This window comes from Vombatus ursinus, unplaced genomic scaffold (genome assembly GCF_900497805.2).
Source record: "Vombatus ursinus unplaced genomic scaffold, bare-nosed wombat genome assembly UNPS02009062.1, whole genome shotgun sequence".
Classification (NCBI taxonomy): domain Eukaryota; kingdom Metazoa; phylum Chordata; class Mammalia; order Diprotodontia; family Vombatidae; genus Vombatus; species Vombatus ursinus.
In genome coordinates, this window is record NW_020948840.1 from 74196 (window position 1) to 187780 (window position 113585).

Sequence of the window (113585 nt, forward strand, 5' to 3'; positions counted from 1 at the left end):
AGATTAGGGGCAGCTAGGTGGCACAGTGGATAGAGCTCTGGCCTTGGAGTCAGGAGGACCTGAGTTCAAATCCAGCCTCAGACATATAACACTTCCTAGCTCTGTGACCCTGGGCAAGTCACTTAACTCCAACTGCCTCACCAAAAAAACGCAAAAACAAAAAAAAAAAGAAAAAGAATTTGCTAAGATCCACATGACTAAAAAGTTTATCTTACTGTGTGATCTTTCAAGGAAGGGAACCATATGTGTTTTGTTTTGTTTTTTAACATGAGCATGCAAATCTTAATTTGTTCTAGTAGTTATTGTAAATAATTGTTTATCTTGTTCATTCCCTCACCTCTCCTTGTTACTCTCCAGAGGTTCTTAACTGTGAACTTTTAAAAACATATATTTTGATAACTTTCAGTATAAGTAGTTTCCTCTGTTGGGCTAATATATTTATGTTTTTAAGAACATTATTTTGAGAAGGGGTCCATAGGCTTCACTAGATTACCAGAGGGGTCCATGACACACAAAAATATTAAGAACCCTTGCTCTAAGCAAATCTGAGGCAAGAAGATAGTACAGTGAACACAGCACTGGGCCTAGAGTCAGGAAGACCTGAGTTCAAATCCTGCTTTAGACACAAGCTTTGTGACCTTGGGCAAGTCACTTAACTTTAGTTTGCCTCAGTTTCCTCAACTATAAAAATGGGAATAATAATAGCATCTACCTGCCAGGGTTGTTTTGAGGATAAAATGAGATGATAATTGTAAAGCACTTAGCACAGTACCTGGCATATAGTAAGCACTATTATAAGTACCATTAATAATAATGAATCTTATGTTCATTTCAATGTTTGTAAAATGGCTCTATTGAAACATCTCAGAGTGATGTTATGAAAATTAATGTTAGTTTAGCTCAGTGAAACAGTTTAAAAGAGAAGTAAAATACAAATACTTCTGTGGAGTTTAATACATTTACCTTGATCTTTTACTGGTCAATTTGTTTTGTGTGATGTATGTGTGACACATAAAACAGAGAAAAAAAGCTCAAGAAAAAAATAAAAACATTTGTTGTGGTCTTTGTATTTTTAAGGTGCTTTGTATGTTAGGTAGCAAGCTGGTTTGTCTCTTGTATTTTGGCTATTTATAGCACAACTACATTAAGTACTTCGAGTGAAGGTGTAGAGTAGGTATACCTTTTTGGGCCAAAGAAGCAGACCCTAGTGCAGGCCCTGCTTCTTCATTGGAAGCAGACAAAAATGTATGTGAATGATACTTTGATTTCCAAATAATAATTTTCTATATGAGCACATAAAAACATCTGAGTTCAAATCCAGCCTCTTAGGTATGTGACCCTGGGTAAGTCACTTAACCTTTGCCTTAGTTTTCTCAACTAAAAAATGAGGAGAATAGCACTGACCTCCCAGGGTTGTTGTGAGGATCGAAGGACACAATACTTGTTTTAAAGAGCTTTGTGAAGTTCCTGGCACATAATAAGTTCTTAATAAGTGTTTATTCTACTCTGTGTTCTATATGTAGGTACTTTCCTCTGACACCTGAAACCAAAGGCCTTGCTCAGGGTGGTCTATAGAACAGGATTTTGGAAGAGATGGAGAAAGGCCTGTAAAATCATCCTCAACAGTGTTCACCTCTCATGTGGACTTTGGGGAAATTTTGTCTCCAATGTGGTATTATGGTATTGTGAGCAATAGATTTAGGAAGCCAGAGTTCAGGTCTCAGCACTTGTACTTGGCAGCTTCATGACCTTGGGAAGGTTGTTTCATTTTTCTGTAGAGTACAAAGTTGGACTACAATAACAGATATTTCACTCTCCAGAACTTTTTGTGAAAGTTATTTTAGGGTTCTATTGACTGACTTTTCATGTGGTTTTAAAATAACCGTTGGCTCATTTGTATTTAACATTTCTATTTTGTTGTATTCAGTAGAGGAAATAAAGAGTGCAAGTCTTAGAGTCAAGAAGACCTGAGTTCAGATCCAGCTTAGGTAGCACTGGAGGAAGGAAGGGAGTAAGCAGAGTTTCCCAAGCTAATGATTAATTGTTGGTTATATAATCAGCATTAGATGCCTATTATTCAATACTATGTGCTAGGCACTGACAACATGACATAAAAAGTTCACTTCTGTAGCACTTTTAAAGGCTTACACATTCTTTTCCCTCAAGGCTATGGTCTATGCAGGAATGTATATTTTGATGCATGTTTAATATCATAGGTTTTCTTCATACCAACTCCGTAACTCAGTGTGGTATAGAACAGTAGAATGAACAATTACTTCTGTCATTAAAAAACCTAGGTTTGAATCTTAACCCAGGCATTTAGTAATTAAACTGTACGGCTCTTTTTCCCTATTCAGCTGGTACTGATGGGGTATGGGCCCAAGCCAAAACCTTTGCCCCTCACCCCAAAAAAAGAATTTGAGTCCCATTTGTCTACAGGTCCCAGAAAACCCTTAAACTTTCCTTGAGCTAACTTACCTGGTCAAGGAAGTCTAGCAGTCTCCAGATTATTATTCCTGTCAGCTGGCTGTCCCTTATCACCTGGGCCCTAACTCCCAGTTCTTTGATACCCTAATTAAACTTAGTCCTCTATTGTCTATAGCCCAGGGTTATATATTCCATCCTTGATCTTATCCAGACTTCTTTCAACCTCTTCCTTGCCTTCTAGGTCCTATCTTCCAGTTCTTGTTACCCTAATAAGGCCTAGCCTTCCTTTGTCTGTTCCCTATGACCCTATTCAAATTCCCAGACACTCCCATCAGAATTCTCCCTGGACTCGCCTCAGCTTCAAGATCCTCCCTAAACTCCTCCTCAAGTACTGACCACTCCCATCAAGACACCCAGATACCTCCTATAGTCTTTCTGTATATAAGATCCATCCTGTCCCGTCTAGGTACTAAGACTTCCTCATGCCCACTTGTCCTTATGAGCATCACAAATGTTCAGATTCCTTCAGAGTCTGACCTGTATGATTCCTCTTTAATAAACCTTGTCTTTGGCTGAAAGAAGACTTGGGTTGAATTCATTCGGGCAGGACCTACATGTTGTGATTTCACTGTCCCAGCACCCCTAGCATCTAAACATCAACAGTACTTGGAGGAAATCAGGAGGCAGAGATGGGGGAGGGGGGAAAGAATTCTAGACTTGGGGGACAGAAAGTGAAAATGCATCGAGTCTTGAGATGGAATGTTTTGTGCAAGGAAAGTGTCATTGGGTCACAGAGTAAGAAGGGTAGGGTTTGGGGTGGGATATAATGTGTAAGAAGAGTGGGAGTGGGGGCTGGAGAGCAGGTTATTAAAGGCTTTAAACCCCAAACAGTATTTTTTTACCATGTAAGTTAGGGAGTCGATAAGAGTTTATTATGTAAGGAGTCGGGTGATGATGTGGTCAGACCTGCACTTAGTAAGATCACTTTGACAGCTAAGTGGAAGATGGACTAGGTGGAGAGAGACTTGTGGCAGGGAGTCCAATCATCAGGCTATTGCAATAGTCCAGGTGTGAAGTAATGAGGGTCTGCAGCAGGGTCATGGCAATGTCAGAGGAGAGAAGGGAACAAGAAATGTTCCAAGGGTAGAAACAAGACTTCGCAATGGGATTGGACATGGCAGAGGGTGGAGTGGGGTGAGGATATGAGAGAGTGAGGAGTTGACACCTAGGTGGCAGGTATGGGTGACAGGGGGATAGATTACTCAAAAGTAATAGGGAAATTTGGAAGGAGAGATGATTTTGGAGAAAAGTAATGAATTAAGTTTTGGACGCATGTGGGACAGAGACCACTACTGAAATTCAAAACAAAGACTTAGTTACCTTGAAAGCAGAAAGGAGTTTATTGCTTTCTCATGAGAAAGGGTACTGCCCCTCATCGCCCTAATGGCGATGGCCAGGGAGGATGAGTATGCACAGAAAGCAAGGCTTATTTATATACTGGCCGCACGCCGACCTTCTGCCAGTCGTACGCCGGTACCCACTTCTCTTATAAGAAGCACACTACCAGAGTCTTACCCACACCCGGGTCTTCGGTCCTCAGCCGGATCACCACACAGAGACGAGCCATCGGGAGGCGCCAACACCAGAGCTTTATTCAGAGGCCAACACAGAAAGCCATCATAGCAAGCCCAAGCAGCAAGGCCAGAGCAACAGGGCAGGAGCCAGGGGAGAGCGCGTGTGATCTGACCACGCTTGTTCCTAAAAACCTACCTAGCCCCTCCTCCCCAGCCCGCTTACTAGCCAATGATTGTAGGGTCAGATACCGGAAGGGGCTGTCTCAGTTTAGCACACCAAGGGGGAGGGAGTGACGTAGGAAGCCAGGATTGGATATAGGAAGGAGGCATCTGGGAATGACGCATAGACAAGAGTACGTGACCTAGGAAGTCAGACTCAGGAGGGGTCTGGATCAGTGCTGCACAAAGGGACCCAGGAAGTCAGGAAGGTCACAAGAGGCATCTGGGGATGATGTTGCATATAGGGAGGGGACTAAGCAGAGGGAACTCAGTCCTCTGCAGTCCCACTCCCATGTGGCACCGCCCCTTGCCTCAGGAGCTCAAGCTTCGGCTACTTCCTTGTACCCAGCTTATCTCACAAAGCACTGTCCATTGCCTCAGGGCTTCTCCGTATCCAGCCCATCCCAGTTCACCACGACTCTGCCTACCACAGCCCCTGCCTCGACTTCCAAAATACCCAGATCTTACCCTACCTTTGCCACAGCGCCCAACCTGGTAGCTGCCAACATCAGACAGTCCCTCACATATTTATACCCTAACTCGAGTTCCTCCTCCCTAACCCTCTTCCCCTTATCCCATTGGCTGGGCTTCAGGGGGCACAATCTATTTGGAAATCTTCCCCAGCAACATAGTTACACAAGTTTACCCGGAGACAAGAAAAGGCGGGAAGTCTTGCAATTTAGGTTGGGAGTAGGGTATTCTATTCTTTCTGCCAGGTGCTTATAAACAGGGTCTGAGGGGGTTTTGACAAGGTCAGAAGTAGTGTTTCAACAATACAATTAGAAGGCCATCTACAACAGGTGCCTCCAATTTCTCTCCTCCCATTCTCTTACTATCTGACTTCTGACCTTATCATTTAACTGAGACAGCTCTCTCCAAATGACCAGTGATCTCCTAATTGCTGCCCTTTGTGAGAACTATTAATAAGAACTATTAACCCTTTGAGGAGGCTTCACTTCTGACAGATCATCTCTCACAGATATGTTGAGTTTAAGATAATCACTGGACATCTGTTGCAGTCTAGGGGTGCTAGGAACCCTGAAATTCAAGGGCAAAAGGTCTGCCTTGAAAGAATTCTACTCAAGCCTTCTTTCAGTCAGAGACAAGATTTATTGCGTCACCAATACAAATGGGCGAGATTTTAAGAATTGGAGCAATTTCATGGGGGCAAGATGGACACTTTTTTACAGGAAGACTGTGGGAAGATCTGGATGGGATTAAGGAGTGGTGAATAGCCTAGGGTGGGGCCAGGTGCAACAAACCAGAGATCTGGGTTCAGTGGCTTTGGAGTCCAGGTCCCCAAACCATGGTCTTTTCCTTTTAGGGGTCCAGCACGAATCTCATCCCCCATCACATCCAGTTCAAGATGTTCAATAGGTAGTTGGAGATGTGAGACTGGAGGTAATCAGAGACTGGAGAAATAGATTTGAGAATCAATCAGCACAGACATGAAAATTGAATACATAGGAGCTGATGAAATCGCCAAGTAAAATAGACTAAAGACTAAAGGTTTAGAGGGAAATGGGAAGAAGGCCTAGGACACAGCCCTGTAGGATATGCACAGTTAGTGGGCATGACCTGGATGAACATCCAGTAAAGGAGACTGAGAAGGAACAGTTGGATATGTAGAATAATGAAAGAAGAATGTCTCATAAACCTAGAGAGAACAGAGTTGTGAAGGAGAAGGTGATCAGTGGTATCAAAGGCTATAGAGAGCTCCAGAAGGATGAAGATTAAGAAAAGGCATTAGATTTGGCAATTAAGAGATCATCAGTATCTTTGGTGAGAGCAGTTTTGGATGAATGGTTAAGTCTGGAAATTATACGGAGTAAAGAGTGAGAGAAAAAGAAGTGGAGATATTAAGTGTAAAAGATATTAGAAGATAGGTAGCAGGGATAGATGGATCAAATGAGAGGTTTTTGAGTATGGGGGAGGTGTGGGCAAGTTTGTAGGTGGTAGGGAAGCAGCCAGTAGGCCAGGAGAGATTGAAGATAAGTGGGAGGAGGGGGATGACAGAGGAGGAAATATGCTAGAGAAGACTGGATAGATTAGAATCACTTACATAGATGTAGAGGTGTTTGCCTTATCAAGGAGAAGGGCCACCTCATTATGAGACAAGATTGAAGAAGACTGAAGGAGGAGAGTGGGAGAAGGTATCTGGGAGATGTGGGACAAGGAAGGGGGGAAATAGGCAAGACAGTCAATGGCCTCAATTTTCAGTGACATGATGAGGAAAAGCTCTCAGCTGAGGGCCTGGGGAGAGAGAAAATGTTTAATATACAAACTTTAATACATATATTTAATATACAAACAAGAAAAAGAGCTTGTCATTTTCATCTTTTCTAAACTTGTTTCAAAAACTAATGTGCACCAATTGGATCTAAACTCAGAAGAAAAAGTACATTTCCCCACAGTGACAAAGTCACTAAGTGTCCCTGTTAAAATCATTAAACAGATTTCTTACTTAACATCTGTGGATGCTCTTCAACAAAACAGGTTCTAAACCTTTCCCAAGTGTCAGCAACATCTAGTACAGAACCATTACAAAGGTGTGCCTTACATTCTGTGCAGTACACAGAATTAGTGGGGCAGGATTTGCTGAAATTAACAGGTAAGATATTATTTATGCGGCACATAAAGAAGATACTATTTATCCCTTCTCTCTCTCCCCACCCTCCAGCCCTCTATAATGCCTGAGTCGTGCATGCATGCCCTCACCCCTGGCTCCAAGCAATCGCCCAATGTGAATTCAGAGAATGAAGGGGAGAGGGCGGGACTCACAGCGGCCAGAAGCGGGCCTCGTCTACACCGGAAGCACATCCGGGCTTAAGTGCTTTGACTGAGCCCCCTCCCGCGACCCCCCACCCCCAAAGTTATGACAGGAATGGAAGGTCCTGGTGATAAGGAGGCAGCTGTGGCTGGGGAATCCGAGGTCTAGGGCTCTAACACCGGCTCTGCCATCGGCTGCCCTGGATGACCCCCCCCCCCAGGGCCTCAGTTTCCTCGTTTCATTTGATGGGGATATTTGAACGAGGAGAAAACGAGACCCAGAAAAGACAAGGGACTTGCCCACGATCATACAGCGACAGAGGGGAAACGTAAACCCACGCCCTCTGAGACTGAGGACTCAGATCGCGGTGCAGAAAGATGCCCAGAAGGGGTGAAAGATGAACAGGGCCCAGGCTCAAGAGGGGCCTGGGAGGGGCTCAGAGCAGTCGTTGCAGTGAGGCACAGAACAGGCAGTGGTCTGGGCTACGTTGATCAAGGGTCAGAGAAGGCTTGGAACAGGTGGGGTGGGGAGGGGCTCGGAGCGGTGGGGGCGTGGCCCGGGGCAGGACTCAAGGTTTGGGGCGGGGGCGGGCCTCAAGGATTCAGAGGGGCGGGGGCGGGGCTCAGAGCGGGAGGGGGCGGGCCTCGAGGGCTCGGAGGGGGCAGGGTTCTGAGCGGCGGGGCGGGACTCAAGGGCTCAGGGGGTGGGGCTCAGAGGGGCCAGAAGCGGGCCTCGTCTACACCGGAAGCACATCCGGGCTTAAGTGCTTTGACTGGGCAGGATGTCGGGCTCTCTGGTGGAGGCAGTCGGAAGCGCTCTGCGCTGGCCCCAGGTGCTGCTTTTCGGGGACTCCATCACCCAGGTACTGCGCGGCCTTCCCAGGATCCCGCCTTCCTGGGCCGTTCTTCTCCCTTGTTTTAGATCGCCTCCATTTCCCGCGGCTTCCCTCCCCGCCCCCCCCCCCCAAGAGCTGCTTCCTTCCGAGAATTTAAAAAAGCTAAGCCGGCCTGTGGAAAAAGGGTGTAGTGTTCCACGCCGCGGGCCTTTTGTTGTTCAGTTGTTATTCAGTCGTGCCCGATTCTCCGTGACCCCATGTGGGCTTTTCTTGGCACATATCCTAGAGTGCTTTGCCATTTCCTTCTGCGGCTCATTTTACAGATGAAGAAGCTGAGGCAGAGTTCAGTGACTTGCCCAGGGTCACACGGCTAGTGTCCTGAGGCCGAATTTTAACTCCAGACCCAGCACTCTATCCACTGTGACGCCTCGCTGTCCATGGCCCTCCACCTCCACAAAGAAGAGGGGAGGTATCTTCTCATGTCTTGGGTCATTAAAATTTTGTATTCTTAAGCCGCGGTTGTGTCATCGTACTCTCATCTCATGGGTCCCATCCATGACCTCTATAATCGCCTCGCATTATGCCCATTACCTTCATCAAACTCCTTCTCTTAACTCTAACGTGGATCTCATGTTCATTTTTCACTCACACATAATTCTTCTGTTCATCCTAGACCCCATTCTCTTCCCCACGGCTCCTTGTTCTCCCTGGTTTGACCCCATAGGTTTCCTTCCACATCTTTTGCCCCGGGGATCAGATTTACAGCAGGAAGGGACCTTAGAAATAGACCGACTGTTTGAGTAACAATGATGGCTGACATTTGTGCAGCCCGGCGGGTTTAGAAGGCTCTTCACATACATTTCATCCTCACTGAACAACTGGGGATGGACCAGGGTAGATCGTGCAGACCTTCTTATCCTTGATGAGCAAACAGATTCAGTTTGAAGACGTGCTTATAGTCTCAAAGTAGTGTCATAGGCAGAATCTGAAGCCAGGTCTTCCCTGACTGCAAATCCAGCACACTCCACACTACTCATTTCCCATCCCTCATTCCCACCTCCACCCGATTTTTGTAGATAAAGATTAATTTGCCAAAAGGTCCCTCCTTCTGGAAGAGGACCAAAATGACATCACTATGTTAGAATCAAGTTTCAATGTGTCCAACAGTGGCTGATCAGACCAGTACGAGCTCAAATGTTCTACTCCAGGTCGGGCACAAATAATCCATGTGAATATTTGGGGTGGATTCTTCAAATTTGCGCATCTCGAGTTTCTTTTGAGCTACTTCAATTTTGCTTTGCTCACACCTTCTCTGATGAGGGTATGCCATGCTGAGCAGACCTGTGCCATTGTCTTCTTTGTCACACAATCAATTACAAAGTTCTTGAGAGTGGCCTGTCATCTCTTCTGACAGCCATGTGAACAGTTGGCCTACTGAGTCTTAAAATAGTCTTTTTGGCAATCTTACATTCTGCGTTCGAACAGTGAGGCCGGCCCATCGGAGTAGTGCTCCCTGTAGCAGAGTCTGATGGCTTAGCAGTTTAGTTCAAGAAGGGACCTCTGTATCCTGCCAGGTGATCTTGATCTTCCTAAGACAATTCAAATGGAAGCGATTCCTTTCCGGCTTGGCACTCCAGGTTTCACAGGCATACAACAATAAGGTCAAAAGATACAAAGGTAGCAAGTAGCAGAGCTGGCACTCTAATTCGATTTTTCTGATTCCATTTTTTTTCCCCACTGTACCTGGGAGCCCAGTCTGCATTGTGTATCTTCATCTTTCCCCCAGCCCCCACAGGATCCCAGTTACCCCCTCCTTATATCCTCACCCACAAGGACCCATAGTCTCATTCCATAGAACCAGGTAACTCCCCCGTATTCCCATGTCCTTCAATTGTCCCTTTGTCAGTGTTCTCTTTTTTGCACCACTCCATTGCTACCTTAGCCCCTTCTCTACTAGTGTCCCCATCTGTCTCTTGAACTTTCTTCCTCAGCAGTAATTCCTATGTTCTTTAACATCTTTGCCTTGAGTAGGATTGTATTTCTGAGTGCTTTCCTTCTGTTGGGTCATAAAAATCAGGAGGCAGAAATTATCTCAAATTAAGTAAAAGTTTATTGATTGTCACATGCAGGAGCCAGAATGCATTCGTGTAGGCCAAATATATGTATGCAGGTAACCTGCACAAGAGACCAAAAAATTCCCCCTAAGTTGCCTCAGTTTTTATATCTTTGATCAAATAACTCTGGCTTCTTCTCTTTACCAAACATTGCTTCCCAGCTGACATAATTGACACAATTCCTTTTCTTATCTTGAACACATTGTTTTTGAAACCATCCAGAGGTCTTCTGTACAAACAGCCCTGCAGTTTATCAGCAACTCTGTTGCCTCCTTTTTCTGTTTTGTAACCTTGTGGGTCAGCCTGAATTATTTCCCCTTATTACAGCATTCTGTTATAGTCATAGACAAAAATCTAACCCTTCACTTCCTACTCCCTTTTCCTCCTTTATTGTCAAGCCACTCCTCCTCTCTTAGAATCAGGACTCTTCACCTGGTGAAGTCCTGTAGAAGCAGAGTAGCTTCTTGAATTTCTTTTTTTTTTTTTAAAACTTTTTCTTTGGTGAGGCATTCGGGGTTAAGTGACTTGCCCGGTGTCATACAGCTAGTGAGCGTTACTTGTCTGAGGGCAGATTTGAACTCAGGTCCTCCTGACTCCAGGGCCGGTGCTGTATCCACTGTGCCACCTAGCTGCCCCTCGAACTTCATTTAAAAATTAAAAGCTCCTAACCTATAAATATCTCTGCTGACCCCTCCCCCCACTCCCCTCCTACTCACATATACCCAGTTTGTTTACTGTTAGCAAGCTTACCCTAGGAGTCTGGGCATTCATCAGCAGGGGTCCTACCTCCTGAAGACCTTATTTTTGAATAAAATAGTAACTATATAAACCTTTCCAAAGTCATCCACAGTATGTTGATTACATTTTTGATGTCTTCTGTCACAGGTAGAATTTATTTGTCTAGGACATGTTTTACTTCTCCCATATGTAATGCTTAACAAGACCCTTTATAAGTGTGCTTCAGAGAATAATGAAGAATATGGAACAGAGAGATGATTGAAGGCCATCTGAAGTATTTCTTGCAATATAATTTTCTGTACAGTGTGTTCCTTTCACATTAGGAAAGGTTTTGAACTTGTTTAGTTATGGGCATCCACTGATACTAAGGAAATCGCCACTCTAGTATATGAGGATGCTGGCCTCTACCTATGTGTGTGCCTGAGTCAGGAAGACCTGAATTCAAATCTAGCCTCAGACATTTAAGCTATGTGACCCTGTGTAAGTCACTTAACCTCTCATTGTCTCAGTTACCTCATCTGAAAAATGGGGATAATAATAACACCTACCTCCCAGGGTTGTTGTGAAGCTCAAATGAAGTAATAGTTTTAAAGTGCGTATGCTCAGTGCCTAGCACTGCTATATAAATGTTAGCTGTTGTTATAAGTATTATTATTTAATTATTGTAGCCTATTGCACTTGTTACACTGCCTGACTTTAAAATAAAATGGCCCAGAAGGAAATATACATTTTCTTCTGAGACTATCAATTCAGTGTCTATTAATTTTTTTAACTTAAATTTAGGAAAGGTGAAAATTACAAATTCTTTTTTTCTTATTTATATATTAAACATTTACTGGTATCCTCAGACTGGCAAGGGAAAGCAAGTTAGGCCCCCAACACATTTGTTAAGCTCATCCCCTGCCCAGTTCATGAGAGGATGTGACTACAGGAAGCCTTTCTCGACCTCTCAATTCTATGCCTTCCCTCTCAGTTATTTCCCATTTAGCCTGTATATACCTTGTTTGTACATATGTGTTTGCTTGTTGTCTCCCCCATTAGTCTACAAGCTCCTTGAGGGCAGGGGCTTTTTGCTCTCTTTGTTTCCCAGCACTTGGCACAGTGCCTGGCACATAGTAAAGGGTTTATGAAATGTTTATTGCATAAGTGAGGAAGGACAGAAATGGATAGGTTGTGATCTCTATCATTGGAGGGGCCATCCATGTGAATGAGTTCATAGACTGACAACCCTAAATCAATGCTGTTATGGCCAGTGGTCAGTAAATTAAATCTCAAGCATGGGGGGTGAAGAGAGGAACAAAAACTTGTAGATCAAAGGTGTAGAGCCAACTTTACGGTAGGTTCTCTAGTAATCAATTTCCTTGCTACTAATGCTTTCCATTATAGTGTTAAATTAACATAGTCATTGGAATTGTCTGCTTTCTCACTAAACTTATAGGCAATCTCTATGGATAGAGGATATAGATTTTAAAGTTGCTTTTTGAGATAAGTAACACTTCTATTTACCCTCATAAAATGTAGAGAAGCTGAAATCTCTTAATCATCACAGGAAGGAAAATCACTTCAAAACTGAGATTACTTCTGAGGTATTACTATGGCAACCAAAAATGACTTTTAAATGAAATGTTGGGGGTCAGCAGAAGAGATTGGCAGTTCAAAGGAATCTTATGAATTATCAATCAAAATTCCCTTCATTAAAATTTTAAATTAAATATATAAATAACTGACAAATGGTTAAAATTATAACTTGTTCTTCAGTTTTCTTTCCATCAGGGTGGATGGGGAGCATCACTGGCTGACAAGCTAGCCAGGTGAGAGTAGTTTCTTTAATTATATCTTGGTGTTTATTACTTTAAAATATGATTATATCTTAGTGAAAATTGTAAAGACATAGCTCTTTCATTAAGGCAAAGAGTACATGGTATAGTGAAAAATGTGCTCTTTTTGGAATCTCTGTGTAGTCTCCGGTTCAAATCCTAGCTCTGTTAATGCTTGTGTAAGAGGCAAAAAAGCATCGCAACTGAGATTCAAGCCCCACCTCTGACACACACTGCCTTGGGGACCTACTCATTCAGTCTCTTCATGAGTCAGGCAACTCAGTGATATTATAAGTTTTAGAACAGCTGAAGATCTGCTTTGATAAAGGGAGCTTTCTAACCAGGGAGTTCCTTTCACCCATAAAATTACAAATTGAAAAACCCTCATAAAACCATAGGCAGGTCACATTGTCCCTCTGAGGCTCACTTTCTTCTGTGAAATGTAGAGGTTGGACAAAATGACCTCTCAGGACCATTCTAGTTCTCAATTTATGGTACTGTGTCTTTGCTTATTAACACTGGAAAGGATTGTGTGGATAAAGAAAGAACAGACAATTCAGTTTAGCAAAAAGGTTTCCCTTGTCACTTTGTGTAAAGGTAAAACTAAAAAGTTATGAAGAATAAGTATTAAGATTGTTATAAGATGGCCAAAAATGCAGTTTTAGTTAAAAGGGAGTTTGAGGATTGTCTACCCAAAGAAGCCAAGAAACTGGACCTAAGGACCGGTCTCATTTTTTGAGTTACTATTTGTCAGAATTTGATTAGTCAACTAAGTTTCAATATTACCATTTTTAAAAATCAGAAATCTACTTTGTTTTTTTTTGGAGAGGCAGTTGGGGTTAAGTGACTTGCCCAAGGTCACACAGCTAGTACGTGTCAAGTGTTTGGTCTGAGGCTGGATTTGAACTCAGGTCCTCCTGACTTCAGGGCCAGTGCTGTATCCACTGCACCACCTAGCTGCCCCCTACTTTTTGTCATTTAAAATAACCCTAATAAATATTCTCAACAATTCAGAGAGAGTTGTAGTTGTCATCTTTAGTAGTGAATACACTAGACATTATTATATAGCATTCTAAGGTTTACAAAGTATTTTCCTCATAACAATCTGTCGGGTGAGTTATACAAGTAAACTTAAGTTACATGTCCATGATTGTACCCAAATAATTATCAGAGCCTGAACTGGAATTCCTGTCTCAAATATATAAACTGAAAACTATAAAGGTTAAATGACTTTCCCAAGATCATATCCATAGCAAGTAGCAGGGCCAAGATTCAAACCGAAGTTATCAACCTATAAAAAACATGCTCTTTCCATTCAATTACTACTATGTATCTCACTGTAGTAGATTGTAAAAAAAAGAATGACATTTTTGTCTCCCAGTATATTCTAGTGGGAATCTACTATATTTACCCTGGCCTTTAAACTATTTCTTTAAATGTCATTTATTCATTTTATTACTCTGCTCATACTGAGCCATATATAACCAGATAATAGGATATCAGTAATGCCAAGATTGTACACCGTCATATTAAAGATTTGCTAAATGGATCAGTAATTTTTTTTACTCATATTTTTTCTTTTCTTTTTAATTAACTTTATTTCAGAAAATGTGATGTTCTAAATCGTGGATTTTCAGGTTACAACACCAGATGGGGTAAAATCATTCTTCGAAGATTAATCAGGAAAAGTAGTAATGCTGAAAATGTCGTTGCAGTTACAATTTTCTTTGGTGCTAATGACAGTGCTTTAAAAGGTAATGATTTTTTCCTCTTTTCTATCCATTTTTATCTCACAAAGTATCTGTAACCATTTTTTTTTTTTTTGCAGGGGAGGGATGAGGAGGAGAGGGAAGTATTTGCTTAGTATGTTAGTAAAAAAGTTTGTATATAAGTCATCATGAGTTTTCCAATACCGTTTTACACTTCTCTTTTGCCTTGAATGTGAATTTTTTCTAGTACATTTCTGCCTACCCAGTTTGTTGACAGAATTGATATTTCTCTGCCTAAGTCCCTCCCTTCTCCGGTTCATCCTCCACTCAACTGCCAAAGTGATACACTTTTAACAGCCTAAGTCTGACAGTGCCATACTACTGCTTATAAAACTCATGTGTCCCACTAGTCTCTAGTATAAAATGCAACCTATTTTTTTTTTTTTTTGGCATTTAAAATCTTTCATAATTTGTCTCCATTCTTGTTATATAGTACTTCCCCTCATTCACTCTGCAACCCAGCCACACTGGTCTTATAATTACTTTTCAAAAATGACACACATTTCTCATCTCCATCCATACCTATGCACAAGTGGCCTCCCATGCTTGGAATGTACTCCCTCTTCACCTCTGCCTCTGCCTCTTAGAATCCTTAGTATGTTTCAAAGTTGAACTTAAATACAATCTCTTACAGGAGGCCTGTCCTGATCTCTCCTACTGGGACTACCTTCCTCTCCTCCTCCTCCCCTCACCTTGTGTATGTTTTGTTTATATCCTCTTATATCTATACTCATTGTGTATGTTGTCTCCACCTATAAAATGTAAACAGTGAAGCATGTATTCAGGCATAAAAACCTCACCAAAAATGTAGAAAAGCAGAACATTTAACACATTTCCTAATAATGTAATAAAATTATGTTCAATAAAGATCCATTAAAGAGAGAATTTAAAAGGAACTGGGGACTAGCCTAATTCTAAAGAACTAGTGGATCAAAGAACAAATTATAGAAACAAAGGGAAGTTTCATCAGAGAAAACTACAATAATGATATAACATACTAGAACTCATGGGATATAGCTAAAGTAATTCTGAAGGGAAAATTTATGTATTTAAACACTTTCATCAATAAAGAGAAAAAGAATAAATTAGTGAATTGGGCATATGATTTTAAAAAACTTGGAACAACAATAAATCAAAAATCCTCAAACTAAATATTGAGGTAGAAATTGTGAAAATTAAAGAAGAGATTTATAAATAGAAAGCTAAAAGACCATTGAATTCATAAATAAAACTAGGATCTAGTTTTTCTAAAAATTAATAACCAATTTGCTAAGCTGATTTGAAAAAATGAGACAAAAAACAAATTGTTAGTATCAAAAATAAAAAAGAACTTACAACGATTGAAGAGAAAATAGGGGAAATTATTGGAAACTTTTTCCTAATTATGTGCTAATAAAATTGGTAACTTGGAGGAATGTTTGCAAAAATATAAAATATCCATATTAACAGAAGAATTCATATAAACTATTGAAATAACCCAATTATCAGGAGAAGAAATTTAACAAACCATAAGTGAACTCCCAAAGGAAAAAAAAATGCTAGCCTAGATGAATTCTATCATTTAAAGAACATTTAATTACTATGTAAATTGTTTTCAATAGTAAGAAAATAAAGTACCCTTCAAAACCTCTTTCTATGATACACATATGGTCTTGATACCAGATATAAAAATTTCTAATAAAATATTAGCAAGTAGAATAAAACAACATATTAGAAAGATTGTATACTATGACTAGGAATGCATGACTTATGCCAGGAGTGCAGAGGTAGTTCAACATAAGGAAGAGAATAAACATAATAAGCCATGTTTGTACTATAAGTAATAAAAATTATATGACATTAGTCCATACTGAAAAGGCTTTTGACCAAATCTAATACTCATTTCTATTAAAAAGTAAAAAAAAAACAACCAAAACATAGAAATAAATGACGCTTCAATATAATAAATAGTATTTATCTGAATCCAAGAGCAAACATTTTATGTAATGGAAAACAGAGATGTTTATAACAAGATCGGGAGTAAAGTAAGGATGTCCATTATCACCCTTATTGTTTAACAGTGGTAGAAATTCTACCTATAGCAGTAAGACAAGAATAAAAATAGAAAGACTAAACAAGGCAAGGAGGGAACAAAATTATCACCTTTTGCAGATGGTATGATTGTGTGTTCAGAGAATCTGAAGAGAGTTAACTAAAAAATAATTGAAATAATAACTTGATTGAATTTTCAGGACCTAAGAAAAATCCACATAAAACATGAGCATACCTATATGTCACCAATAAATCCCAGCAGGGAGAGCTAAAAAGAGAAATTTCAAAATAATGGGATTAATTCTACCAAGAGTCACCCAGGGATTATATGAATCTAACTAGAAAATACTCTTTGCAGAAATACAGACCTAAATAATTGCAGAAACAGTAACAGTAATGAGTCACATAAAATAAAAAATGACAGTACTACCCAAATTAATTTACTCATTCAGTGCTATGCCAATAAAACTTCCAAAAGAATATTTTATAAATCTAAAAATATTTTCATCTGGTGGAATAAAAGGTCAAGAGTATCAAGGGTATCAATGAGGCAGCTGGTGGTGTGGTAGATACTGTGCTAGGCTTGGAGTAAGGAAGACCTAAGTTCATCTTTGGTCTCAGATACTTAACTAGCTGTGTGACTTTAGGCAAGTCATTTATCACTCTCTGCTTAGCTGTAAAATGGAGATAATAATAGCACCTACCTCTAAGGGTTCTTGTGAGGGTCAAATGTAAAAAGCACTTAGTATAGTGCTGGGACCTAGAAGGTACTTTATAAATGCTTATTCTTGTTCCTCTAACAATGAAAAAAAGTGGGAAGGAAGAGAGCCTTTCAATTCCAGGGCTAAAACCATACCACAAAGTAGTAATCATTAAAACAATTTGGTACTAGTCCAAAAAAGTGGGGGGAGGTTGATCAATAGTACAGATTAAGTATGTAATATACAGAAGCAAACACAGTAGCATAATATTTTATTAAACCCAAAGAATCACTTCTCACTATTGGACAAAAACTGCTAGGAGTGATACACAGCAGACTGGATATTAGGTATAGAACAAGACTTCACACCATACACTAAGATAAGCTCCAAATGGATAAATCAGAGGTACAAGGAAGAAATCAGAAATTACCTTTTGAATCAATGAATAAAAGAGTTCATTGACCAAACAAATAATAGTGAGGATCCCAGAAAAATAAAAAGGATAGTTTTTATTATATAAAATTAAAATGTTTTTGCACAAATGAATCTAATTTAACAATTAGAAAGGAAACAGGTAACTGGAAAAATATTTGCAACAAGTTTTTCTGAGAAAGGTAATATCCAAGATATCTAAGGAACTGGTTCAAATTTATAAGATTAAGAGCCATTACCCATGACAAAAAAAATGATAAATAGGCAGCATTCAAAGAAAGAAATCCAAGTTATCAATAATCACATGAAAAATCCTCTAAATCACTAATAATTAGAGAAATGCAAATAAAAATAACTGAAGTTCTACTTTATCCTATTAGTCTGGCAAAGATGACAAAAGAATATGACAAATGTTGAAGGGGCTGACACAAAACAGGTACAGAGGGTATGTAGTGATGGATTAGGGACATGGTGAGATCTGCCTGAGGTGGGGGCAGGGAGCAGTTTTCATTTAAGAGGTCACTGATAATTGTTACAGGGATAGAGAGAGTGAGTAGCAGATGGGGAGAGCAGCTCAGTCTCCAAGCAGTGTTACAGAGAGGGGGTTTGGATTTGTTCCTTCATCTCAAATTAAATGAGGATGATGTAGGAGAAGTCACTGGGCCTAGTTCTAAGTTTGGCCAAGATCTTCCTAGTACAGGTGGCCCTGTTCTTCTCCAGGGTAGCTGGCATAGGGCAAGGTAGCCCTACACCCAGCAATGGCCACCGGCAGGGTTTAGGTATGAATTTGGCCTGAGGTGGCCTGTCAGGTGTAAGGGCCTTGCTCTCTTTCTCCAGCATGACTGGTGGAAGGGACTAGAGGAGGGGGCCCTGAGTGACTTGCTCTGTCATTCACAGGTAGTAAATAGAGCTGAGATTCAAGCCTAGGTGGTCTCACTCCAAGTGTTATTTCTACTACACTCTGCTTCCTTTTTCTCATTTCACTGCTACCCCCCACCCCAGAAGAGATAACTGCTTGATACAGTAAAAAAGAACTTCAATCCATTTTGACATTTAGCCCTTCCCCCCAGTTAGCTTTCTAAAAATACTTTTTCCATTTTTCAACTGGCACAGGACCAACTCTCAGTATCTTGTTCTTATAAGCAGGGACTCCCTAGATGGGGTTGACTGCATGCGTTACCATTATGGTACAGGTATTCAGGATAGGCCAGCTGGGCAACTTGGATACAAGGAGTCCCAGCTGACTTGCTGAAAGTACCATTTATATTGAAAGAATTCATAGAACTCTGGAAAATTTTTAGGTCAATTTATCTGATGTTTCATACCTAAAATGAGTTACTCCTCTCTTTTTACTCCCTTTTTTTTAAACTATACAATATGCTGCACAAAGACTGAAGCAATTCCTATTCACAAAGAGCTTATATCCTTTTGGGGGAGACAAGAATATATGTAAATATATACAGTATAAATATAAAGTAAATAATCACAAATATATACAAAGTAGTTTGGGAGGACGGGCACTAGAGGTTGAGAGGATGATTTTGTGTTCATTTTGGAAGAGTGGTATATATAGACCTTTTCAGTGACTGAGTAAATTAGACTATTTGCATGAAGATGTGAATAGTTTGGCTTTGGTCAATAATATTTTAACATTTCCCTTGAACAGATGAGAATCCCCAGCAACACGTTCCATTGGATGAGTATGCTGAGAATTTAGAGAACATGATACAGTATCTAAAGTCTGTAGATGTTCCTGAAAGTAGAGTTATTCTTATAACACCACCTCCTCTTTGTGAATCAGCTTGGGAAAAGGAGTGTATTGCTCAAGGTAAAAAAAATACGTTTTGTTTTTGGCAAGCCTTAAGTTACACCATTGGCTATGCTGAATGTTTGATAACACATGAATAAAATACATAAAACTGTTATGTAATTGTAAAGGGATACATAAGTATCACTTACTGTGATTTTTAGTCATCTGAAATTTAGCTGAATCACTCTTTTCCACAGCTCTTTGTGGCAAGACAAAGGGATTCATTTGCCCTTTAACACTGAGGTCCTCAGTCAGGGTGCATTTGTTAGCTCCAGCTGCATTTTGGATTCTTCTGTTCAGGTTTTGGCTGCCTATTTTAATCAAGTTTCACCTAGAGAATGGGATCGCTCTTCTCCACGGTAGCCTTTGACACCTCACTTTGATCATGGGACCACACTTTTTCCTAAAAAACAAACAAAAAACCTTCAAAACCTCTCCCTTGCTCTCCACTGGCATAGGGGCAGGGACCATATCTTTGGAAGCTATCTTGTAGTAAAGGACAATGTATTAGAAATCAGGTTTGCACGCTAGCTCTGCAGTTAACTCTTAGGACTGTGACTACGAAAGTCAGTCAATAGGTATGCTCTCTCCCACTTGAATCTCTACATACGCTAGCAAAGACTACTATCTTAGACAAAAGTGAAGTTATTCTTGGATATAGTTGTCATTTAATGGGTGGTTTGAATTTTGATATCTGCATTTTCCTACCTCAGGCAGCAAATTAAATCGAATGAATCTGGTTGTTGGAGAATATGCCAAAGCCTGTTTGCAAGTGGGCCAAAACTGTGGGACAGACGTCCTTGACCTGTGGACACTAATGCAAAAGGATAACAAGGTAGGATAATTTGTTTATACTTAACCTGGATTGACATAATTCAAGTCATGTTCTCCATAATCTGTTAAGAAGCATTTATGATATAGAAAATGAAATAAAACAGGAAATTTCACTAGAAAATCTGGGATATTAAATGATTATCCTATAAAAAAGACAAGACCTAGTTTCTTGAGGCAGCATACTTTAGTGAACAGAGCCCTGTGTTTGGTGTCAAGAGCTAGGTTTGAATTTTGACTCTTACCACCCCTTGTTCCTAGTTTACTCTTTCCTCCCATAGCTTCTGTGACAGTGTATATATATCCTTCTATATAAGTACTACGAAGTATGTATCTTCATCAAAGAACTGCTACTGATCCCATCTGGAAGTATAATGGTCCCTCATTTTTGGGTGTGAGGCAGGGGACCGATTTAAGTTACAACGTGCCTCAACTGCCTATGTCCCAATGACAAGCTGAGAGAGCAGTGAAGGATTAGCTAGATTTCCACTAGGCCCAGAAGGGGTGCTTTAAGATAAATGTGGCCACAGGGCAGCTCGGTGGCACAGTGGATAAGATCCGGCCTTGGAGTCAGGAGGACTTGAGTTCAAATGTGACCTCAGATACATGATACTTACTAGCTGTGTGACCCTGGGCAAGTCACTTAACCCCGATTGCCTCATACACACACAAAAAAAGAAAGAAATGTGACCAAACAAACTAATGACAGTGACTGTGGTGCCTTCATATTATATACCTGTTTGTTTTTCATATTTAAAGGTTTCCCTTCATTTCTGTATATGTGTGTAACTGTGTGTATACATGTGTATATATACATACATACACATATAGAAAGAGGTACTTAAGTACTAATTACACTGATATATTTATAAGGGTACACGTAAACACACATACACAGTAAATGTTATTTTAATGGCTCCTCTGGGAGCCTCCCTCCATGGCTCTGATGTTTATACTGCAGCTGATTCTGGGCACAGGCTTCCTATGCTTGGTACCCATACCTATGCTATGTGATATTAGCTTATGCTATAGCACGTACCATTCCTTACTATGTAATATATAGTAGACTATACTATGTTATCTTACGCTGTACTATATACTGTTGTATGTTATTCATTATTATATACAATATATCCTATTTAACATTGCATATGGCATTTATTAAGCCAGTGTGATATATCATAATGCCAAACTAATAAAGCATAGCATGTTATAACATAATATACTAAAGCACAGCATAACAATTTATTGTTGAGTATAGCATATAGAACAGTATGTGCCTTAAAGATCATAACATGGCATTCCCTAGTATATCACAGACCAGGATAGGATGGGATAGAAGAGTGTAGTGTAATACAGTATAGTGCAGGTGAGTGATATATGGTGTAGGGTAAAGCAGTCTACATGAACCCAGACCAGGGCAGGGCAGCACTATGGGGCACAGCGTCAAAGAAAGTGAGCAGCCATTGTGGCTTGTAGGATAGTGTATCCTCACGTCACAGACAGTGTAGCATTGTACAGAGCACAGTGTCACCAGATCATGTTAGAATGTACTAGAAAACACCATCAATGCTGCTGTTAGGCTGTACTTGGCTATCTATACTCACTTTTCCTGTACTGTCTATACTATACTGTGCTGTACCCCAACCTATTTTACTCGACTGTTATACTGTGATGTGCAACATGATGCTAAGCTCTATTGTACTATGCTGCAGCATCTAGTGCTGTATTTTTTTCATACTGCATACTTTGTTTTACTAGATATTATACTCTAACATATGATATGGGGCAGCTAAGTGGTGCAATGGATAGAGCCTGGAGTCAGGAAGACCGGAATTCAAATCTGGCCTGAGACATTTACTAGCTGTGTGACCTCGGGCAAGTGTCTTATACCTGTTTGTCTCAGTTTCCTCATTTGTAAAATGACCTGGAGAAGGAGATGGCAAACCACTTTATTATCTTTGCTAAGAAAACCCCAAATGGGGTCACGAAGAGTCAGACACAACTGAAATGACTAACAACACATAGTATATAAAGTATATGCTAAGGTACCAGCTATACTGTGCTATACTTTACTGTAACATACTATAATAAAAAATATACAGTATAGTATAAAATAGTAGCAGCAGTAGTAAAGTGTAGTATAGTACAGCATAGCATGGACTGAGAAAGGATAAGATAGAATAGCAGAGCATAGTGTAGTACATTATTTTATGGCATTTATTAGTCAAGTGATATATTATAATGAAATAAATGACATTAAGCTGACATGATAGCATTATGTTGGAAAATGCATTGTGTCAGTTTTATATGACATTTAATAGACTCATAATGCCACATTATAATATACTGTGCTATACTATCCCATACATACCATTATACTATATATCATGCTTTACTGTATAACATAATATAGTATATTAAAGTATTATATATTATATTGTACAGCATAGTATACAAGAGGGTATAGAATAATATACTGTGGCACAGTATATAGTATACCGTAGCATAGCATGGGATTGCATAGTATAACATAATACATTGTGATGTGGCATTTTACATATTATAGTGCACTGTGTATAGCTTAGTACATTATAATATGTCATTTATAATGCCACTGGATACATGATATATAATAACTGAGTGATAAGTTACATGTTAAGCTGGGATAATAAATCATTATGTTGCCATGATGTCATTTATCCCACTGGCATAATAAATTCCTTATTATAAAGTATTAAACATCAATATAATTTGGCACTGGTTAAGCAAGAAGTAATTGAACAGCAGAGCAGATTATGTATACAAATATATAGAAGCAAATGAACATAGTAGTCTAGATAAATACAAAGATTCCAGTTACTGGGACAAAAATCTCACTATTCAGCAGAAAGGAAAAACTGGAAAGTAGTCTGGCAGAAGCAGTATAGACCAACATCTCACACTGTATTCCAAAACAAGCTCCAAATGGGTATGTGACTTATACATAAAGGGTAATATCATACACTAATTAAGGGAACAAGGAAGAAATTACCTGTCAGATCTATAGATGGAACATGATAAAAACAAGATGGGAGAGTGGATCACAAAAGGTAAAATGGACCGTTTTGATTATATAAAACTTAAAACCAGTTCACTAAAATTATAAGAGAACTGATAAAGAAGAGAAAAATCTTTATAGTAGGCTTTTCTGTTAAGTTTCATTTTTAAGATCTATAAGAATTGATGCAAATTTATAAGAATAAGCTCCATTCCCCAATTGGTAAATGGTCAAAGGATATGAATAAGGTTTTTAGAGGAAGAAATTCAAGCCATATTAAAAAAAATAAAAAATGTTCTAAATTATGAGAGAAATGTAAATTAAAACAAACTCTGACTTACCCTCATCAGATTGGCGAAGTGAACAAAAACAGAAAATGACAAATGTTGTGGAAAACAGGTACACTAATGCCCAGTTGGTAGAGCTGAATTCAAGCATTCTAGAAGTCAATTAGGAACTACCCCCAAAGCTACTGAACTATGCATACTTTCACCCAATGATACCATTACTAGCTCTATACCCTAAAGAGATGAAAGAAGAAAAAGACTCATATGTACAAAAAATTTTATAGCAGCTTTTTTCTGTGGCAGCAAAGAACTGGAAACTGAGGGGATATGTATTAGCTGGAGGACAGCTGTACAAGTTTTGATATGTATGGAATGACTATTATTGTGCTATAAGAAACAACTCCTGGTTTCAAAGAAACATGGGAAGACTTGTATGAACTAATATAGAGTGAAGTGAACAGAACCAGAGGAACACTTTATACAATAATAGCAACGTCATAAAGACAAACAGCTTCAAAAGACTTAGGAACCTCAAGCAGCACAATGACCAAGCACAATTCCAGGTCCCACCTGTTAGAAAAGGTGATGGACTCAGTAGAGCAGATTTTTTTTTTTCCTGCATAGCCAATGAGGGAATTTGTTTTGTTTTGCTTAACTATAATAGGAGTTTCTTGATTTCTTAATGGGGGGAGGAGGTGACAGAGAGGTAAAAAGGAGAGAATACAGATTTGAAAATAAAAATAAAATTTAAATAGAGGGGGAAGAAATAAGTGATGATAACAAAGAACTAGTATGGCTTCATCATACTGTCATGCCAGATCAAAAAAGGTTAGTAAACTGGTGTGAGACAATGTCGAAGACCTACATCTTTTGCTCTTCCTTTGGAAAGGATGTAGAGATGTGGGATAGACATTAGTACAGTTAGGTGGATTTGGATCTCATTGAATGGCTAGATTTAGATTGGTCTGCAGTGTTTGACCCAATGTAGTTTAACATACCTGTCAGTAATTTGGATAAAGACATTAGATAGCATCCTCATCAGCTGTGTAGCTGATGCAAAACTGAAGGGATAGCATCTTGGAAAAAAGTATCTCGGAAGAACAGAATACAGAACCAAATTTATGATAAAGCCTATATTAAGTGCTTATTATGTACCAGGCACTGTACAGGCAAGTCAGTTCTTACCCTCAAGGTAGTTAACATTTTAATGGAACAACACATAAAGAACTGGAAAGCATGTTGGAGAGGGGGATAAGTACAGCAGCAGCAGCAGCAGCATGGTATGGAAATGAACAGCAAGTTGTGTTGGAAGCCTGGTTCTGGGCAAGGCGAAGGCTTGCCTATTAGACCCTCGTGTCCCAGGGACAGAGTTTAAGATTACACTGGAGAGGAGATTGGGATGAAGGCTGGAATGTAGGCAGCATGATGTGACGATGGCTGGGAAATAGTATGAAGGGAAATGACTCAGGATAAGATAAGGTTAAAGTTCATTTACAGAATCTGGTGTTTTAGTAAAGTTTTAATAAAATGGGGATGAGAGTGGAGAAAATTTTAAATTTAACAGGGATAAATCTTAAGAGAAGGAGGAAAAACCAAAAAAATGAATTTCACAAGTATAACAGGAAGGAAAACTATGTTTACATAACAATGTAACTGAAAAATACTGGAGTTTTTTAGAAGTCTTCAAGCACAACATGAATTAACAGTGTAGTAAAGCAACCAATAAAACCAGTGAGAAGGCATGCATTAGGAAGGCACAGCTTCCAGAATAGCAAAATGATGCTCTGGATTCTGCCTTAGGTAGACTACATCTGTAGTACTGTCTTGAGTTGGGGATGCCACATTTTAGGAAGGACATTGATAGTCCACAAGACTTTCAGAAAAATGCAAGTGGAATAGTGAAACGGCACCAGGGACTGCCATATGATAACTGTTTGAAGGCTGTGTGTGTGTTGCCATGTTTAGTTTGGAGGACACTGGGAGGGCAATAGCTACCTTCAAGTACTTCAAGAGATTTGAAAGAGGTATCGTTTGGCAGGATAACAACTTACAGAAGTAATACATTTGAATATTTATATTGGACAGACATTGAAAATTGCCAGTGAAGTGAATCCAGAATTTAATGGGAAGAGGAGGGTGGGCTGGATTGCATTTGGGAATTGCAAAGCTCTTTTTAACGACCCCAAAACAAAGGCCCATCTTTTTAAACATTATTATTCCAGTGATGTTATATGGCTGAAATTCATAGAACACTTCAAAGTCTTCAAAGAAATTAAGTTGAAGACCACCGAAAGGGCAGTGCAACATAACCTATTGCAAATTAGGGTTTATAAAGTTTAAAATATACCATCTAAGAAATGTATGAGTAAAAAAGACATTTATAGCGAGAGAGAGCTCAATAACTGACATAACCAGTGTGATTCAGTGGTATCTAGGCAATATAGAAAACAAGGTCCCCAGCACATTGGGTAGACCCCTTGTAGCAAACTTATTGTAAAATACAGTGCCTACACTGATAAGGTCACAGGTCCAATGGAGTATGATTGAGTGGCATTTGGGAAAAGATGGGAGAGGAACAAAGAATCTTACATAGTTAGAAAAACTGGACATATTTTGCCCTGTCCCCATAGCTGCATGCTAGAACTAATTAATAAATAACCAACTAATGCTTTAAGTGTTTTCTGCACAATGCAGCATAAGGGCCATGATAGGCCCTTTCTCTTTAGAACAAAAAATATCTTTGACTTTCAGAATTTGAATCTTTGTAAATCAAGTCATTAGTGTAAACAGCAGCTTTTAAAATGTTAGCAATAGCAAAATGTTATATAGCTCAATTTCAGACAACTGTAAACCTTTTGTTTTTCCCCTTCTCTTCATTATAGGACTTCTCTTCATATCTATCAGATGGGCTACATTTATCACCAAAGGGAAATGAATTTCTATCATCACATCTTTGGCCTTTGCTAGAGAAGAAAGCAGCCTCACTGCCTTTCATCCTTCCTCAATGGCGGGATATAGGTGCATTGAAAGATGATTACAGTCTTCTTGAACACCTTCTTCTAGGAGATGGCGACCATTAATTAATTACATAAAATATGAGTTGGCATTTGATTTATAAAGCATTAAAGTGCCAATGACATTCTGTAATTCTAGTGTTTGGTTATTATAGTCTTGGACAAATTTATTTATTACCATTAACATTTGCAATTTCTTATGTAAATTACAAGGTATTGGGAATTAGGAACACTGTTTTAATGTTATTAAATATTTATTAACAATTTAAGGCAAGTAGTACCAATTTCATAGCTACAAATTCCATGCTGAGCATCTTATGTTAATTCTATACATGGGGGAAAGGCAAAGACAATTTTCTTTTTAAAAAAGTCATAAAATTTTTGTAAAAAATGGTTATATTTTTCTAGAAACTATATGGATCTCTCACACTTTCATACACACATACACACACCCCAGTGTTCAAATTCCAAAAGTATAACTAAATGATGAACAGTTAACAATAACAATACCATAAGGCACAAGTTTCAAGTATTAGTGTAACAAGAATCCATGTAACAAATATATTCTTCAAAAAACACATTTTGTCACAGGTTTGGTTAATTCCCATTAATTTTATAAATATAAGCTGAATCAAAATATCTTGGCTGGTGAGCACTTTCTCAGCTTTTAACTCCATTATTCTATGTAAATCAAAATTAGCTATACATGATTTTATGTAGAATCATTTAGCAATTGGCAATTTTTCAGGATCCTGGGACGCTTTCAAAAGCAGCAAGTAATGCAAGCATCTATTTGCCAATCTATCAAAAAAACTGACAACTCTATCAAAAAAAACTTTACACAACTGTGACAGATCAAAAAGCTCAAAAAGAAAGACTGCTTTTATCTGCTTGATAAGTTGACTGATCTATGACCACATTTTAAGTTACTTTTGGTGAATTCTTCGTACTTTGTATTTGGATTATTGCTTTCTGTGTCAGGATTCCTGCCCAATGGTACAGACTCCTTTAAATAAGTGACTTACTAATAAAGTTCTTGGCAACAGAAATTCACAAAAAATCACAGAACACAAAGAAGACCAGCAGATGAGGTCTAAACATTTGGAAGACTCCTATAAAAGAAACGGGGTGTTTTTAAAAAACATATTTAAGTTCCCTCTTCCTGTGAACCTGAATTATCTCTTATCCCATTTTAAGGGCTATACTACTGAAATTATTTCTAAGATTTTATGACCTCCTTATCTGCCAAAGGCTCTTAGTAACACCTGAGACCCACATTTAGATCACTTAAAACAAGATTTTGGTTCAACTCAATCTTCTTTTGAAAACAAATGATGATGTTGCAGTTCTCATGACAAATAATTTCTACATGTTTCCCAATATACAAAGGACCATAGAGTCTGTTTTTAAAAAATAATCTCACCTCTCTAATCAGTGCTGTTATGAATAAAAAGTTAAATTACAAAAAGCAAACATACACAGTCTGATCCAGCTAGATTTCTGCTTTTTGCACCACAGGTTAAAGTACATTTTAAAGATTCAAAAAAATCAAACCAAAAAGCTTCAAAACAAGCTTACCTCCTTGAAAGGAAAAAGGGCTAAGACAGGAGGATTATCTCAGTAAAGGAAGGTCAAACACATGTCCAATATCTGCCGTTAAGTCACTTCCTTGTTTGTCCCATTTCCTACCTAGCCCCTTAAAATAATGTAATGATTTTAGATTAAACCCATAAAAAATTATTTTGTACAGGCAAGTCAAAAAAGCTGGAGGCAAAACCCCTAAACTAGCACTCTGTTTCTTTGCTGTCCACGCGACTTTGGCGTTGTAATTTAAAAGAGGATGCCTTTTCACTCCTTGTGACAGGATGGTCTGTAAGATCCTCAAAAGACTTTGCAGCGGAGCTGCTGTTTGGGAAAGGATCCTTCTCAAAGGCATCTTCATCAAGGATTGAATCAGTGCTCGGGTCTTCCTGAATGGTGTCCATCCTTTGGTGCTCCAGCTTTGGAGCCACTGAGGGCATCACTGGAGCAGGCTGAAGTGGCTGAAGTCGACCAGGGGGTTGAGGCACAGGAAATGGTTTGATGATGCGAACAGATGCTGAGTCCATGCTACTCAGCATTTCCACATTCTGAAAAGAGAGGTTTAAAAAGGTTTTATTTTTAAAACGTTTCCTTACTCTCATTCAATCTAAGAGTGTAGAGTCTCTTTAAGAAAAATTTTCCTCTTTAAACTTCCATTCACCATTTTAACATGAAAGGAAAAAAAGGAATTCATGGTAGAATAAAGTCATTGTGGGGAATCCCTATTGAGCTGGGCCATCTGAAAATCTAAGTATATGAGCTAAATGTTTATCTTCAGGATAATCATATCAACATTCTGGCTTGTGCACTGCGATGGATCTGAAGCTTTGTCATTCAAGTTAAAGGAAAATTCTCAGAATTAAAGATTTCAAAGTAAAGGGACCTGGTCCATTTAGTTAAACCCTCTTCATTTTAGAGATGAGGCCCAGAGAGGTTAAGTGACTTGCTTAAGTATTATAAGACTGTATAAAATCACATAAGTACTTAAGGTTCTCTGAATCCAAATCTGGTACTTTCCCCACGGTATTATGCTTCTATACTATACTAATGCTTCTATGATAGGGTCTGATGCGACCTTCACTTACTTCATGGAAGAGATAACATTTAAGCAAGATTTAGTAGAATTTCAATAGAGATGGGGGGAGGTGAGGGGATGGAATGCATTTTAATCATGTAGCACTGTAAGCAAGGGCACAGAGATGCACAAATACTGACTCCAATGTAAGTAGTATGAGAAAAAGGTAAGAGGGCACCAAAGATCTATTATCTCTCCATGTACATGGCATACTTACACTGGGGTGAAACAAAGACAAAGATTCATACTGTTTATCCAATTTCTTGTCCTAGAAGATAAATTTAAGCTAAGAAAACATTTCTTCAAACAAAATTAAGCAATACATGCAATCTCTCTGCCCACCCCCAATTTAGGACATTTCCATGATGCTAAAAGGAATGCTCAGAACTGTCAAACCACCAGCAGGCCCAGTGAGTGAATGGCTCTCTGGAGAAAGCTTTAAATCATTTGCCACCAGCAAATGTGAAGCATTTCAACAAAAAAGCTTTTGTACCATTATCTTGGTAGGGTACAGTGTGACCACAGGTAAGATTTCATGTCAGTATTTCAATCCACCCTTTTATTCTCCAGACAAAGGCCTCTAGAAGCTTTACTGATGTGTTGTTCTCTGGTACAGTAACATGATAATAATGCAAGGCAGTGTTGGGCTGGAGGAATTAACAGGGAGATGTAGAAAAGAGGGTTCAAGGCAATTCCTCAAGTATTTTCTCAGTGGGATTAGCTAAATGTATTCAGAGCACAAGACAGTTCAACGGTAACAGCAAAGGTCATTGATTTTGTAGGTATGTACACATTGCCAAAGAGTCGCCAAAACGTAGCTATGCCTGCACACCCCTGCTCACTACCACTTCCCTTCCATCCCTATACCTACACCTTCCTGCTTCTAACTTCCTCCACAGCCTTTTCAACGAGCAGCCAGTCCTGTGCTGAATGGACTACGTGGAAGAATCAAACGCCCAAAACAAGTCTTTCCAAAACACAAAGCTCATATGGGTACCAGATACATAAAAAGCCTTTCCTGAACTATGCTGTATTTTTATAGAACTAAGAATCAGAATTCATGCTCTTATTGGTAGTTGGCAAGTGCCTGCTTTATGGCTGTAAAAAGCATCTGCCCCACTTAAAATGTGATGAACATAATGAAAATTACTATTTGAAGGGTAAACAAAAGAACAGCAGGAGTTATGGAGTGGGCCCAAGTCAAGAGAGCTAGGTCTCTCTAAAATGAAGAAAATACTGCCTCCTTACCTGCTATCCCACATAGAAGGCAATCTGAAAAGCATTTTGAGTTCCTCAAAGTTTTATTGCAAGGGGAACAAGATGCACTTATTGCTAGATTGACTTAGTACATCCAGAACTAGATGATAACAACTTGGAGATGATTGCTTGAGGTATCTCTGCTTATACTTAGGTGGTCTTTAAAATATTTCTTTGGACCACTTTATCAGGGTCCCCTAATGCTTAAGGGCTGTGTTTTAAAACTAAACTAAGATGCAAAATCATCTACTGTTAATACAGTACTCTTTTGCAAAATAAGAGTAGTCTAACTGGATTCTTACTAAGATTTACTCTTAAAAGAAATGCATTTTTTGACTAATACAAGGTCAAAGCAGTGAGAAGCAATGTCCCAGTAACATTCAAGGTTCATTGGGGGAAAGTTTTGCACAGTATTTTGCCAAGATCAAATTCCACCTATCCTTCATAAAGTGTAGTAGACTGTTGTAATCAAAATTAAATTCATCATCACTTAAAGACTTGTGACTTACCACACAATGGACAAGAATGCTGAGGGGAATCCACAAAATTAAGGAAAAGACGAGGACTGAACCAACAATGTTGTCTGCTAAAAACTTCCCTGTGAATAATTTGAAAAACTGTAAATGTCCTGTGTCAGTGTTTGACAAATCCCAAAACAGTGTGAGCTAGTTAGGCTTTTTCCTTATCAATAGTAGTATCAGACCTATAATTCTTTATTATGGAAGTACTTCATTGAGAAGATATATATGAAGAACGTGATAAATTGAAAATCTCATTGCAACTAAGTACTTTTAAAGTTCGTTGAGGCACTAGCTATACAGCATTAAAAGGCTGATGCTCATTCAGATTGTTACTGGTACCAACTGCTCAAGAGGTCAATCCTTATAGAATATGGACTGTGTTATTCAGTGAGGGTTACATGTTAATATAAAGTCCCAGAAGCCAACAATATGCCATGGTTCCTAGAAAATTAGTTGACTAAATATCAACTAATGACAACTAGTGTTAGTAAAATTAAGTGGCTCTTGATTAGATTACACATTGTCCTACAACCAATAGGATTATATTTATAGGGATATATTATTTTAGAAAGGAAAACAATGTTTTAGCCCTGACCCACATAGAATGACAAATCTATATTACTACAGTTTTATTTGAAGAGATCAAACTGATTTGTGATAGATGTGAATAAGAGGCTTCCACTTTTTCAATCTTATGATTCTAGTCTGAAAAATGCACACTTTCCCTGAATTACTCTATATATATATACAATGAATTCTTGATTATCCACAAAGGTATATATCCAAAAATAAATCTTACTGTCAGGTTTTTAAATGATACATCAAGCAGGATAGGTGAATAATTCTTTGTTACTATAGTGAATCTTTTTTTTTTTTTAAATTTTAAAGCACTTAACCCTCTCCCCATAATTAGTCTTCCAAGAATAGTGAAAGTTCTCCAACATTCTACACGAAAATAGTGTCCAGGAAAGAACCTACCAAAAGTATTGATGCTCAGCTGATCAATGAAATCCCAAAATCGCTCTATCACATCCTGCACTCGTTTCTCACATTTACCCTTTAAAAGAAATGTTAGTGTGAGTAACTGATGCCATAAACACTGAAAAACAGAGTCTCAAAGTCCCTTCAAAGGCCAGCGAGGTGGCACAGTGGATAGAGTGCTGGCCTAGAGTCAGGAAAACCTGAGTTCAAATGTGACCTCAGACACTAGCTGTGTGACTCTGAGGAAGTCACCTTTTGCCTCTTTACTAATCTGTAAAATGGGGATAATAACAGCATCATCTCCTCAGGGTTACTCTGAAGCTTAAATGAAATAATTTAAAGTTAAATTAGTATTATTATTACTACTATATAAAAATCTAACTTCATAGACCACCTAAATTTAGCACCATAAAAGTAGACAACTAACTAGAAATGTTTTTAATGACAATAATGATTCATGGACTTATAGACAGGATCAAGAGTTGGAAAGAATCTTTTAACCTAAGACAACAACCAAAGAAAAACTATTGTTTGGGAAATTTAGCTGTTGCCTTGGAAAAAGTCATCCTGCTACTACTGTGAAAATACTTCCCCACCAGTCTCCACGAATTTTAAAATTTGCTTCCATTATATGTGTATGTATGTATGTATGTATGTATGTACATATATGTATATATGCACGAGAGAACATGTGTATGTGTGTATACAAAAATATCTATAGAAAATGAAGGTTTTTTTTCCTGGATTAAGTAAGCAGAATCTTGATTCCAGAGGACCAGTGATGAAGTATGCTACCTCAGTTCCTGACAACAAGATAGTAGACTCAGTGTGCAGAATGAGACATACTCTGGTTATGGCATATGTAGGAAATTTGTTTGCTCGATTATGCAGATATGCTATGAGGCTTTTGCTTTTCTTTCTTTTTCAATGACAGCAAGAGAGGTGGGAGAGAGAAAACAGATTTTTGTTAAATGAAAAAAAAAATTACATCTATAAAAACAAAAAACTAAGTTCATGGACACCATGCTAATGAAAAAGAACAAGGAAAATAAGGCCACCAGTCCACTTCTGCTTCACTTCAAGTAAACCATTTTATGCTATGCTGTATTATATAAAATATATAGTACACAGTATGCATAAAATATAATAGAACATAGTATATAGCAGAGCATAAGATACCATAGTAGTACACATCATATAGCATAGAACAATATATGGTAATGCAAGGTACTAACACATATATAGTATAGTATGGCATAATAAAGTATATCATAGCACAGCAGAGCAAAGTATATTGTCATATGGCACGTATTAAGCCAGTGTGGTTAAGTGACATCACTTTGTCATATCGTTCAGTCATTTTCAGTAGTGTCTGATTCTTTGTGACCCCATTCAGGGTTTTCTTGATAAAGATACTAGAGTAGTTTGCCATTTCCTTCTCCAGCTCATTGTACAGATGAGGACACTGAGGCAAACAGGGTGAAGTGACTTGCCCAGGGTCACACAGCTAGTAAGAGTCTAAGGCCAGATGATTTGAACTCAGGAAGATCAATCTTCCTGATTCTAGGCCCAGCACTCTATCCACTGTACCAGCTAGCTGCCATCACTTTGTCAGAATGAATGCCATTATGCCAGCTTCATATGTCATTTACTATACTATTGTTATATATCACTTAATTTGTTATAACATCTAAAATATGATATATATACATATAATGAATAATAGAAAATAGAAAACAAGATCTATCATATATAATACTTTATCATGCACACAGAATAAGTCAATTAGCACACCAGTGCAGTACATGGCTTATTACCTAAGCATAATAAATGACTACATTTTTAAGAAGTGAAAATTTCTAGGCTACCTGGGGCCAGCAGATTATTTAAGGACATGTGCAGGATATACATACTTACATTCATGTCACAAAATCCCACAGTACAGGGCTTTCCTTTCCTCAAAAATAAGAAGTTATTGTCAGCATCAAGGTATGGAACACATCGGCCAGATTCATCCCTACAGCACACTTTGCAGGAGTGGTCAGTTTCTAAAAGAGAAGACACTGCATGTTATCAATTTGGAGTTTCCAAATAGTACCAATTTCTTCCTCCTTCACTTTCCCTTACTAACCACACAACACTCTCAGGAAGGGGAGTTATGTCTTTGAAAAACAAAGGGAAGGGAAAAGAAAGTTAATAATACCCATTTTCATCTCTCAGCTAATAGTTTCTCAAAGTTTCCTGTTCATATCTGAAGAGACAAATGTATAATATTTATAGTAATGCCTCTGTGACCCTCAGAGCAAAAAAAAAAAAATTGCATAGAAAAGTATCCTCCCATGTTCAGTACAAAACTTGCACTGAAACCAAAATTTCCTTTAGGATTCAATATGCCATTAAATTTTTTCAAAGAGCAAGTTTTCTCACAAGCTTATCACAAATTTTCTCAATACCTGTATATAACTAAAACTACTAATCTTGCCAATTTAAATTGTTTGCTCCTTGATTTAAAGTCAGTTCAAAGTATTATGACTAAAGCTGCCAATGTAATGAAGGCTTTTGAAGACACAGGTAGACTATGAGGTAGGGCTTTGCCTTTTTTTCAGATGCTGGTTACTCCCTACAGGTGCCTGTTACACATACACCCTCCTCCCCATCCAGAAAGAGTTTTCCTCACAACAACTCTATTAGGCAGGATTGCTGTGATCATGGACCAGCTACTTCACTTGAGTTTCTCTACTAATAAAAAAGGGATTCTTGTGGTACCTACCTTAGAGGTCTGAGGATTAAATTCTAGTTCTAGACATCGTCCATGTAAAACACTTCATAAACTTTAAATAAAGCACTATTACAGCTGTTATTACATTAACCTCATTTTGTAAATGGGGAAACTGAGGTCCCGAAACATTAAATGATTTGTGAGGATTCCCTGAGGAAGGAGCAAAGTTGGGATTTATTCCCAAATCCCAGCTCTACGCCAGGACTTGTTTACATGTGACATAACCCCTATCATGTTGGGGCTGGCCTAACAGTGACCAAGAGGATGGTTCTTGTTCCTCAATTCCCTCCATTATGTTTGCCCAAAATTTTGGAAGTTTTGAGATCATAGCCAGGACACTCAGTTCCATCACAACAGTTGTGCTATGAGAATTAATTCTTGTATTTATAAAACACCAAGCTTCCTTTAGTTCAGAGCTCTTCGAATCTTTCATTTACATGTTAATAGCTTGAATGAGCATGAAACGATTAATGACTTCCACTTTATAGATGCTGATACTGAGGCTTAAATAGTTAGGAGTCAATCAACAGGCTTAGCAAGATCATGGCTTCGGTCCCCAGGCCAAAGCTCTTGCCACCAGGCTACACTATTTCATCATAACAAACCCAGTGATAAACTGAGGTTTCTTCTGCCAGGAATGTTGGAAGAGATGTGTGGCCATCCCCCCGTGAGGGGAACACATTGTAAGCCCTCTTCCTCATTTCTGGGTTTGATGGCATTGCCCTTCTGTGGCAGCTGGTGAAGCCAAGCATTTTCAATTTGACGATCCGATGATTTAGAGCTAGACATCTTGGACATGTGAAGATGACTTGTCCCCCAGGCATTTAATAGCAGATCTTATGCCAGGTCACATTTCAGATTCAATGTTCCTTCCACTACACCAAGACACTTTTCAGAACAATTTATCAGATTAGCTATTTCTTGACTTCATCTGGCAAGGAGCCTTGAAGTTAGAACCAAAAGATGTTGTTCTGAATCCCAGCTAACACTTAATAGCCATGTAGCCTTGGACAAGTCATTTCTCTTGTCTGAACCTGTGTCCTCATCTATAAAATGACAGGACTGTATTAGCTGAGCTCTCGAGCCCCTTTCAGTTCTAAATCCTATGATGTTAAATCATATTCAATTAAGAACAAAGCAAGTTCTAGAGAATGCTGCTGAAATGCTATTTCATAATTAACAGGCTTTGGCTTTGATCACCTTGCCAATTTACATCCTTGATTTCTCTTTCCTCATTGCCTCCAAAGAAAGGGTCTGCTAATCACAACCACTTTTACACCATTTTTAAAGGCAAGAACAATCTGCTGTTTTGCTCACCATTACATGCACAAGACTGGAGATTCTTCTCCCTCTCACAGAAGGGAATACACTCTCCATCTTTACACTTTCCTAAATCCAAGCAAACAGTATCATCTGCAGCATTTCCAGGAGGGGGACATTCACTGCTGTTACCTAGGAACAAAGGATTAGAGAATAGATGATTACTGGAATGAAATATTTCTTTGTTGTCACTCTAGGCAGTAGAGCAAAGGATTAGAGAACAGATGATTACTGGAATAAAATATTTCTTTCATCCTCCTACAAATCCATCTTACAAGTACATGATCTACAGGTACATGATATATTCTCTCTCATGATAAGTGAAATCCTACAAAAGGCATGACTTGGCTTATCAAATGCTCTAATACTTGATTTCCTCATTTTTATAAAAATAAAGATATCTGCACTGCCTCATAGGGTTATTGTGGGAAAAGTACTTTGCAAACCTTAAAGTGCTACAAAAATGTGAGCTGTTATTATTCCTAAAAGTTGATCCATGAATTGTGCAGAACAGCAGCACAGAAAAGTGAGCTTCTCAGAATTCAGCATGATCCACCACACAAACAGTAGCTAACTATATAAGAAGGGATCAATTGTGCTATTCCCAGGGCTTGGCTGGGCCACGTTTTCAATATAATGGTAAAATCAATCAGTAATATTTTTTGACAATGCTCTGTGGAAAGGTGTCAGACTTTAATGAACTGGATCCCTGTTTCAAAGAAGACACTATGAGGTTCATTTTAAGTCTGAATGCTCATTGATTTCTCCTCCTTTCTAAACTATTTGTTCCATTCATTTGGCATTTTGCAACACAAAGCTGCAAATACTATCTTTTTCCGTAAGTGGTCTGTCTCCTCTACTAGACTATATAATGCTTCTTGAGGGCTGAAGCTCTGTCATGTCTACTTTGTATCCTCAGTGCCCAAGCACAGGGCCTTTTATAGGGCAGCTACAAGGTAAATGTTTGTTGTCATTAATAATGAAGAATAATGAGATAAAATCAAATGAGGCCAAGATTACAGAATCAGGCAGATACAAGGGGACTTAAACAGCTGAGAATAAAGATGATGTCAAGAATCAATCACTTTAAGGGGCAGCTAGGTGGCGCAGTGATAGAGCACCAGCTCTGAAGTCAGGAGGACCTGAGTTCAAATCTAGCCTCAGACAAAACACTTGACACTTGCTAGCTGTGTCACCCTGGGCAAGTCACTTAACCCCAATTGCCTAAAAATTAAAAAAAAAAATCACTTTACTCTAGGCTGTGCTATACTGCCTAGAGTGACAACAATAAGGACTCACACCCCACTTTTGTAGGGTATCCTTTACAAAACCCTTTCTCAAAGCAGCCCTGCACAATGGTAGTAGATGGGGAAATGTTATTTCATAGCCAAGAGGGTCAGCAGTTGACCTAATACGGCACAGCAGCAAAGTGGAAGAGACAGAACTAGAATCCAAGTTTCCTGATTCCAAATCAAATGCTCTTTCCACAACACCATGTGGCTTTCTCACATGTGAGGTGGAAATTAAAGTGCCTGAATTAACCAAATTTAACTGTTACAGATGTTTGGTTTAGGATGTAATGTTTTTCATTCACAGATCCCCTTTTAAAGAGGAAGTCTCTCATCATTAAGGATCCCTAGAACAGACTGACATTCCTCAGAGTCATAATTATGAACCTCCTCCAGCTCCTATGAAAAAGAACGTACTCCTCAGCTCACATCTGTGAGTACTACCCGCACTTAGCACAGTGCTTTGCATGTAGTTGATGCATAATGTTTTACTGATTGATTGATATACACCCTTTTCAAAAATTATTTCTCATTAACAAAAGAAAAAATCCATAACCATATAAAATTATGAATCTTAACCAACCTCAAAAGCCGGCCAAGTGACAATTCCCTCTTTCCAAAGTGTACTCTCTGAATCTGGTGGAAACATTTATGCACAGACTACACAACTGAAGGGTACAAAATTGGCTGCGAGGGCCCTGGATAAAAATTTCCATTTTACTCTAAATGAGACAGGCACAGACATACTTATACAGTCCAAAAATAAAACTTTCATATTTGTTTTGTTGTAAAGCTTAAATGTATATATGAAATTCATTAGAGTACTAAGGAAAAAGAATTGTTGCATGCATTTGTACCCATGAATTATTTTATAAAACAAGATGGGGGACGGAGGGGAGGACTATATGATTTATAAAGTAAAATGTCTTTTATAACAAAGTGACATTAAGTGGCTTTTTCCAAAGATAAAAAAAAGATAAAGGCTCACATACGTAGAAAACTGTCTTAGAAGTAGTTCTGGAAATCTTTGCTAGAATATTGACACAGTGTATGTAAACCATTTCTTAAGTGAAGAATGAGCAACTGACCTAAGAATTCTTGGCACACATTGTTTGGTGACCTAACAGAAAGAAACCATTGGGATGAAATACCTGTACAGAAGGACACGCCTTTGCAGGTAGCATTGATGGCCTCCTGGCACTTCTTCTCAGCTGTCTCAAACTGACAATTTTTACAGCAAGGACTATTTCTATCACTGGGAGAAGAGGATTTGGTAGGAAAGTTAAAACATGAATAAAAGTGCATTTTCAATATTGAAAGCATTTCTTTATCACTACAACTGAACCTTCTGCAGCCAGTGTGCTCTATCCTTTACAGACCATCCCCCCAAATTCCTGCACTCCATTACTGCACAATCATTTCTGCAATGTTTAAGTTCATCTACTGCCTACAGATCCGGCCTAATTGCGGCTACATCACTCTCTACATTTCTCTGCTAATGAAGAAAGCAGCAGAGAGACAGTGTGATAGCTATAAAGCAAACAGCTTAATGTAGAGTCAACAAGATTTAAGTTCAAATACTCCTCCACATCTTGGCTGTGTGACCCTATAAAAGTCACTTGTGACTTTTTTTTTTGTGCCTAGGCAAATCTTTAAAAATATAAGTTGCAGAGAAGGTACTAATCTGGATCAATAATAAGAATTTTCTCACTGAGAATCTTCCATATGAAATCACAGATCCATTTTTTTTTGTTTGATTTGGCAATCGGGATTAAGTGACTTGCCCAGGGTCATACAGCTAGTGAGTATCATGTGTCTGAGGCCAGATTTGAACTCAGGTCCTCCTGATTCCATGGCCAGTGCTCTATTCACTGCAACACCTAGCTGCCCCACACAGATCCATCTGGAAAAGATACACCAGCATCAAAGACATCATATAAGAGCAAAAGCATACTGAACATATAACATATCTTTCCATATAGTTCAGCATTCTTAATTTTTACTGGCTTAACAAAATGATTAAAAGACCAAATCTTATGAGATTCATTTGTAGGTGCTAATAACCTAATGTATAGGGCTGCTGATTTTTCATCACAATGGTTTATTTAGATAGCTCTTTATATGGGTAGCCTTCAATTATCCACAGGTTTTGTTTTGTTTTTTTTTAAATACTTCAAGATTTTCTCCCTTTATATTCAGCCAGGCATTAGTCTACTAGTTGGCTGGGCTGGGAAGGGATAAAGGATGGATTTAACCTCCTTGGCCATATTTCCAAATTGAGTTATTGTTTTAGGTTACTTACACCCCTTTACTCTTACATTAGAATAGATGATCTAGCAATTTAAAGTAAGCTATATTTGCAAAATCTTAGATTCAGAATCATTACTCTATACAACAGAAATATATTATACAATTGAGTCATTACTATGAACTATATTTTAAAGATGAGAAAATTGAGAGGCAAGGTGACTACCTTTAACATTAGCATAAGGCCACCAATATTTTCAGTCTCATTCATTTATAGTGAGCTTTAGAATTTCTAATCAAACTAGACGGTTTAACAATGCTCACCTACACTGAACTCCTTTTTTCAAGGTACAGTTTGTATTGCAACAGGTATCATTGTTCAGATACATAATGCCAGGATCACACTCTTCTCCTTCATCCACCCTGGAATTCCCACACACATTGTTGTTGCGTTCCTGAAAACATTCCCGAGCCTTACTTTCGATAGTCTTGAAGATGGATTGTTTACTGCAGTTTGAAAACATCTTAAAGGACACACAAAGAAAAAATGCCACACAGGCCAAAATCATATCATAAAAGTTCATTTCCATCTTAAAATACATCTGCTTCTTTTACTCAGTGACAAGGAATAGTCTTTACTGTGAAACCTGTAATAAGATACTGTCCCAGAAGTACCAAGAAGCTACTAATGTTACTTCTAAGTGTCATCTGTTTGAAATTCCAACCCCTTCCTTGCCTCCAACAAAGATGTTGAAAGGTTAGGTTGGATATGGTAAGTGCTTTTTTAAGAGCTTCAGAGGAAGGCAAACTATCATTATGAAAGGTAAGTATGTCTTGCCCCTGCTGGTCAACTACCAAGGGAAGGAAGTACGTTGTTCAGATGTGGGTGGAGCTAGATCAGAGTATCAAAACCTGGGATCCATAAACTTGTATTTTTAACATTTTTTTTAATATTTCAATTGAACTAGTTTCCTTTATAATCCTATGTATTTTATTCTATGCATTTAAAAACATTATTCTGAGAAGGGGTCTATATGCTTTACCAGACTGCCTAAGGGCTCCATAACACAAAAAAAACCTCTGGAGTACCGTGATTCTGTGATCCTATATAGACAGGACTATGAGTCTATGCCCTCAGAATCAGGAGAACAGTGTACACAGTAACAGCAATGTTATACCACAAAGAAGTGTGAATGACTTGGCTATTCTCAGCAATACAATGATCCAAGAAAATCCCAAAGGTCTCATGATGAAAAATGCTATGGAAAGAGAAAGAGGGAGGAAGACAGAGAGAGAGAGAAGCAAAGGAAGTGACAGTCCCTCTGTACTCTGCCTGGTTAGACCATGTCACAGAGCCCATCTCACCAGGTATTAGTAAAACCTATGAGGTTTCAGAATTACAAAGAATATAAAAGCATCACTTAGAACTAGAAGGAACTTTCCTACACTGGCCCCAGAGGCCATTTAGTTCAACCATTGCATTTGGCAGACAAGAAAACTGAGGTCCAGATAAATTAAATGACTTGCCCAAGGTCACAGAAATAGTAAAAGACAAAGTTAAGATATGAACAAAGGTTCTCTAACTACAAATCCAACTGTACCAAGCTGCCTCTGTTGTGAGTTTTAACAGCAAGCCAACAGAGGAGGTGGTACAGGTGTTATACACCAGTTTTAAAAATTAGAAAAATGTGGCTCAGATAGTTCTACTGACTTTTCAATCCAGTATTCTTTCCACCTTTGTATCTTTCAAAATCATGGGACTCAGTTATCTAACACAATACTTCCCCCTAGCCCTCATTTCCGTAACAAAAAGAATTCCCTCTACAAACTATCTAACTTCTCTCCTTGATAGGGGATTTCTGGTTCACTTTACTATACTTTGTATACTTAACTATACTTTGTATAAACATTTGAGGCCATGGGATACTTTCAGTTTTGTCTCCTGTAAATTTCTAATCATCTCTACCGCTATTCTTTTTCCTATCTACTGCAGCTAATCTTTCTGGTGTCTAGTTCAGTAGATAAACTTGGGCAGTTTTCTCTCTTCCCTTGTTCAGTCATTTCAGTTGTGCAACTCTTTGTGACCCCATTTGGGGTTTTCTTGGCAAAGATACAGGAGTGGTTTGCCATTTCCTTCTCCAGCTCATTTTACAGATGAGCAAACTCAGGCAAACAAGGTTAAGTGACTTCCCTAGGGTCAGCAGGTATAAGTAGTGGCCAGTAAGTGTCTGAGGTAGAATCTGAATTCATGAAGATGAGTCTTCCTGAAATCAAGCCCAGTGCTCTATCCACTGCATCACTGAGCTGCCCCTCTTCCTCCACCTTTACAGTTTAAAAGACCTTTATATTAGATTTTCAAAAATATAATCATATATATTTCTAAGAGTCCTTTTCAGGTTCATTTCATCCTTGGCCAACAGCTTGTCATTTCTATAATTTAAGGTACGGTTCAGAAATCATGAGTTGGGGCAGCTAGGTAGCATAGTGGATAGAGTTCTGGCCTTGAGGTCAGGAGGACCTGAGTTCAAATCTGGCCTCAGACACTTGACACTTACTAGCCATGTGACCCTGGGCAAGTCACTTAACTCCGACTGCCTAAGCAAAAACAAACAAAAAAACAAAACAGAAATCATGGGTTACTCAAATCTGTTTCAACATTGTCTCTGGAATTTTTCAACAAAGGAACAAGCGCTTTTGTATGAGGAACAGTGATCAATCAAGAGCTTTGTGGACAGCTGTTTGTTAAAATGTATACATTGTGAATTAATACAAAGACATATTTGGGGCGAATTTATGAATCAAAGAATTCCAGATACAGTAGGGACCTCAGAGTCCAGCTAGTATAAAACTTAGAAGAATCCTTTCTATACCCCACAAAACAACTGGTTATTCAGTCTTTTACTGGAATTTAGCTTAAATGCTAAGCTAAAAAGTCTACAGTTTACTCTAGAGGCAATAGGAGTCCACTGAAGATTTTTGAAAACGACAGTGACGTGATCAGATCTATTCATTAATAAATTATTTTGTACAGGGGATAGATTGAAGATCACTACAACTGCTCTTCTACAGTATAAAAACAAAAACACAGGAGAAAGAGTTCAAGAAACCTTACTTTTGGTTACTCAAATGGTTCAAATGACACCTTTAACTAGGTAACCACATGTGATTACAACATGTACTACTCTTTTTTTTTTTTAAAGGGGGGAGGGAAGTTGAAAGGTTGAGTCCCCCCCTTTTTCCATCCTTAGGCATGGAATACAATTTTTAAGTTCTTTCTTAATGATAAAGCAAGTTCTTTCCCCTCATTAGCAATATGAAAAAATAAAGGGCTACATACCTTATTATTCTCATGGTCTCCACTCACAGCTATTGGATACATAACATATTTTCCTCCCTGATCTTCATTTGGGGCACATTCTGCTAAGCCATCAGGATCATGTTCTGCTCCAAAGTTGTGTCCCAGTTCATGAGTTGTAACCAAATCGGCTTCCTTAAGGACAGTGCAAAGAATGTGCTGTAATTTTCCACAATAGATTGTAAAGTATTTTGGCAGCTCAGATTCCTTGATAAAGTCAAATTTATGTCATAAATACGTAGGTCCTCACCAGTTACTGTATTCTATTCTATTATCAGACAATGCTAGTACTATAGTGCTTCTAATTAATATAGCTGACTCATTTAGTGGAATTATAAAAACTTAAGCAAAAAAAATAAACAAGCCTATGACTGCAGCTGAGTTGGAACAAACAAATATAGAAACTTAGGATGATTGTTTCAGTTGGGCTTAAGGTCCTAGGGATTTATCATGCATTTATCAATTTAGAAGGTGATATGTGATTATTACTAAGGTCTATAATGTCATGATATACGAGGTCAAAATTAATCTAGGAATAATTGTAAAAAATAACAATAGTAAAATTTCAGCTCACTTTTCCATAAGCAACAGAAATATATCAAAAGGTCCTACTAAAACACAACAAAGATTTTAAGATTCTAAGTAATAACATTAAAACAGAGAAGTAGATATAGAATCAGAAGATTTAGGTTCAAATCCTGGCTCTGCTACTTAATACTTATGTGACCTTCAGAAAGTCATTTCCCCTCCTCTAGGTTTTACGTTTTTCCTCTGTAAAACAAGGATGAGATTATTTGTAAGTTCACTTTTATCTATATAGCCTATAACCCTATGATTTTGAAAATTAACACCAAAAACAAAAACAAAATAACAATTGTGAAACAGTGATGTCATTTGTTCTTCAATTCCTAAAACTATTCACTGATATATTTTAATAAAGTAAGTCAAGAATTTTTATAACTAAAAGTTTCTTGACAAGAAAACATTCATACATTAAAGAGGTCATAGAATTACATGACTGTTAACAGGCAGAGAGGGCCTGTGGAAAGAGAATTGGAGTCAGGAAGATGTGGGTTTCGACCTCCCAGCCCTCTCCAACACTTCTAGGCCATGTGACCATGGGTAAATGCCTTCAGCTTTCAGAGCCCAAGTTTCCTTATCTGTAAACTAAGGATAATAAAACCTGTAGCACCTACCTCACAAGGCCATGTGAAACAATATATGGAAAATCCTTAAAGTACAACATGTTGCCTATTATTTTTAAAGTTCACATAGATTTTATAAGGGAAAATAACAAAAACTGATAATATCATTCCATTGTTGTTGTATGGTCATTTTTCAGTTGTGTCTGCCTCTTTGTGACTCCATTTGGGGTTTTCTTGGCAAAGATACTGGAGTGATTTGCCATTTCCTTCTGCAATTTATTTTACAGATGAGAAAACTAAGACAAACAGGATTAAGTGGCCCTTCCCAGAGTCACACAACTACTAGGTGTCTGAGGCCAGATTTGAACTCAAGAAGACAAGTCTTTCTGACTCCAGGCATGGCACTCTATCCACTGTACCACCTAACAGTGTACCCTATCATTACACATGCAAGTTCACATCAAGAAAAAAGGATTTTATATGTAAAGATTTCAAGTGATTAAGGAATTTTAAAAGAGGAAATGTCTGTTTGGATAAAGGAATCATGTGTTTACTTAGTATAAAAGCCCAACTTAATTTTAATTGCTTCAAAAAAATGAAAAAAGCAAATACACTTGAAAAACAAAAGAGCTTATAATTTTTTTTCCAGATTTGTTTCATAGCACAAAATCAATAGGAAGATAACAACAAAGAATTGCTTGCTCTATATGTTCTAGATGCCAAACAAGAGTAGATTCAAGGTTACTCTTAAATTTGTCATTAAATAATTACTATACTATTGCTGATTATGTTGAATATGAGAAAGGGTGAATTAAGTAATATACTGGTCTGAATATAAGCTAAAATTGAGTGTAGCTTACAATCAATGTCATTTTTTCAGAATAGAAGGTGTCCCAAAAGTCTCAGTACTGTTACAACATATTAAAGGTTTTACAACTTCAGTATAATGTACTAAAGAGCATAATTATTTATATGCTTTCAAAGAGATTTCATTTTAGAGGTATAATCTATTAATAGGCCATTCAATTAATCTGAAACATCCATGATGGGAAAGATATTGTAGTAGTCTCTAAATTATATGATCTGATGAATCACTAACAACAGATATTTACAATAATCTCATTTCATACTCATCAGAAAAAAAAATGGTTTTATAAAGAATGGGCCATAGTCAATCTAACAGAAATTATATGAACAGACTATCAATTAAATAATAACACATTCCTTTATGCCATTAAAAAAAGTGACAGTGCATATGACTAGGAAGAATTAGGATTATTCTTATGCTAAGTCCTACTGACTAGGAATCCAACTTTTTAGAACATTTTCATGACCATAAGTCTCCCTAAAGCAAAACTAAAATATCTGAAAATCTTCAAATAAATTCCCTTCATTAATCACTAAATCAAAGAATGTGATACTGGCAAGCCTCCCTTTGAAGGTATTCCTAAAATTTAAATCACTATATATATTATGTAATCTAAATTTCTGAGGATCACCCAGATTTCAAACAGCTTTGCTACAATTCAGCCAGTATTTTTTCCCCAAATACCTAATTTTCCTTTCAAAAACTAGCAAGGCTGTCAAATCAGAATACTAAAATAGAACCCCAAACTGAATTTACAAGAACAAACATGCAGTTTTTAAATACAGGGTTTAGTACCAACACAACATTTTTTACTTAAAATATTTTCTACTTACTAATGACAACCAAAAGTATAAATTTTAGGGACGGTATATTATGAAACTTAATGACAAATTGTGTTATTTTTAATTGTGGTGTGGTACAATTTATCAAGCACTTTATCAACATTATCTTTTTTTTTTTTAAATCCTCACAGCAACTTGTAATGAAGTTGAAACAGAAATTATAATCCTCATTTTACAGATATGGAACCTGAGAGCTAAGAAAAGTTACCATACTATTTACCAGTATCACATGCACAGTACGTGGCAGAACTAGGACATGACTTTTCAGACTCTAAGTCCAATGTTCTTTCTACTACATGTGGCTCTTACGTGCATATTCAAAATTAAGTTAATGAATAGTGACAAAACAATGTAAAACAACACAGGATTCTAATCAAACTTCGTACTAAAAACTAGTGGGATATCAAAATGCACTACCTAGAGAGACATCACTTGAAGATAGACGTGAATCTGGAGCACAAGCCAAGCTTGAGCCCTTTGAAAAACACAATCCAGTGTGCTGGATTTATGAATATCTGTGACCTATAAAGTATAGCATTTATCATAGACTAAAGTATTTTAAAAGAACCCTCAAGAAACACACCTTTGGAATAACATAATCAGTTAGGTATAGAAATCTAACTTGCCCTATAGGCAGTAGAAGGGAAAAGGGGAAAGAAAAGAAAGAGGGGATAGAAGAGAGAGAAGTAGTAAGGGTAAAGGGGAAGAAAAGGGAGGGGTCTAATAGAAGGGAAGCGGGACTGAGGGAGGCAGTGGTCAAAAGCAAAACACTAGTGAGGAGTAAAAAGGAGAAAGGAGAAAGAAAAGCATAAACAGGGGGGAGAAGGATGGAGAGAAAGACACAGATAGTAATCATAACTGCGAATGTGATATATGAATGTAATGGAATACTACTGTGCTATAAGAAATGATGAACAGGCAGACTTCAGAAAAACCTGGAAAGACTTGTATGGTCTGATGCTGAGTGAAGTTAGCAAACCAGGAGAAGGTTGTACACAGTAACAGTCACATTGTGCGATGACTAATGTTGATAGACTTAGCCCTTCTCAGCAATGCAAGGATCTAAAACATCTCCAAAGGTCTCATGATAGAAAATGTTATCCACAACCAAAGAAAGAACTATGGAGTTTGAATGCAGATTGAAGCATACTATTTGCTATTTTTTTCTTCTCTTTTGTTTTGTTTCCTCTTTCTGGTGGTTCTAATTCTTCCTTACATCACTCATGTGAAAATATGTTTAATAGGAATGTATATGTATAGCCTATATCAGATTGCATGCCGTTGTGGGGAGGGGGAGAAAAATTTAAAACTCAAAAGCTTATGGAAATGATTATTGATAAATCAAAATAAATTAATTAAAAAAAGAGAGATTAAAAAAAAACATACCTTTGTAAGGATGGTTTTACCATAATTTTTTGTGCTGGTCAAACCACTGTTCAGAAAGATGTTCTTTCTCCCAACTGAGCTATAATACGCTAGAGGAATAAAAAAAGGGGGAGGGAGAGAGACAAATTGCTTATGGAACACATCTCCGCACACCTTTCCCCGCTTCCACTATCCCATTCCTTCCTTCACTTATGCTCCAGCCACCCTGGCTAGCAATACCACAAACACATTCATCTGGGAACTGGGAAAAAAAAAATCTTACCTTTTGGACAAACACCTCCGTGACTGTTTGCTCTGGGAGATCCAACATATGCTAATCCAAGAGTTCCCATATCAAAATCTTGATATGTGAAAAGATGTGCAAGGCAAACTTTTGATGCATCCTCAGCTATATCAAAGCTGAATTGCTTTAAAAAATTAATGAGATGCAAAATAATATCAGACTAAAAGATATTGTTACTAAATATCCCCAAATAGTTCTTTATTACTATTCACAGCCCAGCATCACAACCCCCCAACTGCTCTAGTGCCATTTAGCCATACGCCTCATCTACCTGTCTGAGCTTCAACCAGCTGTACAAATATATAAGACAAAATGTCCAACAGATGCCTGACAGGAAGAGAAAATCAGAGTAAAAGAGCTCAGCAACTTCTTATAGATATTCAGGGCTGACACCATAAGGTCTGATGACAAGGAACCCAGACCTGGAAGACACTGTAATTATATATTTTAGAGTGTCTTTTAAAGCTGTCCCAGGTAACCTTTGCAAAAAAGGTTCTGTGGGAAAAAAAAAATTTATAACACTACTTTATCACCTCCAGATTAATTAGAAGACACATAATACAACTACACCAAGAGTGATATTCCACAGGGGGGAAAAAATCACACTGATAAATTTCCTGGTATCAAAATATTTTAAAAGTATTTGGTTTCTCTCCAAAGATCAGGTTGCTAAACCCCCAGTATATTCCCCAGAATGTTATTAACTTACATTGTCTCTCACTTTTTTTTAAATGAAAAGAGAAATCTGACCTTCAGTCCCTCTATTTCCTTTACAAATAGGTTGTGAAATTTAGACTGTCTATAAATTTTCTTTCAAGTGCTCTAAAGAAAATTCTACATAAATGTTAAGTTATTCTTTAGAGAGGCCTTCTCCAGATGGCAGAACTCACCTAAAAATGATCAGATAAAAGGTTTTAAAAGCAAGACACAGATAGTTCTTTTATTTCTAATATCTAATGGCTATATAGTACCTTACAGTTTACAAAGGACTTTTTCACTCAGTAACTACTGGATGAATAACCAGCTATGTGCAGACAGACTATATTTTTCATTTATACAACAACCCTGTAACAAAGGCTAGACAGGTATTAAAATCTCAATTTCAAAGATGAAAAACTGAAGCTCAAGAAGCTTACATGCATGATATGGCTGGTAATGACAGAGTTGGGACTAGGACTCAAGCCTTTTGATTTTAGGTTCATCCAATACTCTTCTATCACAACATGCAAGAACCAAAGTAGATTTGAGAGAGAAAGGAAGAAGATGATATCATACGGAAATCCCTATCCTCTAACTAGATCAATCCATCAATAAACAAGAATTTTAAAAAGTATCTACTATCTGTGAGGCACTGTGCTAGGGATGTAGGTGCCCAGTTCTTGCCCTCAAGGAACTAGCAGGAAGAGACAATATGTGTAAATATGTCATTGCTATAGTTGTTTTCTGGGACTCAGATACTGAGGCTACCTCTACTGATGTGTGCCAAAACCACATCCCCCCCCAAATTGGTATGCAGACAGTATTTCCTGAAAGTATTCTGTTCACTATACTTATCAGTGAAAAAGCCATAAGGGCCTGCAATGTTTCCCAAAGCTGTTTTTCCTGCCACATAATACAGCATTATTGTTTGAAAAAGCTAAATGAATTATTCGTAGTTTTCAATTATCTGTTCTGATGCTCAATTTCATCAATGTGTACAATTGAGTTATATTCATATAAAGAATCCTTAAATGAGTCACTGCATCTTAAATTGTAACCTACCTCTAGTAACATCTTCACATCCCAAGCATCCTTCTCTTCATTGGGATAACTTTTTGCCATGTTAAAGTGCTTTTCACCAGGTTTTACCTCTTGAGGTGTCTTGAGGATACGAATCTATACTTAAAAAGAGGATATAATTAGAGTAAAGCCATAGAAAGTAAACATCAAAACTCGAACAATTTTATAAATGCCAAAATACTTTGCCAGAATAGGAAAAATTTTTAATTAAATCCTATAAATCTTTAAAATCTAAAGCTAAGTCATTTAAAAACAAACTGAGAAGCATAGAGAACAAAACCCACTACAATAAAAAATGTAGTTACTGATAAACTTAAATTTTTATGTCTGAATTTCTCTTATAAAAATTTCAGAAATTAAAATTCAGAAGACATGAGGTTAGAATAGTGTTAATTATTACTTAAAAGATCCAGAAATATAAAAATAAAGGTAATAATGTTTTTAAAAATGGAGGTTTAAAGTCACTATGGACCATAAGATGAATACGTTGTATTACTTAATGTCTGGTATTTCTTTGCAACTAACGGGAAAAATTATAGAGAATATGATCCTCCCTTAGGAGTAGTTCATGTAAATATGCTGCCTTTACAATTTCTCATAAGAAATTTAACGAAGATCAATTTTATGTCTTATGTGAGGAGAAAAAAAATTATTCAAACCACAAACCTCCGAACTTCAAGAACACAGTATTGGTATCACTACTACCAATTTATTTTAAAAGGCTCTCTTTAGCCAAGACAACAACAAAGATGATGACAACACCGACAACACCCCCACCCCCACCCCCACCACCCTAAATGCAGAAGAACCAATCTGGAAAGAAATACAAAAGCAACAATTTCTGCACTAAAATACATCAGTTTATTGGGAGTACTATCAAGTATGAGTGATCTTTTCAAATAGTTTTATCAATATGACATGACACTAGCAATAATGTAACAAGAGGTACATGCCAAGGTAATATATTATTTTATAAAATACACCAAATATTTATTGAAAGCCTTCCCTCATACCCTCCCCCTCTGTTGTTAGTGCTTTCTTCCTCTTCAAATTACCTTCCATTATACTTATTTATTTAGATTCTCCTAAGTAGAATATAAATTCCTTATATTCTGTTCTGGTTTTTTTGCCCAGCACGTTCCATCGCACTCTACACACAGTCTCCTAATTGGTCTTCTTGCCTCAAGACTTCTGACTTCAATTCATTCTCCACAAGCTGCCACAGTGATTTCCTAAATTGTAGTTCTGACTATCACACTCTTCCCCAATCCCTCCACATATAATAAACCCTAGGGCAAGGGTGGGGAACCTGCAGTCTCAAGGCCACATATGGCCCCCAATGTCCTCAAATGTGGCCCCCTGACTGAATCCAAACTTCACAGAACAAATCCCCTTAATAAAAGTATTAATAAAAGGGACTCCCTATTGCCTTTGTGATAAAAGAGTGTATACTCCTCTTGATGGAATTTAAAGTTCTTTACGATGACCTGAACCAACCTTTTCCTGCCTCATTATACATTAAATTCCCTTCTTGTACTCTACCATTGAGGCAAATTGTCCTTCTTGATGTTGCACTGTCGTCCCTCATTCCTAGAAGGCACCCTTCTTTTCCCCCACACCCCTTGTAGAATCCTTTACATCCTTCCAGACTCCGCTCAAGCTCCATCTTCTACATAAACTTTGCCCAAAGATCAATACCCTGGGGCCTGGAACATAGTGAGCACTTAATAAATTCTTCTTCACTAATCAATATCCTTTCTTTCTTGTTTGTTTGTTTTTTTGAGAAGCAATAAGGTTAAGAGATTTGCCCAGGCTCACAAAGCTAGTGTCAAGTGTCTGAGGCCGAATTTAAACTCAGGTCCTCCTGACTCCAGGGCCGGTGCTCTATCCACTGTGTCACCTAGCTGCCCCTCACTAATTAATATCCCAGCAGGTCTCCCTCTTAAAACTACTTCGTATTTATTTATTTTGCAAGTATCTAACAATAAACATTTCTTAAGCACTAAGTATCTTCCAGGCACTGTGTGAAAAGTTGAGGATACAAAGAAAGGGAAAAAAGCCCCTGCCTTCAAGAAACTTATCTTCTACTGAAGAACATAACATTTATACGAAGAAGTACACATATGATGTATGATACATACAAGAATTGATAGAGGAGAACCTTAGAGGAGAAGGCTCTAGTAGCGGGGTGGGGCTACCAAAGTCCTCCAGCAGAAGGTGGCATTTAATCTGAGAGCTGAAGGAAGCCAAGAGTTTTAAGAGGCGATGGTGAGTACACAGAGCATTACAGATTTGGGGAACAGTCAGTGCAAAGGCACAGAAAAAAGAGTGGCGTTTCATGTATAAGGAACATCAAGCAGGCCAGTATGGTTGAGACAAAGAATACATGGAATACAGTGGAAAGGAGACAAACTGGAAAGGGACCTGAGAGCTTTCAATGTTAAACCAAAGACTTTGAATTTGATCCTGGTGGTAACAGGAAGCCAGCGGAGTTGGCTGAGTAGAGGGATGCCATGGTCAGATCTGAACTTTGGGAAAATTATTTCGGTGGCTATGAGGAAGATAGATAGAAGTGGGACAAGATTTGAGATGGGGAAATCTATTATTGTAGGCTATTTTAATAATCTAGGCAAGGGATGATGAAAAAGGGTGATGGCTCTGTAAGTAGAGAAAAGGGGTTATGTGCAAAGATGTTGTGGAGAAAAAAATCAGAAGATGTGACAACTGACTGGATATCTGGAGTGAGGGATAGTAAAGAGCTGAGGATGACACTAAGGTTGTGAACCTGGTGAACTGGGAGAATGGGGGTATCTTCAACAATAATATGGAAATTCAGAAAAGAGGAGTGTTTTGGGGAAAAGATAATGAGTTCTATTTTGGACATGTTAAGTTTGAGATGCCTATAGGACAGCCAGTTTGAAATATCTAAGAGGCACTTGGTAATGCAGGCCTGAATCTCAGGAAAGAAAGTAGGTGTGATATACAGAACTGGGAACTATTTACATAGAGATGATCATTGAATCCATAGGAGCTGATAAGATTATCTAGTGAGAGAATATAAAGAAAAAGGAGGAGGACGAAGATGCAATGTTGAGAATACCCACTGTGGGACTGACATAAATGAAAATGGAGTTGAAATGTGGGAGAACCCTGGGGAAGCAGGGTCATTAAAACTCAAGAGATGGTACCCAGAAGGAAAATTGATCGGTAGTGTCAAACACCACAAAGATGTCAAAAACAATGAGGACTGAGAAAAATTCACTATATTTGGCAATTAAGAGACCACTCTATAACTTAACTTTTTTAAAATAATTTTTTTTAACTCAATAACTTTGGAGAAAACAGTTTCAGTTGTATAATATGAGGTCATAAGCCAGACTACAAAGGGTTCAGAAGAGAACAGAGGGAGATTTGGAAGGACCAAGTATAGTTTTTTTTCAAGGAGTTTAGCTGAGGGAGAGATACAGGATGAAAGCTAGTGCAGATGGGACAGTCACAAGAGGGGTTTTTTTTGTTTTTGTTTTTTAATGAGTGTATTTAATGAGTGTATCTGATGATAGCACAGAAGAAGCTGGTAGATAAAGATGAAAAAGTGAGGATGGCTAGAGGACCAATCTATTGGAAAAGACAGAAGGGGATGAAATCATGGGTGCATTTTACACACACACATATAGAGCACTGTCTTCTCCAATAAAATGCAAGCTCATAGAAGGCGAAGAATTATTTCACTTCTGTCTTTGTTTCCAGAGCCTGGCATGTAGTACGGTGCTTGCTGATTAATTACTGAATAAATGTTTGCTGATTTTGAATTTACTTTTGTGCATGGCGCTATTTTGTATTTATATATTTCAAGAAAAAGCATGACAAATTTGTGTTTGGAAAAACAAAATGTGAATATTTTGACATGTATGAAAATAATTTATACATTTACAAATCTAATTTAATGACTGAAACAACAATAAACATTTACTGAACACATACTGATTTTAAAACACTGAGATACATCCTTTAAGAGAAAAATGTGAGTATAAAATTTGGTTCCTGGCTATAAGGATCTTTAAATCAGGTGGGAGAACCAGTATAAATACACAGGAAGAGTTAAACAACAATACAAGAGAAGAATGATAAGCATCACAAGCTCAGAGAAAAGAGACAGTACTATAAGCTAAAGTGCTGTGACAAAGCTTCATGGATGAGAACATGTGGAAGTAAGCTCAGAGCAAAGAGACAGCATGAGGAGGTGCAAAGGATGGAGAGCCAGTCTTAAGAGTCAGGAAGACCAGATGTCAAGTTCTGCCTTTGAAACATGCTTGCGTGATTCTGGGAGGCAATTCACTTAATTTAACTCTTAGCTGACTCTCTAAGCCTATAAATTGTAGAATAATCGTTCATCTACATGAATAGAGGGAGTTTTCTTACGGAACTCTCAGGTCCAGACCACCATCTCCATACAACAACAACAACAACAACAACAACAACAACAAGCCTAAAAGCATTTTCCATTTTGCTACAAAAGACCAATAAGGGAAGCATCCTCTAATTCAACTGAAGGATCACTAGTATAAGCATAATTCATTGACTTCACTAAATATTAATACAGGGTAGTTTTTTTTTTTTAAATTCTCGTAACTCACATCTGAATACAAATTAACCAGCCATTTTCCAAAAAGCACTGTAGTAGGACCTGTAGGAAATACAAAGATTAAATAAGACAGTCCCCTACTCTCATGAAAATTACAGTCTAGGAGTGGGGTATACCAGATAACAAATGTTCAAATGAAGTCACAATTTTGAGTCAGTAAACACAAGCCAAATCCATTGATGAATACCTGTTCTATTTGTATGCCATAACCTTTAAAACCTGCATTGTCCCAGGATGTATTCCGATAGATATCGTCAACTCTGTCAATCAGCTCAATCTGTGGATGAAAGGAAAGGAAATCATGCAGATTTTTACAAATCTGTATAATACAATACAAAACTAAAAGACTCTTTCTGGAGAGCATTCCAAGAAAAAGTTTCTGCTAATCATTAAAAATAAAATTAAGACATGTATGGTGAATATAGGTAGCCTCAACCTACTATTACCAATGATGACTTGCTCATGAAAAATAGCATGAGACATTATCAAAGACATGATGACTAGGAAAAAAAGGCCAACAAAAATAAGGATAACAGATGAACAGTACAAGTTTTGAACTAATACCCATGAAATATTAAAAGATCTAGAAGAAGGCCTCGAGGAAGGCAAAGTGTACATTTTATATTGGAGGATTTATGGGAGGATGTGGACAAGAATGGCACAGGATGAGAAGGAAGAATGGGCTGGGATTTGCATCACTGGTAGGAATACCCACAATCATGAGATATGGCTCCACTGAAATAATGAAGTATTAATCTCTTATTACATTTAAAATATCAAAAGTTATCAGCATATGAATAGTAAGAACAGACTCCCAATGAAAAAAATAGTATTCATTTCAAAATCTCACTAGAGACAAGAATTATAGTGAATTACTACTTCCCTTGGTACTTGGCATAGTGATAGAACAATTTCTTGTCAACTGCCACTACTTACACAATAAATCCATTCATTGGCCATGGGATAGGGAGTTAGAAGAACAAAGTAAGTAGGAGAGAAGGGTGAGGGCAAGACTGTGAGGACCATGTCTTTATTGGGCCAGGCTAACAATACATGAATAGCTTGCATTGTGGAAGACTCGATATGGTAAATGAGATCATCCTATGAAAAATGTCAATGTAATATACCACTTGATTATAAAAATCAAATGCTCAGGAATTAAAAATTAATTTCCATCTTCAATGTTATTTTAATCGTTCCTTCATGTCATTATCACCATTAAAAAGTTCAAAACACATAGCTATATTCCAACACTATTTCTGCTTAGTCCTGATATGCAAAATTCCAAGGTTATACTCTCTCTTTGAAAATCTTTACACACACACATACACACAAGCTAAGCCCTACTCTTAAAGATATATACCTTTTCTGAACACATATCTGTATACATAGTAGTAATACTACAAACACCCAGCAATGCAATCTATTAGGATAATTTTTTAAATTTTTCAATAGGCAGTCTGGTCTATACAAAGAAGTAAACTCTAAATTAAATACTACAAAAGTGAAATAATTTATTTAAAATATTATTTATCATTTCAATGTAATATACATTTTAATAAACCTGAAACTAAGCCTGCCTTAAAATAATCTTGAACCTCTTGGGTGAATAGCCCTCAGGAGGTAAAATAAATCATAAATGTCTAAACAGATTTTTATTTTGTTAGGCTTCAAATTACAGCAGCTATCTCCCAAAAGGAGTTTGCTTCCCTGCATGAATTTTTCTCCCAGCCAATTATCTTATCTACTATCAGATACTTACTAAGTAATTTGTAGTTGTGCTCTCTTCCCCTCTGCCCATGTACTTGTAAAAACGATGGTCTGCTACCACCAGTAACTTGCATGTATTCTTCATTGGATTTGGAGGAGCTCTCTTCTCCCGATGAACATGCACTAATGTGAATTTTTTACATACTATTAAATGTATCAAAATATGAACTCTTTGACAGTAATGCTTTTAAAATGTATAGATTATAAATGTACTATTATTTGAATATTATTTAAACTTAATTCCTTTAAAGCACCTAAACCAATTTTTTTTTAAGATAAGGAAGTAGAAAGTAAAAGGTTAAAAACTAATATGACACTCTAAGTCATGGGAAAATAAAACATTTTCTTAATCTTAAAAATAAATAAAATGCTTAAGAGCTTGACCACCATAAGCCCATTCTTAGAGTTAGGTTCTTATCTCTCTCTGGAAGCCAACAACAACTCTACAACAACTCCCATTTAGATCTCTCTTATGCAATTAAATTATAACTTGCATTACAGTTAATTCTATGTGTGTCTTAAACCTTACCCTGCCTAGACTGCTGAAACTAAGTGTCGTATCTTTGTATTCCCAGTGCCTATCACAATGCATTGCACATAAATAAGTAACAAGCCAATAAATACAGACAAACGAATGAATGATTACATGTATAAGAAAGTAAATGTCTGTGGAACTGAAACAGTCCAAAGCAACTTCACAGAAATACATACAAAAATAATGCAAAACCATATTTTTAAAATCTTTGATAAAGTTACTTTTCCTTACTAAAATCTTCAAGAGATTTTGAGAAATACTAAATTTGGACACTAACATTAGTGTTTATTTACTTTAGAAATATTTCCTTTGGACTGAGATAAGGAAAGATGGGCATGAAACAAAGCCCAAAGTAGCCTCAGAACTGCCTAACAGAATTCAATCTCTGACTCAGCCTAGGCAATCTTGTGTCCAGAACAAGAGAGGTAACAGCGCCACTGCACTATGTGCTGTTAAGACCACTGTGTTTTGCTCTGTGTGCCATATCTTAAGAGCAACATCAACAAACAAAGCATTTCTGTAGGCTACTTGCAACTATATTTCACAAGGATGAATTAAAGGAATCAGGACTGTTTTAACATAGAGAAAAAAAATCAGGACCATAGCAGTTTGTTTCAAATACATGAAAGGTTATCATAGTGCTTTGCACAAAATATGCATTTAATAAATGCCTAATTGACTGAAAATGAGAAAGAGGGATTAGACTTCGTTCCAGAGGGCTGAATTAGGATTACTGAGTGGAAGTTAGAAACAAAGAGATTTGGGCAGAATAGAATAACTTTTAAATAATTTAGATTTGTTAAGAAATAAAATGGTCTACTTCAAGAAACAATGTCTTTCCCAAAACTAAACTGCTTTAGCCAGAGATTAGATCCATTAGGAATCTAGTATAGGTGATCATAGGATGGGATAAAAGATTGGACTAAATGATCTACGCTTTTTTTGCAACCTTAAAGTCTATCATTTGGACTTACTAATGCTTCTACAACTCATTTTAGTCATTAATTTCTTATAAACTATAATATTTTGTTTTTAATAAATTCTCAAAATCGATTATTTTTCCTCAGATATATAAATTTGATTTTTTTCAATACTGAATTTTACTTGCCAAACAGATGCAACATGTTAGCACCAGAATGCCTGGCATACAGTATGTGCTTAATAAATACTTAGTGAATTAAACTAAATGGTATATAGGAAAGAACACTGAACACTGAGTCAAGAGATATGGCTTCTAGTTCTAGCACTACTATGAGCTAGGTAAGTGACGTGACCAAGGAGTTGGTCTAGATGGTCAGAGGACCCTTCCAACACTAAGACTGTAATTTATAGTGCTCTTTCCCTTCATTAGCGCTTTCAACATTATGCATAAAAGAGACCATGTTAATCCAATAACACCTGTGTCCAAATTCTGTTTTCTAACCAGCAGGCCTAAGATAATAAAGTTACCTGGCAATCTTATTGTATTATTAGCTATTATTCAATTTCTAACACTAGGTGCTAAACACTAGTCTAGCACTAGACTAGATTTTAGTCCGTATGTGAAATATGCCTTAATTCCCACCTGTACGTTGTTCTGTGTCTTCCAGTCCTTTAGGGAGCAGTTCTTCCTTTTCAATCTTCAAATAACCACATACTTTTGGAGATTGGAAACGTGAAACATTCTTGATATCTTCAGATTTATAAACCAACATTCTCTTGTCCTGGGTATCATTAATAAATCTCCAGAGTGGCTAAAATAATATAAAATGTGAATAAATGAGACACGACATAAATATGAACTATTACATAGACTAGAATCTTCAGCAAACACAAAAATGCCCACATTTTGGAATATTTCTTTTCTCATGTACCCAGATCTGACTTTTTAGATTAAATATTTTAATGAATCATTTTATGATGGAAATCTATCTAAGGTACTTAATTTTACTTGAGGGAGATTTCTGTACTGACAAAACTAATTTTAAAAATGAAAAATCTAAGACCCAAACAGGTAAAATGACCTTAAGGTCAGCAGGATGGAGGCAAAGCAAGGACCAGAACTTGAATTACCAAACTCCTGGTGCGTGCTTTCCCTTCTTTTCAGGATCAAACATTTCTGGAGTCTTATCAATAACTTATTAATAAGGCTAGAAGGTTTCTGTTACATTAAAAAATACGTTTCTTCTTCTATATATACACACAAAATGTATGTATGTATATATATTTAAAAGGTAAAAGCAGCCAAAATTTTAAATAGCTAATAATAAATCATACTTACATATTAGATACACAGATCTTATTGAATTTGAACCTACGAGTATGCTTATTCACACAGTTATGTGGTTGTTGTTTTTTTACAGCTAATACTTGACTGACATCAAAATCATTATTAGAAAAAATAATATGATGAAATGCAGAAACTACCATTTACAGAAGAAAAAACATGATTTTATACTAGGGAGTTTTAAAAGTCTATATCACTCACAAGTGGCTCAATATACAATTTAGATTTTCTTTATAGTAAGCATGTCAAAAGATGTACCAGCTACCACACAGTGAATGTTGACCATAGCCACTTATGGAAAATAGACTCTAATTCTACTGCCTTAATGGCTAGTCTAAAAATAACAATTTGAAAAAAAGGAAAAAGTTCCTTCAACATGAACCTTATTGTCATAAAATTCAGATTAGGCATCGATAATTCATTTCCTTTAGCTATAGAGATCGTTATTTATTAAACAACACCATAAATAAATATAAAATATAACTTTTATATAAACAAGCACCATTTATATGTTCTTTCCTAATTCAAAGTCAAACTTTAAAAAGGATAAAACACTGTTCGGAAATTAATACTCTAGAATACAAATATTCAAAATTAACCTCAGGGTAGCTTTATATTTCAGTTCTAACACCTTTTAAAAAACACTAGAACGATAACAAAACCGGAGACAGTGAACTACAAGGGCAGAAAGTAAATTGTTTCCAAGTACAGTAGACACAAGAATGAAATGCCGGTGGCTTAGAAATCAATAAACTCTACAATGACTTGCCCACAAGAGGCATTGCTGAGTATTTGTTGATTTTTATTTTGATTGGCCTTAATTTCAGTTTTCTCACTGCATGATTTTTGGAGATGATATCACCACTTATACAGGATACTTTGGCATTTCTAGAATAGCACATCAATGTACAAATGACAGCAAAGAAATATTTGGTACTTTTGGCTAATAAATGAGCTATCTATATCTTATGTGTCTTAAATGCAATTAAGCAGCTCTTTGGCTTTCACTGGCCATACTACAGTAGCAGAGAAGCTATCAAAACGATGAGGTTCTTACAGTTTTTACTTTAGCTGCTCTGGTCACCAATTATTACTTATATTCACAATGAGAAATTCAAAATGGAAAGATGACTTTGAAGGTTAGAGGGGAATTAATTCTTTTTTGACCTCCAAAAAAATGACATGCCCTTTCAATGAGAATATCTGGATTATTACAAAGGGGAACAGGGAATGAGACAGAAAAGAGAAAAAAAAGAGAAAGACTACTTCTCTCTTGCCACATGTTCCACATGTGACTTCTCAAAGTATTGAGGAAAAAACAGGATACATTTTAATCACATTATTTCATGACTAAAAAACAAAAAAAGTTATTCTGCTTCCTATCTCTCTGAAAAAAAAAATTAATGTTAACTTTGGTTAATTACACAAAGAAAAAAATAGCATAGATAAAAATGACATTTGCTTCTATATTACTAAACAATTAGATGGAAAACACCATTCTTAAAAGGCCATAACTATCTGATATCAAAAATAAGACTAAAAAACTTACCTCTATGTTATATTCTGCCCCATCTGTATTGATTCTTACTGTAAAGTCATCATCACCTATATGGGCCAGAACCCTGGAATTGTGTTCACCTTAAAGTCAAGAAAAAGAACAAGATTAATAAAAATTATTATTAGAAAACATCCCAAACCAAATTTTATTCCATCAAATTTCAGTAAAAAAAAAAAATTATTGTCAAAGGGCCCAACTGACAACCACTACTTCGTTGGGATTTGCCTGGAAAGAATGTGAAAAATCTGCAGCAAAGAAATGCCTCAGAAAGAGCCAGGTTGATTCCCACCACTCAATCAATAGCATGAAATCCACTCACTTAAACCCTACCCCACTCTTTCAAGCCAAGTGAGAGGATCATCTCTGAGAAAGAATAAGTCCTAGTATTTACCTGCTTTTTTAGGAGGCAAGAAAGAGAAACGTGATTTCACCAATACCACATCTATGCTAATGAACTATGTATGCGATTTCATTGCATTTGCTTTTTCCCATTGCAGGTATGTTTCCAATGGAAAATTTGAACTAAAGTCACAAGTGAAATGGTCATGTAGCCTACCTTATCTATAATTTCACAAAGCCAAGCTTAAAATGCATGTAAATAAATGTATAGAAGTAGAATCATCTTTACTTAAAAAGAAGAAATTCAATTTAATGAACATTCTCATAGTGTAAAAAAGATAACCCTATATTAATTTTTCTCCACCACATGTTCTACTGATTTGTTAAATGTATCAATTTCAAAAAATAATTTCTATAATCTATCCTGCCCTACAGGAAAATTGAAGGGGAAGGGGATAAGAAAAGGAGGGGGAGAAGATAGAAGGGAGGACAGATTAGGGGAAGAGGTATTCAGAATACATGCCATCTTGGAGGGGGGGAAGGGATGAGATGGGGAGAAAATTTAGAACTCAAAATCTTATAGAAATGAAAGTTGAAAAAAATGATCTTTATATATCAAAAAAAATAAAATAAAAATAATTTCTATTTAAAGAAATGCCATTTCTTCCCTTGAAAAGGAGTTTATAAATAAAATAACTCTCAATTTAGTCTTCCTGGGCAAAGGCTCATGGCATATACAGCAGCTTTGTTCACACTCACCCACTACATGCCCCGTGAAAAAATCTTGCCATTTTACAGGATATTCTTGCTCTTCTTTCCCATCCACGACCAACACTTTGAAATTTTGTGAAAAGCGTTCAGCACTTGATGTTAGATATACCTTAAAATGCCTGAAAAATAATGGGTTTGTTTAATTCTAAGCAAACAACAGAATATAAATCTATGCATTTTCCTCAGTAAGTCAGGAAAATAGCTATGCAGCTTGTCAAAATCACTAAGCATGAAGTGTAATACTCATCTAATAAGGGGAAGTGGGCAAAAATTACAGAAGAGTCACTGGGCTTGGAAATCAAGCATTTGTAGGCCATAAGTTATTGATAATGGAAAAATTCACCAAAAGGTCTTATATACTCATCTTCCCTGGATTATCTAAAGAGTAAGTAACACCAAAGGTCTTGGGATAGTTTAGGCAAGTCTAATAAGTTATCAGATCGTCATGAACATTAAACACACATACCAACTAACTACACCCTCTTATGCTTCTTAGCACTGCTATACTTCCCTCTCCTTCTAGAACTTAAGCTATATACTTCATCTTGAAATACAGCAGTCCAGATCTATCACTGAGTAAATAAACATATACAAGATAATCAGTGTAAATATTAAAAGTCATGTTTATGCTACAGTAGACTTTCCAACTGTCCCCTAATAATACCAGTCCTCTCAGGAGGGGGTGAGCATATGAGGATATAGTTTTCAAATTTTCAAAGGTTATCATTTGCAGAGCTCCATTAAAAGGAGAATAAAAACTAGAAACAATGAATTAAAGTTCCTTCGCTTCCTGTCTCAGCGAGTAGCAGGAAAAAGTTTTGCTAGCTGTGATAGTAATAATAGATACTGCTTCCATATTGACTTATGTAAGTCTTTAACTGCCAGGAAAATAATGGACTGGGAATGTCGCCATGGCAAAGAGTATTTTTAATTTTTGAAGTATAACAAGTTATTTTAGTTTTTCTTTTGGAAAAGCTTTTGTGGTCAGAGGGAAAGAAAGACAACAAAATATTATTTTATAAAATCTGTGAACATTTTTCTCCTTGCTCTTCTAAGTGGATCTTTTTATACATTCATAATTATGCTTCTTTTCTTCAACTGAAGGGTACAGTGAAAAAGAAAGTTAAAAACTATTCTTATTCGAAAGAGGTTACTTAACATTTTCACAGAATTTTATAAGCGTTTTAATGTCATTTTAATTCACTATTCCTTGAACAATGGTAAAGTAGTCCTCATTTTCTAGATGAAGATCTATGCTTTTGGTAGCTAAAAATCTTCTCTCCAAGATACAAAGAAAGTTGGTGACAATTAGAAGTCATGCTTTCTGAGTTTCCAAACTTAGTCTAAGTCATACCTTCTGGCTGGATCATGTATCATTAAGAGACAATAATTTATACTAATTATATTTACAATATTTTCTAAAGTGTGTTAGTCCTTCTATATACAATTGCTCCAATATTCTCTTGCTTTTTCCTACTGTGAAGCTTTAATGAACTTTAATAGCTCAGAAGCCTTCTGGCTTAGCCTTATTTTCTTATCTACTTTTAATGACTTTTTTCCCTATCTTGGTTTTTCTTAGTTCTATTTCCTCACCTTTTTCTGTCTCCTTTCAAATATTTAATACAATTTTAAGATTTTTTGGGGGGGGGGCAGAGGGTCAATAATCATTCAGCTATCTCAAAATTAGTTTTTTTAGTCTATATGTGATACTAATAACTGACATATACAATATAGATTTACGGTATTTCAAAACATTTTACACATATTTCCTAATTTGATCCCAAAATCAAAGTTACAGAAAAGTAAAATCGATTAGTGCAATGGTTATGAGTGTTACTATTTTAGAAACAAAGTAACCACAAGCTTTAAAAATATAAAAGTAACCTAACTTATCAATTAAGTTGAAAAAAAATTAAAATTTTAGGTTTTGTTGCAGTTATTTTTTTTTACAATGTATAATCCTCTTGGTGTTTTATATTAAGTATATTTATTCCTATTCAACAAAAATTTATTCTCATACTTATGATCATAAATTCTTGGGTAAGTATAAGAAAAAAATTATCATTAAAAAGGAAAAAAAGTACTTTTCCCATAGATCTACATCTATGTTCTTCTCTCTTGGTGTAGATTAATTTACACTCTAGCGTCTTACTTATCAGGCATCAAAAGTAGACTCAAAAGTTTCACATCAAGAGAATTATTCACATAACTAAAGTGTAATGCTTGGGGCACTGAGGTGGCACAGTGGATAGAGCACCAACCCTGAAGTCAGGAGGACCTGAGTTCAAATCCCTGAAGTCAAGAGGACCTGAGTTCAAATTCGGCCTCAGCCAGTTGACACTTACTAGCTGTGTGACCCGGGGCAAGTTACTTAGCCCCACTGCCTAGCAAAAAAACAAAACAAAATAAAGTGCTGCTGCATTGCTTGAAATCAGAAACTTTTTTTTAAAATTGTAAGCATTTTGGATGAAAAACACGTAAAATACGCCATACATTGCTATGCTTTCTTAAACAGAAAAAAAAAATCATTACAGCATTTTCTCAATGATTCAGGTTTATTATCATGAACATCAATTATGCAAAGGATCTGTGATTTCATCTGAATATAGAACTCCTGATGCGGGAATAGATCACAACCTCTATCTGACTTAGATAAGTGGCACACAGAGGATCACAGAGGTAAGTTCAAGAAATCTGAAACCATGTCTTGATCTCAAGTCCAAGACTCCATTTCAATATACCACGAAGCCTTGATTAATACCCTTCTGGGGTTATTCAGTTATGTAAAGTTATCAGACCTAGAATGATGCACTTCAGAGATTTTGCATCATTTTTTATACTTTCTCTATGTCCTACAAGTCAGACTGGCAGCTATCACTTCTTGCTGTCAGCATGATCTGCTGGAGTATGTGCCTGCGCGCGCGCACACACACACACACACACACCTTCCACCTTTTTAATGTGCTGCTTCTGACCTGCTTTAAGGCAGTAAATCAGACAGCCAGACTTCTCAGTCTTGTACAATGTCATGGAGCAGTTACGAAAAAAATATTTACTGCAGACACACAATGAAGGTAGTCTCAAACAGAAGCAAACAGGTCCTGAGAAGGACTTCTACAAGAAGAGTACATGGTCTTTGTGACTCGTTTTCCTAAAGGTCTTATTTTCTTGCATATCCCTAATAGCAGAGGTGGCCAGGGAAATGAAACATTAGTAAACTGTTATTCAGTCTTCACAAAGTTGTACATGGGAAAGAACTTCATGGAGCATTGTGCTTCTCTGAATAAGTACATATAAATTCTTGCCCTTTAATGATCCTCACAAGTCTTTAGGAATAATTTGAAAATTTATCAGAAGTGTATACACCTGACAAAGAGTTATCAAAACACTGAAAAATAAGAAAAGCAATTCCAGCCAATTTATTTGTGTGCCATGATGTTTGGTTTCTTATAAAGGCTATAGCTTCAAGAATTTAAAAAAGGAAATCTTCAACTTTTGTAAGATAAAACAAGAGAACAGTGTTAACATACAACTCTTCAAACAAAATACAGTTGATCAGTTGATACTCTGAAGGAGTCTAATTTTACCTAAAATTCATAAAGGCTGAAATGGAAAGTATACAGTATATCACAGTACTAACATTAGGAATTTTCTGGCTTCCTCTGCACCTAAGACTGAATTCAAACTTATTAGAATGAATGATCTTCTACTATGGACAAGTCACGTAGGACATTTTACCATTCCCTTAAAAAAAAAAACTTCAAAAGATTTCAATATAACTATTTTTTATCTTAACCAAAACATATAAAGCACAAGGACAAAATAAATTATTTCAATATGAATAATTCTAATTACCTATGTAAGGCTGAAAAAGTCAATAATCTTTCTAAATGTGATGATGTCTGTAGATCCCTTTTCCTCAAGGAGTGTTGCTGGATGTTCGACAGAGAAAGGATATCATAATCTGATAGCATGGAATCAAGCTTCTCTGAAATAAATGAGAAAAATTTAATAGATTTTCAAAAGAACATTTTTAAAAAATCTGACAAGATAAAGTCAGAACATTCAGATTTTTAGTGATAAACAGATTTTCTCATATTGTTCAGATATTCTCTATTCATTTCACCAAATCACAGAAAGAGAATTTAAATGGGCTCTCCTGCCCTCTAGCACAATACATATGTAGAAGGAATCTCCCCTCTAATATACCTAACAAGTGATTGTCTCTCTACTTGAAGATTGCCAAAAAAGGAAAAACCCAGCACTTCTCTAGGTAGTACATTTCACTTTTTTTTTTTCTGCCTTTCAGTGAAGCAATCGGGGTTAAGTGACTTGCCCAGAGTCACACAGCTACTAAGTGTCAGGTGTCTGAAGCTGGACTTGAACTCAGGTCCTCTTGACTCCAAGGCCGGAGCGCTATCTACTGCACCACCTAGCTGCCCTGTACATTCCACTTCTGAATAGCTCTAGCTGCTAGTAAGTTTTCTCCTGATATAAAATCTAAATTTACCTCTTCACCTTCTACCCAAAGCTCCAGATTAGGCCCTCTGGGGTCAAAGAGAACAAGTCTAATCCTTGACAGCTCTTCAAATACCTGAAAGACAGCTATAGCTATCATGTCTCCCTGAGTCTTCTTTTCTCTAGGTTAAATATGACCAGTTCCTTCAACCTATTTTTTGTATGTCATTAACTCAAGGACCTTCACCATTTTGGTGCCCTCTTCTGAAACCTCTTCAGCTTATCAATGTTTTCTTAAACTGTGGTACCGAGAACTGAACATAATATTCCAGATAAAGTCTGACCAAGGCAAAGTACAGTGAGACTATTACTTTCCTGTGCCTAGAAGCTATGCCCTCACAATGCTGCCCAAGACCACATTAGCTTTTTTCGGCTGCTACCGCATCCCATGCTGATTTGTATTGTGCCTGAAGGCCACTAAAACTCCAAAATCTTATTCAGAACAACTACTACATTCAAATTCAAGACTTTTACACTTAAACCTACTGAGTTTCAGCTTATTAGATTTAGCACAATGCTCCAGTCTATTAAGATCCTTTAGGATCCTAATTCCATTGTTAGCTACCCTTCAACACTTTGTGTCACCTAAAGTAATTTTCATAACATAGTTCCCATTATATGAAGAGCCAATTTTTCTGCACGGAATGAATTCTAAATTAAACATATTCCTCAATAGTGATGAAAAGGCAATTTTTTTTTAAGGCAATTGGGGTTAAGTGACTTGCCCAGGGTCACACAGTGTCAAGTGTTTGGACTGACGCCACATTTGAACTCAGGTCCTCCTGACTTCAGGGCCGGTGCTTTATACACTGAGCCACCTAGCTGCCCCTGAAAAGGCAATGTTACAGAAAAGTTAGAGACTAATTTCTGCTCACTGCACAACGATGGTCAAAAAATGATACAAACTAGAAAAATGGAGGAAAAATAGTTTAAAATAGTAACTTGCCAAAGTCATCTTACACCAATACCACCCCCTCAAACCTGTTCCTCCTTCCTTTCAACTTCTCTATTAATATTACTGGCATCATCAATCTTGTAGTCACTAGAGTTATTTTACAAACTTTTTTCTCACTCACTCCCCAAAGCCATTAGCTGCAAATTTTTTTTTTTTAGCTGCCAATTTGTCCATTTTCCCCATATCTGTTTGTTCCCTTTTTTTCGATCTGTCCTATACAATGTTGCAATATTAATCTTAAAAGTTCATACATTCATTTAATAAGGTTTGCAAAGTGCTTTACAAATATCTCATTTTATTCTCACAACAACTCTTGAAAGGTAGGTGCTATTATTCCCATTTTAGAGATGAGGAAACAGAGGCAAATAGAGGTTAAGTAATTTGTCCAAGTAATTAAGTGTCTGAGGATGAATCTGAACTCAACACTCTGTAACACCAGGCACCTAGCTGCATTTTTTCCCCGATTATAATATTATATTCCATGTAAATGTCTCTGCCAAAAGAAGTATCTTCGTCATTCTGTATTCTTGTTCTCCTTGAACAAAACTAGGGCAGTCTGAGTCTAGATTTTTCATTTTAACTGTGCTGCGCTCCCTTAACCCAATAAGAAATGTTAAAGCCATTATATAACTATTTAACCAACTAATCCTAAAACTATGTATACACATCAAGAAAGTAAAAAAATAGAGGGAAAAGACCCATATGTAAAAAAGCAGTTTTTGATAACAAAAAAAATTCAACAAAAATTAATACCCAACCATTAAAGAATATCTAAATAAATTCTGAATGTGTGAATATAATAGAGTATTATTGTGCTATAATAACAAAAACAAAGAATTCAGAAAAACTTTGGAAGACTTATAGGAACTGATGAAGAGTGAGGCAGGTAGAGCCAAAAGAAAGATCTTCATGATAACCACAATAAACACTAAAAGAAAGACTTCAGAATTACAAAGTGCATAAAGTACCTAGAGATCAATCTACCAGAAGCACAAAAAAACAACTTGTAGACATTCAATTACCAAGTGCTTGTTAAAGAAATAAAGAGCAACTTAAATAGCAGCAGGAATATTCATTGCTCATGATTGGACTGTGCCAGTATTAAACAAAATGACAATTCTACCAAAGTTTTAATGCTATGCCAATCAAATTTAAAAAAGGGATTCTTTATAGAACTTGATAAAATCATAACAAAATTCGTTTGGAAAAATGAAAGAGCTAGAATATCAAGGGACATTATGAAGACGTACAGATGAAGGGAGAAAAGTACTTCCAGACCTTAAACTATATTATAAAGCAGCAGTCATAACATCTCTTACTGATTAAAAAATAGAGGGGTAGATCAATGGAATAGACTAGACAAGTGAATCAGAAACAATGGGAATCAATAACCCACTGTTTGATAAAACAGAAAACAAAAATTACTTAAACAAGGAAAAAGGTATTATTATTGGGGGAGTCACTGAGAAGTGACTAAAAAGCAACATCAATAAATAGTTTTTAAAATAAAGCAGTTAAAGTAATTCTTCAAACCTCAAAACACTATAACAATCAGAATACTGAATGAAACAGAAAAAACAGAAGAAAGCAGGGATGACAAAAAGTGAAGTCCGAGCAGCAAGCAGAGGATTGATAAACCCCAGATACCAGGTTGCCATGGCACCTAAGCATTTCCCCCTCCTTTCTATTAATTTCACACTAGACTAGATATAACACAATTTTTACAATTACTCAATTATTATGGTTGCAAGATTTATTTTACAATCACACATTACATATTACATATTAAAGAAAAACACAATATCATGGAAAAATCCCAGTTTTGTCACTTTCTAGTTGTCCAGTCCTGGGCAAGTCAGTTCAACTCTGAGTCACTATTTCCTCATTTGTAAAATTACCCAAATGGTCTTTTAAAAATCCATTCCAGTTCCAAATACTATGATACTACAACATAAAAGCTCATCTAAACTACTCCAAACTCCTCATTTTAATGAAGTAACTGAATCTGAAAGGGGCTAAGTGACTTATTCAAGGTTAACAGATAGTAAATAGGAAGCCAGGATTCAAGCCCAGGTCTTTTAACTCCAAATGCATAGCTCTTTCTACTACACTCTGCAATTGATTCTGCCTCCATATCTCTTACATTCACACCCTTTGGCCATCACGCAAGCAACCAGGTTATAGGAAGAGTCCCCTAATAGAGCTTTCCAATCCCACTTACTCTCCTTTCTAATCTTCTACACAAAGATTTAGTCATGTTACTTCTCTGTTCAAATGTCCTTTTCCTAGTATACTATACCACCTATAATAGAGATTTTAAAGGACAGAAAAGTTTTGAAAAGTGTGTTATAAGACCTGGACATCAAGAACTAAAACAATTTAAGAGATAGAAGGAAGGGAATGAAGACAAGGGAGATCAGTCAGGAGGCTGCTACAATAATCTCAGCAAGAAGAAGGGCCTGTTCTGAGGTAGTGTCTCCTTTAGGGGTAACTGACTGATAGAAACCCTGACAAGAAATCAGAAGAAATCCTGTTCATTACTGAGGAAGTAGTGGACAGAATGGAAGTAAGATGATCTTTTATTGAACATAAGAACAGTGAGGAAGCCAGTATAGTTTTAAATTGACTACAGATTACCTTCCTTCTTTGAACTCTTAAAAGTAGCCTGTACCTTTCTTATGTCACTTACCAACTTCTACTTCATAATTGTTTTCTCTTGCCAACTACAATACAGGCTGCCCAACAGCAGAAACCAAGTTTTATTCGTCATTGGATCACCCCCTCACCTGCCTGTAGCACCTAATATAATGCCTTCCATATAATAGATATAAATGTTTGTTGAATGAGTGAATGACTTGGAGCCTAATCATGTCATCTTAGAAGTACTGAATTAGACAGATGGTCAATGACTTGAAAAAAGATAGTTTTAAACAGTATGTTTGAAGATGATATTTTTCAGTGGAAGTTTCTAACAAAGATAAGATTTTTTACACTAAGAGTGAATTTCCTTCACTAAGGTACTGCTCCTTTGCCTCATCGTGATATGAAGGTGACCTTTGGTTCTCTAAGGACATGCAGATTAGAGTTGGCAGGTCCTACCAAAACGAAAAGGATTAAATTAAGAACCTAGTGTATCTGCTATCCAAAGATTAGCCTAGCTAAATTTGGAGAGCTTTAACACGTGGATGGCCCAAAGGTGATGAATTTTTGGCTACAGCAACCCTGGAAAATCATCTACTAAGTAATAGAGGGGTGGTGATCTGCCTCAGTGGATTGAATAATCATACCAACTGAAATTACAGAATATAGAATAGGTTTATATGCAATCAACACTCTGTTATCCATGTTAGCTTACCCAGAAGAAACTTTAAAGGCCAAGTTAACTTTTTTCCAACTATTATCCTTCTAAGTTCCTAGTAGTCAAGAGAACTAAAGTTAAATCATGACTGCAATGAACTACCTGAACAACTTCAGTTAAGTAATTTAAGCGCTTTGAGCCTTAGTTTCCTCACTATTAGGGAGTGATAAATTAATTTTGTTGTGTGTGTGTGTCTGTGTGTCTGTGAGTGTGAGACAGACAGACAGACAGATACTATGTGTGTATAAGGGAAGACCAGATGATTTCTAAGATTACTTCAAAGATTAAAATTCTACGACTGTGATTTGCGTTCAGGAAATGTCAGCTAATTTTGATATGGCGTAAGTAAAATATAATTGGATAAATAAATCTATTTCCAAAGCGTCACATGACCACATAATGCAAACTACTCAGCATTCAAAGCCCTATATAACCTAGGCTCCTTGTACCTCTCCAATCCTCTTACACTTTACTGTCTGACAAATACTCTTCAATCCAGTGACAGTGACCTCTATACTATTCTACCAACAACTCTCTTTCTCTGGCTGTCCTCCATACATGGAATGCCTTCTCTCTTCATATCTGCCTACTGGTTTCTTTTAAGTCCCAACCAAAATCTCAACTTCTACATGAAGGTTTTGCCACCCTCTCTTAATTCTAGTGTCTTCCCTCTGTTAATTATTTCCTATTTATCCTGTATATAGCTGGTTTGTATATATTTATTTGTCTGTTGTCTCCCTCATTAGACTGTGAGCTTCTTGAGGGCAGAGACTGTCTTTTGCCTCTTTTTGCATTCCCAGTACTTAGCACAGTGCCTAGGACAAAGCAGACACTTAATAAATGTTTGATGAGTCTTTCTTTAAGAATCATACATTTTGGGGCAGCTAGGTGGCGCAGTGGATACAGCAGCGGCCCTGAAGTCAGGAGGACCTGAGTTCAAATCCGATCTCAGACCAAACACTTGACACTTACTAGCTGTGTGACCCTGGGCAAGTCACTTAACCCCAATTGCCTATAAAAAAAAAAAAAGAAAGAAAACAAAAGAAAAAATAAAAAAAAAGAATCATACATTTTTCTGGAATATCTATATCATCAACAGGTGAGTTTAACGTGGACATGGAAATACATAAAAAGAGCAGTTTATCCTACCCAAGAGTACCACAAATAAAATGTACATGTGATCTGTGAAGAGTGGGAGGAAATTAGTCATAGGTTAAGACTTCTTTTAAAAATTTTAACAGAGATTAGTTTATCAGACTACCTAGCTGTCACACTGAAAAAGCAGAAACAGGATCCCAAGAGACAAAATCTAAGAGCTGGAAAGGACATCAGACAGAGGCCCTCTAATCTAACCTATGAATCACAATCTATAATCTAACCAAGAATCCCCTCTCCAACACCTTCAACAGGTCACCTAGCCTCTGTTTAAAAATATCCAGTAAGGAAGAACCCCCTATGTACTTCTTGAGGCAGATCACTCTACTCTGAGATAGTTATAATTAGGAAGTTATTCCTTACACTAAGCTAAAAATTGCTTTTTTCTTTTCTAGTTTCTCCAACCAACTACCCACTCCCAGATGTCAAACTGTACAAATCAAAAGGCTCTTCTACATAACAGTCCTTCAAACATTTAGCCCCTAAATCTTTTTTTGAAAAAGAGAAAAAAAAAACCTGAAAAGGTTTTAGAAACATCCCCAATTCCTTTGGCCAATAGCTATGATAATAATATATGATATAATAATATGATGCAATAATAGGCATGATGGAGACTTTTCAACAATCCAGATGTGGAATAGGCCACAGGACAAGCTATTTCTTATTTAGAGGAAAGAAGGGTAGGGGGAGAAACCAAGGGTAAAAGTCAGAAGTATGAGAGAGCTCCTATAATCAGGGTCTGAAGCAGACAGAAAACAATGAGAGGCAAAGACAGACCTAAAAAATAGAGTAGTGACACCAAAGGAAAAATTTTTAACACTAGACTGGCCATACATAACTGCCCAAGTACAATTACCTCCAATTCACACTGAACTTTTTTTCAATAGACCCCAGGCAAGTCATTCTATTTGTCTCAATTTCCTGAACTGTAAAATGATGATTGATAATAACAGCACCTACCTCACAGGGTTGTTGTGAGGATCAAAAGAGTTAATATTTTGCAAAGGGCTTAGCCCAGTGCCTCACACATGAAATCTAGGCAGACCCTACAAGTCAGCTGTCATCCATTTCTCTTTGCATGTTCTGCAACATCAGAACATGTGTAGCATCCACTTCTGACAGCACAAAGCTATCTTCTGAGGCTATAGATGGGATCCTGTGGGTGATTTTGTCAGTGTATTTAATATTCCTAAGTTCCAGGAATGATAAAAATGAAAACCATTCATTTAGCATTTACTATGTGTCAGCATTGTACAAGTACAGGAGCTACAAATTCAAAGAAGAAAGCCCCACCCAAAAGGAATTTACATTCTAATAAGAATACACAACACATTTGGGAGAGTAGAATCATTGGGTTTCTGGGAGTTTCCTTAGAGTGGATTTGATCATAGTTCCAGGAGGGGTAAGTGAGAAGGGGAAATAAGGGTAAGCTTGAGAAGTCTGGGCAGCTAGTAAGTGAAAGTGGGTGAAGCCCAGGCAACCACCAATAAGCATAGGGAAGTCCCAGGGTGACACTTCTGGGCATGAAAGGGTAAAGTCCTCCAAGGTTTTGGGAAGGAATGGGAAAGATGATAGCTGGTGATGGCAAGATAACTGCTCAGTCAGAGTCTCACAGCCATTACATAAAAACTAAAGAGAACAATTTACAGACCTGGGTCTGGAATTTGACTCTGGTTTAGAGCAGGAATCATCTAAAAGAGATGGAGGACAAAAGGGTTTGACAATAAAGGTGGATAGGGCAGAGGAAAAGATGTCAGTAAATCCTAGCAGCTAGCAACTTAATCATAGTACCTAGTATTTTTAGTACAAAATCTTATCCTAAATAAATTTTAAGAATGCTATTCATTCTTCCCACTAATATGTATTCTACTGTGATGATACCATTCTTTTAGTCTACACACACACACTCTCTCTCACTCACTTTCCAATTTCGGTAATCTATTTACAATTTAAAGCTGAAAGGAATTTCATAAGTCAGCTTGAAGGTCCCATACTCTAGACAATGAAACTACAGTCCTAAGAAGCTAAGTGGGTGCTAAGTGCAAAGCTAGGTGAAGTGGATAGAGCACCGGCCCTGGAGTCTGGAGGACCCAAGTTCAAATTCGACCTCAGACACATGATACTCACTAGCTGTGTGACCCTGGGCAAGTCACTTAACCTCGATTACTCACCAAAAAAAAAACCCAGCTAAACGATTTGTTCAAAACTGATTTTCTCCAGCTGTATTTCAGATACTTTCCTACATCCCAATATAAGAAGATTGTTTTAATCTGTTGTCAGGACAACAAAGAATAACCCATATTGCTCATAAGTTAAAATGCACTATACATGTATTATCTTATTTGATCCTCACAATAGCCTTGTGAAGCAGGTACTCTGTGTTGTTGCTGTTTATTTGATTCAATCATATTTTACTCTTCTATGATCCCACTTGGGGTTTTCTTGACAAAGATACTGGAGTGGTTTGCCATTTCCTTCTCCAGCTCATTTTTGAAAAATTAATTTATTTAATTTTTAGTTTTCAACATTCACTTCCATAAGATTTTGAGTTCCAAATTTTCTCCCTATCTCTCCCCTCCCCTCACCCCAAGACAGCATGCAATTTGATATAGGCTCTACATATATATTCACATTGAACCAATTTTCACATTAGTCACGTTGTAAAGAATTAGAATCAATGCGAGAAACCAAGAAAAAGAAGAAACAAAAAGAAAAAAGAGAAAGCAAATAATATGCTTTGATCTGCATTCAGACTCCATAGTTCTTTTGCTGAATGTGGACAGCATTTTCCATCATGAGTCTTTCAGAATTATCTTGGATCCTTGCACTGCTAAGAAGAGATGAGTCTATCAAAGTTAGTCCTTGAACAATGTGGCTGTTACTGTGTACCATGTTCTTCTGGTTCTGCTCACTTCTCTCATTAGTTTATTCAAGTCTTTCCAGGTTTTTCTGAAGTCTGCCAGTTCATCATTTCTTATAGCACAACAGTATTCCATTATATTTATATACCACAACTTGTTCAGTCATTTCCTAACTGATGGGCATCCCCTCAATTTCCAATTTTTTGCCACCATAAAAAGAGCTACTATACATATTTTTGTACATGTGGGCCCCTTTCCCATTTGTATGATCTCTTTGGGATACAGACCTAGCAATGGTATTGCTGGGTCAAAGGGTATGCACATTTTTATAGCCCTTTGGGCATAGTTCATAATTGCTCTCCAGAAATGTTCTCCAGCTCATTTTTACAGATGAGGAACTGAGGCAAACAGGGTGGTGAAGTGACTTGCCCAGTGTCACACAGCTAGTAAGCATCTCAGGCCAGATTTGAACTCAGGAAGATGAGTCTTTATGCCTTCAGGCCCAGCACTCTAACCACTGCACCAGCTAGCTGATCTAACATATGTGTTACAACCCAATTTTATAAATGAGAAAGTTTGAGCTCTGGTTAAGTGAGTTAGTGCCATTAGCAGGTCACACTGATAAGTGGCATCACTGGAGAACTCAAGGTCAATGATCTTTCCACTACAACACACTGCCTCCCCAAAGCATGTCTAGGTGAGTTTTCAGTTTTGTGATGCTGACATGCATCTTTGGCTCCTGAGCTGCCCTGGTACAAGTTATTACAAGACCGAAGTATCATTCAAGATTACAATCAGTGCTACTGACATAAATTTATTCATGATATCACAGTTCTATCAATGAAAGTTCACCCCACTTATCCAATCAGTTGCCAAAACCTCTAAATTCTTTCTCCACAACATTTCTCATACGTCCTCCCTCTCTCCAATCACACAGCCAGCATCCTAGTCTAGGCTCATCACTTTTTGCCTGGACTACTGCAATTGTTTTCTCCATGTTTCTTCCCATTTCAATCCAACTATCACGCAACTGCCAAAGTATTTTCCTAAATTGTAGGTTGGCCCCACTCAATAAATCCCAATGGCTCCCTATTACCTCCAGAATCAACTATGAACTCCTTTGTTTGGCACTTAAAACTTTTTACTCTTTGGCCTTCCTAGCTTCCCTGTTTTCTTATACCCTACCACCCTCTTCATACTCTGCCATCCATGGGTACTAGCCTACTACTTCCTGTTCACTGAATACAAACTCTCCATTTCCTTTTCTGTGCCTTTGTATTGGCTGTCCCCCAAGCATGAAATATTCTCCCTTTTCATCATGACCTCTTAAAACCTCTGGCTTCCTTCAAGACCCAGTTCAAGTACCACTTTCTATAGGAGGCCTTTCCCTGTTCCCTTAACTTCCTAGGGCCTTCCCTTCTAAGCAACTTTGTTATTTACTTTTTATCTATATTATATATACAAACATATTTTATATATACATATATGTACATATACATCTACACATGCTGCCACCCTATTTAGAATATAAATTCCTTAAGGGGAGGTGCTGTTTTTGTTTTTTTGTTTTTTTTTAAATCACCAGCATTTAGCACAGTGTCTGACACACACAATAAGTGATTACTAAACATTTTATGATTGATAAGAATATCTTAGCTACCAATAAAAGAAGTATGAAGTAAAAATAGATGTTATGAATAACTTAAAAGCAAGAATTAACATGTAGGGGATCTACCAGCTGATAACTGAAATCTAGTCAAGTAAAATTTCAAAATACACATTTCTAATGCACAAATTTTCATCCTTAATTTGTGAATTACACTTTTCTTCCTCTCATTATGTCTTTTTTTTCCCCAACGCAAAATGTAGGAAAAAACAATAGGAAATCACAAAGTGAAGTTCATATACTCCAGCCACACCTTTAACAAGATATCATGACTAGGTCTGTATGACTCACAATTTTCCTAAATTATGCAATTCATTACAATTCAGTTGAATTAAACTTGGATGGAGATTCCATCCAACTCTATGGTTCTATTTATGAGTTTTTGTATCATGAAAACTACTGTCAATTCTGCAATGATTAATCAATATGCACTACTTTGCATATGTTAGTATGTAGTACACAAATAGACAAAAATACACAAATATGATAAATAAAGTTCTTTAAATACTGAAAAATAATGGGTCCTGAAACACTTCAAATCTATGTCACTCTGAAAGGAACAGATAACACACTGTATACTGAGCTAACCAAAAGAACAAAAAAATCCACAGGATTTACATTCTTAGTGTACAATCTGACAGTATGTTGATAATATGCCCAGATCATGAAAAGATAAACATTACCATTCGTTCAATATTTTATAAATTGTCCTAGAGTATTTATATATTGTTCTACACAGATTCTTCCCTACAATAAAATCTGGCCACCCAGGACTTGACATATTAGTATCTGACTTAGGGGCCAGCCTGAAAATTGAAGTACCAATCTAAAACTTTAGCTTTCAAGAAGAAAAAAACGAAAATAAGAAAGGGTGGGAAAGGGAGAAGAGGCAACATGTTAGTAGATGGCATGGATTCCTAATACCTGACCAGGGTATTTACTGCACTTCCAAGATCGCACCAACCTTATCCATATATGTGCTATATTCCTGATTATAGTATGTTTTGGGGGTTTTTTGGCTACGTAATGGGGTTCAGTGACTTGCCCAGGTCACACAGCTAGTGGGTGTTATGTGTCTGAACTCAGGTCCTCCTGACTCCAGGGCCAGTGGTCTATTCACTTCACCACCTTGCCGTCCCTTTCCTGATTATAATGAAAGCTTGATAGCAAGCTACAACTGGAATTTTTGTTGTTGTTCAGTCATGCCCAACTCTTCATGACCCCATTTGGGGTTTTCTTAGCAGAGATAATGGAATGGTGTGCCACTTCCTTCTCCAGCTCATTTTACAGAAGAGGAAACAGAAGAGGCAGACAGCATTAAGTGACTTGCCCAGAGTCACACAGCTAGTAAAGGAATGCGGCCAGATTTGAACTCAGGAAGATGAGTCTTCCTGACTCTAGGCCCAGAACTCTATCCACTGTGCCACCTAGTTGTCCAGTTCCTAGGATAGTGTCTTCTAAATAATAAATGCTTAATAAAGTTTCCTTGAATTGGACTAAACAGACATGTCACCCCTTCTTAAGTCCCCTTCTCTGGAAAGAACGGAGACCAGGCCTTAGCTACAGGAAAGTTACACCTGGGATGTCAAAAGGAGCCAAAGAAGCCTCCAGAAACATTCCAACAGAGATAGTGCAGTCCAGTGATTTGGCCTTTTCAAGTTAGAGATAAAGCACACCAAAAAGTGGGGGTGGGGGAGTGGGGAAACAAGATTTGGGAGGGAACAAAACTGAAAACCTGAAGAGCAGATAGGCTCAAATACAGCCTCCATTAGAATCAGCAAAGGGAAATGCCTCAAGGCAAATGCTTTAGTATAGCAACGCCGACCTCCCTCCCCAGTGAGAAAAAAAGGAGGCAATTTTTTGTTCAGCCCAGTTTTTTTTGTTTTGTTTCATTTTCAGTCATGTCTGACTCTTCATGACCCCATTTGGGGTTTTCTTGACAAAGACGCTGGAGTGATGTGCCACTTCCTTCTCCAGCTCATTTTACAGATGAGAAAACAGGATGAAGTGACTTACCCAGTGTCACACACCTAAGTGTCTGAGGTTGGATTTAAACTCCAAGCCTAGCACTCTATTCACTTCACCACCTATCTGCCCCAAAGAAGCAATTAAGTTTTATCACATATGCATTAAAGATCTCAAGCAGGACTCAAAGGATATGGGGGATGAAATAAATTCCCCCCAAGGCCAATCCTGTTTGAGAACATTAACAAATGTTTGATATAACTATATTTAAAAAACTAGAAAAACACATATGTATATATTTAAGAACAAAAGTGCAACAAAATAACAAAGATAAAGGGAAGCAGAAATGAGAGAATACTTTGTGGGCATCACAAATAGTGTTGTATCCTAATCTAGGAAAGGTTTGAAGCAGGAAGAGAAAAAAGAGCAGGGAAATTTAAACCACTGAAAAATGTATAAAGATATTTTTAGGAATTATGTTTATTTAGTGTTCTGTGTGTTTAAGTGCATGTATAAAGACTGAGACTGGACTAATTCTATCAATCAATCAACAAATACTTATGAAGTACTTACTTTATGCCAGGCTGGGTGACAAAGTGGATAGAGTAAAGGCCTGGAGTCAGGCCTCATCTTACTGAGTTCAAATACAGCCTCAGATATTTACTAGCTGTGTGAGCCTGGGCAGGTCACTGAATCCTATTTGCCTCAGTTTCCTCATCTGTAAAATGACCTTGAGAAGTAAATGGCACACCACTCCAGTGTCTTTACCAAGAAAACCTCAAATGGGGTCACGAAGAGTCAGACACAACTGAACAACAACAAAAAATAAGCTATGTGTGTTAGGCTATTCAAATACAAAGAATAGAAAGCTCACTCTCATGAATTTATATTCTAATGGAGACAACAAGCAGATATAAAACATACACAAAGTAAATATATGCAAATGTATAAAAATGGTAAAATACAAGGTAGATTGATCAGGAAAGGCTTCAAGCAGAGGATGGTGACAGAGTTACATCTTAAAAGAAGAGAGGGACTCCATGAATGTGGAGGAAAGAAGGGGTACATTCCAGGTCTAGGAACACCAATCACAAAGGAAAACTGAGATGGGAAGTGTAATACTGTTGTGGGAAAAGAAGGTCTGTGTGGTTGTATCACAGAATGCAGGAAGGGGAATAACATCCAAAAAAGCTTGGAAAGAGATTTGAGCCAAGTTGTGTAGAGCTTTAAAAGCTAAACAGAGGAGTTTACATTTTATTCTGAAAGTAACAGGGAGTCACCAAAGTTGGTTGAGTAGGAGTCACATGGTCAGATCTGCACTTTAAGCAAAATTGCTTTGGAGCACTGTGTATAACAGACTGGACTAGGGAAAGACTTGAGACATTTAGGAAACTATGACAATAATCTAGGTAGGCTAGGAGTGAATTAGGGCCTAAACTAAGGTGGTAGCTCTGTGAGTTGACAGAAAGGAATAGAATGAGAAAGATGTTGTGAAGTTAGAAATTGCAAGATTTGGCAAATGACTGGATGGAGTGATAGGATTCCAGCATGATGCTGAGATTACAAATCTGAAACACTGAAAGGAGAGGGGTGACTTCAATAGAAATAGAAGTTTGAAAGAGGCAAATTTTTAGGGGGAAAGAGAATGAGTTCAGTTTTAGACATGCTGAATATCAGATGTCTCTAGAAAAAGTTTAAAATCAGGAACTGATGATGCAAGATTCAAAAACGGGGAAAAAGTGATATTTACCTTTATATCTATATCACAGGTTGTTATAGATAGGGGAGTATTTTACACATAGATGAAAGTTCAAACCATGAGTAAAGTTTTTGTAAACTGAAGTGGATTATACTCCTTACTGATAATACATTGAGGTGATGATTTATTTCATTGAAATATATTCCCTTCAGAGGGGACAACTAAGTGGCACAGTGAATAGAGTACCAGGCCTGGAGTCAGGAAGATTCATCTTCCTGAGTTCAATCTGGCCTCAGATACTTACTAGCTGTGTGACACCGAGCAAGTCACTTCACCCTCTCTGCCTCAGTGTCCTCATCTGTACAATGAGCTGGAGGAGGAAATGGCAAACTACTCCAGCATCTTTGTCAAGAAAACCCCGAATGGGGTCACAAAGAGTCAGACACAAATGAAATGCCCGAACAACATTCCCTTCCAATGGGTAATAATAATAGCTAACATTTATATAACACTTTAAGGTTTGCAAAGCACTTTATGAATATTATTTTATCTTTATAACAACCGTAGAGGGTAAGTGTTTTTTTATTATACAGTCTCATTTTACAGATGAGGAAATTCAGGAAGAAGAGATTAAGTAATTTGCCCAGGGTTGCATAGCTAAGTAAGGGTCTGAAGCCAAATTTGAAATTCAGGTGTTGCTGACAAAAGAGCACACTACATTGCCTTAGTTATATTATTGTGATTGTTGCTGTTATTATTATCCTTCCCTCAGTAGATAACCAGTCTAAGTCCTCATGCCACTTCCTGTGTGTAGGTCACTACTGGAAATGGATTGTATAGTCTACTTGTGCCCTACACAGAGTTCAAATGAAAGAGTAATTTCTTATAGTGAGGCACTCCAGATATCACTGCCTGTGAATAAGTCCAAGAATATTACAGGGCCTCCTAAAAGACTGCTCAAATTTAGGCCAACAACCAACAGCAAAAATTATGTGGATGAAAACTTTCTAGATTATGGCAGGCATTTAGGCCAGTATGCTGAGTTATTATTCTATCAGAACATAAGTCAAATTCAATGTCTTGGCCTACCAATACCATATTAGTCTTACTGTAGAATAACAAGAAGTCAAAGAAATAGGGGGAAACGTATAGAACAAAAAAAAAATGTAGAATGAAACAGAATCCAAAGAATAATATATACTCTAACTACAATTATTTAAAAATAGTAAGAACATCAACAAATCTATAAAATACACAGAAAAGTTTAAAAAGCATCACAGAAACAAACAGGATAATTTGGTTACTCCATGTTAAAAAAACTATACATTTTTTTCATGGCTAAACAAAGTTTATTAATATATATGAGCTGTTCACAAGCCTTTTCCATTTTGATTATTTTTCCTACACTCTTATTATTTGTTTGAATACCTATTCCTAACAAGAAAATTAAAAATAAATTTATCTGTGCTCTGGGAAGGTTGGGGGGGGGGGGGAGATTGCACCAAAAATACTAAGTGCCGCAGGAAATCCAAGTGCTCCTTTCTCCAAATATCCCACAAAAAAGTAAAGTTTCTTCATGCTAGAAGCTCTATGGGACCAAGTGGTTAGGGCTAGGGCTCCCAGCATTTTCATGCTCATGGACTCATTCACTGTTCGTATCTAAGTTGGAAATGATCGTACTATATTCTGAATAAGAAAAAGGACAAAATAAAAAAAAACTGAAACCAAGATATAAAAAGACTTATATGTGCACCACAACATATACATACATATGTGTGTGTACATGTATATATATATATATATCTCACAGGGTATAGCTTCACACCACAAATGGAAAGACATTTAAGAGCTTTTTGATTAACTACAGGAGGTAAACGGTTAAATGTCCTGAAAGGTAAAGGAACCTGTTATAAATGTGTTTCTTCAGATTATCTAATACACTGTAGGATTCATACTAAACTGCCAACTACCAAAAAGCACTTTGTGGTTCACTTTATGAGCTTCCACCTTCAAAACACACCTCCTGTGGACATTCTAAATAGAAATTCACTTCTTCCAACTCTAAACTCACGATGCTAACCGCAGCGGTTCATTTCCTTCTTTAAAACCAAAACATCATGCATTCCTACTTGTTTGCTTAAAAGATAAGCACTCAAGAAGCCAAGTCGATCGAAACACTTAACAAGTCATTCAATCAAGAAATAAATGAATATCTAACACAAAATTGTCCTCTCTCTGACACTCCCAAACTGAAACAGACATCCGGCCACCCACTTCCCCAGTGAGAGAAGACAACCTGCTCCGCTCTTCAGCAGAGACAGAAAGACACCCCACCCTCACTTCCCAAATAGACACAGAAATAGACACGGCTCCTTCCCCTATCCCCCCAAACAGGGAGAACACATACTTTGACATCCCTCTTCAGAAAGGAATCCCATTCATACATTCCCCAGAGAAAAAGAAACTTCACCTTCAATCTAATTTCCAAACACAGTTAAACAAACACCCCGTGGGATGGAATCCCCCGCCGCATCCCATACTTAGAGCCTCCCCCACACACTCACCCAATAAAAGTTTATCCTTCTGTCCCCATTACTATTGTTGAGGCCGCTCTCCTGACTGCCCCCCAACACAGTCACAGATCCCCCTTAAACCCACCCTGTTATACACTCAGTGACCGACTCCCTCCATGTGACACCCCTTTAGACACGATGACCGACCGCTCTTACACAGACTCCCCCTCCTTAAATAGTGATAGACCTCTTTCTCAGACCCACCTTATACACACAACACCCCCGTGTTTGGTGACACACCCCACACCTTCATCCGGCGACAGACCCTCCCTCACACACGGTGACACACCTCCCTTACTCACACGGTAACAGATCCCCCTGTAAACACACAGTTAAGAGACAGCCACCACACACACAGAGGCAGACTCGCCAATACACAGACACAAACACACTGCCTCCCCACCCCCACCCCGGCCCGGCAGCCACCCTGCCCCGCAGGCTCCCCGACGGAGCCCGGCTCTCACCGTTCGGAGGACGAGAGTCGGGCCCGGGCTCGTCCGGGGGTCTCCACGCCAGCAGCGGGGGGAACCAGAGGGAGAGGACGAGGATGCATAACTTCATGTTGGCGGCCCCGAAAGCTCCTCCCTCTCTCTGGCCTGGGGCCTGGGGCTCGGCTCGTACCCGAGACCCGGCCCCAAGCTCCTCTCCCGCCTCCCTGCCACCCCCTCTAGCCGCTCGCTCGCCGGCCCCCGGAAGTCAGAGGTGAAAGACGACTTCCAGCGAGGCCCGCGCGCTCCGCTCCCCCAGTTCCGCCCCGCGGCTCGCCGCCACCCACACCCGGAACTCCGGCCCGGGGTGCGGCATGCCGGGAACGACGGGTGAGATCCCGCCCACCGAGCCGAGCGCCCAAACGCCGCCGTCGCCATCTTGTGACGTATAGGGCTGGTACCGCCTCCTGGGGGCGGGGTCTGGCGCCCTGACTCGACCCTGACTGTGCCCCGGGTTAAGCCGTAGTTCCCGGGGCTTTGCCCGGGGGTGGCAGGTGTGTTTGAGGGCTCTCTCCGGCGACACACCTTCCTTGTTGGAATCCTCGAGGAGCCACCCAACTATCCATAATAATCCCAGCTGGGCTCTTGAAGCTTCTCCTTTACAAAGTGCTCAACGTCTTTTGTTTGCTTAGATTCTTAAAACCCAGGGAGGTCTGCAGGTTCCTTAGGCCCATTTTACAGAGGAGAAAACTGGGACTCTGAGAGGTAAAGGTGTAAGGGAAAGAATGCTGGACTTGAAGCCAAAAGACCCGAATTCAAGTTCTATCCTCCGACGAGCCAAGTCAGCTAGCATTTATTTTTTTTATTTTTTATTTTTGCTTAGGCACTTGGGGTTAAGTTACTTGCCCAGGGTCACACAGCTAGCAGCTAGCATTTATTAAGTGTTTACTGTGTTCCCAAGCATTGTGCTAAATGATGGAGATATAAAAAATGGCCAAAGAAAAAAAATCAAATGTGCCCACAGTGGCTGTCTGGGGTGAGTCTCAATTTTCTCATTTTCTCAAATGAGAGTTGGACTAGGTCACACATCTTAAGAGTCTGCGATCACAGCTGTAAAGAAAGAGGTCGTGTAAATCTTTAATGTGTTAGGCATTGTTAATAGGAATTATTTATCCCTGAGACCTGAGGCTCTAGAGTTCTTATCAAATCCTGGTATTCTGTAGTATTCCTCTTCCTGAGCTTCTTTTATGGGAGAAATATCTCCTTTTTGAGTTCGTGTGGGAGATGTCTGCTACAGAAGTAAATCTACCACAATGCAGAAATTACAGAAGTAAAAACCTAGGTTTTATTATGCTTAAGCACAGGTTCAGGCCACGGGGAAAAAAATAAACCTGAACAAAAATTAAGATTCCAAAGAGACTTTTCATAAAATTATGTCAATGTGACAGAAAAATAATTCTTTTACATATTGCAATATCATACACTCTTTTAGGCTATAAAAGTTAAAAAAGACATAATCCCATGATTCCTTCAATGTCATAACAAAGTTAAACAGAGACATAATCTTCATACATACCCTAAGGAAACAAACATAGTTAAACAGATTCTATAGGTAAACTAAGTCAGGTTACAGATTGCATTACATTTAGAGGGTTCACAATGGCCTGATTGAGGGAGAAGGGGTTTACATGTTTCCAAGAGAACCAAGGAATGGGGAACAGTTGGGATTCTTCTTCAAATAACATGTCACTTTGACTCTCCTTTGCCTTCTATCTGAGGAATATCAAACAATCTGTCTTACCACTATTATTTCACAAGCCAGGTTTTGGTCAGGTGAGGTTAATATTAACAGAAGACAGGCTTCAGTTAACCAAAAGTTGCAGATGGAATGGCCTCAAGCCCTAACAACTGTTAGCTCTACTACAAATTCCACAAAGCCATTGTTGAACCAGGAAGAAGCTTTATTAACAGCCTGGGAAGGCTGGGCTTCCCACATGTGAGAGCACACAGGTCCAACGGGTGTTTTTATTATTCCAATTTTCCTCCTGTTTCCCCATTTGCTGGGTACGATAGAGGAATTTCCTCCAGTGAGTCTCCTGCCCTAATCTCCAACTCCCCACCATTCAGCCACCCTGGCCCTTATTTACCTTTACCCTTATTTGGGTATACCTACCCTTTTGCTTGGGATTCCAATATGTTAATCTATACCTAACCTCAGAACCAGTTATTAACTGGTTAGTCTATTCACCCACCAATTCTGCTTTATGGCTTCCTTTGTTCAACTTCCACCTAGCCTAAGATCGAAAACAACAAACAAAAAACTAGCTATTCCTCACATTCCCTCTTGGTTTAAGCTGACTCCGATGTTGTCACACAGGAGTCTATCCCCTGATAAGTGATATGTAGAAGCAACATCCCCAATCACATTTTCCACACAACAATAAAAGGAAACCCAAAATTCTCATAACAATTCTAAGGGTTGCCAAAATCAAAACTTTACCTGAAAAATAAGGGATCATAATAGTAGAGTAGAAAGAATGCAAGATGACCAAAGAACCTTGGCTCTTAATCCTGCCTCTAACACCATAGTAGCTCTGTAAACTTGGAGAAGTCATGTGACCTCCTTCCTCTATAAATTAAAAGTGCTAGGGCTAGATGACTTCAGTCCTTTTCAGCTCTACCTCTAATTAGCTTCTAATTTGTCCCTGTTTCCTATGAAAGTGAATGGGTAACCCTCCGTGAGATATTGCTGGATTTGGAATTAGGAGACCTGGGAATGGATCGCCCATCAGACATTTAATAACTATGATTATTGGCAAGTCACTTAACCTTTCAGATATTCAATTTTCTCTTCCGTAAAATGGAGATGATGATAATGTGATACTTGTACCTCATAAGCTTATGAGGAAAGTGCTCTCCAAAAAAGAAAGTACCATATAAATGTGAATTATTATCATTAACAATAAAAATCATCCAGCTTTAGGAGTAAAATACTGGGCAGGCCAGTCAAATACCAGCTAGCCCTATCACACTACCTAGTCTGATGTAAAAATGTCAACAAATTTTCATATGTACTAGCCCAACAGGTGGAGGAATGTAGGTAGATGACTTCAAGGAAATGATCCCGAAATATACTCCTTGCACTTTTAGCTTAAAGTTATAGTATATTCTGACAATGTTAGAACTTCTACTCAGAGGTGTCAAACTCACCCCCCTCAGGCAATAAGTATCCTTCAAAACTCCCCAGTGTGACTGAACCAGATTAAAATACAATTGGGAAATGTTTAACAAAATAAATAAAAATACAATACAACATAGATACTGTTAATTTGTGTTTTTCTAAGTCAGTATGCAGCCAGCAGGGATCCTTTCTATTTGACTTTGACCCCACTGCTCTTAATAAAATCAATCATTTAGCATGCATTTTGCTAATGTTGTGGTTTTTAAATTACTGTACCTTTGTTGAACTCTTACTCTAAAGTCCCTTTCGTCTCTAAATCTATTGTCTTAAACAATGGCAGTTTTTGTGGAGGAGGATGGTTTATAAATAAAGACAAGCTGGATTGATAACCATTCCATTGCCCATACCCTACCCCCATCCACCTTGCTGAAAGGTAGAATTATCACAACCATTTTGACTAACTATAATTCTAGGGCTAAATCATTATTCGTAAGGCAAAATGGGAAAAGGAAACTCCTAACTGACAAAACTGCTGAGTGTTTGGTTGACTTAGCCTAGGTTGGAAATTTCCCAGGAAGTTTTTATTTTCTAATATTTAGTACAATTTCATAGTGATATAGTTCAGTTAGTTCTTGTTTATGTCACTAAATTAAGCATTATAAAAGTAATACAGTATGAAAGGGATAGTCCTTAACTTCTGGGTTTGATAGCTTTTCCTCAATTATAATGTAGTATTATGTAATAAATAAAACAATAATATAAGAACTATCTAGTGCTTTGTTTGGCACTTGCTCCAATAAGTTATTCATAATATGGTTTAAATCAATGTTCATTTTGGTATGTCTCAGTAAGACCTCAGCCTCTTTTTCCAGCAGTTCTTATTCCCCACTAACGATTGAAATCATTAATGGTTGAAAACCATTGAAACCATAATGGCCCTTGGCTTAAGAGCAACCAAATCATTTTTGTTCATTTGTTCATTCATAAGAGAGAGGGTATAAAATTTGTTCATTTTATACAGTCATTAATGTACAGAGAATTAGCAATAATGACACTTGTATGGCACTAAGAATTACAAGAGGTAGGAAGTACAAATATTATGATCTCCATTTTACAAATGAAATTTAGGCAAAGTGGCTTGCCCTAGGTCACACAGCTGGTGAAGTCAGAGCCAAGATTTGAATTCCTAACTCCAGGTTCAATGTTTTCCAATATACTCTGCAGAGGAATAAGAAGTGGCTGTCGTGGAAAGAGAACTGAATTTGAAGACAGAAGCTGGATTTGAACCCAAGCTCTGCAGCTCACTACCCATGTAACTTTGAGCAAGTAGTGAGTGACTTGCTATTTAAGTATAAGTTTCCAGATGTGTAAAAATGATTGCTTAAGTGTTCTTCCAGTTCAAAAATCTAAGATCAACATCTGCAAAAAGGATAACATTCAAAGAGACTGGGATTTTCTACCTCCTCTGTACACCCAAGGTACAAAACCTGACACCGTCTATTACAATGTGAACTCTATTCATTTGAAAAATCCCTGAAGGATCCTAAATCTGGAGCTGGAAGAGGCCTCCTGAGCCAGCCATCTAGTTCATCCCCTTCCTTTTCCAGGTGAGGACCCCATGAGGTTGCAACTTATTCAAGGTAAACAGAAAAGTGTCAATTAACAAGCATTAACTTAAGTGCCTTCTATGAGCCAGGCACGTGTCAGGCACCGAGAACACAAATACAAAGAATCAAACAATCCCTGCTCTAAAGGTGTCTTACTTAGGTACTCATTTGTTCATTCATTCAGCAAGCCTGTTCCAAGTGCTGGGGATACAATGGTAAAAACCTGAAGCACTCTCTGCCCTCAAAGAGCTCACTTTCTTTTTGGCGGGAGGGGAGAGAACACATCAGAAAAATAAATACATAATATATACAAAATAATTTCTGGGAAAGAAGGCGCTAGTCAACTGGGGAATCAGGATAGGCTTCCAGTAGGAGGAGGCATTTAAGTTGAGCTCTGGGCATTTGAGGAAGCTCAGGATTCTGTGAGCAAAAGGTGCTAAGTAAGGAGGAAGAGCATTCCAGGCATAGAGAACAACAGCTTGAGCAAAAGCCCAAAGGCAGGAGATGAGATGTTGGGTATAGGGAATAGAAAGTAGCAAGTAGGCCACTTTGACCAGAGTGTTGTATTGGGAAGTGGATAGTGTGCGAAATAGCTTAAAGAGGCAAGTCTAGAGCCAGATTAGGAAGGGCCTTCAATGCAAAGCTGAAGACTGTATTTTGTCCTAATGGCAAGGGGTGTCCAGCAGTGTTTCCTGAGCAGGAAAGCTCCATGGTCAAACTGTACTTTAGGAGCATCAATCTGGTGCCTGATGGAAGATGGTTGGAGAGGGGCAAAACTAGAGGCAGGGAGACCATTTGGGAAGCTAGTGTAATAGTCTAGGCGAGAGGTGATGAGGGCCTGAGCTAGGGTGGTGGCTGTGTGAGTGGGAAGAAGAGAGCAGATGAAAAAGATATTGAGAAAGTAGAATCTACAAGGCTCAGCAACTGATTAGATCTGAGTGGTGAAGAGAGGAAAGAGTTGAAAGTGACTCATCGATTACAAACAGAGGTGACTGGAAGTGTAGGGGAGTCCTCAACAGAAACAGGGAAGTTAAAAAAAAAAGGGTGTAGGCTTAGGAAGAAACATAATGAGTACTATTTTGGAATGTTAAGTTTGAGATGACTATGAAACACTCATTTGGAGATATCCAATGGGTATGAGACTGTAGTTGAGAGAGACTAGTGCTGGATATCTAGTTCTGAGATGATATTGAACCCATGGGAGCTAATGAGATCACAGAGAGACAGAGACAAAGACACAAAGAGACAGAGAGAATGTGTATATAGAGAGATAAAAGAACCCAGGACAGAGTCCTAGGGTTCACATACAGGGCAGAACATGGATGATGATCCAGCAAAGGAAACTGAGAAGCCACAGCCAGATGAGGGTAAGGAGAACCAGGAAATAGAATGTCACAAAAATCTAGGAAGGAGAGAAGGTCTAGAAAGTGGGAGCGGTTGACAATAGTGTGAAATTCGAAAGGTCAATAAGAAGGAAGACAGAGAAATGTTCAGCAGACTTGGGAATAAAGAAATCATTTGTAATCTTGGAGAGAGCAGTTTAGTTGAAAAACTCTCAACTGAAGTATATAGATAACTTCAGTCAATGAATCTGTGATCTCATAAACACAAGTACTTCTTTTAATGGTACAGAGCATGAGCCATCTATGTTTTCTAATTCTGAGCCATTCTTATGCATGTCTTCTCATTAATCATCTGTGGAATATCTATTTAACATGCTAGAGGCCTTCCTCTAGGTTTTAACATTCCATGAGAACCAGTTCAGCCCTTGGATTGAATAATATTCTTAGTCTCACAACTTGCCTGGTCCCCTTCTTTTTTTCATGTTTTGAGATCAAATGATAACAGATAGACATCTTGCATGCTTCATTAGTATCCATCTAATGTCTATAGATGTAAAGAAAGGTCCCTAGTATACTGTAGATAGGTCCTATGGAGGAGTTATAGGATAACATGAAGAAATGGGGACTTAAGTCTTTGGGCTCTGTCCTGATTGGTGAGTGCTTCACATGACTCACTCTATCTATCTCTCCCTAACTACACTTCACTTTTATACCCCAGACATCTTCTTGCCCTGCTTCCTGTGCACCTCCCACTTTCTAGCTCTGGAACCATAATGAAATAGATACTGCCATTGCTACTGGAAAAGCCTGGTCATTCTACTCCCCAGTGATTCCACTCCTCATTTGTGGGAACTGAGTGAACCATACTGACTCCATCTTGTGACTCAATTCCGAATCTAGTTCAGTTTCCTTTCTTTTCAATTATGAGTCTAGTCCAATTTCTGTCTTGTAAGGAAATTTTATTCAATTATAGGAATTGTGAGAAAACTTTTTTGTATTGTTTGAACCTAGCCCTGCTTTGCTAGGAAACTGGACCACCTCTAGTGCTTAACTTAAGACCTAGGTTATGCTGACCAGAAATCCAGTCAGATCAGAAGATTGATGCAAGGAATTTTCTCACAGTAATTCATCTCAAGCAATTCATAGGTCTTATCTGAAAACTGGCCCCATACTGGTCAATCAGTTACTGTTTCCTTGTTCCTTTGATTGAATACAGACACTTGGGGGGGGGGGAATAGGACACCTCTTCTTCTGATTTCAGGGAATTGTTTGATCTCTCAACTTGGAAAACCCCTAATTTTTCCTCCATTTAGAAATCAGATTACCTAATCCTGTGTCCTGGTTTATATCTTGTTAAATGTTTTCTTTTAATGGAAAAAAAATGTCTCCCCCTGTAAATGGGGTCCAGTGCCAAGCTGAGAAGGCCTGGTCCCAACTTGTTATGCAGTTGGCATGCATTGCTTAATAAATAGATATGCTCAGAAGCTCGAACCTTTGTTTCCTCAGTTATTTCAGATTTTACCCTTCACATATATCTGAGACTTTCAAAACCATAACACCCCTCCTGTTACTATTCCTCTAAGTGTGTTACATCTCCCTTTTAGAATGAAAATTTCTTGAGGGAAAAGACTATCTTTTATATTTATATCCCCAGTACTTAGCACAGTACTTGGCACATAGTAGACACTTAATAAATGCTTTTTTCATTCTTTCTAGAGTCTCACACTTGATTAGAAGAGGTGATGCTGTTATAATCTGTGCAATTGAAGGGAAAGACTACAATGAAGAAATCAAAGTATTTTGAGTTTTTATCGTCAGAGTATTTTGCTCCATTTCTCACGTGCAGGTACTCTTGGTCTCTTTAAGCCAGCCCCCACTCCCCCACCCCCATGCATATCTCTTTTGTAAAAAGATCAGCTGCAATTTTGATTCTTTGAGGTGGTATTCTTCCATGATTCATAGCCCTACGGCATTGCTAGAATATTGGAGTTTAGAAGTACTTAACACAACTATTAGGAGAATTAGAGGGAAGCCACCAATGTATTAGGTATATCCTCCAAAAAAGGATTTATAGAAAGACATAAACAAGGATTACACAGGATGAAAATGCATCATGGTACAGTAACAAGAACACTGGAGTTGGAGTCTTAGGATCCATGCACAAATCCCAGATCTACTACTTACCCTGAACAAATCACTTAACCTCTTTATCCCTGTAAAATGTAGGTAATACTATTTGCATTATCTACCCCACAGGGTGGTTGTCGGATAATTGCTTTGTAAACCTTAAAACACCATATAAATTTGAGTTATTATCATTCTTTAGGGCTCAGGTTTCTCATCTATAAAATGAGGAGGTTGTATTAGTAGATCTCTAAAGGTCTCTTCTAGCTCCAAATTTTATGAACCTAAGACATGAAGGGGTTCTGATCAGCAGCATTTGGAAGGAATACTCACTTTGATCCCTCAAAGTACCAACTATTTGTAAAGCATTATACTGAGTACTGTAGGACATATGGAAAATAAAACCCAATCTTTGCCCTCGTGTAGTTTACAGTTGCAAAGAATATAAGAAATGTACACACACACACACACACACACACACACACACAGAATACAAGACATATATATAAAAAGGCACATAAATATACAAAAGTATAATAAGAGAGGTATAAAGGGCTACATGAATGTTCTGCACCACTGTCATATTCAAGTTCCTTGAATCTATTCAAGTTTGCCATTATAAAAGCAGAATATTAGAATAGAAAATTTATTAGAAAATTAAAATTAAGAAAGATCTACTGAAGAGCTGAATTTATTAGACCTTTAACTTTAAGATACTAGTTACTGATCAAAGTTAACAGCCTACATGCCAATGCTAGCATTGCAAATTCATCCACCACTTCCATTAACTGAATATAGTTCTTACTAGTAAACCAAAAGATCCAGATCCAGAAGCATTCCTGAGATTAGAATATGGTTAGTTGGTTGGTTGTTATTCTTTGTTCTCAAAGAGTACTGAAATATCAGAGAATATTGACAATCTTTTATGACTAGAAATTACTAGGCTAGTTCACAGGCTACTATTGTTTAGAATATCTGTGATTTATGATACCTTTAAAAAAATCCTGTAGTCCTTGAGGGCTACATGTTACTGATTTTTCATGATTTACCCTTACAAATATAGCCTTGACTTATTTTCCCTTCCTTTTGGACACTCTGTCTTTGATCTGTTACTTTAATGAAAGCCTCATAGTCTGAGGTAATTGCTTAGAATTCCCCTGGAATTCCCTTAGAAAGGCATTTAAACTCTGTACTTTCTTAGTTAAAGAGAAAATTAGTTGTTAAAGAAGACTTTTATTAGGCAGTCAACAAGCATTTATTAAATACCTACTATATACTAGGCACTATGCTAAGCAGTGGGGATAGAATGAAAAGTAAAAGAGTCCCTGAAGTCAAGGAGCTCACACTATATGGTAGGAAACAACATATAAACAACTATGAACAAACAAGATATATACTAGATAAATTGGAAATAACAGAGGGAAGGCATTTGCATTAAGGGAGTGTAGCTACAAAAGGAAGGAGAGATATAGGATGATTACCAGCAAGGATAGATGAATCAAATGAAAATATTTTGAGGATAGGGGAAACATGGGCATGTTTGTGAGTGATAGGGAAACAGTCAGTAGACAAGGAGAGACTGAAGATAAACAAGAGAGTAGGGATGATAGCCATATCAATAAACTGGAGAAGATAGAATGGGCCCACTTTTGCATACAGAGGGGTTTGACAAAGGAAAGGGTTATATCTTCATGTAAGACAAGGGTGAAGGAGGAGATCGGAAAGGAAGGCATCTGAGAAATATGAGATAGGAAAGGAGAAGAGGGGACTCTTGGTGAATGACCTCAATTTTTTCAGTGAAAAAAGGTTCTCAGCTGAGAAGGTGGGGGGACAGGACTTATGGGAGATTTTAAGGATGAAAAGGTTAGGAAAAACCTCCATAGTAAATGGAATGAGTCAATTATGGAGGTGTAAAAGTATTGCCTTGCCAAAGTGAAGGTCCAACTGAGATTAGGTAACATAAATTCATAGTGGACCTGAGTTAGCATATACTAGTTGAGTGATGTGGCAGCTAGGTGGGACAGTGGATAGAGTACTGGGGCTGGGGTCAAGAAGACTCATCTTCCTGAGTTCAAATCCTCAGATACTTACTAGCTGTGTGACCCTGGGCAAGTCACTTAACCCCGTTTGCCTCAGTTCCTCTTCCGTAAAATGAACTGGAGAATGAAATGGCAAATCACTCCAATATCTTTGCCAAGAAAACCCCAAAGGGGAACGTGAAGAGTCAGACACAACAGAAAAATGACTGAACAGCAAAGCTGTGTGATCCTGTGTGAAAGTCACTTAACCTCTGTTTGCCTCAGTTTCTATAATTGTAAGATGGGGATAATAATAGTACCTCCTTCCTAGAGTTGTTGTAAGAATCAAGTGAGATAATATTTATACAAACAAAACACATAATACTGTGCTTGCTACACAATAGGAATTCTTTAAATGCTTATTCCCTTCCTTAAATACATTGATCTTCTATTCATCTGTTGCTTATAACCCCACATTTTTTCCTCTGAATCTCCCCAACCAACCAGAATTAGTCATGTTTCATCATTGTAATACCAAAGAACATTTACATAAAATAGAATTCAAGATTTGGAAAAAGATACAAGAATTAAGAAATGAACATTTTCACCACTCCTTTCTGAGTACAACATCCCAAACTTTCAGGAAATGGAGGTTGTAAGTCCTCTTTGCTCCACTTAGTAGCTGAGTTTATCAGCCCCCATAAACAAGTAAAAGTGAAAACTGGTTTATGATCTCAACATTTCTGGAGCTGCTATAACAGCACACCACAGCAAACAACTTAAGGACGAGTAAACAATGTTAACAACTTGTCCTAATGATAAAATCCAGGATCCTCAGGGCCTGAAAAGCATTACATCTCAGAATCTTCAAAGCACTGAAGTCTTGAAATCATGACTTCTCAGGACAGAAACCACAACTGGTACTTCCCAAGGCATAAAAAAGACATTGTCATGTTAATACCATTTAGACACCACTATGGAGCAGGCGCCTGATCCTGCACCAGGATAATGCTGTCTTCCTGCTGTTGTACTCTGAGAGGTTCAGAGACCCCTCAAGGACCAAAGTACAGGACAGGGTCATCTGGAATGAATTCACAGACTCAAGTATTCTTTAAGTCAAGTTGGCAAAGATTTCTTGTTCAGCTGACAAAAGTTCTTAAGGAATCTGCGACCTCAGAGGGATTTGGTTAAAGTTTTTATAGGATAAACTATAATAAAACATGTGCCAAATATGCCAACTAGGTGATTCAAAGCAGGATTAAGGAGTGGTTAAGGAGCGGTCAGTTCTTAAAAGAACATGTACTTTTTGTATCAACTGCATAGGGGTTTTACCCAGAGTTCACCAGGAAAAGCCCAAAGGGGGTGGAGGGCCGCTACAGGGAGGTGTGGCTTTTGGGTCTGCTATGTCACTAAGTTAACTAGTGGTCAGGGCCGACTGAAGGTTATCCAGTCTGCCACCAATCAATGTCTTGTTTGACAAGACACATATAGGGAGTATACATATGTCTTAAGTCTAGGATATACATGAGGAGTCCAGGATGCAGATAGTGAGGTAGGGAGTTGGTATAGATAGATAGTCCAATGGGTACAAATATCTTTAGGAGACAGTACAAAGCCAGTTTAAACTAAGAGTTCCTACAGGTGCGGTTTGTAACTGCACCAGGGAGAGAGATAAGTGTGTTGCTGAGGCCCACTCATGAGTAACTGGTAGGCACAGTGTCCTTGGGCTAGGGAGGAGCTGCCAGGGATAGTGTTTCTGAGGCTAGGGAGAAATGTGATCTTGGAATTGGGGTCCCAGTACAAGCACCCAAGCCCTACATCACTGCCACACTCTGCTCAGGTTTGTGGGGGATGTAGTTCCCAAGAGAAACATTTCCTCCTGTATTATGTCATACTGGAGGAAGGAGAAATACATTTCATTTTATGACCAATGGCACAACACAGAGTCTTATGTATAGTAGCCTTATCATATTTGATGAATTTATGGACAAATATCCAAAAGCTCATTGCCCAAATCTTGAGAATCTTGAGTGCCACAAGGGGGAGACAGTGCCAGAGGAACATGATCTGAAGTCTAATCAAATATTGTCTTTTGTAAGTTAGAGAAACTACTTTTATATTTCAACCTAATAGGGATGAATGAGTTGTCAGAAATCAGAAATGAACAGCTTCTCTTCAGGTTTTCAGCTCAACATTAGCCCATCCTATGGATGAACAAGTGAAGAATCTTCCATCAATCACTTATTTCTCATTTGTTTTCCGCAATTATAATAAATAACATTTAAGTTTGGTACTTAAAAAAAGATGCTTAAGTACTTTTATATTTGCATGTGGCTCCATGGCTTAGCAGTTAGAGAGCTGCCTTTGAAGTTAAGAAGACCTCAGTTTAAGTCCTGCCTCTGACACATACTGGCTTTTGACTCTGCAAGTCACAACCACTCAATGCTCTAGGCCAGAAGTGGCAAACATCTGGCAGCCACATGGGGTCCGCAACACTCCCTAGTGCATCCAGAAAAAGATTAAAATATATTTGGGAAATATTTAACATATAGATACAAATTCAATAAAACATAGATAATATTACATTTTAAAACGGTTGATAAGTGGCCCAAGGGATCCTTTTATATGAATTAGAGCTCCTCCCCCCCTTTCTATTTGAGTTTGACACCACTGCCCTAGGCAACTCTCTAAAACCTAAACTGCAGAGAAGGTCCCCAATCTGCATAGATAGAGGAAGGTCCTCCCTGGGGTTCCTATACCAATAAATTCACAGTTTAAAACTTCTATTCTCTTTAATATTTATAAAATGCTTTACTTGCATTGTTTTATGCCCCATACTTGATGCATCTTTGAGGTACTTTTTTTCCCCAAAGTCCTAATCTTTCTCCAAAACTTCAGTCTCACATCATCAAATCCCTACTAGCCAGCTCCACCTTGATGTCCCATAAACATCTTAAAATCAACGTTCTTCAAGTGGAACTTATTGTCTTCCCACTTAAACACTTCCCTTCTCCAAATTTCCTTATTTCCGTTGAGGCCACTACCCCACTCCTAGGCACTCAGACTCATAATCACTAAAGTCATCCTTAACTATTGCCTCTCCCCACTCCCAATATATAAACAGTTGCTTATTGATGATGCCACAACATTTCTTGCTTCCATCTCCATTTCAATCTATCCATTCAAATACCTTCATTTCCCCCTGGAGCTCTTGAAAAAGCCCCTTAATCAATCAACCTTTGGTCTTTCCCCTTTCCAAACCATACAGCTACCAAAATAATCTTCTTAAGGCTCGCCATATCACTCCTCTAATCAAAAATGTTAAGCGGTTTCCCTTTGTCTCTTGGATAAAACATAAAATCCCCAAGCAGCATTTAAAGCCTGCCACCTTTCTAGCTTTATTTTACATCCTTTCCTTTCATGCACTCTGTGTTCCAGCCAAACTGAACTACAAGCTGTTCCCAGAATTGGACATTGCATTTTCCACTGTGCATTTGTACAAGCCTTCCCTCGTGCCTGGAATGCACTTCCTCTTCATTTCCTCTCAGAATCCTTACCTTCCTTTCAGACTCAGCTCTAACCTTCTTAAAGGCTATGGAGCCATCCAGGTGTTAATGCTCTTTTTCTCCTTAAATTACCTTGTATTTTACTTATTTGTTTAGGACTGGATCCCCAAAATAGAACATAAACTCCAGGAGGAAAAGGATTGTCTTATTGTTATCTTTTGCATCCCCAGCACTTCATACATCTTATATAACACTTAATAAATGTTTGTTAAATTGAATTGAAATTAATTTTAAATAATTGTAGGATTTAAAAGCTAACTTTCTTGTCTTTAGGGTGAGCAAACTATGTCCAGAGAAAGGAGATCACCTGTCCAATATTATTCTGTCTCTCATCCTTCTGTCTACCTCTCCACTAGTTCAGATGGTGTTCTCTGATCTTGGGTTCAACTCGGAGTGACTTTTACCTTAGGATCTCTCATTTGGTAATTTAATTTGGATTCTGATGTACAACATGGTATCATATTTATGTTTAAATAGTTCCTATTAATATATTTATATTCAAATTTAGTTGTCTCTCATCACAACATAGAACCACTGAACACCTTAATCAATGAATGTCATAATCATTTGCTGTTTTCATCTTTGTCCAAATAGCTAGAACATTAGCTTGAATCTACTGAATTTTTAGCTTTCAGGCATTATTGAATATCTACTATATACAAGACATTGTGCCAGACACTATATAAAATCATAGAATGCTAGAGCAGGAAGTTGACTTCCATATCTAATCTAACCTTCCACTTTTACAAAAGCACATTAGTTTAGTTCCATTGACTAAATGTAACAATGGTAACAGGTTGAAGTGAAGGTCTGGTAGCATAATCATTTTTCAAACTTTAATTTTATTAGGCTTAACTCCAGTCATCCCCTACCAGTCTTACAGAAGTGAAATGATTTACCCAGGCCACACAGCTAGACAGTAGCAAAACTAGGAACAGAACCCATGTCTTCTGACTCCCAGTACAGTACAGAGAGGTTTTCTGGACCTGAACTTTCTTGCAGCAGGTGGTCTCTTCTCCAGATACGTCCCTTCTTCTTCTGGATTCTTTGAGGTTATGCTGGCAACTCCCAGTCCCATGCTTTACCCAATCAGGTCTCCAAACAATCCTTGATATCTCCCTGCCTCTGACATTAGAGGCAGGAAACCAATCAAGATGTGATTTCTAGAATCAGCCCTCCCTATAAAACCCTGGTCTTTGCCCCATTGTTCAAATGTTCTGATTGTATAGTGAACAAAGGACCTAAATAGCCACATTCAAAACAAGGAGAGTAACTGGAACTTGGTATGGAACCTGGGTGTCAGGGCCAGAATCATCACAGAATCACCACCTTCCTCATCCTTCTTTGTCCTGACAATCATTGCACCTGAGGCTTGGTCAGTGTCCCTTTGCTCACTGAAATATTCTTTTATCCTTTTCTTTCTAGTGATGAATATCCTTTATCTGGAATCCTCTTCCCTTGCCCTTCTTACATTTTTTTTTTTGCCCTGAGTATCTCATTTTGTCCTTTCTTCTTTTCCTCATATGAAGTAAAATATATATGTGAAAAATACCTATTGCTTCTAAGCCACACTGGCTGCTCTGCCTCTTCTGTGAAAGCTTCTGATTCTCAAAAGCAGATGCAATTGAATAGAATAGTGCCCCTTAAGTTATGTGCTCTGTTACCCAGTTTGCGACTAAATACTTTTACAGCTGTTTACATCTTTGAAATAAATTTTATTGGAGGGATATTCTACTTTAATAAGAAACTAAGAAATACAAATTGTTCGTGCACATTAGTACTGAATCAAACCAATAAGTTCAGTACTTTTTTTTTTTAGTCAAATTCAGTGTTATAATACATATGGTGTATCAGTTGAGCTAATGGTTGCTATTTCTGGAAGATGACAGAAAGTAAAAAGCAGTTCTGTGATTCCCAACTCTAACTTTTCCATTCCAAAAGAAATTGTCTAAACTCTGCCCAGAAAGCAAAAATTTGAAGGAAAGAATTATTTGATTTAAGTCCATTCTCTCCACTAATCCACATAGAAGTTGGCAAGAATAATGAAAAGTTATGTATGCAATAGAGATTGTAATATACTTCTGGGGAGAAAATAAGAAATGGGAAATTAAACGAAGAATCAAGAGGCTAGTCGTTGACATTCCTGGGGAGGAATAGCTTCTTGTAACACCTGGACTTGTATATCAGTGTTTAAAAGAATGATCTTCAAACTCTAGGTATTCTTGATTAAAAAAAAAAAAGTGGTGCTCAAAGCAATATCCAGAGAGAGAAATAATTGGAAACAGACAATACACACTTTTTGTGCAATTATAATAAAGCAATTGTTTTTAAGAACATGAAGCCAACTCTGGGAGCCACAGTGAATTCATAGTCCTTAAAAAAGAGGCAGATTAGAGGCAATAATACTGGATCAGATTAAACTTAAGAATAATACAGAGAGCTGAGGATGCATAGAAATAGAAAAGCATAGAGAGGAGAGAAGAAGAGGAAGAAGGAGGAAGAGAAGAAAGAGAAGGAATAAAAGAGAAGAAAAGAAGGAAAATGAGGATAAGGAGAAAAAAAGAACTCAGTGGCCAGTGAATGAAATTCAGTCCTTACAGGTTCATATAGAGTAGGGGACAAGAGAGGCAGTGTGGTATGATGGAAAGCACACTGTCATTGGTGTCTGAGGACTTGTGTACTAATTTTGCCATATCACCTCTATGACCTTGGACAAATCATTTAACCTCTCTGGGCCTCAGTTTTCTCATGTGTAAAATGAAGGGGTTGGACTAGATGGTCTCAAATATTATTTTCCGCTCTAAATCTTTCCTCTTATCATCCCTGATGAACGGGGTTCTTCCCCATCTTATGTCTGGAAAATTCCCACCTCTTGCTTCACTTATCCCTATAATTTAGTCGTCTGCCACGGTGAAAATCTTTCCTCCTGCTACCTCTCACTCACACACTTATCCTTATCCATTCCAGACCTATCCATCCACAGTCCCTATTTTACTCTGTCCTTCCATTTTATTTTGCCTCATGGAACTTCCACTCTATTGTTAATGTATTCCCTTTATCCTGGAATTCTTTATTGCACACTCTTCTTGTTGTGGTGACCACCGGATTCTAGTAATTCTTAAATTATCTCTCCCTGATCTGTTCTTTAGGTCAGTTGTTTTTGTATGGGAGACCTTACATTTTCTTCTGTTTTTTTTCAAACTTTTGACTTTGTTTTAACATCAATTGTTGTCTTCTGTAGACAAACTTGAATTTGGGCCATTCTAATTTTCAGATAGTCTGTTACTTGAATAGATTTTCTATCTCTTTTGCTAAGCTGTTAATTGTCTCTCTAATCCTTTCCACCACAGTTCTCATTTCTTTTCTAAGTCTTTCTTCTAGCATTCTCATTTCTTTTATAATATCATTAAAAATGTTTTTAAACTCTTCATTTCTTCTAGGAATTCTAATTGATCTTGTAGCCAAGCTGTGTTTTTCTTTGAAGCTTTGCTGGTTAGGTGTTTTGGAGTTATTTTTCTCCTCTAGGTTCTTGTCTTAGGCATCTCTAACATCAAAATAACTCTTAATCTTTTTTTGTTCATTCATTTTTTTTTTAGCATTATATCCCAGATTGGGGTTTTTTATTAGGGCTAGGCTTTGAGCACTTCTGGCAGGATTATAGTGGCCTCATATAATATTGGCCTGTCATGTTGCTGGGATCAGAGTGACAGCTGCTTGTGGCCCTCTTTTGTTCTTAGTGTTTGACTCCAAGACCCCTCTCTCCTGGTTTAGAGCCTTGGCCCTGTTTTCTTCAGCTCTTGGGGGTCTAGATCCAAGATCCCTTCTCCTTGTATAGAAGATAGGCTTGTAGATTTTAAGCCCATTGAGGACAAGAGCTGTCTTTTGCCTCTTTTGGTATCCCTAGCACTTAGCACAGTGCCTGATACATAGTAGGCACTTAATAAATATTTAATGAATTTAATTTTATTGAATTGAGCTCTCCTCTCTTCTCAGGATATAGCTCTGAGATCCTCTCTCCTGGTTTAGAGCCACAACATCACTGTCCTTTTCTGTTCCTGGGGTCTGTCTCCAAGATCCCTTCTGTTTTAGTGATTGGCCCTGTGGCTTTCTTCTGATCCCAAAGTTTGGCTCTAAAATACTCCTCCTCTCCTGGTTTAGAGTGACAATGATGTGGTCCCCTGTGGCTTCTAGAGTCCGTTTCTGTGACCCCTGCCCACCCCTTTCCCCCAATTCCTACTATGGTCACTTGCTAGTGGATTGAACCTACATTCTTGTGCTATAAAGATGATCCACTGTGGTTTCTCCTCAAATTTCTGATCGCTATTCCATCTGGCACTCAGCGGAGATCTTTCTTGGAATAGCTGGCTGGGGTGCGAAAGGGGCTTGGCTGCACTGCTTCCTCCTTCCTGGCTGTCTAGTCAGAACCTCTCCCCTTGCCCCCTTGTTCTTTATTTGTGACTCCCTAAGGTTAACTTTTTACTGTCTTTTACTCTCCTTTTTCCCCTTGAGCCCTTTTGTGTCATTCAGTTGTTAACCAAAATGGTACTTTGGTCATTTTAAACTTTCCTTTATAATGCCTACTTTGAGATAATGATGATCAGTTGTAGAGAATCCATCGATTTCAATACTTAACTTGATAATGTAGCTTTGGCTCTGTGCTCTTACTGGTTTGAAGTTGCTCCAAAGTTGGCCCCTTCCTGCCACAAATTTCTCAATTTCATGTGGACTTTTAAATGACCACTTTTTGCCTTAAAAAGTTTCCTTAGCTCTTTTGGAAAGCCAATTTGGGCATTAATTTTTGGTATATCATATTCCAGTGTAACCAAGGCTTGACTGGGCATGTCTGGTTAGGGTGACATGGAGGCAGGCACCCTTGAGGGGCCTTTGAAGTATATCCAGATTGCTACCATGGAGACCTCTTCAAAACCTACCACGTGGGTAGCCTCCTTTGATTGGCTGCTTTTGTCTTTAAAACTGGTGAAATTGAACTGTTCTCTTTTTTTTCTGCCTCTTTTGCAGCCACTTTTATCTATTGCATCCAGAGGGTAAAGATCCCAATTCATCCACGGCAGGGGCGCCATGAACCAAACTGGGAAGGACTTTTCTTCCCATGCTCCCTGTCATTTACCCCAGCTCAGAAATGGTACTGGGAGGTATTATTTCTGTTCTGTATTGTTTATCCTCCTAAGTTTCAGGTGCCAGAGGTGATTCCCACAGTGCTAGGAGTTTGAGCAATGGTGACCTTTAGAGCCGGGATTGTAGAGCCAAGGTGGTATAGTCAGCTAGCCTGTCATGGAAACCCTGAGAAGCCAGGGTGCCCGAGACATGAGCCCAAGGGAGATTTTGGACTTGGAACTGGGACTGTGTTCTATAGGAACTGAGCTGAGCCATGTACCTAATCCCCAATTCAATTCAATTTAATATTCATTAAGCACCTACTAGTTGTCAGGCACTGTGCTAACCAATGATGAGAATACAAATAAGAAAAATGAAGACAGTCCCTGCCCTCAAGGAGTTTATAATCTAATAAAGAAAAGGGAAGGGGAGGAGAGGAGGAGGGGAGAGGACAGTGGGGTAGAGAAAAGGATTGTGACTCTCACATATTTGGGAAATAAGTTTGTATGCTTGTGATTATACCTTCTGCAGTAAATATTTCTGTATAAAAGCTAACCTGACTATTAATGGCTAATAGAACTGGGATGCAGGAGACCACCCAGACAATTGAGGGAACATCGTTACTGGGGACTGAAGCTACTGGCAGAAAAACCTAGGTGCTCCCCCAAAGCCTCTCAAATGTATCAGAGAACCCTGAAGCTGGGGTGAAATGTAATATACCTGGCCTTGAGGCAGCAGGGGCCACAGTGGTATGTGTTACACCAACTTTTTCTATTATTTCACATTATTATAGAACATTCTTGTGTAATTCAAATTGTTGAATTTTTAAAAAATGTATCATATTTTTTTAAATTTTGGCTTCTTATAAAGATCATCTTATTATTGTAATCTTATAATTTTATGATCATGTGTCTAAATAAATTGATTTGAGGGTCCACTCTGTCAGTATCTTCTAAATTCTATTGATTTACAGTTTGTCCTTTTTTTAACACTTCTGAAAATTTTTATTTTGTGATTAGCATAATAATAATAATGATAGCTAACATTTATTACTATGGCTTGCTATGTGCCAGACCCTGTGCTAAGCATTTTAAAACTATTATCTCCTTTGATCTTCACAACTCTGAGAGGCAGGTACTATTATCCCCATTTTACAGATGAGGAAACTGAGGCAAACAGCGGTTAAATGACTTGTTCAGGGTCACATATCTAGTATCTGAGACTGGATTTGAACTCAGGTCTTCCTGACTTCAGGCCTGGTTGCCTATCCACTGTGCCACTTATTTGTATGTGGTCAAATTCTTTTTTTCCTTCAAAGTTTTTCCACAATCTTAATAACCTTACATTTTTTTTCTCCTTGATCTTCCCTCCAGAACTGTCACATGTCTGTATAGTCTCTAAATCTTTTTTGATTTGAGGAATTTACTGGTTTAATTTTTCTGCTGTTGTTATTGTTTCTGCCATTCTGCACACCAGCAAAATCATTCTGTATTCAGCTTATTTACAAACTGTTGAAATGCATCACCATCCCTTACTTGTCCAGTGAGCAATGTGTTGATATTCCACTAGAGAAACTCATACCATTTCACTTGGTGATCTCATCAGCTCTCGTGGATTCAATTAGCATCTGTGCTGAAGATTCTCAGATCTACTTATCCAGTCCTCACCTCCCTACTGACCTCCAGTCTCACATCTCTAACTACCTATTGGACATCTCAAACTGGAGGTCCTGCAGACATCTTCAACTCAACATGTTCAAAACCAAACTTATTATTTTCCCCCTCAAAACCTTCCCCTCCCAGACTTTCCTATTACTGTCTAGGGTACCACCATTCCCACCATCACCCAAGTTCAAAACCTAGGGGTCATCCTTGACTTTTTTCTCTCATCCCTTATATCTAATCTCTTGCCAAGGCCTATTGATTTTACCTCTCACATACACTCTCTTTTCTCCTCTTGACACTGTCAACACCCTGGTGCATGTCCTCATCACCTCACAGTTAGACTGTTGCAATAGATTGGTTGGCCTGCCTCAAGCCTTTCCCCATTCTAGTTCATCCTCCACTTAGCTGTCAAGGTGATTTTCCTGCACAGGTCTGACCACGTCACTCCCTACTCAGCAAACTCCAGTGACTCCCAATCACCTCTAAGATAAAATATAAATTCCTTTGTTTAGTATTCAAAGCCCTTCATAACCTGGCTCCCTTCTACCTTTCCAGTCATCTTAATACTTCTTGCCTCCCCTTTCCCCCATGTCATCTTTGATCCAATGACATTGGCCTCTTTACTATTCCTCAAAAAAGACATTCCATCTCTGGACTCTGGCCATTTTCACTGGATGTTCCCATCCCTGAAAAGCCTTCCCTCCTCATCTCAGTCTTCTGATTTTCTTGGCTTCAAGTCTCGACTAAAATCCTACCTTCTATGGGAAGCCCTTTCTGATCCTCCTGAATGCTAATGCCTTCCCTCTGTCATTTACTTCCAATTTATCTTGGATATAGCTTGTTTATACATAGTAGTTTGCATATTTTCTCCCCCCATTAGACTTTGAGCTCCTTGAGAACAAGAATTGTCTTTTACCTTTCTTTGTATCTCCAGTGTTTAGCACAGTGCCTGAAACATAGTAACTGGTACTTAATAAATGTTTACTGACTAATTGATATTCTTACCAGAAATGAAATCAGAAAACATAAGAAAGTTGCAGCTTAGTGAAAGGATAACACATAAGGTATCCTATTTCACGTGTAGCATGGAACTGAGTTGTTTTTTTCTTAGACCCATTTCTTTCTTGAGACTGACTGAATAAATGGTATAAATGAAAGCTTATGAAGCTCTGAAATGAGCTTAAGTTTGAATTTCCCAAGTCAATATTTTTGTGATTGCAAAAATTATCAGCACTTGTCTCCAAGTCACATAATTACTAGAGACTTTAATTGGATAACCTGCCCTCTCAGCGCTCTTCAGAAAAGCTGAATGTTATAGTTACTGTGGAGTTGTTATTGGATTGTTTGAAATCTATGAAGTGCCATCAGCATGCTAAGTGCCAAGATATAGAAAACCACAGAAAAGTGCTTGACCCTGAAAGATCTTATTCCCAGTGTAATAAAACATTTATTTTCTCTCTGTCCTCCCCTCAACTCCCAGGTGAAAACAAAACTCTTTCAGGGTGGGGAATCTGTGGCCTTAAGGCCACTTGTGGCCTTCTAGGTCCTTGGGTGTGGCCTTTTGACTGAGTCCAAGTTTTACAGAACAAACCCTTTTATTAGGCGGTGAATACACTCTGGTGCTCTCTTCATTGTCAGGGTGCCAGGGACTAGCACCCCAGTTTCATTCACCTACTTAACATCAGGGAGTTTTTACAAAGGATATTTGCTTCAAAGACATAGCAAGAAGAAGTGTACAAACATTTTGATCAGTACAGCAGTCTCAGGCGAGTCATTTAACTTCTGTCTGCCTCAGTTGAGGCAGCTAGGTGACTCAGCGGATAGAGTGCTGAGCCGGGAGTCAGGCAGACGTGAGTTCAAATCCGACCTTGATTACTAGCTGTGTGACCCTGGCCAAATCATGTCATCTCTGCTTGCCTTAAATCCACTGGAGAAGGAAATGAGAAACCACTTCAGTATCTCTGCCAAGAAAACCCCATGGACACAGATAGGACTAAACAATAACAAAAATGGGCATAATGATAGCACTTACTTCCAGGGTTGTTGTGAGGATCAAATAAAATCATATTTGTAGAAGCGCTTAGTGCCTAGCACATAGTAGGTATTTAATAAGTGCCTGTTTTCTCCCCCTGCCTTCCCTCCCTTCTTTTCTTGGTCATTCTTTGCTCCTAGACATACATATTACACTGGTTCTAGAACCTGTCTAGAACCTAGACTCTGGAGTACCGGGATGCTGGAGTGCCCTCCTAACCTTTTGAACTCACAAATGTAAAGATTTCAGTCTTCTAAAATGGAAGACAAATGCAGAGACCAAGGACTAAAGTCTATTTCTTAGGGTTACATGGCTTCCACGGGGAAAAAGCCCCGGGATCTCTCCCATTATATAACCAAGTTTCTTACCAAATAGCATGAGCAGAGTCACTGAATCAAAGAGAGAGAAAGGTGGAGCTGACTCAGGCTTTTTTGAAGCCTCTCCAAGTACCAACTACATAGTCAGCTGAAAAAGTCTCCTCCCAATCATGTAGCTAAAGCTACATAGAATGTCTATACATGCTCCAGTCTCTCCAATGCACTCCCCTTACATCAGGACTTCCGGAAAATAACTAGCATTTATATAGAGCTTTAAGGTCTAGCGAAGAGAGTAGTGGTAATGATGAGCCCCCTGTGTAGAGAGGGGCCCAGACATAGATGTTGTATGGACTGAAGGGAAGCAGAATAGACTATCTAGCCTCTTCTCCCTCCATCCTTCTCCAAGGGAGACTTTCATTCCTGAAAGGAGGGAAAGCAGTAGGTTGGGTCCAGAGATCACTGTGTTTTCTTCAGAGGAGGAATATTAGACTAGAATTATGTCTATCTGTCCCCTAAATATTGTTAGTCTAGGGATATAATCAGGTTAGTCTACGGATATAATCAGGTTCCATCTAACTTCTGATCCTTTGTCATTTTTTGAGGGGGAAGGAGGATCCCAAGTTCTATGTCCAAGGCTTGACTCCTTTTTCTACCAAATACCAGTTGCACAATAAACAGACAAATGGCGAAGAAACCCAATTATTCAAATCATAACAAAGCAGAAATCAAAGAGGGTACACATAGGAGAATATACCAGATAATGCAGAGTGAAAGAGCTCTCCCATTAGAAATGAGAGAATTCAGCTCAATCAAGAGTGTGTCCAAGCTCTCACCCAAGGGGAAGCCCCCCAAAGTCTTAAATAACGAAGTGGGAATAGGGACATGAAAAGACTGTCCACTCCTCTCATGTCTTCGCAGTCTTCCTTCAGTAATCTGAAGTGGGATTGGCCTCTTTCATTCTTTCTCTGGAAGCTGGAAGTCAGGAGTGCCCAAAGTGATTTGACTGAACAAGATTCGAAGCCTGATGAATCCCCAAAGGTAACTGGCCCTGCAGAGTCCCAAATGGGGCTGGTGAAGCCTTTCTCATTTCTCTCAACATCACTTGTCTCTCACACAGGGCAAAGCATTCATTTCCACCAACAAGAAAAGTCCCATGTCAATGGGCTTTGGGACAGGGTTACAAAGGCTTGCTTTGCAAATATTATCTCATTATATCCTCAAAACAAATTGGGATGTAGGCCCAATTATTATCCCCATTTTATAGATGAGGATACTGAGGCAGACACAGATTAAGTGACTTGCCCAGGGCCACACAGGCCATATTTGAACTCAAGTCTTTCTGACTTTTAAGCCCAATGCTCTAGCCATTGTGTTACCTAGCTGAATCAATATCAATACTTATACAAAGTTTGTTTATAGCAAAAAAAAATACTTAAATATTCAACAAATCAACAAATTCAAAAATTTGCAGAATTATTCAAATGGAACTGACTAGTAAGAGAACACACATTGGAACACTGACAATATATACACACATAGTTGGGCACAGATGTACATTTCACTCATAGAAATAGGAGGGAAAGAAAAGAAAGAAGAAGAGAGAATTTGAGGGAAGAATAGCTTAAGGGAGGCATTAATCCTAATCAAAACAAACAAAAAAAAAGATGTAAGAAAAATTTCTATAGCTCTTTTTACAGTGGCAAAGAACTGAGAGTTCATCAACTGGAGGGTGTTCATCAACTGGAGAATGGCTGAATATGTTATGGTATATAAATATGATGTAAGAACTGATGAAGGGGATGGTTTCAAAGAAGCCTGAGAAAATTGGCATGAATTGATGAAAAGTGAAGTGAGCAGAACCAAGAGAAAAATTTATGTAAAGTCATCAATATGTAAAGTCTTAAAAGACTTAAAATATGTAAAGATTTAAAAAGCTTAGGAACTCTGATCAGAGTAATGAGTAGCTATGATTCCAATGATGAAACATATTAATCTCCTCCTGAGAGAGAGATGAGAGACTCAGTGCAAAACAAGACCTTTTTTTTTTTTTTGGATATGGCCAATGTGGAGATTTGTTTTGCTTAAACATACATATTTGTTTCAGGGGTTTTGTTTTTTTTTCTTTCCCATTTGGGAAGAGATGGAGGAGAGGAAGATTTTTGCTGATTAAAAAAGTAAAATTTAATTTTAAAAAAGGGACTAGATAGTGGTCTGCTGGTTCTTCCACTTGTTGGCTATCACATCTCAGTGTGTATAGGCAGCTTTCCCTTTGTTCTCCCTCCTTACCCTCATCCTTACCTCTACTTCATATCTATTTCTGTTATAATTCAAGTTAATAACTGAACTTGGTAAAAAAAAAATGTGACCCTGGGCCAGGTGCTGAATGAATCACAAGTACCCTAGCTTGGCACTGGTAACTGTAGCTGACACTTTTATAGAACTCTTCATACACTATCATATTTGATCATCTCAATAGCCCTGTAAGATAGGTGTTAACCCCAATTTACAGATGAGGGAGCAGATTCAGAGTATTTAAGTGGCTGAGCTTTTTTGAAAAAAAAAAAGTATTTTTATTCAGAACAAACACTAAACAAAACAGTCATTTCCATATACATAGTGCTGTTGTTAGTCGTTTTTCAATGGTATCTGATTCTTCCTCACCCCATTTGGGGTTTTCTTTGCAAAGATACTAGAGTGGTTTGCCGTTTCCTTCTGCTCATTTTACAGATGAGGAAACTGGGGCAAACAGGGTTAAGTGACTTGCCTAGGGTCACACAGTTAGGAAGGCCAGATTTGAACTCACAAAGATGAGTCTTCCTGACTCCAGGCCTGGAGTTCTATCTACTGTCCCACCTAGCTGCAACCATATACATAGTAGATGAGAATTTATAATTTTACCCATGAAACTGTAGGTCTCTGTTATGTACAGTTTGCTTTTCAAGCATATAATAAATTCAACCTATAGATTTATAAACTATTTTGTAAGTGACTTGTTTATAGTCACAGACGATAAGCATTAGAAGTGGGATTAGAACTCGGTTTTTTTTTTTAAATAAGTTTTTTGAAATCTTGTTTTTTACATCATTATAGTTATCCCTATTATCTCTCCCTCTCCTCTTCCCAAAGAACCATCCTACATAACAAATAGTATTTTTTAAAAACAAAAAAGAGAAAAAGAGAAAAAAATGAACACATTGAAAAAGTTCAAAACCATGTGCAATGTGTAACACCTGTGGACTTCCTACCTCCATTAAAGGCTGTGTTGGAGTGTCCTTTCATTCTCTGCATTTGAGCCATGTTTGAACTTTGTAATTTTGTATCTTTTGATTTTTTGTGTGTGTGGTTGTTCTTTCCATTTACATTGTTGTGGTTATTATGCATTATTTATGCTTCATTCTGTGTCAGTTTGTGTGATCTTTCTGTACTTGTCTGTATTCATATACATCATTCCTTGTAGCTCAGTAATACTCCATTACATTCATGCACCACAATTTGTTTAGCCATTTGCCAAATGATAGGCATCTGCTTTGTTTCCAATTCTTTGCCATCATAAAAAGTGCTGCTATAAATATTTTGAGGGACACACTTCTTGCTTTGGAGTATAAACCCAGTAATGGAATCTCTGGTATGGATATTCTAATATGAATATCTTAGTCATTTTATTTGCATAATTCCAAATTGCTTTCCAAAATGGGTATACCATTTCACAGCTCCACCAACAATGTATTAGTGTATTAGTGAGAATGAAAGACAACAACCAGTGTATCATCCCATAACCCCTCCAACATTGACTATAGCCATTTTTGGTCATCCTTGCTAATTTACAAGGTATGAGATAAAATCTTAAGGTTGTTCTGATTTGCATTTCTCTTATTGGTGAATTGGGGCATTTTTTTCATGTGATTGTAAATACTTTGAAATTCTTCTTTTGAGAACTCTTTTTCATGTCCTGTTCTCACAGTCTACTTAGGAGATGTATATAGATAAGCAGCAGGAGACTGAAAAGGAGGAGCCAAGATTTGGATAACTGGGCCCCTAAATAATAAAGAATTGGTTTAACCTAGAGAAACTTGCTTTGCCAATGTTGGCTGTCTCATCATTAAGAGCAACAGGTACAAAACTGAACTCAATATTTTACCCACTAAACTTACCCTTCTTCCAAACTTCTCCATTTCTGTTGAGGCTATTACCCTCTTTCCAGTCACTCAGGCACACTTTGTAGTTGACTCTTCTCTGTCTCTCACAACAGGTGTGAAAGAGAAAAAGAGTCAAAGGTGGCTCTTAGGTTGTGAACCTGTGTAACTGGTAGACTAGGGGTACCTCAACAGAAATAGGGAAATTTGGAGGAGGGGTGAGTTGGGGGAGGGGAGGAATAATGATGAAAATATTGATTGCAAACACATTAGTCTCACTAATGTCCTTTCTCTATTAAAAATCGCCAGTTATTTTGTACTGCCTCTAGACTAAAATATAAACCCATCAGATTGTCACTGAAGGTCCTCCATAATCTGGTTCCAAGCTATCTTTCTAACCTTGTTTCCACATTCTTTCCCTTCACACGCTCTATACTGCAGCCAAACTAGACTACTTACTACCAGCTGTTCTCCATATTTGACATTCCATGGCTCACCTCTTTACATTTGCACAATCTGTCTCCCAAGCCCTGAATATTCTCCCTCATCATTTCTGTCTTCCAGAAGTCTTCTTTTTCAAGGTCTCTACTGGAGGGAGCCTCCGTGAAGCCTTTCTTCATCCTTTTGAGATTCCAGTGCTTTCTAATTCCTCATAATTACCTAGATCACTTTTCTCTGATTTTTCCTGTCTCCCTTCATTCCCTACGTAGGGATGTACATAGGAGCATGAACGTAGAACTGAAAGAGACCTCAGAGTTCAACCCCTTCATTTTGCAGATGGGAAAACTCCATCCACCGGCTTTCTTGAGGAGAGGGACTGGTTACTTCTTGTCTCTGTAACCCCAGTGCCCCACATGGTGCTTTGCACATGGTAAGTACTTGAGAAGTGTTTGCGGAATTGAATTAGACGCTGAAGTTGTCTGGTTGTCATTATAGATAAGCTCTCCTGGTTTAACTCCCGTAGGCCATGATCATTCCCATTAAAGGTAGGAGAACAGAGACCAGAGATTCACATACCTAAAATTTGGAAACAAGAGAGGTGGTATAAAATACACTTTGGGGGGCTGTCAGTTGATAGACACAAATTAGACCTTGTGTTTAGCAGCAACAGATGCTTCCAGCTAATTCTCAGAAGACCCTGCTAGGGGCTTTCACTCAGTGAGAGAAAATGGAAAAGAACAGCTGAAATGCAAACATCAACTAACTTTATAGGGTCATAGATGTAGGGCTAAAAGGGACATCAGAGGCTTTCTAGTTCAACCTCTTCATTTTCTGAAGAGGGAACTGAGGCATAGGAGGTTAAATGACTTGCCCAAGGTCTCAGGTGGCAAGTGGGATATGAAAGGGGGAGAGTTGATATCCTATCCTTATCCCACCTTTGGCTCTCAAGGCTGTGTTCTTTCCACTGTACCAGGTTGCCTCAATTATAGGACAAAGAAGTTGAGTTCTTGACCACGTATCTAAATTAGTGAAATATTTATTTTACCAGTGGTCAGACTATGAAGCGCTCTCATGCCTACCAGAAAGCTCTTAGCCACTTAGTGGAGCTGAAAAACACATGTACTGTTTCCTAAGAAGTGAAAGAGAGGGATGCTAAATTTGAATCTATCTTGCTTCTTTTGCTCTGGAATTTTACCCCTTAAAGGGCCAACTTAAGAGAAAATTAAAAAACCTCTGTTTCTTCCTGGGAGCAAGCAAGAATTTTTCTCACTTAGGATTATATGATAAAATGATGAGTTAGATCTGGCGGGGACCTTCGAGGCTAACTAGTGCAACTCCTCATTTTACAGATAAAGAATTTGGACCCAGAGGGGTTACACAGGTAGTAACTGTAAGAACTGAGATCCACACCCTGCTCCTCCAACTCCAGATTCAGCACTTTGAATACACTTTGTACCTCAGTGCCACTTGACGTGAGAAACAGTGAGCTTTTTCTGTTTCTGGAACAACTGTACAATTTGTTTACACAGGACTGGCAAACTAATGAAAAGACTGCTGACAAAGTAATATAAGGTAAATCTGAAAAGGGAAATAGAAGGGTAATATTGCAGTCAATACATTGAAATAATCTGACATTGTATACAAGGAAATTACATTCTCCTAGGGAAAGTCAAAACATATATGCACATCTCTAGTGAATCAGAGGAATGGTGAGTTGACCTACAGGACAGTCAAATGACACTCCCTTGCCAGAGACATTGGTAATTTGCTAGTATTGATTTGGAGTCCAGAACAAAATAGAAAGAGGTAGGGGAGTTACACAATTATGCCCTAGATGGCAAGATGGCCAGAGTGGTGGATAGCTAGATGGGATGTGAAGTATGGTCTGATCTTGGTTTTGAGGGTCCATATATAGTGGGCCAGCTGAGCTCACTGACACACTAACCTACCAATCAGAACAGCTCACCCCTAGCTCTAATGGTTTTCATCTTTACTGCAGTCCCAGCACCTTGGGCAATGTCTTGCGTCGGATTTTTTTTAAAAATTATGAACGTAAATAAATTTACAAAATTAAGATCTCTTCCATATTTTCTCATTGTTTCAACATAGGATCATAATATTTTGCAACTGGAAGAGATTTTAGAGATTATCTAGTCCAAGTTTCTAATTTTACAGATGAAAAACCTTGAGGCCTAGAAAGGTAAGAAAAAAAAATTCCCAAAATTATACAGGTAGTAATAGAGCCAAATTTCAAGCCCAGGTCTCCTTATTCCAATTTCAATGTTCTTTCCACTATTTCTATCATTTGAGCCTCAGCTTCTTCATCTGCAAAATAATATTTTTTCTATCTACTTCATAGAGTTGTAAGGTAAGCAGCATGTATGTGAAGTGCTGTATAAATACAAGCTGTGACTATTATTAACACAATTTAACCTGGGATAGGGGTGGGACCAGTACTTATATTGGGTGCTCTAAGTGATCTGAAATACTACCACATGGCTGAGAGGAAATGGGGGAACAATTGAGGAGTAATGATAACCCTTAAACAAGGAAGAATTAATCTCTTGGGGAAAAGACCATGCATCCCTGATGTTGAGATGCAGGGAGTGCACCTGCTTAGGTTTTATTCCTCATCCTACTTAGAAATATAGGCCAAGCTACTGACTAAAACGGATTCCAGGACAGAAATTTCCAAACAAAGGAGAAAAGATTACCTGAAGAGACACAATGGTCCTGTTTCTGGTAGCACTTCTATAAAAAGAGGGGCTGAGCCTCAAATAGAGATAGGGAATTCCTGATCTGGAACAGCTGGAATTGTGACTTCTGCTGGAAGACTTGGCCATTGGCTATATCAAAAGAAGATCCTGACATCACGGGTACCAGAGGTTGGGGAATGGCAGTAGGGAATGTCCTGACTCGCTGAAAGGAGAAAGTAGCAGGAGGATCACAGACTCTCAGAGTTGGACAGGACCTCAGCCTTTCTAGCTTTACTTATCTCTGAATAAGAATCCTCTTTATAATATAACTGAAAGGTCATCATCTTGTTTTTGCTTACATGTCTCCAGTTTGGGGATATCCACTGCTTCTGGGGGCAGCCCATTCTACTCTAGGATAGCCCTAATTCTTGGGAAGGAGTTCATTACACATAGCAGAAATTTGCCTCTTTGGACCTTTTCCCTATTGCTCATAGTTCTTCCCTCTGTGGCCAAGTAAGTTAAATCTAATAATCCTCCTATATGCCAACCCTTCAAATGAATCAGAGATCCCTGCAATATGGTAAAAATTTTTTTCTGATACATTGTGGGAATTGTGCTTTCAAAAGAAGTTAGTTGGTGTTAGTCTACTGGGTTGTGCAAGGTATAGTGGTGGCTGGCAGCTTGAGTCAACAGGAGCACCCCAAGTAATAATTTTGATATCATGGGTATTTCTGGTATATGTGTTATATATGTTTCTGATTTTTAAAGTTTTTATTGGCATTTCCAAGTTATCACTTCCCCTTCCCAAATCAGGAAAGCATCTCTTGTAATGAATAAAAAAAGAAAGGAAAACGAAGCAGTTCAGCAAAATTAGCCAACAGATCAACAGAATGTGACAATAAATGTTTCACACTGACAGTCTCTTCAGCTCTGGAAAGAAGGGAAGTTTTGTATTTATTTTTTAATATTTCAATGCCTTTTAAAAACTAACTCTATCCATCACCCAATCAGGAAGATTTTCTGTCATAATAAGCCTCACAAGGAATAATTTATTTGTTTATTCCTTGAGAATGCAAGCATGGATTTTGCAATATTTCTCTGGAATGAGGCAGTTCCCCAAGCCAGACAGGCCTTTTGAATCCTGGCTACACTTTGCTTTGGTATTTTGAATA

The 113585-nt window shown here is 37.9% G+C and overlaps 2 protein-coding genes across 2 annotated transcripts; one reads left to right on the plus strand and one right to left on the minus strand.

Annotated features, from left to right (window-relative positions):
- The first annotated feature begins 7730 nt into the window (after window positions 1–7730).
- On the plus strand, window positions 7731–26542 carry IAH1 (isoamyl acetate hydrolyzing esterase 1 (putative)). The gene is made up of 6 exons (XM_027850327.1): window positions 7731–7852; window positions 12436–12488; window positions 14100–14248; window positions 19094–19255; window positions 19951–20072; window positions 26278–26542. Exons 1-6 carry the CDS (start codon window positions 7772–7774, stop codon window positions 26473–26475), a joined length of 765 nt encoding a protein of 254 aa, XP_027706128.1. The 5' UTR covers window positions 7731–7771; the 3' UTR covers window positions 26476–26542.
- A 102-nt stretch (window positions 26543–26644) lies between these two features.
- Window positions 26645–82432, minus strand: ADAM17 (ADAM metallopeptidase domain 17). The gene is made up of 19 exons (XM_027850326.1): window positions 82213–82432; window positions 64854–64986; window positions 60987–61117; window positions 59880–59968; window positions 57629–57797; window positions 55522–55652; window positions 53947–54036; window positions 49100–49213; window positions 47318–47462; window positions 47056–47144; window positions 42797–42949; window positions 39784–39983; window positions 38364–38467; window positions 35921–36055; window positions 33742–33872; window positions 31822–31900; window positions 30832–30920; window positions 29283–29333; window positions 26645–28538 (listed from the first exon to the last, which is right to left on the minus strand). Exons 1-19 carry the CDS (start codon window positions 82307–82309, stop codon window positions 28194–28196), a joined length of 2475 nt encoding a protein of 824 aa, XP_027706127.1. The 5' UTR covers window positions 82310–82432; the 3' UTR covers window positions 26645–28193.
- Between the last annotated feature and the right edge of the window lie 31153 nt (window positions 82433–113585).

What these genes read in the sequence shown, in the direction of transcription:
- IAH1 (XM_027850327.1), top strand. Translation starts at nt 7,772, where the DNA reads ATGTCGGGCTCTCTGGTGGAGGCAGTCGGAAGCGCTCTGCGCTGGCCC. An exon ending in CTGGCTGACAAGCTAGCCAG is followed by an intron (nt 12,489 to 14,099) that starts GTGAGAGTAGTT and finishes ACTTTATTTCAG; the next exon opens with AAAATGTGATGTTCTAAATC. An exon ending in TAATGCAAAAGGATAACAAG is followed by an intron (nt 20,073 to 26,277) that starts GTAGGATAATTT and finishes TCTTCATTATAG; the next exon opens with GACTTCTCTTCATATCTATC.
- ADAM17 (XM_027850326.1), bottom strand. Translation starts at nt 82,309, where the DNA reads ATGAAGTTATGCATCCTCGTCCTCTCCCTCTGGTTCCCCCCGCTGCTG. An exon ending in ATGGCATACAAATAGAACAG is followed by an intron (nt 49,214 to 53,946) that starts GTATTCATCAAT and finishes TTTTAAGTATAG; the next exon opens with ATTCGTATCCTCAAGACACC. An exon ending in GCTGAGCATCAATACTTTTG is followed by an intron (nt 30,921 to 31,821) that starts GTAGGTTCTTTC and finishes AATTATTCACAG; the next exon opens with GGAAGTTTTTAGCAGACAAC.